General features: G+C 61.9%; 9 protein-coding genes across 15 annotated transcripts; 2 read left to right on the forward strand and 7 right to left on the reverse strand.

Annotated features, from left to right (window-relative positions):
- Positions 1-7,976: 7,976 nt before the first annotated feature.
- FXYD2 (FXYD domain containing ion transport regulator 2) lies at positions 7,977-10,702 on the reverse strand. Its single transcript, XM_075172857.1, has 6 exons — positions 10,500-10,702; positions 9,700-9,738; positions 9,482-9,556; positions 8,542-8,578; positions 8,362-8,392; positions 7,977-8,175 (listed from the first exon to the last, which is right to left on the reverse strand). The coding sequence occupies exons 1-5, from the start codon at positions 10,591-10,593 to the stop codon at positions 8,368-8,370; spliced, it is 270 nt and encodes an 89-aa protein (XP_075028958.1). The 5' UTR covers positions 10,594-10,702; the 3' UTR covers positions 7,977-8,175; positions 8,362-8,367.
- A 1,182-nt stretch (positions 10,703-11,884) lies between these two features.
- Positions 11,885-23,322, reverse strand: FXYD6 (FXYD domain containing ion transport regulator 6). Of its 3 annotated transcripts, none has more exons than XM_075172856.1 (8): positions 23,175-23,322; positions 15,498-15,560; positions 15,242-15,280; positions 15,040-15,114; positions 14,867-14,903; positions 14,534-14,583; positions 14,371-14,413; positions 11,885-13,788 (listed from the first exon to the last, which is right to left on the reverse strand). In XM_075172856.1, exons 2-7 carry the CDS (start codon positions 15,553-15,555, stop codon positions 14,385-14,387), a joined length of 288 nt encoding a protein of 95 aa, XP_075028957.1. In that variant the 5' UTR covers positions 15,556-15,560; positions 23,175-23,322; the 3' UTR covers positions 11,885-13,788; positions 14,371-14,384. The 3 variants fall into 3 exon arrangements, with proteins under 3 accessions (XP_075028957.1, XP_075028956.1, XP_075028955.1); XM_075172855.1 differs by lacking the exon at positions 23,175-23,322 and adding an exon at positions 22,704-22,872; XM_075172854.1 differs by lacking the exon at positions 23,175-23,322 and adding an exon at positions 16,441-16,807.
- An 8,063-nt stretch (positions 23,323-31,385) lies between these two features.
- Positions 31,386-41,889, reverse strand: TMPRSS13 (transmembrane serine protease 13). The gene is made up of 13 exons (XM_075172686.1): positions 41,869-41,889; positions 36,096-36,267; positions 35,629-35,730; positions 34,715-34,837; positions 34,498-34,627; positions 34,125-34,217; positions 33,992-34,035; positions 33,546-33,705; positions 33,230-33,402; positions 32,673-32,771; positions 32,239-32,381; positions 31,935-32,087; positions 31,386-31,802 (listed from the first exon to the last, which is right to left on the reverse strand). The coding sequence occupies exons 1-13, from the start codon at positions 41,887-41,889 to the stop codon at positions 31,788-31,790; spliced, it is 1,428 nt and encodes a 475-aa protein (XP_075028787.1). The 3' UTR covers positions 31,386-31,787.
- Positions 41,890-47,382: 5,493 nt separating this feature from the next.
- Positions 47,383-52,600, forward strand: IL10RA (interleukin 10 receptor subunit alpha). The gene is made up of 7 exons (XM_075172858.1): positions 47,383-47,495; positions 48,467-48,587; positions 48,711-48,889; positions 49,223-49,389; positions 49,726-49,876; positions 50,062-50,186; positions 50,316-52,600. Exons 1-7 carry the CDS (start codon positions 47,432-47,434, stop codon positions 51,303-51,305), a joined length of 1,797 nt encoding a protein of 598 aa, XP_075028959.1. The 5' UTR covers positions 47,383-47,431; the 3' UTR covers positions 51,306-52,600.
- Positions 52,601-55,327: 2,727 nt separating this feature from the next.
- Positions 55,328-58,401, reverse strand: SMIM35 (small integral membrane protein 35). The gene is made up of 4 exons (XM_075172655.1): positions 58,386-58,401; positions 55,980-56,084; positions 55,631-55,664; positions 55,328-55,433 (listed from the first exon to the last, which is right to left on the reverse strand). Exons 1-4 carry the CDS (start codon positions 58,399-58,401, stop codon positions 55,328-55,330), a joined length of 261 nt encoding a protein of 86 aa, XP_075028756.1.
- Positions 58,402-62,290: 3,889 nt separating this feature from the next.
- Positions 62,291-71,249, forward strand: TMPRSS4 (transmembrane serine protease 4). Its single transcript, XM_075172693.1, has 13 exons — positions 62,291-62,299; positions 66,211-66,241; positions 66,322-66,435; positions 66,626-66,778; positions 66,886-67,015; positions 68,377-68,478; positions 68,612-68,652; positions 69,232-69,394; positions 69,677-69,843; positions 70,066-70,161; positions 70,300-70,439; positions 70,624-70,831; positions 71,078-71,249. Exons 1-13 carry the CDS (start codon positions 62,291-62,293, stop codon positions 71,242-71,244), a joined length of 1,521 nt encoding a protein of 506 aa, XP_075028794.1. The 3' UTR covers positions 71,245-71,249.
- A 1,002-nt stretch (positions 71,250-72,251) lies between these two features.
- SCN4B (sodium voltage-gated channel beta subunit 4) lies at positions 72,252-81,030 on the reverse strand. 3 transcript variants are annotated; one of them, XM_075172680.1, is made up of 5 exons: positions 80,216-80,510; positions 76,630-76,793; positions 75,684-75,909; positions 75,274-75,403; positions 72,252-75,141 (listed from the first exon to the last, which is right to left on the reverse strand). In XM_075172680.1, the coding sequence occupies exons 1-5, from the start codon at positions 80,256-80,258 to the stop codon at positions 75,048-75,050; spliced, it is 657 nt and encodes a 218-aa protein (XP_075028781.1). In that variant the 5' UTR covers positions 80,259-80,510; the 3' UTR covers positions 72,252-75,047. The 3 variants fall into 3 exon arrangements, with proteins under 3 accessions (XP_075028781.1, XP_075028780.1, XP_075028782.1); XM_075172679.1 differs by lacking the exon at positions 80,216-80,510 and adding an exon at positions 80,912-81,030 and having other exon boundaries at positions 72,263-75,141; XM_075172681.1 differs by lacking the exon at positions 80,216-80,510 and adding an exon at positions 77,193-77,243 and having other exon boundaries at positions 72,263-75,141.
- A 5,636-nt stretch (positions 81,031-86,666) lies between these two features.
- SCN2B (sodium voltage-gated channel beta subunit 2) lies at positions 86,667-93,180 on the reverse strand. The gene is made up of 4 exons (XM_075172697.1): positions 92,974-93,180; positions 89,986-90,152; positions 89,285-89,495; positions 86,667-89,084 (listed from the first exon to the last, which is right to left on the reverse strand). Exons 1-4 carry the CDS (start codon positions 93,041-93,043, stop codon positions 88,885-88,887), a joined length of 648 nt encoding a protein of 215 aa, XP_075028798.1. The 5' UTR covers positions 93,044-93,180; the 3' UTR covers positions 86,667-88,884.
- Positions 93,181-95,174: 1,994 nt separating this feature from the next.
- Positions 95,175-99,877, reverse strand: LOC142092540 (uncharacterized). 3 transcript variants are annotated; one of them, XM_075172683.1, is made up of 8 exons: positions 99,599-99,877; positions 98,056-98,219; positions 97,440-97,665; positions 97,175-97,304; positions 96,736-96,796; positions 95,942-96,037; positions 95,520-95,717; positions 95,175-95,273 (listed from the first exon to the last, which is right to left on the reverse strand). In XM_075172683.1, exons 1-7 carry the CDS (start codon positions 99,639-99,641, stop codon positions 95,556-95,558), a joined length of 882 nt encoding a protein of 293 aa, XP_075028784.1. In that variant the 5' UTR covers positions 99,642-99,877; the 3' UTR covers positions 95,175-95,273; positions 95,520-95,555. The 3 variants fall into 3 exon arrangements, with proteins under 3 accessions (XP_075028784.1, XP_075028785.1, XP_075028783.1); XM_075172684.1 differs by having other exon boundaries at positions 95,175-95,717; positions 97,175-97,301; XM_075172682.1 differs by having other exon boundaries at positions 95,175-95,717.
- Between the last annotated feature and the right edge of the window lie 3,273 nt (positions 99,878-103,150).

Raw genomic sequence — 103,150 nt, forward strand, 5'->3', positions numbered from 1 at the left:
AAGACTTGCAGCTAGCAGCACTCCTCCTCCCTGGGCCTCCTGGACGCTTTTTAGCAGCCTGAGGACAGAGATCAGGTTTTCGTGACAGGAACGGCACCGGCCCGTGCTGCTCCCGTGACAGGGGACTCAAGCAAGATAGGGCCTAGCAGACTTCATTACACATTCATCCCTCCAGCCAGCAAGTAACAAATAAATACTAGTTAATGCTTTACTTTGGGGTGTATTTATCTAAGGCTTAATTCAAGCCTAGGATCTTACTCCCCAAGACTCAGTCACACCAAAGCCAATTTGTCTGGACCATTAGAGCAGTTCAGAATGTCTTTTCTTGAAGTGATTATAGCAGGTTTTCTTTGCCTGCCAAAACAGCCTTTCCAATCCCAATTTGTTGGAAAATAAAGAGAAAGAAAGATTGAAGCATTCTGATTTCAAAGAAAACAATGACTAGAAAAAACATGATGTACTGATTTTTTAAAAAGCGCTGTCTAGATTTAGTTGAAAACCGAACCGTCGTCACCCCGTAAAAAAATTAGAAAAACAGCAGCTCCATGGCCACCGCACCGGTTCATTGCAATACTTCATACTTGGGAGTCCCTTGGAAGAGCCAGAGAGCTCACCCACACTGCCGAGGTGGTACTTGCACAGCGTGGGTGAGCGATTCCCGTTTCACAGAGGAGGGACACAGCCGAAGGACACGGAGAAGCTGGTAGGGCTAAGGCTCCCGCACACCCACCCCGCATCCCCCTTCCCCGCCCTACTCCAGGCCACCCACACCAGAGACCCTCATTTTAACGATGAGCATGATGAGGCCAGCTGTCACCTAACCCACGTACATGCACCTGCCCGGACCGCAGTGCCGAAAAGCCAATAGCAGAGGCGGGAGCAAACACTGTCCCGTGCTGCGCGGGTCCGACGCACCCTCCTCCTCCTCGAGGACATGCTTCCCGTTCCTCGGTGCTGCCAAGCTCCGTAGCTCCGTCACCACCCCCTACTCAGCCTGTTCCCAGGCCACCTCAGCAGCTCTGTCACGGTGCGTGGGCATCCCCGGCACACAGCCCTCCCACGCACGCACGTGCTCCTCCCCGGCCCCACGCCGCTCGCTGCTGGCTCACTCGCACCCCTGGCCGTGCCATCGGCGTCCCGAGAGGCGATGAAGCAGCAGCTGATGCACACCCGGTGCCCACGCATCCCTCTAGGAATCGAGGTGCATTTCAATCGCCACCTACATCCCTATACAGATGTTAGCTGATACTTAGCAAGGACATTGGTATTCAGGCCCATACCCAAGGCAACAAGCAAATCCCAGGCCCTGGGGAGCCCCAGCCACATGCCAGGCATCTGCCCCCTTCCCTCCCCGGCAGCTGCTGCAGGATGGCAGCACAGGCCAGCCTGCTAACAGGAATCTTCCAGCCACAAAAACTGCTACAGCGTTTTGCTATCTGGCACGCAATGTGTTGGACTCGCGTGCAGTTTCTACCCTCCTACGCTCAGGAGCGAATGAAACGGGGCACGGGGGGGGCTGGCAGGGCACTCGCTGGCACAGCACCCGCAGGGCCTCGCAGATCTCCATTTGAGGCACACGTGCGGGGGGAGTAAATGCTAGTCACTGGTTCATTTTTAGCTCCCTTGGCTGTTCAGCATCTCCAGTGAGTTCCCTCGTCATGCCCAGCTCACAGAATCAGCCTCTACCGAGAGCCCTAACCTCCCCCTGCCAAAAGCGCCTTCCTCCAGGACAGGACAGCATCTGCTGGCAAGTCGGGACGCAGCACAAGAAGAGACAACAACTAAAAGCTGACAGGGTGAATGGCCAGCCCCGGGTCACGCTCGGGGAGCCATGGCGAGTCCTTGAGCTGTCTGTGCCGTTCATTACGGCCCCGTTTGCTCCTCCATTGATTGTTCAGCCCAGGACGTTTGTCAGCCTCCTGAGCCCAGGCGCACGTGCGGGTCTGGCAGCGGAGGGCAGGCAGCCAGGCGCTCCCCAGAGCTGGCTCTGGCGAGCCCACACCTGGGACTCGGCTCCTGCCCAGCAGCCACCGTTTAGGGACATCAGCCTTCCCGCAGCTCCCGCATTTGAATATGCACAGGAAGCATTTGTGCATCGCCTTTGCATGAGCGTTCAGCCTGGAAAGCTGGTATCCTGCTAACATCCCCCCCATCAGCAGGCTGGAACGGCGTCACGTGCTTCATACAGCTGTGATCAGGAAGGGATGAAAATCATCACGTTCATTATTTGGGCAGCACTGACCTGCACTTTGGCAGCACGCAGGGGGCTCCCAGGAAGCGAGGCCAGCACTCACACGCTGGGAGAAGCGCGTCTCGCACTCCTGTGGCCACTGACCTGCTAACAGGGAGCGAGCAAGCTGCCAGAGCCAGCAGCAAGCTCAGCTGCACAGCTAGCTAAAAGGGGAGGCTCATACTAAGGAATTATTTCCCTGGCCCAAACTCCACTCAAGACGCAGGAGAAACAATAGCAACACATGCCCACGTGCAGTTCTGAGCCCCAACAGGCTTCCCCCTTCGGGGGAAGGGACCCTCTGCACTTCACCACAGCAGAACATGCGCAGCAGGGTCCTTCCCACTAAAGGCATGCTTCAGCCTCTCCCCGAGTGCCAGCAGCAGCGTGGCCACAACCACTCTAGTGCAACCAGCCTCCCCGAATCTCCCCCTCCCCGGCATTTGTGCTGGCTCTGGGCAGCACTTACACCCAGCTCCAGGATCCCCCAGAGCTCTGGAGATTACAGGGGTGCCCCGTGCTCACGTACCCTGTTAGCCAGCCAGGTGCTTTTGTCTAAGGATAGCTCTTCCACTAATAGGCAAAAAACCACCCTCCATCCACGCACGCAGAGGGACACTGGGGAAAAGAGCCAAAAGGAGGGTCCCGAGAGCACCCCACAGCTACTGGGGTCAGCGGCAGGCCAAGGTTTTGCCCTGAGCCAGGGAAGAGGCACCGCAGAGGGGCACGCAGCGCTGCGGGGAGCATCCTCGCCCCGCTGTCCCTCCGGCCAGGGCACGTCTCACCTCCCACCGGTCCCCAGCCCCGTGCCCTCAGCCACCCTCCTAGACAAATCCTCCGGAGGAAGTAGTCATTAAAACAACAGGGCTACTTATCTGGCGCTAGCCGATTTCCACAAAGCACTTCCCACGCAGTCACCAACTTAGCCTCACAGCACCTCTCCGGTGCGCAGAGCCGGCCCGCTGGGACCCCTCGCCAGCCACCCTGCTCCGCAGGGGCCGAGGCACAAGCTTTGCCCTGCATGGTGGTCTTCAGCCCTGCACGGCCACCCCTGTCAGCCCAGTCCCACCAGTAACCCCACACAAGAAACAAGCACCTTCAGGGCAGAGGAGGAAAAAGGCTTTGGGGGTAATTGCAGGACAGGCTGCAGCTGGGCTAAGTGCTGGGAGCACCTGGACTTAAAGGGCCGGGCATGCCTAGCAGGGCCTGTCTCCCCGGGCACGGTCCCCTGCAGCAACGCCTGTCCTGTCCCCCTGCACCCCTCCTCAGCCTGGGCAAGGGGCAGCAGCCCCTCAGCACCAAGGCTGGCCCTGTGCGGGTGCTGCCCGGGGCGGTGCTGAGGAGGGAAAGGTCCCCAACCTTGCCTGTGGCAGGTTGCAGCCCTGTTCCGTGCCTCAGTTTCCCTAGCGGCAGAGGGGAGCAAGCAGCTGCCACACGGGGCGGTGGGAGGATAAATGCCCCGGAGGTGGCGAGGGGCTTGTACCCAGGCAAAGGGGGCTGGGAAGCCCGTGGCCAGGTGGATGCCAGCAGGTCATCGTGCCCGAAAATGGGCTCCTCCTTGAGCCCCTTGGGTCACTTGCACTACAGAAACAGCTGCGTTTCCAAAAGGGACTCCCCCGCAGCTTGGGAAGGGCTGCGGGTCCCCCCGGGGCCAGGCGGGAGCCCGCGCCCAGAGCCGGGGTTTGCCGCTGGCATGGGCAGGAGCGGGCAGCCGGGATGCTCGGGGACCAGACCGCGCTCCCGCTTCCCAGGGAAGACTCTTTCCCGGCAAGAAGCTTGATTTTTGCTTCCCCCTAGTGTCGCAGCGGCACGGCGCGGAGCGGGGAAGCGTGGCTCGGGTTCTCCCGGGGCTGTGGCTGGTGCCAGGAGCCTTCGCCCCGGCCCGCGGGCACCGCTTGCCCCCGGACTCCCGGGGTGCCCGGCCCCGCTCCCGGCTGCGAGCCGGCCCGCGCGTCCGTCCCGGCGGCTCTCACGATCCCGACCCGCAGCTGCGGGTGGATTTCCCCGATGCCCAAGTGACTCAGGAGCACAAGTCGGGGAGGCTTGCGGCAGAGTTTGTACTCCTGTCACGGAGCAGTATTTCCGCAGCCCGGGTTTTCAGGCCTGGCTGAGGTGAGGGTGTGTGAGGTGTGCGCCCAGGCCTGGCAGGAGTCCCGACGCAGGGCAGAGGGAAGCCCCGTACACGGAAGGCGAGCGAGGTCCGTGTCCCCGCCAGCTCCAGGGCAAGCCTGGAGTCACCAGGGGCTCTGCAAAGTTTTAGCAGGGTCATGGCACGGTCTTGAGACACGCGGACTGGATTCACAGGGGCCCTTCTTTGCTTCCCAGCTTCAGCCCACTGCGAAACCCGCCGTGAGGAGCCAGCCCGTCCATCCCTGGGCTCGCGCTGCTGAAGCTGAGCTGCTGGGCTGCGCTCACGCAGCAGCGCTGCTGTGTGGCTGTTCTGCGGGCCCGGCTCCGGGGCAAACGTCCATCTCAGTGTGAGCAGCTATTTCCTAATAACCACTGCTTTGGGGCATGTGCAACGTGGAAATGAGGGCTGAAATGTTATTTACTTTGGTTGGGAGGAGAATTTAAGACCGTGGAGCGCTGCTGTTTTGGCAGACACGTTGCTGTTGATGGATGCGCTGCCTTTTCGGGAGCAGAACAAAGGGAGAACGAGGCGTGTGGCTGGCTCCCCGCCAGCCCGGCCCCATCTCTCCACGTCGTCAAGTGTTCCTCTTTGGCTCCATTAGTCACCATTTGCTGCTCTCCTGTTTTAACTAATGAGGAGACATTTTGCATTCACGTTTCCTCGCGGGCCAAATGCGTCCTTGGCATCATGGAGATGGCGGAGCAGATCTGGCAGGGTCCAGGCTGGGCGAGCTGAGCGGCCAGCTTCCCTGGCTGCTGCTCCTCCTGTTCCTGCCCCGGTGCTTCATCTCCTCACATTCAGTCGTGGATTAAGCACAAGAGCTGGCCAAGCCCCAGCTGGCTGGAACCCCTCTCCCTCGTACCTGTCTGTCCAGAGACTGGCGAAGCAAACAGGGAATAGCCAGTGCCAAGGGGAAGCTGTTCGGAACTGGAAGTCTTCCCAGAGGAAAAGGACACTCCAGTTGTCCACTGTGTATTTACCCAATCCCCTTTGTGTCATAGAAAAGATTTACTTTGAGAAGATTAATGGCTCAAGGGACTGTGAGAGAAATCCTCCAAGATTGCCTGGTTCAGGGGGGAAGACGAACACCTCCTCGCCGAGGCCGCAGCTCCCAGCTGACTCGCAGGGCTGCGGGGCTGCGCCTTGTCCCGTGGGGCACCCTCTGACGGGGACCACGACTCCCCCTGCCCAGGCCCTGGGGAGAGGAGCGGGAGCCTCTCACCGGGGCAGCAGCAGGAGAACGGCAGCCGAGCGGAGACATGGTAGCCTTTCCCTGTAGTCTTCCCAGCTTTCCACTCCCATAGCTCCTGGGCTCAACGTCCAAAGCAAAGGACTGTGGAGGCGTGGAGAGGAGCAGAGCCCTGCCTCAGAATCGGCTCACACCCGTGTGCCAGCCCGGCGAGCAGGGGCTGCTGGCAGCACTCCTGCCCCTGGCACAGGGAGGTCACATTTACCAAACATCATATAATTGGCTTATGCCTTTCCCCTGTTCCTGGTTCCCAGGTTCCCTGGCTCCATTCTGGAGGGGCACGTAGCTAGGATGCTCGCAGTTTAGCTCTGATAACAGCCTGGCTTCCAAATGTAACCCCCACCGCAAGTCTTCAGGTACTGGCAGTGTGTCCTGCTCTGCTGCTGCACACCCTGTCCGTGTCCCCGACCCGAAGACGGCCCCCGAGCCCCAGCCAGGGGTGCAAAGGGCTGTGCGAGTGTGCGTGCACACGTGGGTGTCTGCCAGCCGTGCAGAATAATGCTATTAATGCCATCTGGTGCCGAGACAGAGATCCCCCTGTGCAGGGAGCCAGACGCAGCTTTTCGCTCCCCTTAATCTCCTCCCTTCGAGCTGCAGGGGGTCTGTCTGCGGGGCTCTCCGGGGGGCTGGTGCCAGGGGACGCGCACCCTGAAGGGCATGCCTGCACCCTGAGCCCTGGCACGGTCGGGCACCAGGGAAGACGGGGAGCCCTGGGCCTCGAGGACGTGAGACCCTGCTGAGAGCGGGCTCATCTCGTACGCCGGCTCCTTCCTGGCTGCTGTGCCCTTTAGGTCCTTCTTTAAGGGGACACAACCACACCGCGCTCCTCGCCGGTGAGGACCGGGGGTCGGCGCAGGGAGCGGGCAGGGCCAGCTCTGCTGCGAGCAAACCCTTCAGCTTGTCTGTGCTCTTAAACAGGCACTTCTCTCCCTCCGCCAAAGGACTCTGGCTCCCGTTCGAGCTGCGCAAAGCTGCAACGAGTCTTTATTAGTGGGTCAGTGTCAAGTCAAAATTATATTTCAAAATAATCTCCTTACCGTGTTAAATAAGCACCTCAGATCAGACAAATTGCTCGGATTTTGTCTAATAACCTTCCTCCAGCTAATCCTATTTTCCCGTCACTGGCTGACCTCGATCGGAGCCCGAACGGAGCAGGTGAGCCGGTTTCTCCTCCGCCAGCAGCGCCGGGACGGTCGGGCTCCCAGCGCCCAGCGCAGCGCACGCCCGAGCCCCGCGGGGCCGCGGGCCCTCAGAGACGGCGGGGGCGCCGCGACGGGGCAGAGCCCCGAGCGGGGCCAGAGCCCTCCCCGCCCGCGGCGGGGCCCCGCTGCCGTCGGCGCGGCGCGGCGGGCGCCAGGTGGCGGCGGCGGGCGCCAGGCGGCGGGAGCCGGCCCGCCCGGCGGCCCCGGGGCTGCCCCCGGGAACCGGCCCCCACGCGGGACTGCGAGCGCGGCGGAGCGAAGGCTGCATGCAGCTCGGCCGCGGCGGGGAACCGCCATCTGCCGGTTCCCAGCCAAAGCGTCCCCTGGCAAGGCACCCCCGCGCACGGCTGGAGCTGGGAGCCAGCTCCCCGCTGCATCTGTCTCCGCAGGTTCCGCTCCGCTTCCTCCGGGCGGCCCGAGGCACGCCTTCGGCCGCGAAGCCGGCAGGGGAAGGGGTCGAGGGTGCCGGGGGTCAGTGGCTGGGGGGCAGGCAGCCCCGGGAGCTGCGGGGGCCAGCGGAGCTGTCGGCGGGCTCGCCCGACTGGTCGGCAGGTGTCTATGTCGGTCCAGCTCCCCCGCGCACAGGCACTCCCGAGGGAGCCTCCCTCCTCACTCGCGCCCAATTGCGGGAGGGTTTTGAGGCTTTTTTTAAGAGGCGTTTCCGTGTCTTTCCAAAGATGAGGGAGGCAGTGAAACCAAAGGATGCACCATCCCAGCCCCATTCTTGCCCAGGAAGGACGCCTGGATCAAGCACTCCAAGAAAGCAAGCGCACAAACAGCCCCGCACAAACAGCCCATGCCCACGGGTGCATCTGACCTGCCCTGCAGCCCGCACAACGCGGGGCAGTGCTGCAAACCCCTCGCCGTGTATCCCAGGGAACGGCACGTGCCGCAGCATTCGGGCACCCACAGCCAGCATTCACGCTGGGCAAGAGGGGTGTTTCTTCAAAGCAGCCAGGGTGGCCAGGAGCAGGAACATCCCTCCCTTCCCAGTCCCCAATGCAAATCCAGAGTGGAGACGGCCGGCTGCTCCGTGCCGTGGGTGTGCGGAGGAGCGAGCGGAAACTTTTCCTGGGTCTGTGTTGGAAGATGTCTGCAGGGCAGAAAAGTCATTGGTGCCGGGCCAGGAAAGTGGGCGATTCAAATGCCTCGGGCACAAAGTTTAACCTCTCTCAGCTTGAACTTTATTAGCCAAGAAACCCTTGCTGGATCTAACAGAGGGGAAAGCATGAGGGCAATTTGTGTTCTGGTCTCGCCTGGGGTCAGCAGGGTAATGGATCCACTGGAACAGCGTAAGGGGTGGCTCTTAGCAAGGACTTCTCTGCTTTGGATGAAGCTCTGCTTCCACGGCAGCATGGCAGCTCTGAAACCAGGCAGAGTGGGAGGGTTACACGGCCACAGAGGCCAGCGTGTCCTAGCTCCTCTTCTCCCGAGACAAGCCCCCACGTAGGTACTTCCCTAAAGCATGGGTGCCTCGAAGCATCGCTGCCCAGCACAGACAGACCCAGGGAGCCTGGCTGCCAGCTGGGTGCATCCTCCTGCAACCTACCTGCAGCTACAGGTCTTCCTCGTTTCCTTGTCTGTGGAGCGAAAAACAAGGGGAGACGTGTTATGCTGGGCAACGTGGCTGAGACGGGAGGGAATACGAGCCGAGAATCCAGCCCTTTCAGCTGGCAGGACTAGGTCGGGGAGGAGAGATGAGGCTGCCTTAAAACCGTGCGATACCCACCTCCTCTTCTTCTTCCCTCCGCAGTGGAACCGCTGGCCTGGGGGCAAGAGGAGCAACTGAGGCCCCTTGTGGCTGGAGCCTTCCCCCCCGCCCCATCTCACCCGCCCCTCTCTGCTCCGATGAAGCAGTCCTGCTCGTGACCTCAGCAGGGACCACCGGGTTTGGCTCCTGCGAGAAGCCCTGAGCCCCCCTGCCTCCGTGCTGGGGCTGGCCTCCTGCACGGTTCCCACCGGTGTGGGGAAACACCGACCCCACGTGCTGCCTCCCGGCACCCGGCTCAGCTGCACTGCCTGGCCAGCCCCCCTGCACCACCCCGGACCCCAAAGCTGCAGCCCCCGGCACTGCCCAGCAAAGCGCCGGCCACGAGAGCCCACTCGGATGTCTGTCTTTCTCCCTGAGCTGCCCCCGCGACTGCAAATGCAGGCGGTTTTCTCATCTTTCTCCCTAAAACCACTGTGCAACGTCACTGCGTGCAGCTGCGACGCTGCGGCCGCCCCCAGAGCGAGGCGGGCAGTGTCTGTACGCGCGGGCAGGGTCGCAGGGTGCCCCGCAAGCTCAGCACCAGGTCTCTCTGGGAGCTGCCAAGGTCTGAGGGCTCTGGGAAAGCTGGTTTCTCACTCGGGAAATGTCAGAGTTTTCTCTGCTATTTTTAATTAGTGACCTTCCCTCTGAAGCCTTGACGCTGGCAGGGAAACCCTAAATATTTACGTGGTCTCCTTCCCAACTCCCTTTCTGTTGGGAGCTTGCCTAGACGGAAATTTCCCAGGCAGCCCCGGCTGCGGGCGATGCCCACCCCTCGCGTGGCGGGGCAGGGTCGGCAGCCCCCCACCCCAGCACCCGGCCAGCGCCTGGCCCAGGGCGAGGAGGGAGGTGAGTGGAGAAGGGGCCACGCGCAGGGGAACAGAGCCGAGGGGGGCGTCTGGCCCCCCGAGGCACTTACTGAGGATGATGAGGAGCCCGACGACAAAAGCCACGACGGCAAAGATCAGCCCCCCGTTGCGGATGGTCTCATAGTCTGGGGAGGAGGAGAGCCGAGCAGGCGTCAGCCCGGCCGGGGCGCGGGGCTGAGCCCGCAGCGCAGAGCTCCCGGGCAGGTGTGGGAGCGGGCTACCCGTCCCGCTGCCCGCAGCCCCCGGGCTGCACCGGGCACGCACTCACCGTAGCTGAACCTGTCCAGGCCCTGCTCGGGCGCTTGCTCTGGAAAAGAGGAGAAACCCAAGTGAGAGCCAGGGCCTGGGCTCGCAGTGGGCGCCTAGACGGGGAGGCGAGGTGGGAAAGGTCAGGAACGAGGAGTGCAAGCAAGAGCGCTCCGATTTCCTTAAGATGCAGCCGAGCCAGTAAAGAATTCCTGAATTCCTGTTTTTCACCCCAGGAAAACGGTGCGTTTGCAGGATGCATTCACACGAGACGTGGGAGTCTCTCGAGCTCCAGGTGAAGCTGCAGGCAGGGACCCGGCTCAACGGTTTGCAGCAGCCAGTTGCTATTTGCTTAACGGTGCCCTCAGGAAGTGCCGCTGCCCGCAAGGCTCAGTGGGGCAGCGGTGGCTCTGCTCTGGCGGCACAGAGCACTGAACAACCCCTCGAGCTGACACCTTGCACCGGGGTGCGTCCCGGCAGCCTCCCGCCACACCGGCAGGCTCCTCTGTCTGACGGCTGCTCGAGCCACCTTACCTGACTGCACGTCCCTCTGCCAGGAGCCATTTGGAAGGAGAAATCCCCCTGAGAAGCCAAACGCCAGCCGGCACCAATGCACCAGCGGGCCGCAGAGCTCTGGAGATTCATCCCCTGAATCCTCCACGAGAGCTTCCCCTATGCAGGCTCCTGTACCTGCCCTGCGCCTCCCACGGAGATGCCCCTGTGCAGGTGTCTGCACCCCTAGGGAAGCCCCTTTCGGGTGGGCCGAGCAGGGCGCTGGCTGCGGGTGCCTGCCGCCCGCCCCGCTCCTCGGAGCACCCTTACCATCACCCATCGTGTCGGCGTGTCGTCCGGCGGGCGTCTTGCTCTGGGAGCAGGCGCCCACGGGAAAGCACATTAATTGGGAGACAAACCTCATTAAACATTAACGGCCTCGGTGTAATGTTTATCGCAGTCACGAGGGGAGGCACAGGGCTCCCGCCCGCCTTTGGGAAGGAGGCCCGGGAGGGGAGGCAGGGTGCGCACCCACCGTGCCAGCTGGCGGGGCGGGCTGAGCGCCCCGGAGCTGTGGGTGTCCCCGTCCCAGCGGGGAGGGGGGCGGCACGCCCTCCCTCGCTTTCCAAAGGGCAGGCCAACGGGGCTTCCCCTCCCGCTGCGGAGGCGAGCCCGAGGCGGGGGGCAGAGGGATGGGCTCGGGTGTGGGCTGCGACTGCCTTTTTCTAGAGAGAAGCGGGAGCCCGCCCCGTCCCCGCAGCCTGGCGCTACAGGTCCCCACAACAGCCAGGTCCGTTCCTCCCAGCCCAGCGTCGGGCTGCACTGGGGCGCCCTGCGGCACGGCGATGTCTGTTGCACCCCAGGCCGGTGCGGGTACCAGGGTGCTGCGCCCCCCGGGGCTGTGCCGGCCCCAGCCGGCGAGGCCAGCTGCCAGGCGGGCTGTTCAATCCAGTTTGCTGTAATCTCGCAATCAGCGAGCGGGAGTCACGCGCCCAAGCCGATTAGCCCTGCGGTGGCCGGGGGCAGCTGGCCCCAAGGGAGCGCTCCCCTTGCCATGCCCAGGGCTCGGCCCCGGCCGAGGAGCGCGGGTGCCTGGAGCCCACGGCAGCTCAGCTCCGGCACCACAGGGTGAAGCCAAGCCCTGGGAGGGTGGTGCGTGGGGCCGCCCTGCTGTCATGGAGCCGAGGCGGTGCTCAGCATCCCCCTCGATCGGCGCGCCAGCGGCCGCAACACAGAAGCTCCTGAAAGGCCGAGGGACAAGGGGGCTCTGTGCCCGCGTCCCTCGGGGCTGTGCAGCCGGGCTTGCCGCTCACGCGCTCCCTTCACATGGTCTCTGGCTATTGTTGAAACTGCTGCCGGCTGCAGAAAAGAGCAGGGCAGGGAGGGGGCTCGGCCAGCCCGCCGCTGCTAGCACAAAGCCCGTCTGTGCTGCCCAGGGGGTCGCTGCCACTGCCCCCCTCCGCCCCAGCCTGGCTGCCGGCGCAGAGGGACAGCGTGGGAAGCTGCCCGCCGGCTCGCCCAGCCAGCCTCCCCGGCAGAGCCGGAGCCCTCGGCCCCTGGCCCGCTCCCCGCAGCCTTCCCCCCGAGCCCTGGAAACGCCGCGGCCCTTGAGACGACGCAGCCAGGCACCGATAGAAACGATATTTTATTCCTTTCCCTCCTTAGGTCACAGCACAGAACACACCAGTCCTTTACCACAGCAGCACACTCGCCTATTTAAAAGGAAACACAATAGCTCAGTTTATTTTACAACAGTCAGGATTTTGCCATTTCTACACACCACAGGGATTTCTTTGTTTCGTGTTAACACCAACGGCACACCACAGACATCACGGGCACTCCGACGCGGGACACGCACACAGCTGACGCTCCGGGGCTGGGCTGCGCGGGCTCTGCCTCTGCCCAAGGCTGCGGAGCAGCGCGGAGGCAGGAGGCGAGCAGAGCTCTCTGCAGTGGCCGCGAGGAAGGGAAGGGACAGGGTACCGGAGACACGGTCCCTCTGCCTGGCACAGAGGGGACAGAGCGTGCTTCCCAGCGCCACCAAGGGAGGCAAAGCACAGGGGGACACAGCCCACGCTGGAGGCAGGGCAACCGCGGCGGGGTGGGGTAGGCATAGCAGAAACCCCTCCCAAAACCGTCCTGGAGGACAAGGACCTCTTCCCGGCGTGTGGACGGCACGCCGACGCGTTTCAATGCAGCCCTGGGGATCCCCCAGTGCTGCCCAGGCTGACCCTGCCCTGGCAAGCGCCCACAACCAGGCCGGCAGTCCCCAGCCCCAGCCGAGGCCACGGTTTTGCATGCCCACGAGCTTGGGGAAGGGGCCAGGCTCACGGGTGTGCCTCCAACCCACGAGTGGACACAAGGTGACAACGGACTCTGGGCTCAGCGCCTCTGGAGCCAGCGCGTCGCCACTGTGCAAGCTCCGGCGTGCAAAGCCCCTGAGCATCGCTCGCTGCTGCTCCGCGGGGAGAAGGGGCCGTTGGCATCGGGGGGCTGACGACACGTAACCGCCGCGGGACGACACAGCGCTGACACGGGTGGCCGCGTCCCGGGCCTCGGCATAGGGAGCGACAAGGCATCAGGAAGGGCAGGCAGCACCAGGGGGAAACGCCGCTGCCCCTTCCCTGCCGGAGACAAGCAAGGCCAGGATCTTTACTTCAGTCCGTGTTTCTCTTTAGCCCTCAGAGGCTGTTTAACCTGCCCACCTCCGTCTGGCAGGCAGGCAGAGCGTTGGCGAGGAGCTGCTTTGTGCTGGTTAGCAGGGTCACCGCTGCGCAGCCGCCCTCTTTCACAGTGTCACTGCGCTGGGGGATTTCACGGGCTTCTCTGCCACCACAGCATCTCCTCACATTTAAAACAGCATCCCACGCAGACGGCTTGGTTTTAGCCAGGGACACAAACAGGGAGTGCCGGGCAGGCGAGAAAGGGGAGCTCCCTTCAGCCTTAAACCCAGCACCCAGGTGAGGTGCCACCCCCCGGGCAGCCGAGCTGCGGGGCGGCCCCGCCTGACTCGCCCCCCACCGCGGCCGCCTTTGGGCTGGGGCGCGCAGGAGGATTATTGCTGAGACGGCAACGCGCGGTCCAGAGTCACGCTGGGTGGGCCCCCAAAGCGCCACGGGACTGGTCCCCGAGCCCTGCCCAAAGCCAGCCGGGGCGAACCACGAGCCTCCGGCTCCGGGCGCGGGAAGGGCGGGGGGACGCAGGGCTCCACTGGGGCTGCAGCAGGCTCCGGGCACCGCAGCCCGCGCCGCCCTGCCCCGCGGCTCCCGTTCCCGGGCTTGGGGGGGGGCCCCGAGGGGCAGCGCCTGCCAGTCGTACACAGCCGGAATCACACGCACAGCACGAGAAAGGTGAAGAGAAAGTCACTATTACAACATCAGCAACGACTAGCCCTAGAGGTAACGATCATCTCACATCAACATTACACACCACTGGAGGCAGAGAGGACGCTGAGCGGAGTTTAGTCGGGTTAGTAAACAGAGAACCGGTGCTGAAGTACAGAGGGTAACACAGACACAGCAGCTTCGCATCTCCTTAGAGGGACCTGCAGCTGCGATTTCAGTTTCCTCGCAGGCCGCTGGCATCTGCGGTCCGAGCATCTGTCCTCGGGTCTCTGGGTCTGCGCGGGAAGGAGAGCAGCGAGTCAGGCTGGGAGCAGCGCCGCCGCCTCTCCCTGCGCGGGGCTCGTCCACCAGCAGCACAAACCGCGCTCCCGCCAGCACGGGCTCCAGACTTCCCCCCTCTCCGAAAGCGGGCCGCAGCCCAAGAGCTCGGGGGAACTGTGACTGCAGGCGAGGAGCGAGACGCCCCAGGGGACTTGCACTCAGCTCTCTAGAGGCCCTAAAAATAAAACCGCTTTGGGGTGGAGGAGCACAAGGAAAGGAAACGTAATGCAAGAGAAAATCCAGACAGATGCTTCCTTTCTCTGCTGGGCTGCCTGGGGCTTGCCGAGCACGGGACACCCAGGACCGTGCCAGCACCGCATGTTTCCCTGCCACAGCCCCTACCAGTGCTCGCTCCTGCACCGTGCTGGGGATGCGGAGCTGCCCAGTCCCATCAGACCGGTCTCCTCGGAGCCCCGCAGCCATCCCCGTACACAGTCCTGCCTGCCCCCCCTTCCTTCCCAGCACTGAGGCTGTGACAGCTCTGGTGCCACCACCCACGCTGGCCTGGGCCGGTCCGCGGCAGCCCTGGGACTCACCGCATGGCTCTTGTTCAGTTCTCTGCTTTCTGGGCTCCCGTTGCTGCAAAGAGAAGAGCAGAGCGGTTTGCAGCGCCTGCCCAGAGCTGCGTGCTCCGCAGGCAGGCGAGTGCAACGCAGAAGCAGCGGCGGAGCGTGTGCGGCACGGGAGAGGCGACCTTACCGTTTGAGGTGATCAGGTTCTCAGCCTGAGCCTCCTCGTCCCCTGGAGCTCTGCAAGAAGAGGCGCACAGTGAGAGCAGCTGGGACCCGCACCCCATCCCAGGTGGCGGGATGCCCCACAGCGCAGGGGCACGCTGAGGAAGGTGCCCTGGGAGGGTGCCCAGCTGCTTTGCCACCCAGGAGCTCTGCAGCAGAGCATCCCTCTGCGCTGGGCACCAGGCACCCGAACGGGATGCTCAGAGAGCGCAGCCACTCTGCCAGCTGCGGCAGGGAGCCCGGGAAGAGCTGAGCACGGGCAGAGAGGCTCTCCAAGGGCGATGGGGCCCTCACTCACCTGGGCTTCTGGTTGAAACTGCACCTGCACCTCCTGCCTGCAAGGTCAGAGAAACACCATGAGCGTGGCCGAAGTGGGAACGGGCCACGGCCTTTCCCGATGGCCGCCCCCCGCGAGAACGGCCCCCACTGCCCCAGCCCGCACACCCAGCGCCCGCCTGGTCCCCAACTTACTGAGTATAAGGAGAATGCCGACAGTGAACAGGACCACGGCAAACACCAGCCCCCCGATCCTCAGGCTCTGGTAATCTGGGGGGAGGAGACACAGGGCCTTGTTCTTGCTGGGCTCAGGGAAGGGGGCAGCCTCTTTTGCTCCCTATCGCACATGCACACGTGTCCCTGCCAGCATACCCATCCCCGGCACGGCGATGCTCACCATAGTTAAAGGGGTCCTCCTCCTTCTCCTGGGTGGCCACTGGAAGTAAGCAGACAAGGGGCGTGAGGTGAGCAAGCCTCCTGGCTGAGCCCCTGCAGACCCCCTGCCGGCACAGGCACCCTGCTCCCCGCTGGGGCTGCTGCCCCACGCCCCGCTCCAGCCCCGTGGGACCGGAGGGGCGGCTGTCCTCCGGGGCCCTGCAGCCTTTTCCAGCGCCCCTGCCACCTCCCGCATGCGGGAAGCACTCGGCACCTACCGTCTGCCACGGCCGCCGGCACCAGCAGGGAGCACAGGAAGATCAGCACCGCCTCCATGGCCGCTGCGAGAGAGGGAGAAGCGGGTCAGCACCCGGGCGGCTGACGGAGGGCACCGCGACGGGGCTGAGGCGCACAGGAGGGACTACAGGCGACCCGTGCCCGACTGTGCCGGCAGGCAGGGCTGCACAGCCCTTGCAGCCCACGCCGGGAGAAGGAGCCAGGCTGGCCCTGGGAAACACCCAGGCGCCCGGCCACCATACCTGGTGCCATAGCTGCGCCCAGCCCGACGGGGACACAGCGGCTCACTGGCACGAAGGAGGGGAAGGGCGTGAGCAGACAGACAGGCTGCCTTTTTGTGGGGTTCTGTGGTATATTTTCAACCACCTCTGCACTGCCGGCTCTGCTCCTGGCACGGATCTCGGTGCAGTCTCAAGATTGCACTGCAGGCAATGAGGCCAGCACGAGGGCTGTGATCTCTCCATCAAGGTCAATACCGTGCCCTTCACCCAGAGCACACTTTAATTTGTCCCAATTAGCATAGCAATTACAGCACATTCCTACAACGAGGCCAGTGGTCCTGGTGGGACACGAGCTCGCGGCCGCACTTGCCCCTCCCAGCTCCCCACGCTCACCAGCAGCAGCAAGGAGAGACCATAAATACCCTTCGGTGCCCCCCCACAGCTGAGCCCGTCCCTGCCCCTTCACGAGCACCGACACCCTGCCCTTGTGCGGAGGCACCCGGCCGGAGCGTGGGCCCTTCTCGAGGGATGCCAGCCTGGGTGTAACAACGCTGTGGCCGGGCTGTGACACTCCCCGACAGCTCGGGCGGGGGCTGCACATCTCCATGCGCTGAGCCTCTGCTGCACCCAGTTGGTGCTGGGACCAGCCAACAGCAGGCACCGCTGCTCTGCGAAGGGAGGGCCCTGCCAGCACACACCGTACCTATTAACTGGCCCCGAGCAGCCTTCCTCCTCCTCCCGAGAGGACAGGCAGGGGCCAGGGGAGCAGCTGCCCTCCGTCCTGCCCGCTGCACAGGGCACTGCGGACCCAGCCGCCCCTTCCCGTGGGTGGCTGCGTGCGAGGGACGCCTCTTGCCAGGAGGAGAGGGCTTGGCAGACGCGCCTCCTTCGAGGGAGCGAGCCGGGGGCTGGGGAGCGCAGCGGCAGGTTGGGCGCTGCCTCCCTGGCTGCCCGCAGCTCGCCCGCCCGCACGCAGGGCTCTGCTTGTTTGTGTTTTGCCGCTGCCAGGCAGTCGCTAAGCACCACAAGCAGAGGGCTCGGTGGCCATACATGGTGCGGGAGCGCGAAGAGGGCTGCTGCTGGCGCAGGAGAAGAAGGGGGTTATCGGGGGCCCTGCGCAGCACTGATAGCACCGAGTGCTACAGAGCTGCTGCAGCTGCTGCGCCGGATTACTGCCGATAAGAAAGGGGCCCTCGACAGAGCAGGAATTCAGCTAGCTGACAGATGCAGCTCCCCGGCATGGAGCTCTTCAGCCCCTCCAGAGCCTGACCTGATTCAGACGCAACCTCCATCCCAGCTGCCAGCCACGGGGGGAGGCAGCTCAGCTGCCCCAGGCCGGCTCCTCGGGGCACCAGGGTCCCCCAGATCCTGCCGCGGCCCCTCGTCCCAGTTTGTGCTGTGAAGGTGCTGAGGAACGGCACGCGTAGGGTGGGCTCGGCGGTGGCCACCAGCCTGCCAAAGCTGGCCCCAGCGGCATTTCGCTCCACGGCTGGTCCCCGGTGCTGCCTTCGGGAGCCAGCTCCCATCGCGCCTGCGGAGGAAGCGGCCTCCAGCACCGTACTCGGCCCCATGAACGCAGGGAGCACGTTTCCAGAACCCCGTTTATTCGTCACAACAAGTCGCGTCCCGTGATAATTCACGTCCTTCCCTCCCCTTCCACGTCTTGTCATTTTGAAGCAAATGTGTTTTCTCTGAACACTGGAGGGTTTCATCTCCCTTGCCTGCAGCTGCCGCTGCCATTGTGTAGCGCAGGGCTGCGCTGCCACGCCGCGCTGGAGCGTGCCGCTGGCTCCCTGTGCCCAGACAAGCCCCCTCGTTTGCTGAGGCGCGTAATTCTGGATAATTACCAGGTCTTAGAAACACGTACACAGAACCCAACAGCTGGTGATACAGCAACTTCCAGTTGCACTTTTTCCTATGTCCTTTAGCTCACGTCCTTTATCTACTTACTGCCGAGGCTGCCAGCGCAAAATCAGTGTCATTACCCGATATGAAGGTGTTGTATGCGCACAAGGGGATGCAATACAGCACATGCCATTGCTAGATGAACACTATTAATTGGCTCTTATGGCGTATTAACGATGCCTTTATTTTTGAACAAATCATTCATCACATTTTTACTGTTTATTTTGCCGTTATCTGACTCCTATTGCAGCAGCGGCTCAGTGACGTCCCCTGGAAGACGCAGGCGGGAATTCTGCATTATTCACAACCGTCCCTGCCCTGCCCCGAGCCCCGCCTCGCCAGCCAAGGCGTGTGGGAACCCTCTCCCAGGGGCCGCGCTCTCCCGCCTGCAGCCCCGGAGCGGGCGCAGGGGTGCCGGCCGGGCGCGCTCGCCCCACGCACGCTCCCCCGGCTCTTCCTGCAGGCAGCAGTTCTCACCCTGCGCCCCGCAGCCTCAGCCTGAGTCACGCATCACGCGCGAGCCATCCGCCCTCACACCTCTTCTATTTCGGGGTGCTCCCGCTGACGCCTGGAAAGGCGCTTTACAGCACAGGGCAGCCCTGCCTGCAACGGTAAGAGGCTCTGCCAGGCAGGCCAGGGTTCCCAGAGCGGCTTCGAAAACACACGAGCCGCGTTGCTGGCTGCCCGGGTGTGTTGCCAGCACTAAGGCAAGCGAACATCTCCCGGCTCCGGCACCCGCCGAAGCCTTCGCTGCCCGCTCTCCCGCAGCCGGCGCCAGCCCTCCGCAGCCGCCCCAGGACGCGGGCCAGCGCTGGGGCCCTGCTCAGCCGCAGACGTTGTTTCCAGTCCTCTGCTCAGCTTTTGGCTCCTTGCATTTAGTGCAGCAGAGTTCACTTTTTTGCCAAGCCAAGCACACAGCATACATATGTTCTTTGTTTTTCTAGCTCAATTCCCAAATTCACACACTTCTGCACACTAAAACTTCTCTCCGCACGAGTTAACCGTCGGGATTGGCGGTGTCCTCGCTAGAAAAACAAACACAGCATTCTGGAGCGCAAACGAGCCCGGTTCTCCTCCAAGGAAGCATATGCTTTGCAAAGTGCCACAGGTTTTTTGGGTTGTTTCAAGCTGGCCCACCCACTTTTTCATGAAGCTGAAATCAAGTGAGAAGAGCAAACATTGCAAAGGCTTTGCCGGTTTCCCCGCTTGCGCCTTCAGACTGCAGTGTTCGAGGCACGAAGGCGCCGCTCCCTGCCCTCTGCTCACGCTGAATCCAGCTGTGCCCTCGCACAAAGGCAGCAGAAAAATAACAGCTGCCCGATGAGCAAGAGCCCCATGCCCGGCCCCAGGGGCAAAGCCCGCTCCTCACCCATGCTGCACCGCTGGGCAGAGACCTCCCTGTTTTCTCCCCACTGGTGACACAAAGTTTGCAGTCACCAAAGCGAGCAGCCGCACACCCGTACAAACCACAGGGAACGGGCAGCGCAGTGCACTTTGCATGCGACTTGAATCAAAACATGTTTTTTTCCTGTTAAAACTGCAAGATCTGCCTTTACACGGAGAGAGGCAGAGTGGCACAGGAAGCGGGGCAGTGGTGCCCAGAGCTCCCCTTCCCTCTCACCTTGACCCAACCTGCAGTTTTAAGAGGGAAACCCAAATATTTACCCCCCCGTCCCCATCTGCACTGCTGAGCGAGAGCAGGTGCCAGGAGGAGGACATCAGGCATTTGGGAGAGGCTCCCGGGTAAAGGCAGCAACGACGCAGACCAAGGGAGAACGTGAAGTTTGCTGTTTGGGGGCTTACGGGTGCTTTCACTGAACCCCGCTCTGGTAGGATGGGGATGAGACCAGGCTGAGGGACTAACCCTGCGCCGCAGAGGCAGCCAGGGCTGGACCTGCCCCGTGGTGAGGGTTTGCAGGTGGTGCCCGCACAGCCGCCCTCGCCCCTGCACGCTGGCAGGGCCCCCTGCCCAGGGATGCCCTCCCTGCCCTGGGAAAGTACCGCCACGGGGCACCCTGCTCGGCCCCGGCACTGGGGCCGGAGGAGCCCGCACAGCTGCCCCTGCCCCCTCGGCACAGCCTGGCCCCTGCGGCCTCCGGCCGGGGCTGGCAGCCCGCACGGCAGCGCCCCAGGGCAGGCGGCACCCGGCCGGGGCTCGGTCCCATCCTGCCCCACGCAGCCGGCAGAGATGCCGTGTCAGGCTGCTCCCGCGCAGGGGCTGCGGCTCGCCAGCGTGGGCGTGAGTTAGGGCTGGGCAGCAGCGCCAGGGCCACCCTCGCCGCTCCCTCCCCACGATGTGCTTGGGCTTTGGGCAGCCGGAGCTGGGAGCCGCCCGCACCCACACAGGCACCAGAGCTGGCCGGATGATTCACTGCCCTGCTGCCTCCCTGCCAAGCTCGTAGCCGACACGCTTTGCCCCATGCAAGGCACAGTCACAGCCCTCCCTCAGCCTCCCGCATCTGCATAATCCCTCCTTGCAATTCTGCATGTCATTGGGTTAGCGTGTGTGCGTGCACGGAGAGAGTGTGTGTGTGTGTGTGACAGCGGAGCGGGGGGAAAGCTAGGCAGACAGACCCAGTCCCTCCTGCCCACTGATTAGCTCTCCGTAGCTCGGCAAATCATGCCAGAGCAAGGCAGGTAAATTTGTAACGGCACTGAATCTTGAAGTCCCGTTTTCCTTTTCACTGTTTTGCATAGACCAGCCCTGTCAAGCCTCAGCCATCGCAGCATAACACTGGGCAGCCTCCTCCTTCCATCAGGAGTCCTCAGGGCATCTCCCGAAGATCAGACCTAGTTAAAATCTCTACTTTCTGTGCAAAGCCCCCGAGACCGTGACAGCAGCGCTCAATTGCCTGGAGCATTTAAGAGTGTGCATGTGTGAATGGACATTTCCAGCTATGCGTAGCTGTGCTCTTCTGCCATTTCACGTCAGCATCAATCTGGCTATTAATGTGCCTGTTGTTGTGCCTCGTGTTCCTAAATGAGAGAGAAGGAGAGATTTCCAGCCCTCGCCATTCTGATACGGACGGCACTTCCCAAATTTGGTGCCGATTCAAAGGCTGACCGGATAGAAGACCAGGTTTGGGGTATTTCCCCAAAGCAGAGGATATTCGAAGGAAACCCTCCCCAGGAGCCCCAGGAACCCAAACTTCAGCCCTGCTTCTGCTGAACAAGCCTCACACGCGGACCCCCACGGACCAGCCCTGACCGAGTCGATGCTTGCAAGAACAGGCGATCACAGGGAATCGCTGAACCCGGCTAAGCGAGGCTCTGAGCACGCCCTGTGCTGCATCCCTCACCCGTACCCCAGCATTAAACTTGCCTCCTGCAGGGCTTCCTCCAGCCTCAGGCAATTGGCCCTAAAACATCAAGGGCTGCCTGGTCATACCTGGCTCACGCGCAGTCCCCGGCCCACCCCAACGATCCACTTTTCCCCAGATAAGAAGCGGCAGGCACGAAACAGCGAGGCTAGCCCTTCATTTGAAGCAAACTTCCAGCGCAATGGCTGCCGAGCTAATGGCCGCCTGGCAGCACCGGCTCTGGGAGAGCAGGCAGAGAACCCAGCCCTCGGCTCCGGGGAAGCAGCAAACAGCACCAGCACCTCCTGTCAGGAGCCTGCTCCTCCCGTTCCCTCCTCATTTGCTTAACAGATAACCGGGTGCTGTAAACCCCAACAGTGCACCTGTTTGAACTGCCCTGCCCTCCGCCACAGCCAGCGCTCCCCAGCCCTTGCCGCACGCTGACTAACCCCGGGCTCTGCACGCTGAGCGGGGCACGGCCGGGCATCAGCACAACGGCGTCAAACAGGTCAGTCGAAGCAGAGGCTACCTGGCAGGTCCTGCTGGCGAGAGAAATCCAGATCACCAGAAAACACTGAAATAGCAGCGTGAGAGAAGCTGTTTCAAGCTCCCGGGTGTCCTGGGGTACCACAATACTGCCACACTCAGCGGAGCATCAGAGCGGACATTTTCTCCGTTCTCTCCGCTGCTGTTGCCATCAGCCATGACCACCGCCGAGCACGAGGCAAACAGAAGTCCCCACCGGGCGCAGCCGCTGCCCTGCCGGCACCGCTGTGGCTGCACGCTGCGAGGAGGGACAGCCAGGCGGCACAGCCCCTCGGCAGGACGCCTCCACGCTGCTGGGTGCGAGCGGTGCCTTCTCTGTGCTCGGGCGGCACGGCAACACAACAGCCGTGGAGCTTGGTGGCCTCTTTACGCTAACAGCCCGAAAGGCAAACGCAGGGGAACAACCAGACACAAAGCTGCCCGTTTGCTCTGCTGGGGAGCCGTCCTCAACACCGAAGTCTAAAGTCCTGGCAAAACCGTGGCTCTCCGCGATGTGTTACCTGCACGGGTAAGTTCCAAGGAGGCAGCTAAAATACCAAGGCGAGCGTGAAACACGAGCCTGACGAGAGGAAGGTGCAGCCAGCCCCACACCTCGTAGGCACGGGGGTATTCTCCGGCAGGCCCGCGAGCACGCTCTAACAGGTGGCCTGGCTCTGCAGCGACTGCACTTTAAGCTGGCGGCTTTCCCTCGCGCGCTCCCCATCACTCCACCCCGGACTGCCTGGGAACCGCGCTCCTGCTGCGCACGGGCAGGGACTCTCTGTGCTTGTCTTCATTTCAAACTGGGAGTGAAACCACCCTGAAGCCCCAACAGGACCCAACAGCACCTCAGAGCACCACGGGCTTGCTGAAACGGGTGCAGGAGACTGCTTCAAGTCCTAATCCACACGCAGCTTTTCCCAAGAGGCTGCTCTTTCATGCTGCAAAGCTTGTTCACATCCACACAAACCACCTGTCACTTTCCCTCCCACAGAAATATTCCTGCAAGATCCGAGTTCCACCACACGGACTCTGATATCTGTTTCTTCAGGAAGCATTAATTACACACCCTGAGAGACACACTCTTCCCTTCCTCCGGTACGCCTTCCCGGGATAAAGCACTCGACTGTTTATGTATTGCTACGGCGTTACTGAAATATTTAACAACAGAAGCCAGAATGCTGCCAAACGCTTGGAGAGGAGGATTGCCTCCCTGTTCCCCGAGATCCCCACGCACCACAGAGCCCGGCCAGCCCAGGGAGTGCCAGGGGAGGCAGGGCGGGCCCGAGGTCTACCCACGGTGGTCTCAGGTGGGGACGGCTGGTCCGCCGGGGCATCCTTCCCAGCACGGGGGGCTGGTAACCAGGCAACGGTGGGATGAGGGAAACCATGGTACCCGGCGTTGCCATGGCAGCCGCCAGGGCCGGGGATGCGGGCGGCCCGAGGCGCAGGGCGATGCCCCGGGGCACCGCTCCGGCCCGTGCACCGCGGGGCGGGGGCCCGGCCGTGCCCCGGCGGCCCCCGCGGCAGAACCGGTCCGCGGCACGGCGGGACGCCGCCGCGCCCCGGTACGCGGACCCCCGAGCCGAGCACCCCCGCGCCGGGCGGCGCCGGGCACACCGCGGCAGGACACGCGAAGCCAGGCAGCCCGCCCCGCCGCCCCCTCCCCAGCCAGCCCCGCCGGAGGCACGGCGCCGGCTGGACCCACCTGAGCTCGCCGGGCCGGGCCGGGCCGGGCGGCAGCGTCGGGCAGGGCAGGGCAGGGCCGGGCCGGGCCGGGCCGGAGCGGGCTGTCGCGCCCCGCTGCTCCGGGCGGTGCCGGGTGGAGCGGAGCGGAGCGGGGCGGCGGCGCGCAGCGTGTGCGCGGAACGGGGCTGCCGCACAAAGGGGAGCGGGCCGGGCGGGGCGGGGGCGGCGCCTGCCGCCGGCGGGGGGGCGCTGGAGGCGGCCGGGGGGAGCGCGGCTAGCCCGGCCCGGCCCGCCCCAGCGCCGCCCTCGGCGGGGGGCGAGCGAAGCTGCGGCCGCCGCCCCCCGAAAGCCGAGCGGTGCCTGCCAGGAGCGCCCCGCAAGGGGCCGCGACGCCGCCCGGGACAAGGGCTCGGGGCGGGCGTGCTCAGCCGGCTCTGCCCCGTTTGCCCAGCCGCAGTCGGGGTCCGAGCACGTGCGCGCTTCCTCGGGTGCGGGTGAAGCGCGGTCTGCGCTAGCTGAGGTGCTCCGAGGTCCCCCGCGGCAAGGCACGCTGCACGCAGGGTGCAGCTGTGCGGGGGAAACGCTGCCACCGGGCTTTGAAACATCCCTTGCCGCCCCAGAGAGCAGGCGTGGACTCTGCCCCGCGCTGCGCACCTGGTGGGGCGGAGTGGGGGAGACGGCGAGCCAGCGACAGTGCCGGCGCTCCTCTGAGGCTGGCAGAAGATCGACATAGATAAATCGGTGAACACGCTGCAGAGGCTTTTCTCTCTCGCTCGCTGCCTTCCGAGAGCAGAAGGGCGTAGCTGGGAAAGGGGATGCCACGCTGCCAGGCCAGGTGGCCCAGTTCACAGGGCTTAAGTCACATTGCTGCGTCGGATCTCGGGGGCCACCCAGGTCAGGCCAGCTGGGGAGGAGCAGGAGGGACACTTCCAGCCCGGCCTGGCTCAGCAGTGGTAGCGCCTGGTTTGGTTTCGGGCGTGCTCAGGACCTGCCACCTGCATTGACTTCCCCAGATCCAGCAGCATTTAGCAGCTGCAGAAAAACAGACCCTTTGGGTTTTCCCCGGAGCAGGTCAGAAACAAGCACATACTTCAGACAGTCGGGGCAAAATGCTGTCTAACAGAAGGAGGAGGGCTGGAGCCATTGCTGCTGTGAACAAACACCCTGTCACAGAGCCTTGTGGCAGCCAACCACTTCATTCCCATTGCGCAGCTGGGCACGTTGGGAGGAGCAAGATCCAGGGGGGAGATACGTGTTTAATATAGCACGGCACAGTCCCCGGAGGGAACGCCTGTGCCTGGCGAGCTGCTTGGGGCCGGGGAGCAGCCTGGGCACAGCCACAGTGGGGAGGGAAGCTTTGGTCCTAGCTGTGCTTGGAGCCGCCGAGGTGGCCGTGGGCTCCGGCCAGGGTCACCGCCCCATGGCTGTGGGTATCCGCAGCAGGAGGGCAGTGAGCTGGGGGCCTGCCCTGAGCTCCTGAGCGCTGTGCTAAACCACAGCACCAAAACTGCTCGGTGGTATCGACGCCAATCCAGAGCTTCCCGCGGGCTGGGCCCAGTGTCAGATGGGTGCTGCTGGGCAGTAGCTGACTGCTGAGTGCTGCAGGCACCACTCTCTTTCAGGCCAGGCTGGCACACCCGTGTCTGCCTGGCTCCTGCTGCTGCCCTGGAGAGCCATTTCTTCTTGGAAAAAACACCTTAGCAATACTGTCACCACTGAGCTGGCTCATCCCCTAATAACTCGAATGCATCTTAGATGGCAATCAACCTCACAGACAATAATGGCACATAGTCCATTGTACATTCATTTCCCAGTTTCCGGTAAAATATAAAAAGAAAATAAACCAGCACTGGCATTTCAAGGCAATTATTCAGAAGGGTCAAGAGATACAGACCGACACAGAGGAGCTGGACAACGTCAAGTCTCTTTAATGCGTAGGGATAACATGATGAGGCTGTCAGTTTCCCTGCAGTGAGTGAGGCAGGGATCAAGCAGTTATAATCAAGTTTTAGGTTTCTCTGACCTTACCCTCAGCTGTTATTATCCACTCCGCACAGTAAAATATTCTGATGCCGTGATCGTGCCCTGGGGCCTGCAGCGAGCGCGGTGGGTCTCTGCAGAGGCACAGACACAGAGCCCCCGCGCAGGCAGCGGCCGGGACACGAGGCTGGCTGCGGCTGGCTGCGCTATGTGCTCTCCTTCCTTTAGTTCTTTATTTACAAATTTGCAAGGCGCTGCCCAAAGCAAGCAGGATCTAAAAAATTGGCACCATAGCCTTTTTTCTGTACAAACTCAGGTGAAATAGAGACCCCACTGTGAACGTAGGAAGCGTAGGGTTTCCCGGAGGGAAAGCGGCCCCGGCAGTTGCTCATGGTAAACGCCTGCTCCACAGAGCCGCACTGCTGGAGAGAACCGTAGTGAGCAATGGTTTCTTTTCTGGCAAAATTGGGCCTAATCTGTTGCTGGTGTAATGCAGGCTAGCGGCACCGAGGCCAGGCAGGCAATGGTGATTTATGCTAATGAAGAGGCTGGGCTGATCTCCTCATGCTATTTGAGTCAATAGGAGCATTGCCAGTAGCTTCAACAAGGGCATGATTTCATCTCAGCCTGCATCGTCTTACACTGGAGCAGGCGCGGAGCAGGCGTCTCCTCCCTGCGCTCTTGGGGCAGCGAGGCCTGGCAGGGAGTAGGGAGAGCCGCTTGCTCTCCAGAACTTTCCCCTCCGATTTTAAGGTCTTTCCCTTCTCTGTAATGCCAAGCTTGTAAACGCCTGCAAACTGCCCGTTCGGTGGCAACACGGCCCTTAGCACGGTCAGGGGCACAGGAGGACCGAGCAGTGACAAAAGCTGTGCACAGCCATATGGCTGTGTTTAACCCAATAACATTGTCTTGCATCAGGCCTAAGTTATTCCTCGTGCTCTGAATTCCTGGGAGCGAACGACAAAGCAGCAGACCGTACTGAAGCTGCTGGGGACCGTATTTGCTAGTCGAGCACAGCCAGCGTGGGTATTGCACAAGCTGAAGTTCAGCCACTCCGTGCCAAGTGACGATGTTACTGACTGCAGAAGGGAACCAATCCGAAACTATGGGAAAAACATTTTTGTAGGGAGACATCATCTCTAAAACCATATAAACAAATCAGCTTTGACACAACAGCACAAAGAGCTATAAAAGGAGGGTTTGGGAAAAACATCACTAATGGGCACGGTGCCCGCCAGACTGTATTTTTGTAATTTATGTTCCTCGGGGACACTGGCCTATGTCTTCCAAAGCACAGAGCCCGGCCAGATGTGGGGCCACACTCGGCGCCCCTTGGCTCGGCAGATGCTCCAGAGCAGGACGCAGCCGAGCGAGCCGGGGACAGCCTGCCTGCTGGGGGTTTGTCCCGCGGACGGGACCTGCCAAGAACACGTACAAGGGACAGCAGCATGGCAGCTGGAAGCTGCCCAAAAGACATCAGCAAAATGAACTGGATTAATGCAAACCCCAGCGTGGTCTCCTCCCGACCAGGTGGACACGGGGGAAAGGCGGTTCCGTGCAAGAAAGGAGCCAAAGCAGAGGCAAACCGCTCCCCGCGGGGCCCTCCGCGAGGCAGAGGTGCCAGGGGCCCCGCCTGGCTGCCGTGCCCGAGAGGAGCCTGGGCGGCGGGCCACGGGAGGGCAGGGAAAGGCATCGCCCAGCAGGTGTGGGCCCCTTGCTCAGGGTGCTAAGCACAGGGGGCTTTGCAAGAGCTGCGGGCACTGGCCTGGGCCGGTCCCCAGAGGCTCCTCGAGGCTGGGCTGGCACCCGCTGCGGCTGTGCTCCCCCGGCCGCTACAGGCAGCAGGACCTTTTTGCTCGAATGCTCCAGGAGTGGAGGTGAAGCGGTGTCCGAGACATTTGCTTCATCTGCACGGTGTCATCTTTGGGAACAGCAGAGCACAACAGCCGTGGCCAAGCAGCTTCACGAGAAACTAATCACTTCTAACCCGGTTAGAAAACTTCAGCCCTTGGGAAAACATAGCATACCTTTCTGTGGGCCTGGGAGGAGGGACCACTGGATGGCAGGTTTAGCAGAAATAAATTAAGTTTGTATTAGGGGCTGAAATTTTTTCTCCGCTTTGAGAGGCTATTTCAGAGAGCAGAAGAGCAATAACCTCTGAGGAGGTGAAATCCACAGCAGAGGAGCAGGTCCTCTGTGCACTGAAACGGCACCGTTACCAGGAACACAGTTCCAGCAAGATCAGCTCTTATTAGGTTCCAATTTTTCTTTTCTTCTTTCTCAAAAGATCTGTTTCTCCAGCACGCCATCTCAGAGAGCAATAAAATGTTATGAGCTGCTGCTCTGTGGTGCACACTACAACTTTTATGAGCGGAAACCCTGAGATCCCAGAGAGCCTTTGGACAAACATAAGCTGCGTCTGTAACTTAAGACCCATTGAATTCACAATTTAATCAGACATAAAAAACATAAAACGGGGAAGTCATGCGGGGCCCCTACTCTTACCCCATCTCAATTGCTTTTGTTTGTCAAAAAACGTTGCCTTCACCGCTGCACATGCGGGGCGGTCAGCTGTAACACGGTCGGCAAAGATGTGGTGCCTCTGTGTGCCCGGGGGCAAGAGCCCCCGTTCCTCCCTCTCGTCTCTCCTGTGACCAGGGGCAGAGGTGACACTTAGCCCCTAACACAGGGCACTTAAAGGGCCTCGCACCCAGCACAGATCGCGCCTGGGTCGCCCACGGCGGCAGCCCGTATCCTGCCCCGGCAGGACCGTGGCACTGGGAGGAAAGCCACCACCCCGCAGCCGCCGCCGTTCCTCTGCTGCCTCCAAGCAGGACGTGCAAACAGGTGACACAGAGCAGTGCCACCGAGGCGCCCGAGCCCGGCGCCAGCCACGTGGCTGGCAGCACCCAACCCAGCATGCTGGCCAGGGCAGGAACGCCCTCACGCTGGCACTGCCGCTTCTGAGGTCACCGCCGTGCAGCGCCGCAAAGCCACTGCCCAGGGAGTTCCAGAAAGGGGAGGCTGATGGCTTCGCAGCCAGCTGCAGGTGAGGCACCAGCCTCCCCAAGCCACCTGCTCTCCCGAAGAGCCCCATCTGCAGGGGACACCCAAGCACCCCTCCCGGGGAGGACGCCTCAGGCTCGCTGGGAAAGCGCCGGTGCCCAAAGGGAGCGGGTGAGCAGTGCAGCCACTGCCGGCATGGCAGCCCCACCTTGCCCACCCTGACCACACGACTGCTGTGGCAGGTTTGCCCCGGGCCCTTTCACAATTCCATTTTTAGACACGGTTTTCAGTGTTATGCTAGCAGCACCAGCTGTGTCAGTACCCAGCAGCGCTTCTGGTCTGGCTCAGCCTTTTCTCAGGTGACACCACCCCTGAGCCCACACCCTGCCCAGCCAGCCCCCTCCCTCCCCCAGGAGGCTGAACCCCCCCGGCCGTGATCCCCCGGCCTCCGGATTCACCCCCACCCGGGGCAGAGCTGCAGGGCAGCGTCTGCACCCCTGCACGGCTCTCCAGCTGCGTGTGCGCGGGGGAGCTCAGCACGTACACCTCCCGATGCCCACGCGCTCTGCTCCCTCTCCCACTGCCACCATTAATCCTGTAGCTCTGCACTTTCTAGCAGGTCATTGCCCCGTTACAACGGGAGCTCGAACAGGCTGCGTTTTGCACCACGGCTACAAAGGCAAAGTCCCTCTCCGGCCGGAGCTACACGCAGCTTGTTGCCCCGAACTCACTGAGCAGCAGTGACGTTATAAAGTAAAGTGAGAACAGTCCCTTGACCTCTGCACACCCCCTTCACGGGAGGCTCATGCATGCCGTGGGAGGTTTCTGCGTTGCTTCTTTGAAAAGCTATTTGAGGTCAGGCTGACTCAGTGTTTCCCAAAAGGCAACAACTCTTACTGTTTCGGTGCAGGTCTAGAGCAGCCGCCAAGCACCCCCCTGCGCACCGGGGCCTGCTCCGAGTCCCAGGGAGAGGTAGGTGCTTTCTGCGCACGTAGAGCCAGACTAGACCTGCTATCCCAAAATTCAAATGCAAACCGCAGCTCTCTGCCTGCAGATAACCTTTTCTGGGAACCGGGGGGATGCTCCCAGGAGGTGAGGAGGGGACGTGCCAGCGGCAGCCCACGCACCCCGAGAATTTCTCATCTTCACTTTGCAGGTAGCCTCTGCAGCTCCAGAGCCTGTGCATGGCTGGAGACGGCAGTCTCCAGCACGGTTAGGGGAAATGAGTCTTCCCAGTCCACGAAGAGCGAGGTGGCCCCCGTGTAAGGGATGCGGGTCAGAAACCAGGCTGCCTGGCCCATGCAAAGTCCAGTGCTCGCATCATTTGGGAAACTGATGTTTCCAGTTCCTCTGCAGGACACGCGGGACACCACAGCACTGAGCCCTCTGCTCGGGATTTGCCCCCCCACGCCACAGCGACCTCCTTCCCAAGGAGGGAGAGGCAGGCTGCAGTGGGTGGCCATCGCGCTCCCGTGCCGGGGAGAGAAGAGGCCACCGTGGCTGGGACTAGCAGAGACAGACTCGTGAGGCAGCTTCACACTGTTTCAAAGAGAGCGAGCGAGCTCCCCAAAGCACCCGTCCCTCCTTTAACGTTCCCAGCTGCAAGAAGATGGGTTACAAAGAACCGACTGCAAGCAACCTTTCCTTCTCCCAAGGAAAATCCAAGGCTAAATGCTCATTACTGCCATTTCTCTAACTGTGCAGCCTTCTCAGGAAAGCGTTTTATTCTGGTCCACAGCATTCACAAGCTGAATTTTGATAGGGCTTTTCCGTGGGCTCAGGCCCATGGATCCCCCCCAAGAGGCTTTAGCCCCCCCAGCTCTATCCCTACGTTACATCCGTACCCGAGCACCTACTGCCGAGCCCCCATAAAACACCCCCTTTCTCCCAGTCATGAGCAGTAACCCAGAGGGTGAAGGGCAGGAAGGGCTTTCGCAGAAAGCCACTCTGTCTCACGCACCCACACGAATGGCAACAGCCGCAGAGCAGCTCAGGAGTGGGTGTGCATCGGGGTGCTGAGCCCACCCTGCAGACCCCCGCCTGCGGGCTGCACGGGGGCACCCCCCACTCGCTCGCTGCATACCGGTCCCGTGGGCCCACCGCAGCCCGCGGGCCTTTCCCCATGGGGAGGGGGGCAGCCCTGGAGCGCTGTGGCGTGGTCTCGGGCCGGGGCCATGCCCTGGGCCCAGTGCAGAGCCCAGGGGTGGGCAGAGCTCTCCCCGCTCCCTGGGCCTTCCTGGGTACCTGGGCACCGGGGCTCGCCAGCTTCCTTTCCAGCCTGTCCAAAAGAGCCGTCTCCATGCGGAGCACTACCGAAACGTTTATTGAGAGGAGTGTCAGGCTCCCTGGGACCCCTCTGCAGCTGACCACATGTCTGGGGAGAGGAGGGCAGCCTCAGCAAAGGGGCGGCCAGCCTCTGCCCACCCGACGGGCGCTCACACTGCCACCCTGGGCATCTCCCGTAGCACCTCGTGTCTCCTTGGGGAAAATGCGTCCCCGCTCTGGTGTAGCCGGGGAGGTAAGGCTGGCTACGCGATCCCTGCGTGCCCAGCAGCCGGAGGGAGGAGGAAGCAATCCGGCACCGGTCACTGAACAAACAGCTGTGAGATCCGGGGGGTGGCTCACGCTGGCGAGGGGCTGGGTGCTGCCGGGGAGGGGCGGCTGCTCTGCATCACGCTCCACCTTGGCCTTTGGCTGCTGCTGGCTTCTGTCACGCCTCCTGCGGCCCCCCCTGGAGAGCAGGCCTGCCCCACGCCGCTGCCGAAATCCTCATCAGAGCAGGGGGGGGAACCGAGCGCGGCTGCATGCAGTCCTGGGAGGGAGTGCTTGCTCTGACCACATCCACGGCATGGAAAAATAAACAAACGGGTATTTCTCTCACGGGGAGGAACATCATTTAAAAGGCGCTTCCTAAACCTATCTGCAAACATGAGAGCAACTACTGCTCCTCCCAGAGGGTGCTGTAACTGCACCTCGGGGCTCCCCTTTGCTCAGCCCTCTCTGGAGAGCACAGGGAGCATGGCCTCGCAGGTCGGGGCGGCTGTTGCCTGCCAGCACAGCATGGCACTCAGCTGCACGGTGCCGGCTGAGCCCTGGCCCGCACCCCAAGGCAGCACAGCTGCGACCTGGCAGCAGCGTGCAGAGGAGAGGGCTCCCTCGCCACGGGCGCCCCACGGCTTTCCTGCTGCTCGCTTCCATCCGCAACCTCCTCCGGATCGGCGGGCAGCACTAGCAGCCCCTCGCCCGCCAAGTGTGCTGCAGTCCTGCCAGGAAGCACTCGCGACACCCCCGTCCGGACACGTCTATTTACACCAGGAGAACCACAGACACAGGGCAAGGAGGCACCTCCCAGCCGGCACGGCCAGCCACCGGCGCAGGCTGCTGCCCCCCGCGCCTGCCCCGCCGGGGCTGGCTGGCTGCTCTGCCCAGCCGCTGCCAGGCCGCCTCCCTTGCGCCGGGCGAGGGCAGAGTCACTTTGCAGGCGCCGCATTTTCAGAGGCTGGGGGCAGCGACGGGTCCCTGGCTGCGTGGACAGTCCCGAGACAGGTGGGGGGATATGCTGGTAGCATCATGCCCTGGCAGCAGCCAAGGGCAGGGGCCCACGCCGGCCGGAGAGGGACAGCCCAGGCAAGTGTCCATCCTGGTGTTAGTCGTTCTCGCTCTGCAGGGGAGAGAGGGGAGGGCAAGGGTGAGGTGCCAGGGGCTGGGCGGGGGGGATACGGCCCCTCTCAATGCACCCGGGGCCGCCTGGTAAGTCTCCCTGCCCGAGCACAGCCCTGCCATGCCACCTCACCTCCATTTTGCTGTATATCCAGCTGAGGAGCTTTGTCACGCGTGTGTAAACACCGGGCTTGTTCTTCTGGCCACATCCTGTCCCCCAGCTCGTCACCCCGGCCACATACCAGCGGCCGTTGTCTTCACAGACCAGGGGCCCTCCGCTGTCACCCTGGCACAGAGGGGCAGAGCGGTGAGGAGAGGAGACAGGAGATGCCCCTCTGCTGGTACCCAGCCGGGGGACACCGGCGTGCGGGAAAAGGGGGCAGCCCTGCCAGTCCCGTGCCACCTTGCCTGGCAGCGACTGTGTGCCCCCGGCTCACCTGGCACGCATCTTTCCCTCCCTGCAGGTACCCGGCGCACATCATCCGTGGGGTCAGGTAGCCCTCGTACACCTTGTCGCTGTTGCAGATCTTGTAGTCAATCAGCTTCACCTCGGCCTCCCGCAGCTTCGGGGACGTGTTATCTGCAAGGCAGGAGGAGCCGTGGGGCAGGGTGGGCCTCGTCCCCCCACCGCCCCCGGGCCCCTCCGCAGCACCAGGCGTTTCCGCGGCAGTGAGGGAGGAAGCTGGTGTTTCTTGCAGGCCTTATTTCTGCAGAGCCGCACAGCCGGGAGGGCAACCTCTGCGAGTCACCCCTGTGGGAACTGCCCTCGAATACAGCAGCAGAGCCGCGCTCGCTCCTCTCGCACGCTGCGTTCGCAGCTCGGGCTGCGGCACACAGGAGCTGCCTGCGGAGCGCCGGCGTCCTCCCTCACCTTCGTTCTCCCTGGTCTTCCCAAAGCCAGTGATGAAGCAGGACCTGCCAGTCTGGAATCGCTGGCCGTACATGGGGAGGCAGGCTGGGCGAACCTGAGCTGGAGGGAGACATGATGAAAACCAGGCAAGGAGAGCGGGATGAGTCACCCAGGAGCAAAATAGCTGCTGTAGTCAACAGCCCTATGGCTAGGGAGGAGCGGGGTGCACAGGAAACGCTCCCCTCTGCGCCCACCCAGGCAGGGTCTCTGCTGGCCCCCCGCCACACTGCCCACGTGGGGCATGGCGAGCAGCACAACGCTGGCTGCACAGCCGAGCCCACGGCTGCCTCTGCGCCAGGCCCTGCCAGGGGAGGGTGGGCCAGTTCCTGACCACGGGACAGGCAAGGCAAAGCAGTGCGGCCACAGCAGCGCGGGAGGCTCCAGCTGGCAGCAGCCCCGTGCGGCCCAGGGACGGCTCCGAGGGGACCCGAGCTGCCTCTTGCTCCTGCCCATCCCCAGGCTCTCTCTTGCCCCCGAACACCAGCCCCAGCCGGGCCCAGCAAGCTGGGAGGCCTCACCTGAGAGCGTCAGCGGCCTGGAGAGCTTCATGAGAGCAATGTCGTAGTCATCGTGATCATCGCTGTAGTTGGAGTTGATGATGACCTGGGAGACGGGGATGCCCTCTGCGCGCTGCTTCAGGTCCGAGACCCCGCCATACACCTTCCAGTCGTCGAGGATCTTCATGCTGTTCCTGGGTGGGGAGAGGTGGGGGCAGCGAGGAGTGAGACGCAGGGCGCGGGCCGGGCCGAGTGCCTGCGCGAGGGCTGCCGGCCGCAGCCGGTGCCCCCGGGCTGGACAGCAGCACTGCGGGCAGCTGCCTGCGGCAGCACTCACATGAAGAAGCAGTGGGCTGCCGTGAGGACCCACTGTGCGTCGATGATGGTGCCGCCGCAGATGTGGATCGGCCCGTACTGCACGCTGACTTGCCAGGGCCATTTGCTCACGGAGGTTTCCTTTCCTCCGATGATCCGGCCAGAAATCCTCTGCCCACAAGCTGGAGGGGAGAGCGGGGCTGAGAGAAGGGCTCAGAGAGGAGGCAAGCCTGGAGGGGGAGGCGCACAACATCCCCACCGCCCGCAGGCACCAGCCGTGCTCGGTAGTTCATAGGGGCCAGCGGAGGCCATGGGAATGCAATCTTCGTAGTTTTCCATTACCCAGAAAGTTTGCTGGAAAATGCCCCATTTGCCCAACCCTGTGCAAAGAAAGGAGGAAAGCGCTCCCAAGCCTGGGTTTGGCCTCACCCGCCCTTGGCCTCGTGCCCTGCCAGCCAGCCCCCTTACTTGTGCATCGGAGGGAGACGTACTTTCCCGTGGGACACTGTGAGCTGCAGGAGAGAGGAGAGAGACGCAGCCTCAGCCACGGCCCTGCGGCACTGGGGCAGGGGCAGGGCCAGGAGGAGACGCTGCCCAGTACCTGTTGAGGCTCTGCTGGATAGTCTCTCGCTCGTCGGTCACGGTGAGGGTCTTGCCGGAGACGTGCAGGGGAACGTATTCGGTCTGCGACGCACTGGGAGGGGAGAGGAGAGAGACAGTGAGGGTCCCTCCTCGCTGGGCACTGCCCGCCCGGTCCCTGCCTTCTCAAAGAGGCTCTGCACACTAAACCTGGGGGGGACAGACCGAAACACCCAGAGCAGCGCTGGACACACAGCCTTCCAGCGGAAAAGCACAATGCTGGGGGGAAGAGCACAGCAGACTGTGCACCTGGCCAGGGCAGGAGGGCCAGAGCCATGCCAGGGGCTGGCAGGACCCCAGCGCCCGAGCAGGACGACCTGTCCCCGGGGAATTACTTCTGAAATCCCAGCTGCCGGCAGGTCTTTCTGGAGAAGGAGTCGTCCCAGGCGCTGCTGCACACCGGCAGCCACTGGCTCTCAGCGCTGGAGTAGATGTGGAGCAAGGACTCGTCGGACGCGAAGCGCACTGCCGGGATGGAGCAGGCGGGTCAGTGGTACCCAGCGCCCCGGGGGCTCCCCTCGCTACCACCACCCCTGGCTCCTGGTGCCTCACCGCAGCCCAGCTCGTCGCTCCTCTGGGAGCAGTCGACGATGCCGTCGCAGCGCACGGGCCTGTCCTTGCAGCTCTCGGCGGGCTCCTTGTACACGATGCCGGTCTGCGACCGCCAGAACATAACTGGAAGCAAGCACACGTTGTGGTGAAGCCGGGGCTGGTGGCAGGGGCTTACTGTGGGCGAGGGTGCTGTGACCCACCCAGACGGGAGTCCAGAGGAGGTCTGCCATGCGCAGGGGCACTCCCAAACACCAGGCGTGAGCTTGGGTGCAGGGCTGCCGTTTGAGCCAAGATTGAAGAGCTGCAGGACGCACGGCTGAAGGAGGACTGGCCAGCCCTGAGCATCCCCCCATGCCAGCCCAGCTGCGTGCAGCTCAGCTGCTGCAAGCCTCTCTCACTTAACCCACTTCTAGCTTGCTCCTGCAGAAAGATGCACTCAGCCCACCGAACGCTTCAAGACCGCCAGCTACAGCAGCTGGAGAACCGGCAGCTAGATGTTACGAGGATTGAAGTGATTCCCCCAGTTTCTGTGCCTGTTCCGCCTACGGACTGCACTTGGTTTGATGGGTCCTGCCTGCCAACCCTGCGCCCCAGGGAGGGCGAGCATGGGTGCTGCTGGGGGTGCCCTGCCGCCCACCGAGGCAAGCCCAGGAGAAGGCAGGCGCGGTGCGGCCCCCCCGTCCCGCCCGGGACCGCAGGGAGCCCAAGCGGCGGCTCTCCCTTCCGCGGCGTGTCCACCAGATGTCAGGAACACTCAGGAAATGGGAAGAGCACATCTCTGCCTGCTCGCCTCCAGCCCGGGGGTTTCCCTGTGGCACTTCCCAGCGTAAGTCTCCCAGCCTCTACTGACCCCCACCCCTCTGAGGCTCCCCCCCAGGGAGCCCCAAGCCGCCCCGGGCTGGGACCCCACTCACACAGCAGGATGAGGGCGATGAGCAGCACGATGAGGATGGAGACGCAGAAGATGAGTGCAAGCCGCCGCTGGCTCATGCAGGGAGCTCTGAACATGGAGGATCCTGGCAGCGGGGCGGAGGCAGGGTCAGGGGGAGCGGCTGCCTCCCCAGGCTGCCCACTAGCACGTGCCAGGACCTCCCCGGCCCCCCACGCGCCCGGCTCCCCAGAGGACTGACGAGATGTGGGGGAGCAGGGCCATGCACACCCCACACCTCCCTGTGGCACCCCCCTATCCTGCCGTGGTCACTGTCCTCTCCCTTGCCCCTGCACCCGTCACATCCCCAGGGAAACACCAGCCCGTGGCTGAGGCTTGTGCCAGCAGCGGGCACAGGGACCCATTCCCTGCCTGCCTCCCTCCCTCCCTCCCCACCCTAGGTGGGACCGGGGCCAGGGTGGCCAGAGACTGCCCTCGGCACCATTCTCTTACGTGTGCTCTCACAGGTCGTGCAGGGGGACGGGCCTGGGCTGGACTCTGGGCTGTAGGGCTTGAAGCTAATGCCGAGGACACTTTCTGGAGGCTGCGGAGGCCGGGCACCGAAAATGCTGCTGACTGTGGAGGCATGGAGGCTGGGAGGGACGCTGCTGGGCGATGCCGTGGTCTGCGAGCAGAGGAGACCGTTACTGGCAATGACCGTTGCCCACCGGAGAGGCCCTGAGGCTGCCACCCCGCCGCCCAGGCAGCCGTGAAGGCAAAGGCGATGCGGAGCCGAGCTCCCCGGCTCGGCGCGGAGCTCCCCGGCACGGCCAGCCGTTGCCGCTGGTGGCTATCCTTCCACAGTGCCATGAAGAGCACGGCCAGCCGTTGCCGCTGGTGGCTATCCTTCCACAGTGCCATGAACGGCACGGCAAGCTACCGCTGCGGTGCCTCTTTCTGTACCATGGAGCCCGAGCCGTATCCCATCCAGGACGGCTGAAAACCTCTTTGTTGCAGAGCTTTCCCCCTTTAGGTGGCTGCTGGCCAAATTTCTCAAACTGATGGCTTTGATCAGAGCGATCAGCCGGTTATTTGGCATCAGGTCATTCACGCTGTGGCCCAGTTCCACGGGGCTAGTGCCCCAATTTATGCATCTATCCTTAATTAGCCATTTGAAAAATACAGTGCAATTTCCAGTTGTTATTTAGTAATACTTAATAATCAGTGTTTTCCAAGCCCTGAAACATCCTGCACCCTGGAATGCTGTTCCGCAGTTGTGTCACTCCTGATCCATGAATTTGCAAAAGAATATGTATTTGTTTCCTTTCCTCAAGATACACTCTTCCAAGCGCTCCATCAGCTTCGATCAGCTACAGAAGCGAGAGCCTCTCATTTTCCTTCAGAGAGGACCTGTGTACAAAGCCCACAATAAATCCGTTTTTCTGCCACTGTAATTTCATTTGTAAAATCTCGGATACATCTCTGGCAATGAGAAACGCCTGCGTGCCTTACAGAAACTGCAAGGGCATCGCCAGCCAGCACACGGCAGTGACAGCCCGGCCTGGCCTTCATTCTCGGCAGGGGCTTACCACGCCGCCTCGCTCCTCCCGCCCGCTGTCTCCCGGCACTGCTCCCAGCACCATACAGCCAGGACCGGCCCGGTGTGCACCCGGCTGTGCAAGGGAAGCCAGTTGCTGCGGGTCAGATTTGGACTATGTCCCTACAGGCAACATCACTCCTGTCCCGTAGGAGAGGCACCCAAGGGAGAAGCAGAGCTGCCATCCTTTGGCAGCAGAGCGCAGCCAGCTCGGGCACCCGCGCCCCAGCCCACCTCCCAGAGGACCGCTTACCTGCCAGGAGGAGGGCTCAAACACGCCCCTCTGGAAGCCTGTCTCTGCTTTTTGGCCCTGCAGCTGCTAGCGATCACATTTCCCCATAACCAGAAAACATCCCCTTCCCTGCCAAGCCAGCAAGCGGCACCTGGGCTGGTGCACGGCTCTGGGAAGGGGCAGAGAGGATGGGGGCGTGGGGCAGAGCAGGAGCAGCGGCAGGAGCCGCCGCCGAGTCGCCCCCTTCCAGCTGGATTTCCTCTACCGTCGTGTTTCCTGCCGGGAATCAAGGGGCGTAATGAGCACGTCAGGAGCCCGCTCAGGCTCACGCTTTGTAAATACGGCTGTGCCCTTTCTTGCAATGCGGTGGTGTAACTTCCTGGGCATTATCCCGTGAGTCACGCACCCCGGCGTGGCCACGCGCGCTCCCTGCGCAGGGTCTGCCTCAGCCCCCAGCTGAACATGGCGGGGGACGCGCCACCTCCTGAACTGTGCCTTAGTAACTGCTCGCAGCCCAGGCGCATCAGCGCCGAGCCAGCAGGCGCAGCACCCCGGGCTCCCAGGGAGGCTGCCTGGCCACCCGCCCTGGCCAGCAGCGGGGTGCGCAGGGCCACCCCCGGCACAGGCTCTCAGTCCTGCCGGCACAGACCTCCTCCCGCTGCCCGCGGGGCCCTTGGCACAGACACCGCTAACGTCTCCTGGCCATCAAGAGCCACTTCCCTGCTCACATCAGGGGATGGGGACTGAGCGAGCAGCTCCCCGGCCTCCTGCACGCATGGTGAGCAGCAGAGGCAGTTTCTGTTTCACAGCACCACCCACCTCTTCTCACCCCTTCCCCACCAGACAGCGATAACAAGCCCGAATTTGCTCAGCCTGCAGCTGAAGGCCAGTTTTCCCTACACCTGAATTTCACAGCAGCCGTGTGGGCAAGCCCAGGGCAGCCGTGCTGCAGGCTTGCCTGCTTGTGGGCTCTCCCAAAGGTGCTGGGGAGCGCAGGAGAGCCCCTCGGCGTGCTCTGCGGGGCTGGGCTGGCACAGCAGCCAGGAGGGCTGGAGAGCGCCCCGGCAGTGTCCTCCCCTAATGAGTCTGAGCAGTCACACCGATGGGATTCAGGTTCTTGCAGCAAGTATTGCACGCCCGCACCGTGAAACATCCCTGGATATCCTTAGTGCCCATTGTTAGAAAGCGTACCCGATCAGCGAGAGCGCCAGAGCTGCAGCGGGTCCTGCGCCACTGCTTTGCAGAAACAAAGCAATGAGCAGATGCCAGAAATCCTTCCTAGGAAGACAATTTCTCCTGTCTATGTGTAAATGAGGTTTTTGTAAATACCCAGTCAGTATCATTTACATTGGCACTTGTATGCTATCTCCAGATGTCTGATATTTCACGTGCCTCATCCTGCAGCACGCGTAAACCTTCGTTTATCAGATCAGCAGAATTACAATGCTGTTAAGGACAAACCTCTCCACTGTACTAGAAAACACAGCCCAGCTTCACCAGTAAGCCAGTGATGCTGGATGCTAAAGCGTTTCTACCTCCAGTGTACAAACATTTCAAATTAACACCTAAGTTCACTATAGGTTAAATTGCTCTTATTATTCCTTAGCAGGAAACACATGCCCTTTCTTACACTCAGGTGAACTATTAGCTACTGATTTCCTTAAAAGTCTAAAGTCCAAGGTTTTTTTTTTTTTTCCAGGTCTATCGCAGAAGCGAACAAAACTTTTACCACGGGCTCCTGGCAACCAGCATAACTGCTTGCTGTTGTACAGCCACTGGAGCAGAGAACAAACAGCAGCGGCTTTACGAAGATACTTCTGTTAAGGAGCATGCATTACCCTGGTGAGTGAGCTGCGACTTCTGCCCACAAAACCTTTACTCATCCTTTGCTGGCTTTTGAGTAAAAGTCAGACCCGGAGCCATGCCTATCTCAGCACATGGCTGCGGTTTGAGCCCTTTTTCTGACGTCCTCTCTGCAAATGTTCCACCAGCCGCGAGAGCGTTAAGCGCTGCTGTGGGCTGGTGCCTGAAAGTCAGGTGTGGGGAGGGGGAGCACAACCAGCTCCTTTCCGAGCTCGGCGGGGCTGACTGTCGGACAACGGGGGAGGAGAGATGCTGGGGACACGCGAGGGGACTCCTCGCCCGCTCTGCTTGCCTCGCGCCCGGCCCAGCCCAGGCTGCCTGGGAGACGAGTAGACAGTACCTGTCTGCAACATAAGCCCTTTGCTAAACTTGCCGTGAGCGTAACCACCACCTCGGTCCTTCTTCGCTCTGCTCTCCTCCAAGGCTCTGAGCAAAGCTGGGAAAAGCACCGGCGCCACAGACAGCAGCGCCAGAGAAGCCCATCCCCTTTGCACCGTGAGCTGCCACGTGCACTGTCCTGCACGACTCCCTGCCGCAGAGGGAAGGCCACCAAATCCATGCCAGCAGAAGGCAATCACCAGGGCAAAGGCCATCCGGGCTGGGTTCGAGGCTCGGGATCCACGCGTGATGGGGAGGGAAGGCAGGGAAACCAGCCAGCCATCACCCGCAGTTTCGGAGTGGGAGGGAGAGCGGAAGAAGCCAGGCAACACCTGGGGTGTTGCAACTGGACCCAGGGCCCAGCCGTGTCTCGGAGGAGCAGAAGGGCATGGCAGCTACCCAAAATTTGGAGCATCAAGAGGGAAGGGAAGCAGCCCGGCTTAAATAAGCTGGAAGGAGCGGCCTAAATAGGTGATCATCTTTCCCAGCTGAGCTCGGCAGCCCGCCCCTCACCATCGCTCTCTGCTGCTCACAGCCCGTTGTTCGGGGCAGGAAGCAGCTCCCCCACCTGCTTGCGGAGCGCTGATTCTCCACAGCAGATTAGCTCAGCCAGCACACAACAGCGACATTGTCCTCCTGCTCACCTGGGGCAAAACCCTCCCGAGCCTGTGAAAGCCCCCGTTCCCTCCTGTAACCCCCGTCCCGCCGCAGCTGAGCGGTGGCTCGGCAGTGCCTCCCCGGGAGGGGGCAGACCCCCGTCCAAGCCACGGCCCCCCCGGCTCGCCAGCCTCTCTCCCCCGGCTGCTGACGGCGTGGGGCTGGCCACAGCTGCTGGGGCCACGGGGCCAAACCGGGCAGGGGCTGTGGGAGGACGCTGCCGAGACCCGGATGCCGTAAAGGGGCAATGCACGGGGAAGTGAAATCCCAAAGCACGCAAGGGCCATTTTGCAAGTGCAGATGACAAGCCGAGTCGATTGAGTCAGCCCGATCTGGCCAGGGCCATGTTGCCTTATGCCAGTGTGAGCAGCCCTTCAGGCAGAGATCAGAAAATGTTCCAGGGGGTGAGTAATCGCTGCTCACCCCATTCCACGGATGGGCAAACCGAGGCTCGGAAAGATGAAGCGACTCTCTTGCAGTTGCAGAGCCGCGGGTGGCACCTGGGACTCCTCATGGCCCATTTAATCCAAGTGACAAAGGCAAGGTGGCCCAGGGGGGATGCCCAGTATTGGGTAACTGTCTCCATATGTGGGCATCCGAATTCCTGCCCCACTCTTACCAAGACGCGGTGCTGCTGCCCGCTTTTGGGGCCACCCAGAGCCGGGATCACACTGCAAAGCAGTGCTGGGGGCAGGCTGTCCCTCCCTCGGGACCCAGCCAGGATCTGGCACGCGCCCACTCTGCTCCTGCTCCTGGCTGCCTCTGGGGCACCCACACACCAAGGGGCAGGGAGAGGGTGGCTTTTACAGCTGGCCCTGCATCCCCTCGGGCCCCGTCCACCCCGTCACTGCCGGCTTTGCACGTTCCGGACGTCGCTGGCACAGCCGGCAGCGCTCAGCGCGGTAATTACCCACTGCCTCGCCCGGGCGGGCTGAGCCCAGTGCCCAGCCAGGGATGGATGTTTTCCTCATGACAGGAGGCTCGGCAAGGCCCCACGGCTGAGACCGAGCAGGCCCCGGTCAACCCAGCCCAAAAAGGGCATGGGAAAACTGCCAGGAGAGCAGGCGAGGGAGAGCAGCAGGGGCCGGGGCCACCGGCATGCTGCCGCTGCTACCGACGTGCTGGTGGGAGGTGCCAGACGGCTCAGGAAGGTGCAGCTCCCATGGGTGCCAAGCGGCACCGGCTCCCACCGGCAGCGCCAGCCTGCCCTGCCAGCCGGTCCCCCCAGTTCGCAAGTCCGCTCCAGCGTGGAAAAGCAGCGGTGCCGGGGTCCCTGAGGCCTCCTCTGCTGGCACGGGGCTGACACCGGCGATGCTGGTGGCAGTCCTCCTCCCTCCGTGTGCCGAGGGGGTGCCAGAGGCAGCAGCCCCACAGGCAGCTTGCCCCGGGTCCTTCTCCCCGCCGGCAGCATCAGGTTGCTGCGAAGGCAACGCCCCAGAGAGCAGGAGGGAGAAACCGGGCCCTCCACCAAATCCCGAGGAAAGCGGGTCCGTACGGCCACAGAGCAATCCCTGGTACTCCTAGCCAGGTCAGAGCTGGAGGAGCTGCCCGTGCCTTACCGGAGAGGTTTTCCCGTCCATCGGCCGCTGCAGGGCTGGGCTGGGATCACAGCTCCGGCACAGCCATCCTTCGCTGCGCGGCGCGGTGCGGAGCGAAGTCAGGACCGCGGGGACAGGGCAGAATCTGTTTGGCGAGCGGGCTCGTACGTCAGTGCCAGTGCCGGGCGCGGAGGGAAACCAGTCCGACCTGCCGCCCAGCTCCACCGCCGCCTGTTTCCCAACTGCTCCAGGCACAGCATGCAAAATACCTGCCTCTGCTGCCGGTCGCTCCAGCCAGGCACTGAGGAAAGCTGGGCAGGGACAGCAGGAACCCCAGCTGCGGCCAAAGGTCTGGGAGCAGGTCTGGCCCTGGGGACAGCAGCATCCCGGGCACCGGGGGCCGCTGCAGGCTCCTCACCTCTCTCCCGGCTGCCTGCCCGCCAAAGCCCCCACCTTCTCTACGGCGTGTGCCCACCACGCGCTCGCCTCACCTCTCCTGCCCCGGCCAAGGGCTGCGAGCGCCAGCTGAGGATGGGAGAGGAGGGGCTGTGCAGCCATGTGCCAACCCCAGCAAAACCCCTCTCATGTGCCCCAGGTGGCCGAGAAGCCTAGAATGCCCTGTTTCAAGGGAATTGAAATGCCATTTCCCTCTAGTTTCTCTGGAGGCTTTTTCACTCCTTTGTTAATGGAATGATGCTTTCGCACGTGCAAGGAGAAAGCAGTGGTCTCCTGCTTCCTCTGTGGGTGTGAGCTAGGAGATACTTTGCTTAACCCAGAACTCACATTTCGGAGAAACAGGTGAAAATATCCAGATTAAAAGGAAAAAAGCCCAGCTCCATTGTATGCTTTCTGATGCCCAGAGCCCAAACCCATGTCCCTCGGTGCCACGTGCCCCGCTCGCCCCAGCCCCTGGCTGCCAGAGGAGCGGCTGCGGGGCGGATGAACGAGGCTGGTGGGGAGGCTGTGCCTGCACTCCCTGCCAGCCGGGGCTGCACCACGGTCTCTGCTCTGTGCTGCACGGCAGAGAGGTGGGATGGTTTCCCAGAGATGCAGCCGGTGCTTCATGTAACCCAGGCTGCTCCCAGCTTCGGGCAGTGTGTGGATGAGCAGCCTCTGGGATAAGAGGTCATTGCAAGAAATGGCCCCGCTCCTGCCTGCCCGCGAGGGCTGGCACCGGGCGGTACGAGGGCAGCGCGTGGCTCGGCAGGGAGGAGGGCAACCTCTCCGATGGCCCGGTCCCGGGAGGCTCTGCCTGGTGGCATGGTGCCTCCCGTGAGCCCCATCCCGACACTCTATTTTCCAGGCACATTTCTCCCGGCATTATTCATAGCGTAAGGCCCTTATTCATCCGGCTCTCCACCCACACCTGCTCATCAAAAGGGCAGGAGACAAGCAGCGCCGTCCAAGCTTGGAGGAAACCTGCTTCAAAGCCCCCTTGATTTCAAGGCTGAAAATCCCAGGATGGATCCCGCTGTCCCCTCCACCCTGCCCCAAGGCTCCCCATCCCGTCCCTTCCCAGAGGGGTCAACTCCTATCCTTCTCCTGCACGCAGCCAAACCCGGCCGGCCAGAGAGGGCGATCGGGGAGCTCGGAGGAGAAGACCGACACCTGAGTCCATCCTGGTCTTGGTGTTTACTTGTGTTTTCTTCTGGCAAGGTCATTGTCAAGCCTTTTGCCTGCCTCTCTCCAGTGAGCCCACCCAGGACCTCGCTGCCCCGGCAGGTCCAGCACGTGCGCTTCAGTGCACGAGGCAAATGCTTCCTGCGGCGATGGCCGCCTGCTCTGGGGACCCCCTGCTTCCAGGTTGGTTTCTGAGCCAGCCCTCGCCCTGCAGCACACTCCTCTTTAGTTTTCACACGCAGGACTAACAGCATTTTGTTTGCTTTTTGCAGCTACCCTGTGCTTCCGAGGGCTCTGCCCCGCTGGGGTGCAGGAGTGGAGGGAGGCAGGGGCTGGCCAAGCGGCGAGCTGCATCCCTGGACAGCCCTGAGCTGGCCTTGCCCGCGTGCCCGCACAAGCTGCCGCATCCTCATCTGAAAAGGGATTCTCAGAAAGTAGCTCCAGGTAGCAGCTCCAGGAATGATTGTTTGCTGGTGTTTCTACAAAGCCACCTACAGAAAGCAAGTTACAGAGAACCGTGTGTCTGGGCTTGACCCCGGCAACCTGATGTTAAATGTCATGCGTGCACAACACCTCCCGAGTGAAATCCTCACCCTTTCTTGCTGGTAACCGCTCCTATGAACCCTGCTGCACCCTCCTGCCCTCCCGCTAGCAAACGGGGTGCTAACAGATGCACAGCCGGAGCTAGCCCAGGAGAGCCCGGCAGCTCCTCCACTCTCTGCTCAGACCTCCAGGCATGAGGGAATGAGGAAGGGAAGAGGATAACTCTGCTCTTCCCGGCAAAGCGCTTTGTCCTGCGGCAGGGCTGCACCCATGCAGAACCAGCCCTCTGGCCCCAGCCCGAGCCCTGCGCCGCACGGTGCAGCGTCGCTGCCCGAGCCTGCACCTCCGGGGCTGTACGATCTTCCTACCGCCCTGAGCAAAACTCCCCGAGGTCCACAGTGGTGGAGGGCAGGGAAAAGCAGAGCCCAGCTCCACCAGGTGTTCTCCAGGCAGGGTTTCTCTGCGGTGGTGCCACCCTGCCCGGCCGACACGGTGGCCTGCGAGGGGATATTTCAGGGTCAGCCACATCACCGCGGGGCTCGGGGGCTGCTGGGAATCCCAAGCCCACTCCAGCCTTGCCCGTGCAGAAGCTGTCGGCGTTGCTGAGGCTGCGGCAACCTCAGGCACGGCCGCAGAGCGGCAGCTCCAGGATGTGGGTGCCGCGCAAGGGAGCAGCAGCCAGGCAGGTGGGAGGACAGAGCCGAGGACGTGCTGTGCCCTGCAGCCTGCCCCGCAGACGTGGGCAGCCCCTTTGCCGAGTGGATCCCCTAGCAGCTGGCAGGAGGGTCCTGGCGGGTCCTTGCAGCTCCCAGCCCTCGCTGCCCCCGAGAGGAGCTGCAGAGGCTCTGGGGAAAGACCTGCCGTGCGGTTCTGACTCAGGTGATTTCCAGGTTATTAAAAACATGGCTACTCCTATTCAAAGATTAGTCAATTATTTTGAAGATGAAAAGGAAACTCAGCAGCGTTCTCGAGGGCTGGTTTGACCCGTGAACTCAAAACCTCTCCTGCCAACACTGAAAACGTGGGGCTGCTCTTTTCTGTGACACTTAGGTTTTAACGTGGTGCTTCACGTCAGCAGCGCCTGACGCAAAGCTCATCTGTTGTTATCACTGGGTCCCCTGCCTGTGCTGGGGCTGCAGGGGCTGGGGGGTTCCTCAGCGCAGTGCATGGCTGTGGGACAGGGCTGCGTGCCGGGCGGGGGCGGCTGTGCCCGTCTGCCTTGGGCTGGGAAGACAGGTCTGCCCTCCTTTCCCTGAGAGCAGCGGCTCCCTCCCCGGGGCCCCTCGCAGCAGAGCTGGTGGCAGCGAAGGTAGCAGGGAGGCATGAAGTCTGCAGCCTCGGGGATGCCAAGCAGTGATTTATGGGGGATGGGGGAAAGCACCGACGAGACAGGGATCCTGGGCAGCACACTGCCGCCCTGTCCCGGCACCAGCTCCTCCTGTGGCATCTGGCAGTACCCGCACCCGTGCAGCAGCTAGGGTGAGGGTGCCAGCACGAGCACCGCAGGGTGACTGCGCCGCCCACAATCTGAGCGTTCAGCAGAACTGTCATTTCTCCTCAGCCTGTTTCATTTTCCTCCAAATCAGCAACCGCTTCTCCCAAGCTCCTGAGCCACCTCACCCGCAGAACCAGCCCCGCGGTGTCTTTTCCACAAGGCTCCCTCCTTCCTCATTTTTGGTCCCATTGCTTTTCATTTTCATTCCTTTACATGAAACACGAGCTGTGGCTTTGTGTGGGATGGGCTGTGCTTCATCTCAGGACTACTAAATTCAGTGGCTGCCAGATCTGACTCACGAGCTGGTAGCAGAGTGACAGGACATCAGCTGGTCTCCCAAAGAGGGGAGAATAAAGCCAAGCCAGGGTGAAGCCAGGGAGGGGATCTGCTGCTGGAGCCGTCCTCCCCTGCCCGTCCCTACGGCTGGCCCTCAGCAGAGGACCAGCCGTCGGCGAGGGAGAGCCCCTCCCCGCTGCCAGGCACCCAGCATCACCCCATGCCTATATTCGCCATGGCCCCGGCAGAGCGAAGCCGAAGCCTGTGTGTCCCTGGGTGCCACAGGAGCCAGGCATGCCACCGTGCCGTGCCCGAGGTCCTGCCGCCAGGCACTGGAGGTCGGCTCGGTGGCACCGCTGGACCCACCCTGCAGCTGACGAATTTGCTGGTGCTCTGGCAAGGCTGCGAGTTCGAGGAAGCCCGTGGACTTTAGCAGGAAGGATGAGTCAGGCGATGGACTCTGTTCAGAGTCAGGGGAAAAAGCAGAAATCTCCCACTTTGGGCATTTAAGATGGCTCTTTGAGGAGCCGCTTTGCTGCAGCAAAGGGACCCGAGGTCCTGCACCTCTATGCCCACCAAGCCAGGGACTGCTCTGAAGCTTTCTGAGGCTGTTCAGAGCACTCTCGGTTTCTCTTGCTCTTTTTATCTGTGTCCTTTCCACTAATTCCCCAGTGGGAAATTCCTCTTCTTGAGACAAATTGCTCTCCATCACATGAGGGCCCCGGGTTTGCACAGGCCCCAGGAAAGCCCTCGAGCCAGCTCTGTTGTAATGCAGCCTGCCAGAAGGCAAAGCAGAGGACTCGCAGTCCACTTGGTGGCAATTCAGGTCCTCGCACCTGAGGCCAGCATCACCAGACAGGCAGGACACCGCCGTGGGGCCAGAGCCCCGCAGCCACGCGCATCACAGCAGTACCGGGACCCCGGGTCTGGCTGACGGCTGCCAGCGCCCTGGGGACAGCTTACAGCCCCCTCCGCCGCACCCAGCTTCAGAGCCTGTGATGCCACCCATGAGCGCAGGCGTTTGCAGGACACGCAATAGCCCAGAGGCTGTCACTCGGCCCCAGAAATGGGGAAAGGCGAACTGCAGACCGAAGCAGGAGCGTACGGGTTGAGCCCAAAGGAAGGGAAAGCAAGAACCCCCTCCCGGGGCTCCAGGGCTCCCCAGGGCTGGCTATGACGTGGCCGGCTTTAGCCGCTGGCAGGACAGGACACTGGCCCAAGGGGACACTGCTGGGCAGGTGCTGTGCTCAGTAAAATCCCTGTGATGGGTCATCCTAGGTGCTAACGCTCGCCCCCTGTGCTTTTAACATCTCATTTAACAATGAAGCAGCAAAGGCAGGCGCATGATTTACTCCTATTGTCCCTTTCTCAGTGGTGTACCGTTTTGTTCAGAAAAGCCCCCAAAGCTCTTCCTTTAAGGCCGCTTGTAGGAAATGCCCAGCCTGGGCTGCGAGTTTAGCTGTGGGTGAGTGGGTGGACAGTAAAGAAAAGTGGAAGTGGCTACGCAGCTACTTTCCTCCTGTGCGCTAACGCCTCCGAGACGTCACTGAGCCAGCCTCCAGGGGAAAAACAAGCGTTCAGCAGCCCGCCAGAGCAGAGCTCGGCACCCTGTTCGCTCAGCCCAGCGCCCGCAGAGGATGCTGAGCCGGCATGGCCCCCTCCGCCACAGCCCTGGCACTGTGCGTGGCACTGCTCCTCGCCCGGCGGACGGACGGTGAGTCTCTCTTGCCCACACCACGCTGGTCTTCAGCTCCCCGCTCGTTGTGTCTGGGCCCCCTGGCTCCCAGCAGGCAGCTCTGCTCCCCTCCGCACCCAAGATCCCGGCACCGGGCTGGGGACCGAGACGGGGGAAGGCATGCAGGGCAGGCGGCGAGCGGAGCTGCTGTGGTTTGGAGCTGCAGTTCGGACACCTTTGCTGGCTGGTCAGTGCTTAGGCTGGCCGTGCCTGCGGGCTCCTGCCTGCTCGGAGCAGGACACGGCCAGGGCTCCCTGCTCGCCACTCGCCTTTCTTCGCTGTTCGGGAGCCTAAAGGCTGTATTAGTCCTCAGGCGTCAGCCTTGCTTATCTCCACCAGCGGGGACCACGGTGCCTTGTATTGCGGTGAAACGGCCTGGTCGCTAGCGCAGAGCTCTGCTGACAGCCGTCCTCCCCGGGCAGCGGCGCGGCTTAGCTTTGGTGGCGGCCAGCAGCTGCTGAGGAAACCAGCACAGAGCGGGTGACGGATATGCTTTGCTGCCAGGCAACAATACCGAAATTCAGGCAGGAGGTGTGAAAAAGGCTATTTCTTCCAGACAGCAGATAAGCAAAACAGGAAAGCTAAATCCAAACAGAGCTGCTAGCAAACGGCAGGGGCGGTCAGGGATGCAAATACAGCAGGCTGCTTTCTTGGGCCGGAAAAGCACCGAGATCCTCTCGGCGGGGCTGAGCCGGGCTCTCCCCAGAAGAGAGAGGAAGGGAAAGAGGGGGACAAGCAAACACTGAAACCTGGAAGTGGGACAGGCCTGGGCACATCCTTGCGCTTTTTGGGTGGGTGGGTGGGTGGTCACTGCTGAACACAGGGGGTCGAGCTCCAGGCGAGCCATTGAGGAGACAATCGCAAGGAGCTCTGCCCAGCTCCTGCGGGCACCAGCGGGACGGGACAGGACGCCGTGCAGCCTCGCCTAACGCTTGCCTTCGGTCCCGCAGGTGAGAAGCTGGCGAGGCCCACGCGCGTGCGCTTTGCTGCGGAGATAGCGCATCACCTGCTGCGGTGGGAGCCGGGACACAACAACTCCAGTGATGTCCGCTACGAAGTGGAGCACAAAGTGTGAGTACAGCGATGGGGGTGCAAGGGGGTTCGGCCCCTGCCCGGGATCCGATACCGACAGCAGTGACAACCGAGTCCCTGGCCTGCCCACGCTGCTCTCACCCCAAGCGCTTCTCCCTGCAGCTACGGCACGAATTTCTCCTGGACAGCCATCCCGAACTGCATGAAGATCTCGGGGCACTCCTGCGACCTCACGTACTACACCCTGGATCCTGGACGGCGCTACTATGCACGGGTCAGGGCCGTGTCTGGAAACCACACGTCCCCATGGCAAAGGACCAACAGTTTCTCCCCGCAAGAAGGTAGGTCGGGTGTCTGCCTCCACCCTGCGGCCAGAGGCAGGAGGCTTCGAGGATGGCAGAGGTCAGGTGCCAACCTGCTTGGGAAGAACTTTGGGACAGATGAGAGCAGGGATGTTTCTCTCTTCATCGCTTCCTGGAGGGCAGCCGGGCTGCGGGATGGGATGGGATGGGATGGGATGGGATGGGATGGGATGGGATGGGATGGGATGGGACAAACCTAGGACAGGCAGCACTGGCTGCGAGGAACACGCACAGCTCAGTCCACTGCAAAGGCTCTTAGAGCTGCCAACAGGAGAAAACCCTGACGTGCTCTTCCAACTGACTTGTTTCCAGCCAGCCTGCGCCTGTCAGGCCAGAGCCTCTCTGTGACAGGCAACACCATCCACGTGCAGCTGCAGCTGCTCCTCAGGGTGGGGAACCTCACCGTGAAATACGACAACATACAGAAGCACACGAGGCGATACCGGGTGTATGTCAGGAGGGCGCAGGACAATCGGACGGTGAGATGAGTTGCTGGTCCCGTGCTGTCCCCATCTGTCACACGCAGTGCTGCTCAAGTTGAAAACCACATTTTTAAAGCACAGTCTTCTGTAAAACTTAATATCGAGCATTCTCACAGCCACCACATCGCAGAGAGATTTCTCTGCATATTTTATTGCAGTAGGTTCCCCAACTCCTGTTGGGATTTTGGGTCTAGCTGCTGTCAGCCATATTGCGAAGCACCCTGGGGACTTTCCCCAGGGGACAGTGGAGGAGGAGGGAGGAAAGCACAGGGCCCAGCACTCCCGCAGGAGCCGGGGGCTCTCAGGTACCAGCCCGCACTCTGGTCGTTGCAGTACGAAGTGCTGGAGAACGCCCCGGTGTTCAACATCAGCAATCTCTTCTGGGACACGGAGTACTGCATCAGCGTGGAGCCCGACGTGGCCAGCCGGCACACCCACGCCACGCGCACCGACGAGCAGTGTGTCACCATCGGCGAGAAAGACAGTAAGTGGCACGGGAGCCAGGGAAGGGCGGCCTTGCGGGACACGGATCCTCCTCAGCCTCCCGGCCCTAGAGGCACGGGGGTCTGCACCAGGGCTGCCGCTCCGTGCCCCCGCTGCAGGGCCTTCGTGCTATGTGCACCGCAGACTCTGCCTTGCCCCCTCACCTGGGCACGTCCTCTCTTGCAGGGAGCGCAGAGTTTGTCCTGAGCACCATCAGCTCCTCCTTCATCACCCTGTTGCTCTTGGGCCTGCTGGGGGCTCTGCTGGTGTGCACCTACATCAAGAAACCCGTGAGGCCGCCGTCCGTCCTGGTAAGGCAGCCGGGCACGCGGCACCCTTTGCAGCCAGTGCGAGGGTGCAGGCTTGCGTAGCTGTTGGGAGAGGCAGGCAATAAGCAGGGACAAAGCACGGCTCACTCCCCTCTTTTCTCTCCCTCCCAGAAGTCTTTCATAAAGCAGAGCTCACTCTGGGTGGAGCAGGAGTCCTCATCCTCGGGCAGCCCGGACGCAGACCCTGTCCAGCAGCTGTTCCTGTGCCAGAAGGAGCCGCAGCAGGACAGCGGCCTGGACGGTAGCACCAGCATAGCCCAGCTGCCCCTGGAGAAGGGCTGGAGGCTCCCAGCATGGCCCGAGGACTGCGTGTGCCTGCTGGGGCCAGGGGCCATGGGGAGCGGAGACAGCAGCTGCACCAGCACCGACAGCGGCATTTGCCTGCACACCTCCTCCTCTGAACTGAGCTGCTCCTCAGGCCCCGAGCCCCAGGGCTACAAGCGGCAGCTGCCCGCTGGCGACGACAGCGGCGTGGGCTTGGAGGGCACCTGCCCTCACCCCACATGCTCCTCCGGCAGCGGGAAGGCCAGCCCCGCAGAGGCCAGGCAGCCCCACGGAGGGGAGCTCGGCCTCTCCCCTGCCGCCGGCCAGGACGGCCAGCGAGACGTGGAGTTCCGTGGGTACCTGCAGCAGTCCAAGGGCACGGTGGAGCCAGGGCAGGACCCAGCCAAGGGGGTGCCCTTCTTGGGCTGTGCAGGACCCCCGCAGGGCCCGGCTAGCACTGACATCGTGCTGGATGTAGAGTGCTCCGAGCTGGCTGTGGCCAAAGGGTATTTGAAGCAGTCCTCTCCTGAGCATCCCCGCAGCCACACACAGGACCTTGCTCCATGGGGGCCCCCTCAGCAGCCCACTGCCTGGGACTTTTCCAGCCAGGTGGGGCCCCGAGCCCCCACTCTGCTGAGCTATGGGGCTCCGGGTGCTCCCTTGGCCTCCAAAGCTGGCCCCGAGCTCCTGAAAGCTCCCTTCAACCTGAGCATCTTCAACACTGACCTCCTGGGGACGCTGCCCCTCATCCCCAGCCTCAGCACCAACGAGTGGCTCACGCTGCAAATCAACCCCCTGAGCCTGCTCAACGGGGACAGCAAGGACAGCCGCCTGTGAGCCGTCCCCATTCTGGGGACCAGGTGCCCCAGCACGCACGCTGACCCAACTACCTCTTCTAGCCACTGCCCACAGGGAGCAGCTACTCCGATAAGCTACCACCGACCCCTGAATCAAACTGAGCGGTGCCCCAGCCAAGACCTGCCCGAGAAGCACCAGCTTAGCTACTTCTGGGGCTGCTTTGGCCCTGGTACCGCTCTGGCCAGCGCCCAGCACACCCTGAACCTTCCCTCCAGCCAGTCTCCGGTGCAAAGCTAACGAGACACAGGGACGGGCTGCGCTGGAGGGGCTCGCCCCCCATCCTCTGACCACCAAGCCCAAGGGTACAAGGTTTCCAAAGGGCGACCCTGCCTTGTCTGCCCTCCCCAGCAGCCCAGCGGGGAGCACGCAGCCCCCGGGCTCAGGGCCAAGCTCGGGGCCGGGGCCAGCGCCAGCCCTGCGCTTCCCCCTCGCTTCCCCCTTTCACAGGCGAGCGCCGGGCCCCTCCAGCTGACGTCCACGCTGCCGATGCCATCCAAACCTTTCACAACACAGACACCGAAAGCAAAGAGTGGGCTGATGTCAGCCATCCTGCTGCCGGGAGCGCGGAGCTCCCACCCTGGCTGGCCTCACTTGGAAGGAGCAAGGGACTTTCCTGACCCTACAGAGACCCTTCAGCATTCAGCCCCTATGGCAGAGACCCGGGGTGCTGGCTACCTCCGACGGGATGCAGGATGCGTGCAGCAGCTGCTGTATGAGCCCAGCACGAGCCAGGGCAGCCCTGCCCACACTATGGTCCATGTTCTGCCACTATTGCGTACAGTCATTATTTATTCTATTTAATTTGTAAATACAGAAAGTATGTGGTGTTATTTATTTGGTCCATTCATCTGTACATCCTCTTCTAAGGTCAAGCTGCGCCTTCTGTTTTCAGATACGGACTTTCCCCTGCAGCAAAGGGCAACGTGCCTTTGCCTCACATGGGGAAGAGCATTTCCACATCACAACTGGAAAAAAAGAAGAACAAAGCCAGCCCACTGAGAGCTTCACACTCATCTGAGGACCGGGGTAGTTGTCCCAGGCGAGCGTTGTGCTGTGAGAGCACGCATCGGAGGAGCGGCAGGGAAAAGGACCTGGGCAGCCTGCGGTGATTTCAGAGGGGTGCACTGGGCGTGCAGCGCATCCCACAGGGCAGCAGCTTGGGGACCACGCACTGGGGAAGGACAGGAGCACCTCCAGGGCAGAGCGGCACAAGTTGAAACTGGGGAATAGTTTCTGTCAGAATGGAAACAAACATGAGATGGGACCAACTTACCGTGGGCTCCATTTGACTACTGCCAGATCACTGGAGAGTTTTTCCAAAAGTCACTTAGTTTCCAAGAACCTTCACGGTGGGATAGTCCCGTTAAAACTGTTGGTGGAAACCCAGCTCGGGGAGTACTGTTTTTCAGGTGAAAACATGAATCACCGCAGTCAGGAGAAAGGTTGGTGATGCATTGCTACGTTTCCTTCTGTCACCTCCGACGTTGCACTACTCGCACTTAAGATACGCTCCGTGCGTCACGCAGAGGGCCCGGCCGCTGGCTGTGGTGGGCACCCGCCGCAGCAGCACCACCGATGCCAGCTGCGTGCCTGCTGCCAGGCATGCTCCTGCCCTTCCATTTCCACCATCTCTTCGGCCTCTGGGTATTTTGGGGGTTGGGGTTTTTCACTTTATTTTTTTCAACTTCCTCTGAAAAACGGAGTCATCAAAACTAAGCACGACTTTTTTTTTTTCTTTCTTTTAAATGCTCCTGACGTCAAGCTCTGCGGCCGGATCCTGCGCAGCGCTGGGTGCTGCCGGTTCCTGCTCGCCACGAAGGGCTCCAGCCGGCAGTGTCCAGGGGCAGCACCCAGGGCTCTTCTCTCAATGAAACCCAGATAAATGTGCCAGAAAGCCACAGACCACGTGCTTTGGCTTCCATAGCCAAGGGCATGGATGGTCCCTCCGGCTCTTTGGAAATCCCAGATGCTCACATTTTCCTGAATTAAGTCACAGCCTTTCACACGGAGGATATTCGGCTCTGACTCCTCCTGCAAGCGGCTCTCCTCCTCCTGCTCCTCCTGGCAGCAGGGAGCACCGCACCTCGGCCACCCCAGCGAGGGGCTGCACCCGTGCAAACCCCTTTCCTCCCGCGGCACCAGCCTATGCAAATGTTTCCAATGCGTTTCCAACAACAGGGCTGCAAAGCCCCCAGCATTGCACAAACCCTGCGAGGAGCAGCGCTGCAGGCACGGGGAAGGAGAAGGGAGGGGGAAGGCAGAGGGGGTCGGCCCAGGAGGGGCGCAGGTGTCCGTCTGACCCACTGCAGGCTGGCATATAGCACAAGAGGCAAGTGCTCGGGTCGCTCAGGCTTTGCAAGGGCTGGCGTTTCTTGGGCAGCGGTATCCCTCCCCAGGCAGGGTGCTGGGGAGCAGGGGGTACGGCCGTTTCACCCGCCCCGGCTGCCTGCAGAGCCACCCCGCACGCAGGGTCTCGTGCACAGGAAGGCGGCGTGAAACCACAGAGCCCGAGCTCCTGGCCCCCGGGCAGGCTCCCGCAGCCACCCCACTCCAGCCCAGCCCCTTTCCCGACCCCAGTGATCCCACGGGCTCTGCGGCTGGCCGCCCGCGCCCTTGCAAGCCAGGGTGCAGACTGGGGGTCTCTGCTCCGTCCTCACCAGTTTCCCCACACACAGCCACACGGTCTCCTGAGTTTCTCTTCCTTTTCCTTCTCAGAAAACAGTTTGCAAAGAAACAGTCCAAGCCCCCGTGCCTTGCCAGCCCCCACCTGCCGGGCGGGGGCCCCTCTCCGAGGGCGGCAGCGCGCTTTGCCAGGGCTGCTCTTGTGCTTCAGGCACTTCCATGGCCGGTTGTTCTGCCAAGGTTGAAGGCAGCTGGCGCGAGAAAGCCACAAGAAAGCCCACAGGGGCTTGTTGAGCTGTTTGCTTGCACTATCAGTGCAGAGGACAAATTTCCACATTAGTCCAGATATTTGACCGAGAAGGGAAGTCTGAAGCAGTCTCATTTCCTTATGGCATTTTCCCCAATTTCACAAAACCAGCCATCCAGTTCCGTGAGTCATTACCACCTTTTTTAGCTGGTTCCTTGCACTCCCACTGCCCTGTTCACCAACAGCCTGGCCCAAGGTCTCCTGGGCATGCAGCTGGTTGGTCCCGAGGGCTGGGGTGTCTGTGAGCCGTGGAGAAGGCGGCTTTTCTCTCCAGGATGCATGCTGAGGAAGCCTGGGATAAGGCAGCTCCCTCCTCCTCCATCTCAAGCAAGGGGAGGCTGTGCCAGTGCACCAGCGTGGGGATGGCAGCCGGCCCCAGGCACCTTCCTATGCTGCCCGTGGCCGGGGAGGGCCAGCAAGAGAAACGCAGCTACGGGGAGCAGATGGAGAAGTTCTTTTACAAACAGGAACAGCACCGTTACAATTTCAGTAGAAATCCAGCATATTTGGGGCTGTTTTTTAAAGAAGCAAGAACAGAGGAATTCCCCCATGGCTGGTTTTGGTTGCTCTTTTTGTCACTGCCAGAAGGTGGGCGTCAGGCAGCGTGGGTAAGGGGTGCAGGCAGCACACGGGCTCCAGCCCCAGCCCCGAGCTGCCTTCACCCCAGTCCCAAGCCGAGGACAGCGGGTCACGGGGAAGGAAATGCAAACGAAAGCCTGCACGGGGGGAAACAAAACCAGAGCCCAGGGAAAGCCCCTGATGCCCCACAGGCATGGGGAGGACTTTTGCAGGAAAAACCTTGGGACTATCCCAGGGAAAGCTGCAATGACCCGGGGCTATGCGGAGGCACGGAGGCTCTGGGGCACAGCGCTCTCACCTGGGCTCCCCGCAGAGGCACCCACTGCTGCAGCCGCCCCGAGCACTGGCTGCTCCCAGGCACCGCGGGGCAGCCGCCGGGCACTGCTGCTGTGGGCTGTGCTGGGGGACACACACGGCCGGGGACCCTCTCGCCCATCGCCAGGCAGGGAGGAGCAGGGTGATGTCCTACCTGCATGCCAGCCCGGCTCCCGCCTCACGGCCCCCGGTTGTAGAAGGGCACGTAGCCGCTCCCTGCCCCGCTCAGCGAGCCGCTGATGCTGAACGGCGGCACCAGCTCCACCGCCACCGACCCCAGCCCACTGCAGGGAAGGCAGAGATGTCAGCGAGCTGCCTGCCCGCCTCCAGCCCCTGCCAGCGCAGGGCATCTGTCCCGGGGAGGCGGCGCCTGCAAACAGCAGAGCTCAGTGGGTTTGGGACTGGCAAGGGTTTGTGACACCTTGGCACCCTGCGAAGGGAGCACCCAGCCCGCCCCGGGTCCCCGCACGGCCTCACTCACCAGGTATGGTAGAGGTTGAAGACGAAGTCAGGCCCTGGGGAGGTGGAAAGGAGAGGAGTCAGAGCCACGCAGTGCCATGAACTCGCCTTCGCGAGCCTGTGCAGCGGCGTGGGGATGGGGAGGACAGCCAGCGGGACAGCCAGCCACACTGGGACATCACTGTGCATCCCCCTCCTCGGCCTCTGCATGCCCCCAGCTTGCCCCAGAGCCACCCTGCGTACGGGTTTCCCCAGCCCCCGAGGACCAGCAAATGTCAGGCATGCTCCCCAAATCGCGGGCCCTGCAGCCCTTTTCTTTTGAGCCCTCCCTGCCCTGCTGCTGCCTGTCCCCCTGCTCTGCCCGTACTTACGGTGCCTCTGGTACCACCGGATGAAGGTGTAGCCAAAAAGCACCAGGATCAGCAAGGCCAGCCCGACGCCCAAGACAACCCCAAGTGCGTTGATGGGCTCCTGCCCTGTAAAGCAGAGGGAGAAGGGGCTCTGCAGACAAACGCCTCCGGGAGGCTGGGGGTTCTGATCATCCCCTGGGGGGGACAGGACAGCTGTGGGGCTGGGATACGTCCCTCCACCCTGTGCTGTCCCTATGGCGTGGAGGGACTGCGCTCTGCGAGGCTCTTGAGCGTTGTGGCACGGAGATTTTTGCTACCCCCAAAGCCCCGTGCTGGAGACTTGTGTTCTTGGTCGCACAGCCACCACCTCTGCTGTCCCCAGGTGAGCTGGCGGGCAGGATGGTGACCTGGGAAGGGAACCCAGAGGGGAGCGTGGGTGACCCACTGCCCTCAGCCTAGACAGGAAGGGACCGGCTGTAAACAGGAGCCCATGTTCCCCGTAAGCAGGATCCCCTGCTATTCCCGCTTCTGGCCCCGCCAGGAGCTCACCCAGAGCCCAGGCAGCTTTCGGCCCTGCCCGGGGCCCATCACATTGTGCTGGGGGCAAGGAGCTGGCCATCCTGACAATGCCTGTATCCTCACTCCTGGTCCCATGCACGCTCTTCTGGGGTAAAGCGCCCTTCTTGGCTGCACAGGGAGCTGTTGGCAATCAGCAGGGTTTAGCCATGCAATTGAGCTGTAATTTTGGCAACAAAAGTGCAGGCAGAGCAGGGAGGTAGCAGAGCTGGCTGGGGCTGAGGACTCACTCGCTGGCTGTCACCTCCCGCAGCCAGCGTGTCCTGCAGCTCTGGTGCATCTTGCCGGCCATGCCCCGGCGGCACCCGGCTGAGCGGAGAAGAGCCAGAAGAGCAGCAAGGTGCCACAGCTGTGGCACTGATGCTGGCTGCCCCAGTGCTGTCCCGCAGCCTCCCTGCGCAGTCGCACAGACCCATTTCTGGACAGGCAGTTCCCTCTAGAGGATGCATTTGTCAGGGCGAGCAGCCTCCTGCTGCTGGCACCGGGCTGGGACGGGATAACGGATGGGGCGGTGCAGGACCTCTGCGGGAGCTCTGCACCCGCTCCATCCCTCCCGTCCACACTGCAGAATCTGGCCCAGCACCAGCCAACCCTCCCGGCATTGTCAAGGGGACACCAAGGTGCCCAGGCACAGCACAGCCCATGGGCAGCCATTTCTCTGCTGACAACAGGTTGCGAGCAAAATCTCATGCAATGTACAGCACAGGGCTGCGAATCACACCTCTCCAGCTGCGACCAGCTCCTGCTGACCCAAACGCCTGTGCAAACACCATCCTGGACCCTTCTCTGCTGTCACAGTGGGCTCCAGCGTGAGCCCATCTCACAGGCAGCGCAGCCTCTTGCACCCCGCCTCCACCCCAGCATCCCCACAGGGCCTCCCTGACCAGTAAGCTGCCCAGTCAGTCCCACTGTGGCCCTTCAGCAAAATGCAGGCGGAGTGGTGGTGGGCACAGCTCTGGGCTGCAGTGGCTGCTGTGCCCAGGAGGGGACAGCAGGGTTTGGCCACTGCCCCGCCACACGGTCAGCCCCCTGCCCGCGCGGAGTGCTTGGGGCAAGCGCCTGGCACAGAGGCAAGGCGCTGTGCCTTGCAGCATCAGGAGTGAGGAGGCAGCGGAAAAGGATGACCTAACAGCAGCTAAATTTAGACAGATGCCGGTGGAGTGAGAACATTTCCCCTGTGGTCACAGTGTTTACACAGTGAGCAAGGTCCCAGGTCGTCCTGCAACCCGCAGCACTTGCTCTACCTGACAGGATCCGGCAAACACCCGGGGAGCTGCAGAGCATCGTGCCGCCAGCTCCCAAGTTGCGTGGCAGACGAGCAGGACCAGCCTGCTCTTCCCTTCTACGGGGCCCTCACGGCGGGGCTTAGGAGGCCAGGATACGTGGGAAGTCAACGCACCCTGCTTCTGCTGGGGCAGGGATGAGCAGGGAGTCCCGGGACCCCAGGCCCCGGCACGGGCCGGCGTGGGTGAGGTCAGGGAGTCTGCTGCAGGAGTGACTCACGCAGCCGGAGCTGCGAGACTGGAGGAGCATGGTGCAATAGCCTCCCTGAATCAGCCAGCTGCCGAAACTGCCCTCTCCCCACGCCTACCACTGGTGGGAGGATGACGGCTTCATGCCCAGCCCTGGCCCCATGCCGTGCGTGGGAGGCACTCCCTGTCCTGACACCCTTGGGAGCAGACATCCTCGCGTCCCAGCGAGACGCCTCCGAGCAGCCCTGCTCGGGGCAGAGTCACAGCAGCAGCCGAACCCCAAGCCCCAGCTCCATAGACAGTAGAGGGGAGGCACTACCTGTGCCATAAAACCTCCCCATCTCTGCTCCATAAGGGGAGAAAAATGCCACCCACTCACCTGCCCGGGGGTCCATCTCCTGGCGCCCAGCACCGTGCCGCAGGAGCTGCTCACGACTAGCCCGGGCTGGGAGCTGCTGCAGCAGAGCCTGGTGCGCGCTGGAGCCTGGCACGTCCTGCCCGTCCCCTCCTCTCCCGGTGACACAGCCGCCTCACCGCCCGTGCCGCAGCGAGGCCGGGCACCGCTCCTCGCTCGCCGGTTCCACTGGTTCCCAGGGGAGAAAGCAGAGGAGCTCCGGCAGACATCACTCCTCATGCGAGGGACACCGCCTGTGCCCCAGCCCGGGACAGCTGCTCCCAGCCCAGCCCAGCCTCCCCACCCGCACAGGGTAGGCGCGATGCCTGCCCAGGGGGGCAGCTCTGCCTCCCGCTGCTGGCAGGGACAGGCACCCTGGCAGAGGCTGCACTGGCAGCGCTGGGAGCCCAAGGGGCAGGGACGCCCTGGGCACAGGGGTGTCCAGCCCTGGCAAGGTGCCCAAGTGGCTGTGTCCTCCGACTGCCACCTCCTGGCAAAGAGCAGCAGCTGGGAGCGGGGCAGGGTCCCAGGACGAGCCTGGGCTTGGGCATTTGGGGATGCCCGCGAAGGTTACGGCCCTGTGCAGGGTGAGGGCACCCACGGGGAGGGCAGGACCCCAGGGTGACAGGACATCCCCCACCCGCTGCCCCCAGTCACAGACACCTCCTGGTGCGACGCACTTACGGCTGTATTCGATCATCTTCTCAAAGCCCCGAGCCACAGGGTTAGGTGGCAATCACCACCTGCTTGCAGAAAGAGGGGGAAACCATCTCCCGTGGCTGCAGGTAGGAGGTAGCAAACAGGGATAACCACTAACAGCTTGGAAACCGGGCAGCCAGGGGCAAAAACCCTCCCCCCCGGAAGCCTCCTCTTTGTGCACGTTTTGCCAGGCACAGCCTCCGACTATGCCGTGCCTCAACGCAAGCGGCCAGGGCAGGAGCCAAGCCCCCGAGCAGCCCTCCCGAGGAGCGAGCACCTCGGCACCGAGACCCAGGGGCGACGCCTGGGACACATGAGCATGCTGGCCGGGGCAGGGCGGGATGCAGAGCTGGCGGGACAGAGAGGGGATGATGCGCACTGCAGACCCCGAGGCCCTGGCAGCACCCGGCTCAGACGGAGAGGCCGGGACAGCTCCTCACCGGGCAGCAGAGAGGAAAGGGACAGGGTGCGTGTCCATGTAGCCCGGGGAGGCTGGCGGCTACAGCCCTGCCTGGCCCCTGCCTGACCCTAGACGGAGCCGGAGTGCCTGGAAGCCTGCGTCACGCCAGGGCTCCGTGCATAAGAGGCCAGGGAAGGGTGACGGGCTGGAAACGCAGCCGCACTCCAGGAAGCAAAGCCCCGAAGGCGTGCGGAGCTGTGACATAACATCTGCAAACCTCAGCCGCTTCCTCAAAGCCTTCGCTTAACCTCAAAGGAGGAAGAGCTTCTCCCCGCCATGCCACCTCCCACACCACGGATGCTCCCAGGCTGCCCTCCCTTCCACGGCAGCGGGGCCAGGCCTGGCCGTGGGGTGTGTGGGGCTGGCACTGGGATGCTCTGGGAAGGCAGCCCACACCTCGAGGCGGTCTCTGTGGCACAGCACAGGCCTGCAGCTGTGCAGGCGGTGCTGGATGCACGGGACTGAGCTCACTCCAGAGCCTCTGCCCAAGCCCTGCTGGCCCGGCCGCACCCATCTCTTGAGTTGCTTTTGCTTTTAAGCCACAGTTTGTTCCCTGACAAGGGACAGCCGTGCTCAGACTGGACAGGAGAGCTCGCTCCACCATGCTGCATCTCACACTGCATCAGGTGCCCACACAGCCATTTGCCTGTGCTGCCCCAGCCAGGACCTACCGTGGCACGCCAGGGACGCAAGCTCTCTGCCCAGCTCCCTGCTGCTGCGCGCAGCCCCTTAAACCAGTTTGCAAGCTGAAAGCTCCCGCAGTAGCGCTGGGCACCCTCCTGCACAAAGCGCGTGGCTGGACCTGCCAGCTGCCACTGCCCACCCTCCATCCCATGGTCTCTGGGCATTGCAGGGACCATGTGGGCAGGAGCCGAGACTGCAGCCTGCCAAGGTCCCCACACCTCCCCAGGGGGCTGGATCCTCACCAGTCAGCATGGGGAGGGTGTCCCTTACCTGCAGAGCCACATGCGGATGCCAGGATCCCTGGTCAGGCTACCGGGTTATGCTGCCCACTCTCCCCAGAGCGGGCAGGGTCCTGCTGGCACAGTGATGGCACGGCTCCTCAGCCGAGGAGCCGCAGGTCTGGGATGCTCCGCAGTCTCCCCGCTGGCACAGTGCACGCACCTGGCAGCCGCAGCTCTCCCCGACCTTTGGGAAAGCTTGATTACAAAAGGAGGAGAGGGTAATTAGCTGCTCGGCAAATCCTGCACACTCACCACTTCCAGTATGAGTCTGCACAAGGCCAGGCTTTTCAGCCGGCTGCCAGCGGGGCCGACCGCAGCCCGCAGACTCCCTGACCCCAGCCCGCTCCCTGCGCCGGCCTTCGCCCAAGCTGGAGCAAGCGGCTCCTGCACGCCTGAACCTAAATGCCCATCCTGCCCAGCGGTGCTGCCACCAGCGGGCTAAAGCAAGCCAGTCTTCATCCCAGCGCAATTATTCCTGGCTGCGTAGCCCAGCTTTGCATCGGAGACATGCACAGCTCCACGAGCAGCCTCAGCACCTGCCTACAGGCACAGCACTTTCCCAAAACAGGGCTCGGGGGCTGTAAGAGCCCCTCTCCCCACCCACCCCTGCCAGCCCCATCTTGTGCAACATCAATGAGCTCAACCAACACAGGGCAGCTGCTCTGCAAAGGGACGGGGGGTTGCAGGAGAAGGGCATGGCCATCCCTGAGCTCACACCGCGGTGCCCCACTTGCAGACCCAGCCTCGGCACTGAGCTCGGCATATCCGCATGGATAGCAGGCCTCTGTAAACCTCCATGAACGGCCCAGGAGCATCCCAGTGGTGTAGGAACCGGCAGTCAGCATGCCTGCCGCGCTGCTGTACCAGAGCAGGGACAAAAGCCGGGGAGAAAGAGCGAGGTTTGTCCCAGAGGGCAGGTAAGGAAGTCTGGAGGGGCCACGCTCAAGTCTCTCCTCTGCCCAGCTTGCCGGGGCGCCTGCTGTTACAATCACTGGGCAGGAGCTGGGCACCCCGCGCCCGCCGGGGAGCAACGACTTCATACAGCCTGCCCAGGACACCAGCTACTCCCGCACCGCCGGACGCCTGCCCGCGCCCCCAGCCTGCGTGGCAACCCCAGAGGTAACCTGCCGTGGGCACCCGCTCGCTTTCCTTTTACTTCACGCGGGTGCTGCCAGGAGCGCCTGCCAGCCGCGACCTGGGGCTGCGCAGGGACACACAGACTGAGTGACCCGAGAGACAGGAGCATATAATGGCCTGGTAACCTCATGCGTAAACTCTTCTCCTTTCCTCCTCCACCTACAAAACCTCTATTTAAAAACAAGCCGGTGCAACGCGGAAGAGACAGACAAAGAGCGGGATGGCTGTGGTTCCTCTTATCGTCAGGAGAGGAGCAAGAAAAATCCTGCTCTGTCAGTCAGTTCACTCCCGATAAGCTATTTTGTGACAGCAGCTCTGCAGGTGAGTCACCCTCCAGTGGCAGATGCTCAGGAGATTATTGCAGGTGATGGTGCTACTGATAGACCGGTGTTATATTACAATACAAATCATAATTCCTGTTTCACAACTCCTGTTGCGGGTTTTAAGGAGTGCTCGGGCGGTCCTGCCCCAGTGTTAGTAGCGCACGGGCAGAGCAGCACAGGCACAGGGGCAGCGGGAGCTTCGCCGGCCCGGGCTCCCTGGGCTTCGGGGCACCCACAGCCTCCCCGTGTCCCGGACTGGAGGATATTTGCCGGGTTTCTGCAGGCAGAAGACCACGTCAGAGCTGGATGAACATGGTGAGTTACCGACAGCTTTGCCCACCGCTCTGCCCCCCCGCACGTCAGCCCCCGCCCCTCGCCGCGGGCCGCCGGCGCCCCGCACACCCCGCGCTGGCTGCACTCGCAGCCCAGGCCTGCCAGGAGCGGCTGACTGGCGATGAGGCCCCAGGCCCCAGGCTCAAAGGAGCTGCTGCTCCCTGGCCCTTGCCCCCCGCAGCATCCAGGCAGGGAACGACTTCACCGTCTCTCTCAACACCCTGCCGTGGCTGTTGGATACGGCGCTTGGCTATCCCCATGAGCTCTCATTCCCACATTTCTCTGGGGCTTGCCTTGGCCCTCTCCCAGACCGGGAAGCAGGCAAGCAAGGCAGTGAGTCTCGCAAGTCTGCTCACCAAGGGGAATGTGCCCTTCTGGAGCACCTTATTGCCCCCCAGAAGGGGCTGGTTCTCAGGCAATGCCTGGGCACGAGCCAGGCGCCCCTGTCCCCCAGCGCAGCTCCCACTGCGGGACTGCCGGTCCCTCTGCTCAGCACAAGGGACACGCTGGGCTCAGCTTCCTGCAGTACCTTTTGCAAGCAAAGCCACGGCCACCAAACCCCAGCCTGGCATGCAGTCCCTCCCTAGGAGAAAAAGGCTTCCTTAACAGAGGGCAGTCACGCACAGCCCAGCTCCCTGGGCACTGTAGAACCCCAGCCGTGGTACACTGGGACATCATCCCCTCCGAGGTGGGGAACTCGCCCCCCTGCTCGGCAGCAACGGCCACGCCCCCCCATGGGTTAAATCCCCTGCAGCCAAGGAGTTAGCCCCGGATCCGAGCACCCTGCACCCTTTGAAGCTGGGTTTCGCATAGGAACCTCCCACCTTCCCTCATTCAGGAGCAGCTGGCACAGCTACTCAGTGCACCACAGAGCCTTTCAGCCACGCGCTGCAGAGGGCAAACGGCAAGAGTCTGACTGCACCCCAGCTGCCCAAGCCTGCTCAGATGGCGCGGGTGCAGAAGTTCACCGGGAGTCCACGGCTCGTGGGCTGGCATTTGCACAGCTGGAGTGCAGGCTGGCCACAGTGGCATTAACATGCTTCCAGAGAAAAAGCAAGGGAGCTCAATTAGTTACGGTAGCCTTGAGTTCTCCAGGAAATCATGTGCTTCCACTCCACGCAGGAGCTGGCACAGCTCTTGCCTTGCTTTGAATTTAACCAGTGCAGCTCTTGCTTGTCGTGTGGTTTTGAGAGCAAGTGGGCAGTCAAGGAGAGGCAGCCCCTGGGGCAGCTCCAAGCTGTGAATCTGTTTGAAACGGAGGAGGTTCAGGGACTGAAGAAAATGCAAAAAAAAAAAAAAAAAAAAAAAAAAGAATCAACAATGGCCAATACCTTCTCTGTGTGGGAAGGTGGCTAGCACCACAGCATCACCCCTCCCAACTGCATCCGCACCAGACCTGCACAGGGTTGTCAGAAAGGAGCCCGGCACCAGACGATGTGATGGGCACAAGCACAGGCAGCCTGTGGGCAGGCAGGGGCAGCTGCGGTGCCCCTCAGCCGCAGAGCCCCGGCTGTGCCGCGCAGCCTGGAGGAGCCGTCGCGGCCAGGGCCCTGGGACCGTTCCCGCAGGGAACCGTTAGGATCCCATTATCCGGGTCATGCCCAGCCCAGGCCCACGGTGACACAAGAGGTCAGCATGAGGAAGGACCGGCCCCACGTGCCCTCGGCTGGCTGCGCTGGAGGACGTAGGTGGCGTTTGGGAGCAAGCTGAGCTGGCACTGCAAAACTCCCAGGGCTCCTCCAGGCACCGGGCACCGCAGATAAGCGGCTCGGGAAGGGCAGCCGAGATGGGAGGTCTGGGAGACACGCTCCCCTTCCCACCCTGCCCTCCTGCTCCCAGCAGGTCTCCGACTCCCTGCCACCAGGAGCCAGGCTCCATGCCCCCGGGAGCTGATCTGGAGCTGGGATCCCCTGGCAGCACTGCAGTGTCCTCACAGGAGCCAAAAAGACCCGAGGGGCTGTGCAGAGCCCATCCAGGGACCGGGCGCTCGCCACGACTTGCCCACACTTGGCATCGGTGCCAGATAAGCCCGGCGGTTCAGAGAAAGGCCCCTGGCATTTCCTCAAAAGAGCCAGACGGCTGCATACTGGGGTACAGCCGCATGCCCGCGGCCCTGCCAGCACCGGGCAGGATCCGGTCCTCCCCTGCACAGGTCACTTCTTGTTCCTGGGCTGGGGAGCAGCCAAAACTGGCAACCCAAGCCGTGCAGCAGGGCCGTGATGGAGAGGCAACGTTTCCTGGCTGGGCAAGGGGCAGCGACGGCTGAGCTAGCAGCACATTAAACCCAAGCTATCTTTGTGTGTTAACCCACAAATAATGGCTTGGCACTTGCCTGTAAAATCCTGCTGGTAGAATTTTTGTGCGCGGCTAAACATGCCCAAACACAGTGGCCCAGAGAGGGAGGGCTCCACCACTCCCTCCTACCCGCCTCGGGGCTGCAGCACGGCCCCCTCACAGCCTTACCGCATCCCTGGTCTCACTGCACCGCTATTCTTCAAAGCCCCAACCTCCAAGCCCCGAGATTGCCCAAGAGCCTCGCTGAGACAACGAATGCAATCATCTCCAGCCCTCTGCTGCCCAGGGAAAAGCACGCTGCTCCCGAGGAGCAGCAGCCAGAGGAGCAAAGGCTTCTAAACCCCAGACTCTCCTGAATCATGCTCCTGGATCTGTGGGTTTATTGCAGAGTTTTTAATCTTCCTTATCTCTGTTCATGCTGGGTACAGGCCCTGCAAAAAAGCTCGTCTTACCTGTCGTGGTAGAGTCCAGAAGCAACAGCAAAGGAAAAGAGCTCGCTCGGGGCTGGAAGGGCATTCAAAGGAAAAGCAAGTGTGCTGCTTTCCACAGCTTCAGCAGGGCAGGAGCACGCTTTCAAACCGCAAGCTGCCAGGAAGCAGCTCAACAGCGTGGCACAAGCATGGCTGCAAACCAGGGCAACAGAAACGTCCACCTGAAACCCCCGCAGAGGGGCTCTGATCTTCGCCCAGCACCAACCCGCCCACCGAGGACGGGGGCAGCGGCTGGCTGGTGCGGCTCAGGGGACTTTTCCTACTGCAGTTGGGCATCTCTCATACAAGAGCTAATTACAGGAAAATAATTTTGAAGAGATCAAGTGGGATCAACGCCTTTCATCACTCGCTGCAGCGCTGACTGCTACCGGGGCTGTGTTTACCGTGTGCCCTAGCAGCGGCACAGCCCTCCCTCCCCGCCCCGAGCGCGCTGGTTCCCATGGGCTGGGCTGGTTTCTCCAGTGGCTCCGGCAGCCTGTTGGGGAGGACTCGTGCTGTGCCACTCGGTTTCTGACCCCACGCTGGGCCAGTCAAAGAATATAACCCCCGTCGTGACATGTCTGGCTTGCACAGCCCTGCAGACGCGTGTATTTTGACTCAGGGTTTCTTGGCACATCAGAAAGTGCCTCTTTCATAATGCCTATGACTTCTTAAGCCCCTGGTGCATTAAAGGCAGTAGCTCTATATCATTAACAGCCAGTTACTGGAATTGCACAGGTGGTGTCCATGGGAACAACACAGCCGGTGATCCCGGGTGACAGCAGAGCCAAGTGTTGTTGCACCAGGATATGCCACCCCCCGCTGCCGCCTCCATCCCCAGCAGCTCTAAAGCAACCTCAGCTGTTGGCTGGGGCAGCTTCCCTGCTAATCCTCCCGGGGGGCCTCAAGCAAGCCAGAGACACAGCAGCCTCTGTGCCTGCCCAGGCTTAGCTGATCCTCCGCTCTTTGGGCTGCCCTCCCCGGGATAGCTGATCACGTTAGCGCTGCGCTTGGCGTGGGAGTCGCCACCGGGCCAGCTAGCCACGCTGCTACAGACCCTTCCCACCTGCCGAGTGCTTTTTGGCTGAAGTTTGAGCTCGGTAACTGGTTTTCCCCTCTGGTTTGCAGGATTTAGCCTCCGAGCGGCTGAATGGCAGAGGTAATACCCACGGGAGCTGGGGGCGCGGGTGCTGCCAGGCTGGGCCTGGCGACGCAGGGCCACGCTCCTCTGTGTTGCAGGTCCCAGCACAAGACGCAAAGCCTCCACGGCGCTGGAGTCCTTCAAGCGGATCGGCATCCCCGTCCTGGCAGCGGTGCTCAGCCTCGCCTGCCTGGTTACGGTCGGGTTCCTGGGTACGGTTCCTGCTCTCCTCTCCTCCCTCCTCCTGCCGCTGCTGGGCACAGCCACGGCTTGGCAAACACACCTCTGGACCCAGGGCTCAGCGGGGACCGGCTCTGCCACCTTCTTGCTGAGCCCCCAAGGGCAAGCCCTGAGCCTGCCCAGCACCACGAGCCCAGCGCTGAGCTCCCCCTTTCCCTCCAGTCAAGGTTTACCTGGACTACCACTACTTCTTCTGCAAACAGTCCCTGAAGCTGGTGCCGCTGCAGCAGGTGTGTGACAGGCAGGTGGACTGTCCGCAGGGCGAGGACGAGGCCCACTGTCCCCAGTGGGTCCCTGAGGGGCCACCAGCTGGCGGTGAGTCCAGGACACCCTGCTACAGCTCCGGAGGGGCTGGGCTGCTGCAGCAAGCCTCCGCCTGCTAAAGTCACCTGTGACAAAGCTGACTTTGTGTCTGTCTCCAGCCCGTGTTTCCAAAGACAGATCCATCCTGCAGGTGCTTAACAGAAACACCGGAGCCTGGTCCTGCATCTGCCACGACCACTTCAACCTGGTGCTGGCAAAAGCAGCCTGTGAGCAAATGGGCTACAGGAGGTACGCGGCTGCTTTCTCCACGCCTCTCTCGCCTGCTTTAGCTATCCCTCTCCCATCAAAGCTCTTTGTGACTGGGGCTCTGTTTGCACTCAGAGCTCTGCACTGATGGTTTCAGTCCATCCCCACCACGCAGAGTACTCTGTGTGTCCCTAGGAGCTGGATGGTCTCTGCGCTAGAAGCCGGGGCAGCTTCCCATGTAAGCACAGTACCGTGCCCAGTGTCTCCTGCTCTGTCCCCAGCCCACGGGCACCTCACCCCCCCCTTACTTGCAGTCACCCACGCAGCAGGGCTGCCCTACGGCTCCCAACAGCATGCATGCGCTCACCTCACCAGAGCAGCCCCTCCTGGGGCACGTGCAGAGCTCAGCCCACACGCTCACTGCCAACGGAGCTCTCCTGGGGAGGGGTGCATGGCACCGCGCTCCCCTTTTAAAGCCCCGGGAGAGCAGCAGTTGGTGGGGGTGTGGTGCTGGGCCAGGGGTGTGGGTGCTGCACAGCTGAGGGCAGGGCTGGGTCCTTGCAGCTGCGATGAAGTTCCATGTCACCCACCTGCGTCCGCCTCGCGCGCTGCCCTGAGCCAGCAGCAAGTTTGTAGTGCTGCATTCAACTAAAGCTGGTTAAAGCCGAGATTTGCGGAAATACCTTGCTAGCCCTGCGTGTTTGGTATCAGCCCTGGATTAAGGGAGAGCTTGAGTTAAGTTAGTGGTATACTAGGGAGAAGACAGGTTCCGGTGTTTGAGCCCCTCTAGGAGCCTAGACTGAGCCCAAAATGCTATCTTCCAGTTCCAAAAAGTCAGGGATTGAGGCTTTGGGCACAGGCCCCAGATGTCACCACAGCTGGGACACCCTGTGGTCCCCTGGGAGCTACCGGCCCCACACCTCCCTGAATAGCAGGGAGTAGTCTCCCTTCCTTCAATACGCTCCTGTCCCTCGTCCTGAGCCCAGTGGCCAGTCCCCCCATCCTGCCCCCGGCCCTTCAGGGCTGTGGCACTCCCCTCTTCTGGCATTCCTGCGTCCCTTGCCCAAGGAACCCCCTTTTTCTATGGGGTCTTTCTCTGGCTCACTGGCACGGGGCCCACGTTCCCTTCCTAAGCTCCTGCTTCCTCCCTATCTCATCAGCTCTTTGTTGGGGCCAGGGGCAAACATTTAGGACCTATTTGTAAAGCTTCGGTCCCTCGAGTTTTAGAACTGGGTTATACCATCTTCGGCTCAGTCTGAGCCAAAACCGCCAAGTTTCCAGGCTCCCGGAGGTGCTGAGGCTCCAATGCCTGTCCTCTCCCAGCATCTCTGCCCCATCGTAGCGTGCCTGGGGCTGCGCACCCCAGGGCGCGCTTCCTGACCCATGCCCCCCATATCTTTCAGTACCCCCACTTTCCGGGCGGTGGAGGTGGGCGCAGGGCAGCCCCTGCCTCCTCGCGAGGTCGTGCTGAGCAACGGCAGCCTCCGGATGCCTGAGCCAGGCAGGTGAGTGGTGGGGCTCTGCAGAGGTGGCCGCCGTGCCCCCGTGCCCCTCGCCCTGCACGGGAGCCTGCCGTGCCCGGCCGCGGAGCCAGAGCCTCGCCCCTGCCAAACCCAGCCCTTTTCCTCCCTCTTCCAGGAAATGCCTCTCTGGATCGGTCGTTTCGCTCTTTTGTTCCAGTAAGTATCATGACGCTGTTTGCACCTTGTGGGCAGGAAGGGCCTCGTGCTGCTCCAGGTCCTCGTTCCTGGGGCAGCCCCGTGTGCTGCGCTGCGGCTGCGGGAGCTCAGCTCTGGCCCAAGCCCTGGCCCTCCCCAGTTCCCCCACTGTTTGCATGAGAAAAGTTGGATTTAATTACTGCTAACCTTCTTGTTAAGCCAGTATAAACCTCCCAGAAATGAAACACCTAAGAGAGGCTTAACCAGCTGCCTGGATGGGTTTACTTTTGCTGATGAATTACCCTGATTAAACTAACCCCTCTGGTGGGCTGGAGAAGGCAAGGAACAGATGAACCCATTTCAGCGAGCCTGGGGATGATGTGCAAACAGAGAACAAAAGGGGGTGTGCCAAGTGCCCACGAAGGGGTGACATGGGCAGTGTCACGGGGGTGAGGCACCTGGGCCACGCTCCCCTCCCTGGGAGGTGGGAGCCTACGTCCCCGCTCACCCCCGAGGAGGGAGGTGGGCAGAGCGGGTGCTCTTCCTCTCCCCGTCACCGCAGCTAACGTGTTGCTTTGTCGCTGCTCCGCCGCCTGGCAGAAGACTGTGGGGAGAGCGTAAGGACTCCGCGCGTGCTGGGCGGGAGGCCGGCCGCCATCGAGGCTTGGCCGTGGCAGGTCAGCTTGCAGTACAGGAAGGAGCACATCTGCGGGGGCAGCATCATCGACCCCAGCTGGGTCCTGACGGCAGCGCACTGCTTCAAGTGAGTCGACGACCTCCGCGCGGCAGCGCACCGGTCAGCCAGCACCGACGTGCCAGGGCTGGGTCGGCTCCTCGAGGCCAGGCTGAGTCCCTCCGGGTTTAAGCCACAAGGTGCTTACATGTCCCATGATTAACACGTCTGTGCAGGGCTTTGTGCCCCTCGCTCCAATGCAGCTGACTGATGCTGAGCAGGGCAGCGTGTAGGCAGGGCTTTGCCGCCTGTCCCCACAGCAGAGCCACGGAGGGGAAAGAGGGGAGCAATAACAGACGCGTCTGTGCACAGGAACAACCCCGTCATTCAGAGCTGGCGCGTGAAGGCCGGCTCTGACCTCCTCTTGGGCACCGCCACCCTCACTGTGGAGAAGGTCTTCCTGGCTGGGGTGACGCCCACGTCTCCCAAGGACAACGACATTGCCCTGGTGAAGCTGCGGTCTCCCCTGCGTGTCTCAGGTGAGACGTGGCACACGCCTCCTTGGTGCATGAGCTCGCAAAGGCAAGGCTCGCTAGGCACCGAGGAGCGGTGCAGAGAGGGCCGTGTGTGAGCAGCGCCTTACCGAGAGCGCAGCGGGGAGCTGGGTGCCCGGCCGGCGCGTGGCCCCGGCCAGTCCGGGCAGGGGCACCTTCCCCACCAGCCTCCCCAGGCATCTCCTGCGCCTCACCTCTCCCTTCCAGAGAGCAGCAAGCCCATCTGCCTGCCCTATTTCGATGAGGAGCTGGTGCCAGGCACGTCCCTGTGGGTGATAGGCTGGGGCTACACGCAGGAGCACGGTGAGTGGGACAGCAGGGGGGGCGAGCCGAGGGCAGAGTCCCCCCCCAGCACCGCTTGCAGGAGGAGACGGGGCCGGTGGGCTCCCTGCTCACCCGGGGCTGCTGGGGGGCCCCTCTGAGCAGCCGTGTTTCGCGCAGGCAAACTGTCGGAGACCCTGCAGCAGGCGGAGGTGAAACTCATAGACAAGGAGAGCTGCAACCTGGCCGCCTACCACGGGGAGGTCACCGAGAAGATGCTGTGTGCCGGCCTGCCCCAAGGCGGGGTGGACACCTGCCAGGTGGGGGGTGGCTGGTCCAGAAAGAGGGGGTGGGTGCGTCCGCACCTATCAGCGCAAGAGTCCCTTTCAGGGAAGAGCTGTCCTCCTGGAAATGGCCGCACGCTGCGGCTGTGAGCACCGGCACCCACCCTGCTGGGGGCCGGGGGGCTCCTCAGCCCCCGCTCAGAGGGTTTGTCCTTCGCAGGGGGACAGCGGCGGGCCCCTGCTGTACTCGGGCAGGCACTGGCAGGTGGTGGGCATCGTCAGCTGGGGCCAGGGCTGCGGGACCCCCAGCACGCCCGGCGTCTACACCAGCGTCCGTGCCTACCTCAACTGGATCTACACCGTCCGGAGGGTCAGTGCCGTACTGCCAGCACCGCTGCAGCAACACGCACGGCTGCTCTATCACACAGGTTGCGGGAGGCAGTGGGGAAGGGTCAGGGCCCCCTCGACGGCTCTGCACAGAGAGGAACCGCACCGGCGGAGCACAGCGTCGCTGCAGGGCAGGCTGCGGGGACGGGGCTGCGGGGCTGCAGCCAGCCAGCCCCCTTCGGCTCCGCGCGGGAGCTGAGCCGGCTCCTTAAGGACGCAACTCTGTTTGCCTCCTGGTTTCGGCTGCCCTTTCAAAGCTTGCAATTTCTTCTCTCCCTCTCTTCCAGTCGGAGCTCTGAGACCCGCCGGGACAGTTCCCTCTCCTCTCCCCAAGCCTCCCTCCCCGTCCCTACGCGCTTGGCTGTCTCGGCTCCAGCAGCAGCTGGGAAATGGGTCCCAAGCCACGGAAGGTGAGCGGTGCCTCCCGAACCCTCGCTGGCAGGCTGTGATTTAGCAGGCCAGAGGACACCCAAGGAGGCAAAGGGCGGCTCGGAGTGACGGCCACCGATACCGTGAAGGAATCTGACCGGCTCAAGCTCCCTTCCGGAGAGAGAATAATTTATTACCCTGTGCCGACCCTGCTGTGGCAGGAAGGCTCCTGTGGGGCGAAGCTGCTGTTTGCTCACTACTGTTATACAGAAAGAAATGATGTTTGTGCTGTAGAGTATCCCCATTAAAAGAAAGTATTTGTTTTTTCACACAGCCTCTGAAGGCTTTGTCCCTCTTACTTGCAGAGGTATTTTTCGCAATGTCCCGTGCTATATGCCAGAGCTGCTTTCCCAGCGCAAGGCAGGGTTTATCTGCTGGTTCTTGTAACAAGAGTTCCTGCGCACAAGGAAGAAAGCGCGGCGTGGATCTTGGCCACTCAGTCAGACTGAGTGATCAGAATGGGGTCAGTTTAAATTACTGTAAACAAACAGGGACGTGAGGCATTATTTTACATCAACTTTTTCTAGCATAGCTTCAGCCCCAGTAGTAATCAGGGCCATTCCCGTGCAACGTGGCAAGGAGGGATCCTGCTTTCCAGGCAGCTGCACTCAGAGAGCCTTTTGCGCCGGGAAATACGCCCGAGCCCCCTGCGAACACTGCCGCTCCGAAGGCAGCACTACAGCCCCGGCCTGCCGGCAGACGGAGGCGTTTCCTGCCCCGTCCCATGGCCCACGCCGGGCTGGCGCCCCGGCTCCAGGCACCCACAGCCCCTGGGCTCCAGTGGGCAGCGCACGCCCGTGGGCGCTGGGCAGCAGCACCCAGCCCTCGCCCCGGGGTGTCCAGGAGGGAGCAGCAGATGCAGGCAGAGCGGCGGCAGTCATCCGCCCAGGACACGCGGCTACAGAGAACAGACCCAGCCTGCGCTCGGCTCGCAAGGGAAACGCTGCTGCTCTTTGCCTCGGCCCAGGGCTTGCAGTGCGTGCCCCCGGGGTTCACGGTAAGCCTAAACAGATGCCCACAGCAACCCACACTAGAGCGAGTTTCTCTAGTAAACATAAACTTTATTTCATTCAAGGCAAAGCTAACTAAACCTCTACAGTGCAAAAATGTGCTGTAAGTCATCACACGGCATGTTGTACGCATGCCGTGTTTATTTGCAGGTATCTCCTATGTGTATTTCTATATGCTCATACACATCTGTGTCTGTCGCAGCACGCGCCTCCGGCAGGGCCTTCTCCCCCACATGCCCCGGGAAGCCTCTGCAGACCCCCAAAGCCCTTGTGACAGCAGGGACCCCGCAGGAGCTGGCACAAGCTCCCGAGCCAGCCCGCTCCCCCAGAGCCCCCTGCGCTGCATATAGCACCCGCACACATACGCATATAAAGAGAGTTACGTTTCAAAAACTGGTTATGGTGACTTTTTCCATCAAGCCAGAGGAGGAATCCATGCATAGTACAGCATTGCATATCCTGTGGTAAGTGGAACTGCGTCCAGATACCAGCCAAAAAAGGCCAGCAGGTTAGGACAGCTAAAAATAGTTCTTTAAAATCCCTTCCCTCACTGTCCTCTCCCATGGGAGGTCTCCTCCAAGGATGGGCTGGGGGGTCTCTTGGGGCAGCTGGGAGGTCTCGCGCCTTCCTGCCCAGACTCTCATGCGTGACAATGGTATGTTAACAATACGTTGCATTTACAGAGTGCCTTTCGCCCCAGGATCTCAGAGCACTTTGCAAAGCGATGCAGGGAGCCTCACACCTCCTGTGAGGTAGGTCAGATTTACCGTCCCCATTTTCCAGATAGGGAAACTGAAGCACAGAGAAGTCAAGTGATGCGCCTGAGGGTCCCACGGGTCCTCAGAGAGGGGACCAGGATCCCGGGGACCTGCCTCCCACTTGCCCGTCCAACCAGCAGCCAAGGAAACCTGCCTGGGGCCAGGTGCCTGTACCTGTCTCCTGTCCCAAACGCAGGGCCCCGCTCCAGTGGGTGCCCCCGAGCCCAGCCCGGGTGCGGCCAGCCGGCCGCGCACCCGGGCAAAGGCTGCAAGGTGCTCTCCGTACCACTGCCCCCACAAGCGGGCAGGTGGGGTCCGACCTCTCCCACAACAGTCTCCAGAGAAGGTAGCACCTAACCTTTCCTTGTTTGCCTTGCCCACCAAATCCTCGCCTACCTTCCACTCCAGCCCCTCTGTCGGGGTGCAAGCCCCCACAGCCGGGGAAGTCAGGGCTCAGCTTTGATTCCCAATTTCGAGTGGGGATGGGGGGGGCTGCCTGTCCTGCAGCTTCACTGACAGCCACCCACAAATACAGGAGAAATAGGGAACAAATCACATGGTAAAGGACATTGTCAACTTCAGTTGTAGGATCAGCTCATTCCCTTCATGTTTCACGTCCTGCTACAGCCCCTGGGAAGGGGGCTGGGTTGCCCGAGTCCCCGCTGCGGATACCCTACGCGAAGACCCTCTGGCTTGCTGTGGCACCCCTCATCTGAGGATCTCAAAGCACTTTACAAATGTTAGCCAAGGAAGCCTCACAACAACCCCTGTGAGGTAGAGCAGTATTATTATCCCCATTTTACAGATGGGGAAACTGAGGCATGGAGAGGCAGAGCGACTCGCCCAAGGTCACCCAGTGGGCCAGCGGCAGGCCCGGGAGCGGGCTGGCGCAGCCCGAGCCCGGCTCCCCTCGCCAGGGCTTGACTGTGCTCCCTCCCTGCATCGCGGATGGAGTGCCACAGTTCTCCTCGGGTGAAAGGGAAACGCAATCAGCCGTTTTCCCGCTGGAGTCCAATATAAAAAATAGCCGCGTAACGAGTTAAGCCTTGGCGAGTCAGCATCGAAAGCATCGCTGCTCTGAATGCCGAGCTTTAAAAAGAGGGGAGGAGGAGTAAGAGCAGCAGCAGCACAAACCCAGGGAGCACCTCCCAAGAAGGCTGGCTGCGGGAGAAGCCCCCCACTGCCCCCGGGGACCCTGCGCAGGGGCAAAGCGAGCGTGAAACGTGGAGCTTCACTCTGCCATGCTCCCGCCGCGGGCCAGCAGTGACCCTGGGACACAGCCAGCCCCGGCTGCTGGTCTCCCCAGCCCTGCCACGGGAGGAACCGAGGCATCTCGGGGCCAGCCTGCCCTGCGGGAGCACGGCAGCCAGCCCCCGCTGGGAAGAGATGACAGTCCTGACAGCAACAGGCCTTCCACTGATTCGGTTCTCAAGTGTGCTTAACAGGAGAGCTGAAGCCAAGCCCCCTTGCGACAGCCCTGCTTCCTCCCTTCCTCCCGTGCTTGCCCCAGGTGCCGGACCCAGGAGCCATGCGGCGAAGGCAGGAGCCTCTACCTCTACGGCGAGTTTCGTGCACCCTTGCTCTGCTCCAGGAACCTTCTGCGTGAGGCAATCCTCCCTCCCGCCCACTGCAGCTCGGCGTCGCCAGCGTTGGACGAGGCGCCCCAAGCTCCTCGCAGCCTCTACCCCCCAGGCACGCTGGGACTCCCCCCCCCGCCCCGGGAGCGCAGCGCAGGCGGCGCAGCACCTGCCCTGATGCAGACCAGGGTACTCCCCAACACCCGGCCCCTTCCCTGCCCGCCCCGCACCCTCTTGCCTTCGCTCAGAGCAGAGCAGGCGGCTCCCTCTGTCCCGGCGGCGTCCCAGTCCGAGTCCGCAAGAAGCTCCCGGGCCCCACGGCAGCTGAAGTCTTTTCTGAGAAGCAGTGCAGGTTGCAGGCACGTGTGTAAGAGAAACATGTCTCAAGCGTTGGCAGTTTGGAAAGAAAACAAAAGGGAAAGGCTCGTCCCCCTGCCCACCCTCCCCACCGCCGGGCAGGCCAGGGCTCGGGGCGCCGCTGCTTCATGCCTTTGGTGGTGCTTTTTGTTCCGCCTTGGAGCCGGCTAGGCCGTTCTCGGTGTTGTCGTTCCCCGACGAGCTCACGAGACATTCCTTCCTGGTGGAGAGCACACGGCCAGCTGACAGCCCCCGGCACCCCCCAGCCCCTCTCGCCGCAATCCCGGCCCCGTGCAGCCCTGCCCCTCGGCGGCACCCGCCGAAGGGTGCCGGGACCGGCACCCACACTCACTTCCCATCCTGAGTCTTCTTGATGATGAACAGGACAACCCTCTTGATGAGCATGAAGAGGATGAGGAGGCCGATGAGCCCCCCCACAACGCCCACGATGATGAGCGTCACAGTGTTGTCTGCCTCCACCACTGCAGGAGAGAAGGTGCTGAGGGGCCTCAGGAGGGGAGCAGGGAGCTCCCAGCCGCATGGCCCCCCCAGGAAAGCAGCAACGCCCTCCACCAGCCGCCGGCCCACAGCACAGGGGGGCACGAGGCCAAGCCTTGCCCTTCCGGGATGCCAACTACCTCCGAGAAGCCAGGACACCCCGCGCACTGCCACAACCATGAACCAAGGTGGGGTCAACCCGGGTTTGCATCCCCACTGCCCCAGTGCCACTCGCGGAGCACGGGACCCCTGGCTGGCACTTACTCTTCTGGACCACCATGAGGAAGATGGTGGCGTTGTGCTGCGCGTTCTTCTCCTTGGGGTTCTTGACGTGGCAGGTGTATCTCCCAGCATCGCTGAACTCCACATTCTTCAGGACAATGGAGATGTTGTTGTCCTTCCCAGTAGTCGAGCCGACGAACTCGACCCGTGGGTTGCGACCCACGAGGAAGGGCTCCGAGGCTTTGCTCTTTATCTTGCCGTGGTAAATCTGCAGAGGCAGGGAGGCAGGACGCGGGGTCAGCTGGGCTCCCGACAGCCCCAGGTGAGGGAAAGGCTCCAGTTCTCTTTCTGGCGCCCTCTGCACACACAGATAGGCAGCGTCCCGCCACACCCCATTGAAGCAGGAATGGCCGCGGAGGGGGACCTGACGCACAGCCCTCCGGGGAGGCAACAGATCAACCTGACTTGCCCTGCAGCAATGTTACAGACAGCGCAAAAGATGGGAGAACCCCAGGGCAAAGAGGGCCCCTTTGCTCTAGGGCCATCCGGGGCTGGCCAGCCTCGCGGACACCCCTGCTCTAAACCAGCCCTCCTGCGATGGAGTTGAAGAGCAGGATATTCCCAGCAGGAAGCAAATCTACCCCTGTAGTACTTCAGAGCAAGCGCAGGAGGAGAAAATTAAGCATACTTTGCCCGAAGTGCAGCCTTGCATCTGCACAGCCAATTTACAACCAATTTATGAAAAGAAATGAGCCCGTGGGCAGCAGAAAATCCAGACCAGCTTTGTGCCAAAAGCACATATGTGCCAGGGTACTTGAGTCACCCTATTTGCACGGCCCTGTCCCCCCAGAGCTGGAGACACTCGGAGGGACAGGCATCCTGCGAGAGGAGAAAGGGGACTCCTTGAGAACTGCAGTGCTGGTCTGCACCGTGGAAGTACAAACGGACCCGCCAGGAAAACAGAGGCAAAGCCCAGAGAGCCACCCACCATCTCTGTCGAGTTGAAATACCATGTGAAGACCAGGTCCTGAAAGCCTATGCAGGTGGTGAAGGTGCAGGGCAGCAGGACATTGGAGTTATTCAGAGCCATCACAGTGTTGGTCTTCCCCACTGACACCTCCAAGGCGAAGGCGACGGCAAAGACGTGCAAACCTGGCAGGGAGAGGGGAGGAGAGAGTAAGGACACGGCGCCAGTAGGCAGCCCAGCCTGCTGCAGCCCGGTCCTTCCCGGGGCTGTGATGCAGCCCAGCCTGCCGCAGGGCTCTGCTGCGGACGTGCACCCTCGGGGCAGATGGGGCAGGGAGGAGAAAGGTGCATCGGAGGCACCCCTTCTCCCCCCCTGCAGCCCGGCCTCTGGCTGGAGCATCAGCCGCAGTGGGGATCCCCTCCCAGGGAGCACGTGGGGGGCAGCAGGACTCAGCCATCGCCCCCCCTAGGTCCCGCTCCTGGCTCTGCCAGGGGCCCACGGCATCCTCCTCCTCCCCACCCACAGCACAGGGGGCACGAGCCCAGCTCTCCTCCCCTCCCAGAGCCCAGGGACGGGTTTGTTACCCCGTGTCCCCCTTGGCACGGCAGGCTGCCACGGCAGGAGCAAACCTTCCTGTCCCTGGCCTCGGGACAGCTCGGCAGAGAGAGGGGACCTGCTCCCGGAGGAAGGGCAAGGGCTGGCTGGCTGGCACCCAGAGAGACAGCGCGGATTCAGAGGAAACCGTAATATCACCACGAATAAAGTATGCAAATGAAAGCCCTGATTTGCATGCTATCCACAAGGCCTTCGGCTAAACCTTAAAGGGGGGAAAAAAAGCCCAAAGCAAAGCAGAGCGCTCTGTTCTTCAAGTCCGAGCGCTAATTAGCATTGCTGTCCTGGACGCCTGCCACTCCGCCCGTCCCCCCCCAGCCACCGGCTCCCTCAGCCAGCCAGCGCAGCGGGCTCCTTGCAGCGCCTGTGCGGACCTCCGGAGCGGCACCCCCGCACGCCTGCCTTGCAGAGAGCTTCCCCTCCCACTGTAGCTGGCAGATGACCTTCAAATTGCAGAACACCGCTCTCCCGCTCCTCTCCTCCCTGTTAGCAGGGAGAAATGCATCAAGGAGCAGGTACGAGCCCAGCTGCAAGAGCCGTGGGCGTGCCTGAAAGCTCCCGGGGTCCCACGCAGGGGACTGGCACTGCACCCCTGTGCACCGGGCTGGGCCAGCAGTGTCCACACCAACCCTTTTCTTGGGGGCACAGGGGTGCTTTGCTCTGGGCCAGGGAGCAGCCCCACCCGCCATCCCCATCACACGGGAGCCCTGACCTGCTTGTATGACGTGGTATGGCCAAGATGTGACACAACCCAGCAAAGCATGGTCCTCCCCTTCCCCAGCCCTCAGCCACCGAAGGGACCCAGCCATCCCTACAAAGCTTTCCCTTGGCACTCTGACAACCAAAACACAGGGGGGACAGCTCTTCCCAGAGCTACAAGCCGGTCCCCAGCTCCACTGACACCTTAACTTGGATACCCTGCCCTCAGCTTCAGATTCGCGTCTCTCTGCAGCCGCTTCAGCTGCTGATTTGTTCTCCCACGGATGCCCGTGCTAACAACTCCCCAGGCACGTCGCAGTGCAAGCCAAGCCCGAGAGCCCTGCATCCTGGGCTTCAGGCCCTGCTGCAGTGCTGCGTTGCAAGCACTGCAGGGAGGGAGTTATTTAACTTTACAAAGAAGCACTTTTCATTTTGCTTGAGAGGCTTTAGCTACCGTCCGGGAGTGGTTCCCACCAGATGGAGGTCTCCTGCAGTTGTCAGGCTCAGAGCCCAGCCCTGGGGATGCTACAGAGGGGACTGCACAGCCGGGAGTGTCCCAGGGGAATCATGCTGCTACCTGGAGTAAGACTTAGCGGAGGGATGCCTGGCTCGGCAGGTATGCCTGAGCAGGCAGGGTGCTGCAAGGGGACAGTTACAGGAAAGATGATTCCTTGCAGCTTGTAACACTTTTAATCCTGTCTGCCACCGTTACAACGTCAGGAACGTAACCTGAATTGAATGCGCGGGGTAAACGGAGGCTGATCTTGTTGCTGTCATGCGGTGGTCTCAGGAAGACGGAAGTGATACGTTACCACTAAATAAAGCACAGAGGAAAACACGTTGGGAGCCTGGAAGATTACTGACTGAACCTGCCACGCTAGCTGCCCTTACTTTTCCATATGCCCAAAGCTGCTTCACTTTGCAGCACCAGAGCCCCAACATTCAGCGCGCAGGGCAAGCCCCTCCTGGGGGCTCCAGGCTACCTCCATGCCTGCAGATACAAGCTTTCCCCAAGAGCCAGGGAAGGGGGACTGGGGAGCAGCCACTCTTGCTGCTGCCAGAGCCTTGGCTGCCTGCTCTTTGCTTTCGCAGAGGGTGAGCACCTGGGGCAAGCCCCACGATGAGGGGTCCCAGAGCCACCAGGCTACGTGCAGACCCAGCCCCAGTGAGAGCAGCGATCGCCCTCCAACCCAGGCCAGGGCCCAGAGCAAGCCTTTCCCCCGTGGGCTGCTGGCAGCCCCCCGCTTTTCCTGCAGCCCGTCAGGAACCCGGTCTGGGAACCACTGCCCTAATGGAAAGGGCACACGGGATTCACCTGAAAAGCCACAGGACGCCCCCACCATCTGTGAGAAAGCTGTTCCATAAAAACTTTCATTGCCCATAGAAGTCGATGGACCTCCTGGCACAGCCAGCAAGCCACGCCTGGCGGGCTGGCCAGGTTCCTCTCCACCAAGGTCAGAAGGGAGGAGCTCCCAGGCCACCCTGAGCCCAGGCACAATGTGCTCTGGGACAGGACACCGGGGCCAAGCCCTTCCTGCGGGCACCGATGGACGAAGCTGTGCTGTGGCTCCCTGGTGCAGCCAGGAGCCCACTGCCACTCCCTGGAGAGCACGGCATCCCCGAAACGCAGAGACACAGAGACACCTGCTCAAAAACTCTCCCCTTCCCACCTCCCCTTCCAGGCTCCCAGCCCACCTGAACGACCTGTGGGACAAGGTTCCCACCTCCACACCCTGGACCCCAGACCCGCAAGTGCCCTGGTCTCCAGCATCTCCGAGTCTCTCCTACCACCCCACTGCCAGCCCCCATGCTGAAAGCAGCTTGCGCTGCGTCTATCCGAGGAGGCACTTTCAACCAGGGACCAGCATCCAAATCCTGCAGGGAGTCAGGTACTTACATGTCTTTTCCTGTCTCCAGCTCACTTAAAACAAACTTAAGAACTACGCTCTCTAAAACGCCTCTCAAGGGAGTTTCCCAACAGCAAGTGCTGCAAAGGCAGCCCTTGGTTTCAGGCTCTCTCTGCCCGTCGACACGAGGATGACCTACACAAGCAGAAGTGTAGCCAGTGCGCGAGGGCTGATGCAGGTGGCTTGGAACCAGCCCCAGGGGCTGCAGCAGGGAGGCGACGGCTGCAAACTCCTTCCTCCACCCTGCAGCTGGGGGATCTCAGGCATCCCCGGACACAGGTCTGGGCGTCATGCTCCAAGCGGTGGCCCTGCAGTATGGGTTCATCCCTGCACTGGGGAGAAGCGCATGCAAATGGTTGTTTTACAAAATGAAGTGTAAAAAGAATGACCTGTGTCGGCGGGTGTGCTGGCGGTTGCGTTGAAGCAGTGCATTGCTTCCCTACGGCTATTTCCCTGGTTCACGTTAGCAGGCAGGTAGCAGCGGTCCCTGCTCACAGAGCAGCAGAGCGGAGCAGGGCAAAGCGGGATGCAGCCGCAGTGCTCACAGAAGAAAGCTCTGGCGATGTTAGCGACTGATGCAGGCAGGGCAGGGGGCTGGAGCCAGGACTTCAGAGTCCGCTCTCGGACTCGGCTGCGAAGTCACCTTGGACAAGTCACTTATCCTCAGTGCTTCGGACTCTCCGTCTGCAGAGCAGAGATAATTGCATTAGCGCCCGTGGACGGGAAATTCATCTGAGCAGCAGCGTCCGATTCCTTGCGGTGCAGGCGGGCCAGATGCAAAGCAGCTGAGCGCGAAGGGAGGGCGGCTTAGCGAGGGTCACCCCGCCTCGGGAAGACGAGGGGACGGCTGGAAGCCGAGGGCAGCTCGCGGTGCCACCGCGCACCGGGCTGCCGGAGGTGCCCGCTGGTCCCCAGGGCGCACCCCGGGGCAGGGGCCCCGCCGGAGAGCCGGGGCGCCAGCCGCGCCCGCTCCGCTCCGCTCCCGGGGGCGGCCGGCGGGGGGGTGCAGAAGGCCGGCGGTACCCGGGGAGGAGCGGGTCCCCGCAGCCCCCCGGCTGCCCGGTGCAGCCCCCCGCGCCCCTTACCCAGGAGCGCTGCCAGCAGGCGCGGCGCGGCGCGGCGGCGGGCGGCGGGCGAGCCCAGGGCCATGGCTGCGGCGCGGAGCGGGGCGGCGCGGTCCGTGCTGGCCCGCAGCGGCCCGGCTCTGGCCGCCCCCGCGGAGGGCGAGCGGCGCCGGGCGGGGCCGCGCCGGGCGGGGCCGCGCTGCGCCCTCCTCCGCGCTCCTCCGCGCCCCCCGCGCCCCCCCGCGCTCCTCCGCGCCCCCCCCCCGCTCCTCCGCGCCGCGCATCCTCCCGCCGCACCTCCCGCCCGCCCGCGGGGGGCGCGGCCCGGGCTGCCCCGCCGCGTCCCCTGCACACCCCGACATGTCCTCCCCGCACTCGGGCCAGCACGTCGCCCTCGCACGCCCCCGGGCCAGCCCAGCTCCCCAGCCCCGGCGGCTGCCCCTTTTCCTGCCCTCCCGCGGGGTTTGGCCCCGGCATCGATGGCGTGCCCGCGGCTGGTGCCTCCGAGCGAGGTGCTGGGGTGAGCCGCAGCGGGGCGGCAGCAGGGACCGCAGGGTGGGCTCGGGGGAAAGCTGCCGGCGGGGATGGCCCGGGAACGCCGGGCGGGTGATGCCCCGCGGCCAGCTTTGCAAAGGGGCAAGGCACCACTACGGCTGGTGGCTGCCCCTGCCGCTGCCGGGAGGACAGCAAAACAGGCCGAGGCTGGGCTCAGCTCTCGTTCGGTGCACCTCAGCAGGGCGACAGCACCCGTCTCGCCACCCTCCGTCCCCATGTAGCTACCAGCACCCCTCTAGCCCCAAGGCACACACCAGACAGCTCTGCAGCAACAGATAGGGACAGAGAGCCGGACGCCGATGGGCAAGGCTGCGGGGGAAATACGCCTGGCGCCAAAGAGAACACTCTGAAAACTTGTTTTTCTCACCGTGAGCTTGTTCCGGGATAATTGGCTGCACATACAGTGAGTTCACATCTCCACAACCTTTTCCTCACCGTCACATCCATTAGACCTAGCCTTCAGCAAACCACATCCAAAAAGGTGGAGGTAGGGACTCTGCTAATGAAGGCCTCCGATGATGCGGTGTGCAACGATAGAGCTTTACCTTTGCCCCCAGGACCATTAGACAAGCAGACTCCTGTGCAGAGCAGCAGTTTGCTGGAGGTGATGCATTCTGAGATCAGGCATGGCGGGAAGGGGGAGGAGGTGCTGCCGCACTCACAGTGCAGGAACAGCACTGACCGTTTCTCCGGGCTGTGGTCCTTGCTGGCACAAGGCACGCGTCCTGGCAAAGCTCACCCCAAGGGGCCGGGCGAGGCTGTACCTTCTTTGCTGGGTACAACACTACAGCGTGGCTTCCCCGGACAGGATTGATTATTTTCGGGTGTGAAAGCAGCTCACCGCAGCGGTGCTGCCTAGGGCCCTGCCTGCATGTCTGGGGTGCCACGGCTTGTCAGCTCCAGGGCACTTTGAGAGACTCCTCAGCCCCACTCCAGCCCCCTTTGCAGCTCAGCCTCCTTCCCACCTGGCCAGGAGCATGAAGCAGGAGGGAAGAGGGAAAGCCGGAGGTTTCACAGGGCACAGGGGCATCCCAGGGGACCCCGAGAGGATGCCAGCAGTGCCTGCGGGTTGAGGAACTAGGGCTGCAGAACTGGCAACAGAGACAGGAAAAGTACAGGCAGAGCGGGCTGGGCAGCGCTGGCAGCCGGCGCTGCGGGAGCGACGTGGAGAGTACTGCTGATGCAGCAGAAGGTGTCTCGGCGGGCAGCTGTGATGGATACGGCTAGGTGATGAGTACGGCTTGGTGATGGATACGGCTCGGTGAGCGGAGCCGCAGGCACTGGCGACCAGGCAAGCGGTGTGCTGAGACAGGAGGAGGAGCGCTGCATCTGCTGGAGCCTTGCTAATTGTGGGCAGGGGGGGCACACCTCCGAGGAGCAGCTCGGCAGAGAGGTGCGGAGGGGTGCAGGGATGCTTGTCATCCCTGCAAGGGTGCATGATGGCTGCTAGGTGCCAAAAAGCCCGTGCTGGGGGCCTCTGGGCCACAGTTACGGGGGGGGCAGGGGAGGCAGGGGGGGCAGATGAGCCTGAGGCTGGACCCTCCAGCATCCTGCGAGCAGGACCGCAGAGACCTGCAGCATTGAGGACCTGAAACAATAACACCCATGCCCTGGTACAGGGAAAGGCCATTACGTGTGGAGGACTCCTTCCCAGGATGCTCAGGTGTCTGTCAAGTTTGCTTCCAAAAAGGTGGGTAAAGTTGGGATGGGTTTGGCCAAACTGCCATTGTGAATCCCCCCAGCAGAGCCCTAAATCCTTTTGGAGGCAGGGAGGTTGGGAAGAGCAGCACCACCCAGCTGGGAGGGTTGGCCAGTAAATACAAAGGGGCTCCTGCGGGCACTGGCACAAACCACGTGCTGGGCAGGGGGGTACCCAGCTTCTTCCACGACGACATGCCCCTGCGGCCATTATCTCCCCGCTGAGCATCTCTGCAGAGGCAGGGCTCCGCATGCCCTACCGGGGAGAGGCAGCGAGCCTGGCGCCGTGCTGCCCGCTGCCGCTGCACGCCCGGGGCCAGCCGTGCCCTCCAGGCCGCGCGGCCCTAGGGCTCGGAGCAGGACGCTGCCTGTCACTGGAGCCTGATGGAGCTGTCACACTTGGCAGCTCTGGTCGGTCTCCTCGGCTGACTGATCTCATGAGACATCTGCCGCTGCCGTGGGCCTGGGAAAGGCTCTGCTCTCCCGCAGCCTGGCCTCGGTGAGCGGTGTGTGCCGTGGCCGGGAAGGGCACTCACGGCAGCTGGCCCTGGGATTTTGGCATGATGCTGAGATGTCCGGCATGGGACCCGGGAATACTGCGGCTCAGCGGAAACTTGTTTTGCTGAGTCCAGCACAAGGCTGCTGTGTCTGGTTTCAGGGAAGGCGAGCACCCTCTGCTCGGACGCTGTCACCTCCTGGGGGGGACAGGAAGAAGGGCTCAGGGGTCCTGCCAGCTGGCTTGCCGCCTGCCGGGGGGGTCACAGTGGCTGCCAGGTCCCTGTGCACGCCTCACTCCCTCTCACCTTGCACTAGTGGAGCTGGGAGGGTTAAAATGCCAAGCTGCTCTCTGAGGAGGGCTTTTGCTTCCCTCCACGTGGGTACCGAGCGGGGTAGGGCTGAGCAGAGCAGTTGGGCTGCAGCCTCCCAGCTCAATGCAGCAGGCGCTGTGCTGGCCCCGGCTGCCCTGGCGCATCTTGCCGGGGGCAGCCCCAGCCCCACGCCCGGCAGCAACGCGAGGACAGCCCCAGCCCCCTCCCAAACCTCCCAGAGCCAGGGGACACGGGGCTCCCAGACCAGGAGCAGGCAGAGTCCTCCTGCCAATGGAGGAGGTGGTGACGCGGGAACAGAGCTTCCCATCAGCACCTTATATTTACTGCAAGGTCCTCTGGCTGTGACCTTTAAAAGACAAGGTGGCCTGGCAGCCCGGGAGCTGGCAGCGGGCAGGAGGCACTCGCAGTGATCAGACACTCTGCAGGACCGTCCCGGCTGGGCCAGGCACGCCGGGCTGGGAGCTGAGCGAGAGGTCCCGGGCACGCAGACTGCGGGTGAGTGCTTGGCTGCCTTTGTCATTCTCAGCCCTCCCTTGCCTGCAGCTCTCCCTCCAAGCGATGCTTTCCCCTCTCCCTGCCTCCCTCTCCCTGCGCAGAGCCGTCCTGCCCGCTGCCTCCTCAGCGCCCGCCAGCAGAGCTGGCTGCCCGCCGGCGCGGGCAGCTTCCTTGCCCCCTTTCACGGGCCCTTTAATACAAGCAGGGAAACAGGAGCAGTGTCCCCCGGCAGCCACTGCAGAGGCATCTGCAAGAAACACGGAGGCAACTGTCCTGTGTCCCAGGAGAAAGTTTCTTCTTGACCCGGCACAGCCTGAGGCCACCTCTGCCGGACCCTCCCTAGCCCCAGCTCCGGCTCTCCCGTGCTGCCCTTCACAGCCCTCAGCTCCCCGAATTTCACTGCCCGGGGCTGCCCCCTTTTCCAGGTCCCCCCTCATTACTTCCCGGCCCCGCGTGCAGGGCAGGCAGGCTGCAGGAGGCATCGCAGCCACAGCGGCTCTGGGCGTCCACCGAGGCACCCCAGCGGTACCCCGTGGCTCTCTGCACAGCACTGAGCAGAGGTCTCCCCAGCACAGGGAGGGCCCTCCGCCATCTCCCCACCCGCCCTCTTGCTCTTCAACACCTCTAATCCACCTGGTCCAAGGACATTTATGTGGTCTGCAAAAGTGGCCGTCCCTGGTTCTGGAGGATCTGTGAAGCCCCAGCACTGGGGGGGTAGCAGTCACCGCCCTCGGTCCGCTGCGGTGATGAAAACTCACCCTTGTCGTGTCCCGCGGGGCTCTCCTCCACGATCGCACAGTGCCTGCCTTCCTCGAGAGTTTCTTGCCAGCAAGCCTCCTAGAGGCGTCCCCGACCTAGCAACCTGTGGGTCCCCCGTCCCCTTTGCCTATGGCTATATTCAAGCCTCCGCCAGGCTGACTCCTTCTGAAGCTGGGTGGGTAGATAGCCGCGCACCCTCCTCCAGAGAGCCGCTCCTTTCTGCACAGCGAAGCTGTTCCCTGCCATGGACCAGGTACAGATTGCAGCCTGGCTGGGCTGTACCCCCCAGCACCAGCCCAGCCGCTGTAGGACTGTGGACGGTGTCAGCGGAGCTTTGGAGGTGATTTTCGTGCCCTTCCTCCAGGGAGGGAGAGGTGCCTGCGGGCAGCTGGGAATTTTCTGCAGAGTTAGCCCCGCGGGCACATGGCGAGGTGTGCAGGGCGCAGCGCCCGGGCCAGGCAGGCGGCACGTGGAAGGGCTGAGACTGCTGGTGCTGCTCACCGTCACCCTCTGCTCAGAGCAGCAGTGGGCTGGGTGAGGTGGGGAGCGGGTGAGGCAGGGCAGGCAGGCAGGGTTAGCCCAGGAAAGAGGTCGTCTCCGTACGTGCGTAGGGGCGGTGCGCTGGCCAGACCTTGCTTGTGCGCGGATTTGGGATGCGCAGGCATTCGGCGGCCCAGGTTGAAAGGCAGCTGGAAGAGGCACGACGGAGGGCAGCTGTCAGAGCTCCCCTCACCCTCGTGTCTCCACGATGGGTAAATTGATGGATGTACCTATTAACTGTGCCCCAGTTGCGCCGTGCCACTCTGGTGCCTCCACAGAGCGTTGCTGGATTGCTAAGTCGGACAGCAGCCTGGTTACGGGTGTCAATCACCCGGCACGTGCCCTGGGCTCTGCTGGAGCCTGCCGAGCCTTACCTGCCGTGCCTCGAGCAGCCACCGTCCCCGGCTCTCTGTGGAGCAGAGGTGGGGAAGTCGGCAGGGCGCAGCTCCCCATAGCACAGCTGGAGCTGCCGCAGTGCGTGCAGAGCACCCCTGAAATCTCGGTGCACGAAGGCTCAGGCAGCACCGGCCGCTCTCCCACCCCCAGCACTGCCCTGCCTGCACCTGGCTCTGCGTCAGCTCCCGGGGACTGAGCTGTGGCAGCGCAGGGTGCCCTGGGCTCCCTCCACACCCAAAGCAAACCTGCTGCCACAGTGGGACCGAGCTCCGGGCACACAGGAGCCTTTTCATGCCCCCGCACAGGCAGAGCAGAGATGAGGGACCCTGTCCTGCCCCTCCAGCAGGCAGCAGCACAAAAGCATCGAGTGCAAAGTCTGCGTTTTGTTGTTCTTTTGTTTGTTGTCCAAAGAGCAATAAAAACATCCTACACTCATCAGAGTGTTTGGCAAAAGAAACCCATCAGAAGGCGCAAACCCAAAACTATAGTCATGACCGATAACAGCGCCTCCTCTGTATATATATGTATTTGTAGAGGTTTTCTCTGTTGTGTACAGCTATGTACATACAGATGCATTGGCAAGTTGCAATCCAAGAATAGTGCATGAAAGAAATGAAAGGCAGATGCAGGACTGGTCATGTGCAACCGTCAGAGGCCTTTGGCCGCAAAGTTGCCAGCTCAGTCCCGCGTGGAGCCGCTTACAGCCCAGCTTCGAGCAGCAGGCGGGCCCGGGAACCAGCCTTGCGGCTGGCTCCCCACCAGCACTGTACGGGAAATCCATCCGGCGTGGGGGTGCACGGGGGCAGGCAGCCTCCGCCCAGCCCTGCCCGGGCAGGAAAGCCCATGGGAGCGGGGGAAGCCACATGGCGAGACACGGCGCATTCCTGCTGCAGACGGGAAGGGGAGTGGTGCAGAGCCCAGCGAGGTGGAGGGGGCACACGGGGCTGGGGCAGAAAGCGATGGGGGCAGAGCAGGGAGCGCACGGCCGTCCCTTCATCCCTGGGGCCTGAGAGCACTGCCCACAGCGCTGCCGGGACGGCACCCACGCAGGGACGCCGCAGCGCTGGGCGGCGCGTGGTGTGGCCAAGTTCTCCCTTCTCCCCTGGCAGTGCTGCTCGTGGGCGACAGAGGACTGTCGTCACTGGGCCCTGGGCAGTGTCCCCCGGGGCTCCGTGCACTGCCCCCTCCTGCCTGCCATGGGAGAGAAAAGCCCGGGCATGGTGCCCCAGGGGACACTTCCCCGGGTCGTTTCCCTGTCTGACCCACAAGAGGCCCCAGGGCGAGCTCCCCGCGTGCTCCAGCCAGCACAGCTCACCTGCCAGGTCTGGTGCAGGAGGCGAGGGGCTTGCCCAAGGCCAGGCGGCGAGCCCGAGGCAGGCAGGACCGCTGGTTCCCAACCCTGGGGCTCACCGCATCCTCCTGCACCGCAGCGGGGTGGGACCAGCCGGGATCGCCGCTCGCTCACGCCTGCCCTCGCCCCTCCCAAAGCTGCCCGGGCCGCTGCTAATAACGAACTGCAGAGCACGCAGGGCAGCTCCTGGGGTGCGCCGAGGGAGCTGCCGCAAGCGGGGCAGGCGCTGGACCATGGACGGGGCTGAGGCAGGCGGCAGCCGGCAGCCGGCACTGCGAGGCCCGCGGCTGGGCAGGCTGGCAGTGCATGGCCGTGGCAGTTGCAGATTGTGCAGTGCTCTGCAGGGAGGCTGAAGGAGGCAGTCTCAGCATCACAGGGTTGCTCGGGGGTGACAGAACTGTCTTGCCTCTGGGCCCACGGTTGTGCCCAGACCTTCCAAGCAAGCGCCCGAAAACTCCTCTTTCTCCCAGGAGCTCTTTGTCCTTAGCAGCCGCACCCCGCCGCTCCCCACCACCTCGGTCTGGCAGAACATTTTCCGTTAGAATTACCCTCCCCAAGAACGAAACGAGCACAAAAAAGCCAGCCCAGCACCTTTCGCTGAGATGCCCAGGCCCAAAAATAGCCCGAGAGGCAGAAGGGTACATCTGTTCCACACCAGGAGCCATTAGCGGCTCCAAAAACCAGCAAAGCTCAGAGACAGCGTGTGGGCTAATGGTCATTACCCAGCCATCGGCTTCTGAGCAGGCTGGGACAGTCCCCGAGGAGCACGAGCTTCTTGTTGCAGCACCCTCAGCACTGGCACACAGGACTTGCAAGGAGGAGACGGGCAGCTATCGGGGATCCCTCGGGGATGGGTACGGCAGTACCCAGGCTCTGGGCACAGCAGGAGCGCCGCGGGGGCGAGACGCGGCCCCGAGGGCAGACAGCTGCCGGCCGCTGGCCCCTGCTCTCTTTTCCCAGTGGGACAGGGTGCAGACATCTGGGCACGGGCTGCCCGGCCCCACTCTGCCCCTCCTGGCACTCCCTGCTCCAGCCCCTCCGTGCGTGGGGACCGCGGTCTTCCCTCCTCTCACCAACACCTCCCCACGGCCCCACACAGTGCTCTGGCACTCAGGACGTGCCCAGCAGGAGCAGGGGACAAGCCAGTCCCAGCTCAGCCTCAGGTGCAGCCTTGATGCACTTCAGCGACCCTCCCCTCCCCTGCGGCCAGGCTCTGGGGACCTTCTTCTCTCCGTGCCCTGCTCCAGGCTGGGTTGGGTATTTAGATGGAAGGAGGGATGCTCTGGGGAGACAGAAATCCTTGCTCTGGGAAGCACATCAAGGGGGTCACGCTGTACAGGGGTGAAGAGGGAGGGGTGGGCAGGGGAGTGTTACTTGGTGCCCTCGTCCGGGTTGCCTTCGCCGTCTGTCTTGCCTTCCTCCTCCGTCTTCTGGTCGTCCGTGTTCAGCCTCTGCTGCTTTTTCCGGCGCACGCATTTCACCACCATCAGCACCAGGATCACCACGGCCAAGAAGCCACCTACAGAGGCGCCCACGATGACAGCCACTGTCGAGTCGTGCTTTGGGGGCTCTGGGGAGACAGGGCACGGGCTCAGGGCATGCAGCCACCACCCAGGGCAGCCAGCGGGAGCAACAGGGAACAGGCAGGGCTTGCTCCCACCGCCGGGGAGCAAACCCTGCACATGCAACGCAGGGTGAAGGCAGCGCACAGGGCGGAGCAGAGAGCCAGCCAGCACCCATGGGTGCCCGGCAGCAGAGGGGACCACTTACCTTTGGTGAGCACCTTCAGGCTGATGCTGGCGTGGCCCCGCTGCCGGTCCGGGGGGTTCAGGACATAGCAATTGTAGGTGCCCTCGTCCTCCAGCTGCACATTCTTGAGGGTGAAGGACACGTCGTACTTGGTGGGGTTCCCAGTGAACTCCACCCGGTTCCCAAAGCGGTCCAGCTGCTTATTCATGATCTTCATCCGGAACTGCAGGAACTGGGCAGCCCGCATGGGAGAGGAGGTGAGACAGTGTTTGGGACCCTGCGCGCTCACCTTCCCTGGCCAGGCATCCCCCTCCCCTGTGCGTACTGCCCCGGGCACGTGCCCACGCGGCACTCTGGCCCTTGAGCGGGGCAGCGCCCGCTCAGCTCCGCGGGCGGCAGGGTCCCCGCTCGGCTCCGGCTGCCACAGTGGCCAGGGTCAGGGTCACCTCACAGCGCCTCTCCCCACTCACGCCTGCCTGTCCTGCCACATCAGGGCAGCTGCCCGACCACTGGCTCTTTACAGTCGGTTGCTAATTCTCCCTCTGGCAGAGGAGGGCCAGATAGCAGGAGCGCACATAAGAAGAAGCCTCAGGACCCCAAGGAATGCACACGACTCGATGAGCTTAGAGGTCTTTTCCAAGCTGAATGATTCTATGATTCTATGACCACTTCAAGCTGGTCCCAGGACCTCTCAGCAGATCCCCAGCCCCGGCGAGACTCACCAGCTCCTCAGAGCAGTTCGTGCACTCCTGGTACGTCCAGTTGAGGGAGAACTGCTTGTTCTCCACCTTGTAGCAGGAGTTGAAGGTGCAGGAGAGCTTCACGGAGGAGCCGTTCAAAGCATTGATGGTGGCGGGAGCCATGACCTCCATGCCCAATCCCGTGGGCGCTGCCGCAAGCACAGAGAGCAAGAGCAGAGAGGCAGACGAGTTAGAAAGGGGGCACAAGCAGCTATCCTGCTGGCTGAGCTGGTCTCCCCATCCCACCCTGCACACCGGCTGGCTGCACAGAGCTCACCCTGGGGCCTGGGACTGCCTTTCAGGCACGTCCATGCACAGACCACGCTGTGGCCAGCGAGGACCAGGGTTCCCCTGCGCAGCAGTGACAGGGGACAAGGGGGGAACAGCCCCAGCCCTGGCACCATCCCTTGGCCCTGCTCCGCAAGGGCTGATGACCCCTCTCTGCCATGCCTGCCCTGATTGTGCCCAGCGCTAAATTCTGCGGACTCCAGGCAAGCCCTGCTCCTTGTCACTTAAACAAGGCTTTCCTGCTGCAGAATCGATAACGCTATGCACAGGGCTGAATGCACCATCAGCATGCAGGGCTCAGCGCCACGCCCGCGGAGAAATTTATGGCTGTGCTCATCAGATTTCATTCCTGGCAGGACGCATTACAGCGGCGAGGGCTGGGATCTGCCGGGGCCAGCCCCTGGGGGCTGCAGGGGGAATGCAGATGCTCCCCCCTCCCAGTGGTGTTCACGCAAAGATTCTCTAGCTGGGAATGACCGGGTCAAGATCTCAGTTGCTCCTGGGGGGACAAGGCCAGTCCCTCCACCTGGCCTCGCTGTGGCAGAGAAACGGGGGCATGACCCAGTGCAGCTCGCAGGGCAGGACAGCTCACCCGGGGCACGGGCAGGGATGAGGTGTCTGTGCCCTGCTCCCTCTTCCACTCCTTTCCTGCAGCTCCCCTAGTCTGCTGGCTGCCCCAGCAGCACCCAAAAGCCAGTGCCTGCATCCAGCACGTTCTCCCCAGCCTGCAAAGGGGAGGGTGCGCACGCCGAGATGGGCTCCTGTGCAGCCAACCAGCTGCAAACTCTAAGGCTAAGCCCCAAGAAGCACAGGGACGGAGAGCCCTGGAAGGACTGCTGGGAAGGACAAGACTGTGAAGCGGGGCTGAGGCACCCCACAAGGCAGGGACAGCTTTTCCGATCACCTCACCTCTCCCCTTTGGCTGCTGCTCTTTGCTCTCAAACCTTCTTCCTGAAGTGCTCCTGAGTCCAGCCCTCTGGCCAAGCTGGATGCATGTCAAGGCTGCTCCGCTGGCTAATCCACTCCGTCTGCAAGCAGGGCAGGAAAGGGGCCAGGCTCTGCAGCCAGGGAAAAGAGGCTTTTCCAAGTTGCAGATATGGCTGTTTCGAGCCACAGGTCTTGCTGCAAGGTGCAAACCAGCAGCATCCTGAAGCCAGCTCTCTGGGGGCAGAGGGGTGTCCTCCAGGTATGGCCAAGGCCCTGGGGACGGCTCCCTGCTCATGCTGGCAGCCGAGCAACCGTGGTGAACACCCTCCATCCAGCCGTGGCGCAGGGAGGGCTCCCCACAGGGTGCCGGGAGGCAGGGATGCGGAGAGCTGGCGCATAGGGATGAGCATCCAAGGAAGGAAGAAGCGTCCAGGCCCGAGCTGGTGTCCCAGCCTTGCTGCCCCATCGCAGCCCACCCCCTTAGACGCTTTCAAGAAAACCTTGTAGGGGTGGGAGAGAAGAGCTGGGAGCCTGCCTGTCCCAGGAGGCCCCTTCACAGACCCAGCCCAGCAGGTCTGCTTGGAGGGGTCCCTGCACAGAGGCACTGGCTTGAGTGCCCGGCGGCCCTCGCACTATGACCTGTGGGCCCGCGGTTGGGTGGCGCGGCATTGTGCTCCGTCCTCAGGGTGCCCCAGGGTTCTGCAGAGGGCTGAGATGCCACCAGGAGCTCTCCCAGGCTTTGCAGCGATGGGGCAGCCCTGGCCAGGGCTTTGCCCCGCCACCTGGTATGGCAGGACCGTACCGCAGCCAGAGGGTCCTCGCAGGCAGCCAGCACGTGATAGGCACGGGCCCCGGGAGCACCTTTGTGCGCGGGTCCAAACTCTGCCACTGCCCCGGGCACCCAGCACCGGGGGACAAGAGAGGGGGGGGAAGAAACCGCTAAAATCCCTGGGACCGACCGTCCAGGCTGCGTCCTTCGGCGCTGCGCACGCTCCCAGACACTCTGTCACACTACGCCCTGGACTCAGGGCTCGGGAGGTAAAATTACACGCAGCCTCTAAAGTAGACCTTGCTGGGCTTTCTATCCTCCATTTCCCAGCCTCTCTCTGAAAGCAAAGGCAGCCCACCAGGAGCTCCAGGACAGCGTGAACAGCACTTCAAAGGGGTGATGCGTTCCCGTTTCCAATCGATATAGACCCAAACCTGCTGACACACACTGCTGGCTCCAGGGCAGGGCAGAAATACAGAGACCACAGTTCCCCCCACCCCACGCAGTGCCGTCAGCCCAGAGCCCGCCGCCCCAGCAGCCAGCCGCAAACCAAAGCACGGTCGCCAGCCACCCGCAGCCCACCAGCCACCGCCTTCCCAGCGAGGCAAAGCCAGAACTGCCCCCTCTCCCCACTGCAGCCCACACCCCTGCCTGGCATGCAAACAGCCTTGCACTCAGACAAAACCTCCAGCAAGCAGGACGCACAGCTTTTTTAAGAGAAGATGCACTTGCAACATACCCCCCAACCTGCCTAAAAGCAGGTCACCCTGGCTGGCGGGTTTCAGCAGGGTGCATATCGGACCACCTCCGTCCCCGTCCCTGCGGCACAGCATCTCTCGCTGGCTCGCTGCTTCCCCGGGGACAGGAGGGGCTTCTCGGGGCTGGGATGTGGGGAGGGGGCTCCTGGCCAGAGAGGGTGCTTCTCCCCAGCCTGGGTGCTCTCCCCTGGCAGCCGTGTGCATGCAAGGGGTCAAGTCGACACTTACCCAGCGAGAGGAGCAAGCTGAGGCCAGTGAGGAACAAGGTGGGCTGCAGGAGCCAAGCTTCCGGGCTCATTTTGAAGGACTTTTGTGTATGGAGAGGACCTGGTGTTGGTGTGGATTTTGGTGGTGGTGGTTTGCTTTTTTCGAACGGCCGGGTTATTTGCAGGTGACATATAACATTAGAGCTGCTTTATTTCCACAGCCCAATATGGCTGGCTGGAGTGGTGCTGGATCGAAAAAATCAGTAAATGCTATGGTTGGTGGATTTCAGCAGGGGAAGTGGGAGGGCAGAAAAATTTTCCCCTGAACAGAAGGCGAACGCTCCTGGTGCTCCCGCTCCGTGGTCTGGTCGTGGGCTGTGTCGCAGAGAGTCTCCGGCAGCATGCTGAGCCCAGGGCAGCCGAGGAGCAGACTTCTGCTGGGATTCCCTCTGGCTGTGCAAACTTGCTGTTGGAGCAAGCAGCGCTCAGGGCTCCTCTTCCCCACGGGAGGCCAGGAGCCCAGGGGCTCGGCCAGTGCCCCGCAGCGCAGACCTGACTCTGAAGGTTCCCGTGGCCCCTGCAGCCCCCTGATTTCAGTGGGGCCATGCAGATGTGTCACCTCTACCCTGCTGGAGGCTGGCGACCCAGCCCTGTTTGCGCCGTTCACAGCAGCAGTTCCCACTCTCGAGGGCCCAGGAACATCAGAAATGCCCTCCCGAAGCCAGGCAGAGAGCAGAGGGACTGATCTGACCTGGGAAGAGCAGAGGGTCCCAAGAAGGCAGCCTGCACAGCAGCCTGGCCAGTGTGCCCAGGAGGAGGCACAGCCAAGGCAGGCAGCCTGCAGCGGGTAGAAGCGTGCCCGGTGTGCCTGCCAGCTCCCATGCTGATGCGAGGGCAGCCCCCTTGCTTCCCAGGGATGCCAGATTCTGCCGGCACCTTCCCCAGCAGCATGCTATCCCAGGGCAATGCCCTCTCTTCCTCCAGCCCTCGGGATGGGGAGGCTCTGCCCAGCAGTAGCAGAGCTGGAGAAGGTCTTTGGTCCCCTTCGCACCATCCGTCAAGGAAGCTTTTGGGCCACGGACTCCGAGCCTGGATTCAGGCTGCAGAGACCAGTGCAGGAAGGAGACGACGTGTGACCTCGTGGAGACCAGAAAGCCAGTGGCAGCAGCTGCTCAGCCACCTAGTTCTCGTGCTGCGGGACGCAGAATGGTGGGGTTTCCACCATCAGTGAGGAGAAGGGTGAGGGGTGCCCTGGAGCCCGAGCACATCTCTGTTCATGTGCACCAGAGCCCTGGGGAGGAAGGAATGGGGCAATGGGGAGGCAGGAGGGATGCACAGGTGCTCTGCTCCCTGACCAGCTCCAGGAGGGGAAATAGGGCAGCTGGGAGAAAAGGCATCAGAGAAGTGCCAGGGTGAAGACAGGCAACCCGCCTGGCAAACACCCTCACTGCACACACAGCACGGTTTTCCAACACCACTGGGCAGGCAGAGCACGCTCTGCTCTGCTGGAACGGGTCCCACGACCCCGCAAAGGCAGTGGAGGTCATGTGTAACCCCTGACACCCCAAAACCAGCTCTGGTTGCCGATTCCTCCTGTAATCCCATTACTTGGCTTCATCCAGGAAAAGAGAGTAGGGTGTCAACGTGAAACCAAGGACTGCAGCCGGGAGCAGCCTGTGCTGCAGTCTCCCATCTAGCAGAGCCGGGTGGGAGGTGGTCCCCAGCGGCTCCCCGCTCTGCACCTGGAGGTGTCAAACATCTATATATAGCTCAGGAGAAGAGCCAGCACGCGCCAAGACGCTGCCCCGGAGGCCCGGGAGGGGTTGCTGGACTCCCCCCGGCCAGGGCAGCGAGTCCCATGTGTAGGGTGCATGCGGAGGTGCTCGCCCATGGCGAGTGACGGGGCAAGGGAGACACGTGTGAGTACACGCACGTGGGCAGATCCCACTACCCGTGAGGTCTGCCCACTCCCCTCCATCCCCTGCAGAGCCAGGGCAGCAGGGGGGCTCAGTACAGCCCAGGCAGGCCCCTTCCTGCTGCAACGGGACCCCCTTCACGGCCCATTTGGCTTTACTGCTCCTTAGAGCCAGCAGGGCAGGCGCCATGTGCGAGGCTGCACGTGGGTGCAGGGGCTCCCAGGCCCTGGGCCAGGCAGTCTTTGGCATGCTTGGACACGACACGCTTAAGCAGGAGGTAGAAGGAAGCCAGGAAGCCCTCCCAGACTCCCTGAGTTTTATTATCTTCAGAAGATACCGTTGGCACATCTGCATGGCTCCCACTGCATCTCCCCCTTTCTCCCCCTGCCAGGCTCTCCTTGGGGAGCTGCAAGGACCAGGATCAAAGCTAGAGCGTGGAGGCTGTGCCCTCTGTGCCCCCCTCCAGAGACCAGGAGACAAGAGCCAGAGAGACACATCTCCCCTGGTCCCCCAGCAGACAACGGGGGTGGGATGTGCCCCAGCAATGACTCTGGCACAGAGCACACAGTGAAGTGACACCGCTTCTTAGAGGAAGGGCTGACAGCAGCAGAATGCTAGCCTGCCCAGAGGAACAAAGATGTCTTGCACACACCTGCTGGCTGTGTGGGGCTTATGTCCCCCCGCATGGCTATTTCTGCCCCTCTGGAGCCCAGGAAAGTGCTGCCTCTGGTCTGCTGTAGGGTTCCTCGCTTTGTCCATCACCCTGTCTCCCCTCTCCCATCCATTCTGCTGGGATCACCCTCTTCGCCAGCTCCACATAGACGCCGTTCTCCCGGAAGGGAGAGGGGTGCTGCAAGGAGCAAGGGACAGGGCATGAGTCTCGCCGCAGGTATCGGGGCCCATTTGGAGTGGGCGGGAGGCAAGGGATGCTGCTGTCTGGCGTGGGGAGTGAGGGTTCAGGCCCTGGATGCCATCACCCTGGCGGGGCTGGTGATGTAGCGGGTCACACCAGCCCTGCAGCTGCACACCCTGCCCATGCCTGCCACAGCTTGGGGCAGCTGCTAGCCTCCTCACCATGGTTATGTAGGTCTCCTCGGCTCTCCTCTTCTTCCCTGCATCCTGTTCAGCCTTGCGTACCTCAGCACCAGGGATTGAGGAGTAAAGCGCTTCCTGTGAGGGGGAGATCAGGACACTGGGAACCAAGCAGTCACCAAATACATGAGGGCCTTCTTACCCCAGTCATAGGACGAGCACTGAGACACATGGCCATGGCTGGCCAGCAAACAGCACCTCATGCTTGGCCAGTGTGGGCTCCCCTCCCTCAGCCTCCCCAGCCCTGTGCCCCATACACCCCATGTCAGTGATCCTTCTGCGTCCCAAGGACACACAGCCTTAGCTAGTGATGAGACAGCAACCATCCTGCGTGAGGATAACCCTGGCTTCAGCCTCCAGGAGAGGCTGTGGCCCAGGACCCCATCTCACCCTGCCAAGCCTCTCAGCTTCCAGGCACCTGGCTGCTGCGGGAGCATTTGCTCCATCAGCACTTCCTCTTAACTGCGAGCCAAATGAAACGGCAGGACCCGGGGCTCGTTCCAACCACCGCCCACACACGCAGCCAGCAGCACAGCAAGGAGCCCACAGCTCTCCTGTGCATGCCACGTCCCTCACTGGGGGTGGCTGGCCACATGAGGGCACAGCCCGGTGTGCGCACAGGGGTGGGCGCCCAGCACCTGCCCTGCAGCCCTGTGCACCCCCATCTCTCCTCTTCTCCGCCTCTCCTTCCTCTCTTCGGTTCCTGCAGGTTACGGCGATGTCCCAGGATAGGCACATACTCCCTCCCTCCCACTCAGCTCAGCCTCAGCTCTCACCTCTGCTTTGTTCTTGCTGCCGCCATTTCCAGTCCTCTCCAGGGCCGTGTTGGCTGCAGACCTTCAGGGAAGGTAACGGCAGTGTCATGTCTGGCAAGAAGCATCACCTACTCTTCCTATCCCTGCCCTCCCTCTCCTGGGACACTGGGTTTCCTTTGCATGTGCTCAGCCAGGCCATCCCTGCTGTTGGCACACTGGGAGCCCAGGAGGTTTGGGAGCAAAGGGGGGACCGGCCAGGGCAGCGCGACACTAGAGGGCAGCAGGAGCCCGCACCCCGCTGCCGGCAGTGGCGTTACCCGGGGTGATGAACCCTCTGGTTCCCACAGCTCCAGCCCTGCTTGGGGCAGGTCAGGCTAGCGCTGGGCCAGGGAGAACAGTGCAAGAAGGCTGCAAGGAAGTGCTTTGCTCAGCCCCATAAACCCACAGCCAGCGTTGGTACCTCTTCCTCAGGCTGAGTCCGGCCAGGAAAGCCAGCACAACAGCCACACAGCCACAGCCCACAGTCACAGGCCAAAACCCAGCATCTCCCGGGGCCGCAGAGTCCTGGGCGCCTGCTGCTCCTCGTCCTGCTGGGGAGACACCAAGGCAGTGGATGGTGCACACAGGGACCCTGGCCCTACTCCAGAATAATCGTGGTGGCAGGTCTGAGAGCCTCCCGGAGCGAACAGGGTGACGGGAGAGGGTGGCAGTCATAGGGCACATACCTTTCTGTCCCATGGGGCTGACATGCAGCACTGTGTGGTTCTTGAAGATGCTGCTGCGCTGGAGCAGCCGGATCTCACACATATACGTGCCGCTGTCATTCACCTGTACGTCCTGCAGCTGGATAGAGCCATCCCAGCGCGCAATGTCCCCATGCCAGTGTGCCCGGTCCCGGAAACGGCCCACAGGGATGCTACGGTTGCTGTAGTAATAAAACACCATCTCCTCCTGCCAGGGCACAGACAGCATCAGGTGAAAGGAGCCCAGCAGAAGGGCACTGCCCTGTGTGCCTCCCCTGTTCAAGAGCCCTCAGATCTGCTCTTTCTCCCTCTCCCTGTGGAGCACTCGCTGCGCACAAGAGCCCAGCTCACTCCCACGCTCTCTTGGAAAGCCCCAGGATGCAGCACCCAGTGCTGTGGTTCCCCTGTGGTGCAGGGCCACGGGGAGCGGTGGAGGTGCCCCGCCGCCACACAGGGCAACCCTCCTCCTTTTGTGGCCTGAGCCAGGCAGACGGGCTTCCCCACAGCCTCCCAAGAGCAGCAAGGCTGCCTCGCTCGCCCGCCCCGGCCACCTGCCCCCGTGCCCTGCTCCGCCGCCCACCCCCTGGTCCCGACCCACCTTCTGCGTGCCGGCTCCTGCCATGCGCAGCCAGTCCACTTTGGCCATCGTCCAGCCCTTGGCCACCGGGTCTAGGAAGAGGCACTGCAGCAGGACAGAGTCCCCAGCACTGGCTCGAAGCTGAGGCTCCGTGAACACCCAGCTAGCCGACCCGCTGCATCGCTCTGCCAGGGACAAGGACAGCAGGATGAGTCCAGGGAGGACGGCCAGATGCAGCCTGCCTGTCCCCATAGATATCTCCTCTCCAGATAAGCCTGGGGCTAACAGCACTGACCAGTCCAGAGCACAACGGGGAGGCCCTGCTCCCTGTGCGGGCAAAGCCTCTCCCTGACCCCTGCTTTTGGCGTGCCTGGGATGCGGGGCAGCACATCCTCCCAGCCGCCAGACCAAAGGCTGCTGCGCTCGCTGAACAAGCCACGCAGAAGGGAAGTGGGGAAGCACAACCCCAGCCCTCTGCGTCTCCGAGCCAAAGGCTGCAGCTCCTGCAGGGCTGTTCCTGTGAGTCACTGGCTGGGAGAACCAGTGCTGCTCTCATCCACACCAGGCCAGGGGCAATTCAACCGCTTCACACAAATTTCAGTTCCTCCTTCACAACCTGCCCATTTGGCTTCCTTACCGCTTGCTCACAGGCTCCTGACCTGGGCTTGGACTTGTCTGGCCACATAACTACTGCTTAGGGTTTCTAGAGAAGCCGGACAGTGGGAAAAAAAACAAAACAGAGGAACATCAAAGAGCACAGAGCTGACATAACCAGGACGAAGCAGCTGCCGACACGGCGGGCGGCAAAGCGTGCGGCAGGAAGGGGAAACAAGTGGGGCAGAAAATGTCCCTGGAGCTTGTCAAGCGAAACCCTGCATGCCCCAGAGGCTGCACTGGCAAAATCTAGCAAGAAGAGCGGCTGAGGCTCTGGCACTTGTTTGTCAAGGACTAGGTGAGCTGATTCAGCGGGGAGCTGCTCAGACAGGTAGACTTGTCCTGGTGTCTTAGCCACTTTGCTTGTTCTGTCCACAAGCCACTGAGGGCTGGGCCCTGGCAAAGCCCAGTAAGTACTTGTCTGATGCCCTGTAAATAATAAATGCAAAATGCTATGGCTTCCCAAACAGGTTTCTTTTGGTCTTGACCAGCTGTGGAGCTGAAAATGACAAATATTTGCCAGCGGAGAAGACCAAGGGAGCCAGTTGCCTCAAGCAGAGCCAAAATCAATACCCTGGAAACCCCTCCCTGTATTTAGACTTGGCAAAGCAGTTCTTCTTTCAAAGCCTTCAAAAAGGCAGAATAAGTACAGGACTCCATCCAGGGATGCTGTGGCAACTTGAAGCCTATATATATGTGAGCTCTGCAGGAAGGGAATATGCAGCACCCAGATACCAGAGAAGTTACTGGTACCCAGGAGCCCACTAACTGCTGCCAGCTCCGTGCGCCTGCGAAACCCCAAGGGGTTTTCACCGCAGGAAGAGAAGAACCGAAGCAAAAAGTCTTTCAGCAAAAGCAGAAGGGAAAGCAGGCAAGGTAAATAAAACCACCACAATGACTTACAGCTTACCCAGCCATGTCAGCACCAAAGTCAGGCTCAGCAACACCTTCATCTTATTCTAAAAAGAACGGCAGAGGTGACACATGCATCAGTTTCCCCTGGGGCAGGACACCAACAACTTGCAACTGAACTGAACCCCAAGGTCAGAAAAAGACTTCCTTCAGTTCTTCGGAGAGGGACACGATCTTTGCTGCCTGCACGTTCAGCCTCTCAAGTGAGCCACTACCCCAGCTGGGAGCCTGAAACTCAGTGAAGCACAGATGTCAGATACGTCTCTGGTTTGAGACTGCTCTGAGCCCTGCAAAGGAAGAGAGCGAGCGAGCGGGGGGAGGGCTCAGCCTGAAACACCTTTGCATTTTCCCCTAAGTAATGAATCTTTCCGGTGGTTTGGGGGTCGAGTCTCTAACATCTGAACTGAGATGTTCATAGATGTTAACTCTGCTCAGAAAGGTTTTTTCTACTACATACTCAGAGAAGTTTGTATTCAGGTCCCAAAAACACAGACCCCTTACTCTAGAAATAACCCCCTTGCTCCAGGGTGCTGCACATGGTGAGAACTTCTGCTGGAACCCTTCAGGGTCTTTTCAGACAGCGCCACGTTTGGTCACTGTATTCAGTTTGACCTGCTGCACATCTCTCAAAATAAAACCAATGTCTCCTTTCTACACATTGCAGACATACCCTGCAGCCCAAGGAAGGACTGGCCGTTATCATCAGGAATATGCCAGCCAGTGTTCATGCGTGGATCACAGGAAGGCAAAAGCCAGTACCCTGCTTGCTGTGTCTCTGCTCCATGACTCAAAGCTATGCCCATTCAAAACTGATAATAATTTTTTGCCCTTGAATATGTTTGAGAGAAGCCCTCCCGCTTGGAGAACCTGCGCATTACTGTTGAATTTGAGGCTGCCATTACCAGCACATGTTTTCCAGTACATGCATTTTTGCTGCAGAGATAGACAACAAGAGCCGAAACATCTCTGAAATCTTCCTAGCTCCTCTCATTTTTTCCTCGGCTGTGCAAGCCAGAGGATCTCCAGACCAGCTTGCTAAGGGTTGGAAGGGGAAAAGGTCCCAGATGTTTCTCCCCAAGAAGCAGCCATGGAAGGAGTTAGAGTAAATATGTAAGGTAAACATCTGCCATTATTTCTATCGCTCTCAGAGATCCACTGCTCCCTTCAGTGCTGTGGAGCAGAAAGCCACAGCGACAGATCTGTGGTGCTGGGATACCAAGTTTCCTGGGGCAGCGCCTATATCCTTGGCACTCCAGGCAGAACCAATGGTGACAATAACGCCAGGTGCAAAGGGACGATGCGGGCAGCAGGGAGGCGACAGGGGATTTGCCAGCTCCGTGCACGCACCGTGGGGCAGCAGGAACAGCTACTGCAGCTCCACAGAGAGCGAGCAGGGAGTGGGGAGGGCCTCCTCCCTGCCACGGCATATCCCCTAAGAAAGCTTCCTTCTCTTTACATGGCCAGGCATGTTTGCCAATTCCTTTTTCTTTCCAAATGCATTTTTCTCAGCAAAGGAAGTTCAGGAACACCCGGAGACAGGCTCAGACAGGGATTACAGGCCCAGAATTAGCTGCTGGGGGACGCACGGGTCTGTTCTAGGCTGAGAAAGAGTCACTACGGCTTCCCAGTGAGTGCATGGCGTTTCTGCTTGCAGTCAATGATGTAAAACCACCTCTGCTTTTCATTGCCCTCCCCTTTCCACAAACAAAATTCTGAAAAGTGGCAGCAAGCCTTCTGGAATTCTCTCAAATCTGCCTTTCAAAAAACATGACCCACTTGGGGGTTGGGGTTTTTGGAGGTGGAGGGGAGAGCTGTGCGGTTTGACTGTGCTGTTTGCAGCTCTGCCGTGACACAGTTTGCTGTACAACCCGCGCTTGTGCACACACGACCTACAAACACAGCAAAATTCACGCTCGGCTCCAAAGCTCTCAGCTGGTGCAGCATATCTCAGTGCAGCAGGCCAAAGTATCTTTCCAGCTATACTACCAAAAGCCGTAGAACTCAAACAGAGCTACACCCTTCCAGGACCACCCCCATGCAGGACCCAAAATAGGAGCCAGCTTAAAAAAAAAAAAAGCCACAGAACCCTGTGTACTGGGATACCTACACTCAGAACTTCAGAAGTTCTCTGTAGCTGAGCTACTGAGGCTCTGATCCTTATTTGCCATCAAATCCTTCCTGGACTTATTACCCTACTTCTCAGAATAAATTCTGGTCCTGTCTGGAAAACATTTTTGCAGAGTCTCCCTCTGCGACACGAACCAGCAAGTGGGCTCTGTGCGTGCACCAGCTGAAGACAGCACCCACTTACGCAGGCTGTTATGTATATTACGGTGCTGACGTATCCAAATCCTTCTGCAGGATAATTGCCTTTACTAAACAGATTGGGAAAAAAAATACATAGATACCATACTGCCTTCACGGTTTCCTCCTTTTGCACATGGTATCTGAATCCTCAGCACTTCTATGTTTCCTTAGTTCTCTTTTCAAGAAAAACAAACAGAAAAAGTAAATATTATGGCAAAAAATACTCACCTAGTGTGGCTTGGGGCAGTCAACTTGTCTCTTGCACGAAGGGTTCTTCAGTGACTAATTCAGAGTATCTGAAAGAATCAGTTGCTGAATCGTCTTGAGGTTGTATGTGCAAGACATTTGTCTTACCAGTCTTTGGTTTTGAGTGTCTTATTTCAGGTTCAGTTTGGTGGTCACTTTCAACTTGCAAGAGGAAGTTAAGAGCTAGATTGAAGTACTAACACATCAGAATGCAGAAGGGACTGTTACGGAGAAGTGAGAAGAATCACAGATGCCTGAGAGCAGATGATGGGTATGCAGCTTCAGAAGGAGAAGACACTTCACAGGTACAAGATGTGGCTCAGTCCCAGTCCTTCCATCGTGGTAGACTGATCTGATCAGTCATTATGGGAGAAGTCAGGAACGGAGAGATTCTTAGCAAGCAACCCTTCTGCAGCCTGTGCTCCCTCCTGGTTTGTTTTTGGGGATTAGAGCTGGTTAAAGAACCATCACTCCTGCAGACTGGATCTTGTCCTGATGAGGTATCAGCAGCAAGCGACACTGAGTAACTTTGCTGAGTCTTACTACTGGTGCTATCAGAGGCCACAGATTAGCAGGCATCTTATGGGCAAAAGGGCCACCGTCAACGTGCTTTTCATAGCATAGTCAGCTGCTCCCTTTTGAAACACATACGAGATACACAGCATGGACTGCTTTCAGCTGGTGCCCCCCCGCCCCAGTCATTTTGAAAGCGTATTTTCATCCCTCCTCTTCCTCTGAATACCACAGCAATCACTGTTCTCTACCCCAGTGTCAGTGGTTTTAATGGTACACATTACCATTAAACTTCCATACAGCTAGCAAAGGAAGAGAAAAGTTAAGTCTCATTCATGCTCAACACCATTCACAATCCAGAATGCTATTAGCTTCAAGGTGGCAATTTAGCTTTGCACCAAAGAGATCTGCCCAGAATCTAGCCCACTCTTTGCAAAGGAGTCGCAGTTGAAGGCAAACATTTTGCAGAAAACAGGAGTCATTC

The sequence above is a fragment of the Calonectris borealis genome, chromosome 24, assembly GCF_964195595.1.
Source record: "Calonectris borealis chromosome 24, bCalBor7.hap1.2, whole genome shotgun sequence".
Lineage (NCBI taxonomy): Eukaryota > Metazoa > Chordata > Aves > Procellariiformes > Procellariidae > Calonectris > Calonectris borealis.

What these genes read in the sequence shown, in the direction of transcription:
- FXYD2 (XM_075172857.1), bottom strand. Translation starts at nt 10,593, where the DNA reads ATGAGGTTTGTCTCCCAATTAATGTGCTTTCCCGTGGGCGCCTGCTCC. An exon ending in CGCCGACACGATGGGTGATG is followed by an intron (nt 9,739 to 10,499) that starts GTAAGGGTGCTC and finishes CCTCTTTTCCAG; the next exon opens with AGCAAGCGCCCGAGCAGGGC. An exon ending in CCTGGACAGGTTCAGCTACG is followed by an intron (nt 9,557 to 9,699) that starts GTGAGTGCGTGC and finishes CCTCCTCCCCAG; the next exon opens with ACTATGAGACCATCCGCAAC.
- FXYD6 (XM_075172854.1), bottom strand. Translation starts at nt 16,789, where the DNA reads ATGTATGGCCACCGAGCCCTCTGCTTGTGGTGCTTAGCGACTGCCTGG. An exon ending in TGCTCGGGGCCAGTTAATAG is followed by an intron (nt 15,561 to 16,440) that starts GTACGGTGTGTG and finishes CCTCTCTCGCAG; the next exon opens with CGGCCATGGAGGCGGTGCTG. An exon ending in AGTTTCAACCAGAAGCCCAG is followed by an intron (nt 14,584 to 14,866) that starts GTGAGTGAGGGC and finishes CTCTTCTTGCAG; the next exon opens with AGCTCCAGGGGACGAGGAGG.
- TMPRSS13 (XM_075172686.1), bottom strand. Translation starts at nt 41,889, where the DNA reads ATGGACGGGAAAACCTCTCCG. An exon ending in TGGACGGGAAAACCTCTCCG is followed by an intron (nt 36,268 to 41,868) that starts GTAAGGCACGGG and finishes CTCTGCTCGCAG; the next exon opens with ACCACGGCATCGCCCAGCAG. An exon ending in CGTCTCCCTCCGATGCACAA is followed by an intron (nt 33,706 to 33,991) that starts GTAAGGGGGCTG and finishes TCTCCCCTCCAG; the next exon opens with CTTGTGGGCAGAGGATTTCT.
- IL10RA (XM_075172858.1), top strand. Translation starts at nt 47,432, where the DNA reads ATGGCCCCCTCCGCCACAGCCCTGGCACTGTGCGTGGCACTGCTCCTC. An exon ending in CCTCGCCCGGCGGACGGACG is followed by an intron (nt 47,496 to 48,466) that starts GTGAGTCTCTCT and finishes TCGGTCCCGCAG; the next exon opens with GTGAGAAGCTGGCGAGGCCC. An exon ending in CACCATCGGCGAGAAAGACA is followed by an intron (nt 49,877 to 50,061) that starts GTAAGTGGCACG and finishes CCTCTCTTGCAG; the next exon opens with GGAGCGCAGAGTTTGTCCTG.
- SMIM35 (XM_075172655.1), bottom strand. An exon ending in CCGGTGGTACCAGAGGCACC is followed by an intron (nt 55,665 to 55,979) that starts GTAAGTACGGGC and finishes CCACCTCCCCAG; the next exon opens with GGCCTGACTTCGTCTTCAAC. An exon ending in TTCAACCTCTACCATACCTG is followed by an intron (nt 55,434 to 55,630) that starts GTGAGTGAGGCC and finishes CCTTCCCTGCAG; the next exon opens with TGGGCTGGGGTCGGTGGCGG.
- TMPRSS4 (XM_075172693.1), top strand. An exon ending in CGAGCGGCTGAATGGCAGAG is followed by an intron (nt 66,242 to 66,321) that starts GTAATACCCACG and finishes TCTGTGTTGCAG; the next exon opens with GTCCCAGCACAAGACGCAAA. An exon ending in GTCTCCCCTGCGTGTCTCAG is followed by an intron (nt 69,844 to 70,065) that starts GTGAGACGTGGC and finishes TCTCCCTTCCAG; the next exon opens with AGAGCAGCAAGCCCATCTGC.
- SCN4B (XM_075172679.1), bottom strand. Translation starts at nt 80,975, where the DNA reads ATGGCCCTGGGCTCGCCCGCCGCCCGCCGCCGCGCCGCGCCGCGCCTG. An exon ending in CCTGCTGGCAGCGCTCCTGG is followed by an intron (nt 76,794 to 80,911) that starts GTAAGGGGCGCG and finishes TCTCCCTGCCAG; the next exon opens with GTTTGCACGTCTTTGCCGTC. An exon ending in AAGAAGACTCAGGATGGGAA is followed by an intron (nt 75,142 to 75,273) that starts GTGAGTGTGGGT and finishes GCTCTCCACCAG; the next exon opens with GAAGGAATGTCTCGTGAGCT.
- SCN2B (XM_075172697.1), bottom strand. Translation starts at nt 93,043, where the DNA reads ATGAGCCCGGAAGCTTGGCTCCTGCAGCCCACCTTGTTCCTCACTGGC. An exon ending in CGAACTGCTCTGAGGAGCTG is followed by an intron (nt 89,496 to 89,985) that starts GTGAGTCTCGCC and finishes CGGGCTGCCCAG; the next exon opens with TTCCTGCAGTTCCGGATGAA. An exon ending in CCTGAAGGTGCTCACCAAAG is followed by an intron (nt 89,085 to 89,284) that starts GTAAGTGGTCCC and finishes CTGTCTCCCCAG; the next exon opens with AGCCCCCAAAGCACGACTCG.
- LOC142092540 (XM_075172683.1), bottom strand. Translation starts at nt 99,641, where the DNA reads ATGAAGGTGTTGCTGAGCCTGACTTTGGTGCTGACATGGCTGG. An exon ending in GCAGCAAGAACAAAGCAGAG is followed by an intron (nt 96,038 to 96,735) that starts GTGAGAGCTGAG and finishes TCCCCCTCACAG; the next exon opens with GAAGCGCTTTACTCCTCAAT. An exon ending in AGGAGACCTACATAACCATG is followed by an intron (nt 95,718 to 95,941) that starts GTGAGGAGGCTA and finishes TGCTCCTTGCAG; the next exon opens with CACCCCTCTCCCTTCCGGGA.